Source organism: Rhipicephalus sanguineus, chromosome 8 (genome assembly GCF_013339695.2).
Source record: "Rhipicephalus sanguineus isolate Rsan-2018 chromosome 8, BIME_Rsan_1.4, whole genome shotgun sequence".
Classification (NCBI taxonomy): Eukaryota; Metazoa; Arthropoda; class Arachnida; order Ixodida; family Ixodidae; genus Rhipicephalus; species Rhipicephalus sanguineus.
The window spans coordinates 116,366,445-116,510,623 of record NC_051183.1 but is presented as its reverse complement, the minus strand read 5'-3'; the positions used below and the strand labels follow the sequence as shown (position 1 = coordinate 116,510,623).

The window sequence follows — 144,179 nt, the reverse complement described above, 5'->3', positions numbered from 1 at the left end:
CGTTGCGTGCGCAAGGCCGTTGCGCGCGCTAAACTAAAACTCTCTAATAACAGTAAACAGAGCGGGCCTAGAAGAAAACAAAAATGAGGCAGGGCGCGTGGCAAGGGTAGGCTTGCCACCTGCCTATTTCAGATTAGCCCGGCCGTTTTTTTTTGTTTTTTTTTTCAGGTAGTGGGCCGGTTGCCGGTGTGCCACGAAGACCCGCCATCACAGGCCGTTGTTTAAGTGCCCAGCACTTTAGGGAACCTGCTTGTCGTGCATCAATCTCATGTGGCGTGATCACGCTTACAGTAAAGCGCTCAATACAGATCATGAGAAGGCTAGCGATGCTCAAACCCGGGTTAAGATGAACGAACAATGTATAAATAATTAAATTAACAGAAATAACCATGAAGTAATTGCATTAAGTAACTTAAAATCGCTCAAACGTTTCGGAAACGTGGGGATGATTCCAGCGGGGCGCTAGAGATGGCGCCACCGCTCGCCGAGCGAGCGAATGCCCCTCCCCCTGCGCCGCCTCTGCGTCGGCGCTGCGAAACAACCTGACGGAACTTGCTGCAGACGATGCGTATCTCAACTGCCGTAACAAGTAGGAAGTCAAGATAGCGCACCCAAAGTAGCACACAAGTGGCACGACGACTTTGTGAATCTGCCTGTCAAGATTCTACTCGTGCCGGGGAAACCTTGCATGCTTACCCCAAACATTGGCATGACTGACGCTTTGGTAAACGGAGCAGTGGAAGCTCTACGAACAGGATTCGCTTGGTGACCGTCCGACGCACATCCTCTGGTTTCACAGTAGTGGAGTGGCGAAGCATTTTTGGCCGTCGCATCACGATTTATTTATTTATTTATTTATTTATTTATTTATTTGTTTGTTTATTTATTTATTTATTTATTTATTTATTTATTTATTGTTTATTTATTTTAACAGCGAAGCTGCTTAAGGCAGCCGTAATTTGTGTGGCCTACCCTGTGCGGCCTATCAGGCATGTGCCACAGGAATAGGGTAAATCCCACTACTAGCCACGGGACCACTAAAGATGAAGAAAGCAGCAGTTGGTCCAACAAACGCCTATTTGCCTCAGAAATTTGTGCGGCCTATCAGAAAACTATCATCATCTCTAAGGGGTACGTGCTACAGAAATTGGGTAAATCCCACTACTCACCACTGTTCCACTGAAAAGGAAGAAGGCAAGGGTTAGCACAACACGAGGGAACGGGAAATGCAACGACGGCTGCGAGAACACCCCGAAGCGATGGAAGGCCTTTGCCAACGACGACATGCCGGTAGACCTATGAGAGCTGCGAATGCTCGGTTTCAGCGCGAGTTTCTGTCTCTGGAGTTTGGACATCCGTGTCGTGTCTGCTGTCCGTGAATAAACTGTAGCCTCTCTGCGCTGAGAATCAACCTAGAAACTACCTAGCATCACCTAGGCAAAGCCTAGCAATGACCGTCAAGCGACCTATAAACACAAGCTGCATCACCTAGTTAAGGTCTAGACACAAACTAGAAGCAACCTTCAGAATCGTTAAGTAAAGAGGAGTGAAGACAACACAAAAAAAAAACGAGAAGGCGCACGGCTGCGCGAAAGGAAGGCAGACACAAAACCTTATCTGCGCATGCTCAGGCAAGAGGTGATGCTTATCAATCCGGCATGCTAGCTCACGTTTCTGCCATTCCACACTTATACAACGTGAACAAATGCAAACTATGCAAAACAGAAAATCACTCATACAGACGTATTCTATGGGAATATCCCGTTATATCAGCAAGTTCTCCTGAGGCAATCCGGGAGCGGTGGCGGAAAGCGCTCCTCAGCTCGAACGTCGAAGACCAAAAATGGGCGATCCATTGGGCCATGTAGGCTATTCGCCTCGTGGGACACCGATGGCGGCGATGCGCCAATATCGGTGGCACACGAGGCGGTGTCACTTGTTGTAAGTCGTGCAAGGGGTAAGAGAAACATTGATCAACTAATTATATGTATAAACCGCATGATTGACTGCGTTCACCGCAAGACCCGTCGGTAAAGATGTGATGCGAACCCGAGTATGTCTTGGCGATGTATTCTAGGACAATCTCCAAAATCTCAATTTGTGGCATATTCTCTTTCGCTTTGATACCAGAGATGTGCGAAGAAACTTGCATAGAGGACAGCGTCCAAGGTGGAAAATTCAAAGGCTTGAGCTGCCGCATCCCTGCAGGAATGGGTGCAGCTATTTCGTGCAATGCACACCAAAGCTTGAATTAGCGCAGCTTTTAGCGAATGCCCCCAAGGAAGTGTTTTCTATCTGGGGTGACGTGTCTAAGATGAACGCGCAAGACCTCTCGCTGACTAAGGATGTCAAGAGATAGGCATCTTGATTTAGCTACCATTCCGACGCACGTCATTTTTTGACAGGCCAAGGCCTATTCGTAGAGTGTTGTAACGTGCGCTGCACCAAGTTTCTTTTTGCTGGTCAACGATACTCGCTCTAGTACCGTCACGCTGTAGCGCAGAATACCATCGTCGTAAGCTTTGTGTAAAAGCATCATAGAGTGGCAATCACTACCCCATCGTGCTCCTGCTGTGTACAGGAGTACTTATGAGGAAGCAGAAATATATGCACAAAGTTTGTTCACCTGTGGCGACCAAGACAGGCTTCTATCAATGTTTAAGGCAAAGAACCTTTGGCGTTGCACATAAGGAAGAGCGCGTCCACTGAATATTACTGGGTATTTTTCCATGCTCTACCCAAAGAAAGCCATGACGAGGCTTTTTTATGGTGATAGGTGCAGCCCTCTCTCTGCCAAATACATAAAGGTGTTTACCAGCGCTTTCCCTAACCTCTGCTGATGACATGACGAGAAACTGATGCGCTTCATATGCAGATATTTTCTTCCTGCATAGTGATGTGAACATTACATGGTAACTGCTTCTTCATATGAATGAGCACAATATTGAATAGCAAAGGGCTAAGCACAGCGCCCTGGGGCGCACACTTCTTCATATCGTATAGTGTGAAGCATGGTCCTCTGCGGTGCTCATGAATACTTGTCGCCCTTGCAAATAGTCCTCAAATCATGTACGTTATACTCTTCCTCAAAGACCGATCGCAACCAGGGCTTCAAGTGTTTTAAAATGCAATACTTGAATACCTCGATATCCATAAAGCTAACAATTGTTATGTGCCCCTGGGTGAGATCTCCAATTTATGAAATGAAGACTATAACGTTCTCACTAGGTGACCGGTGTTGCCAATAAATGCCTTCATTTCTTGTGGGTCACGTTCCCTGCTTTCAAGTAACCATCATTGTTTTATCGCGATATCAATTATATGGAAATTATCGACAGGTTTTTGACGTCATGTCGTGTATAAAGTCCAAAGTGATAACATCCCCCGCGCATCGTATGTCCTACCGCGGGTAAAAGGGTGACGGACGCGGCTGAAGCAGAGATCAAACGAGCTAGCCCATCTCCGTCCCTCGGACGGCACATGCGATAACACCACTTCGCTTGGGAGTCCTGCCATCAAAGGAGAGAGGGAACGCCCCGCCCGTTTTGAATGATTGCGAAAAGACGAGAGCGGGGGAGTTGCTCAAGCAGCAACATTGAACTTTGATTCTAGGGGTGCGGTCACGATCGCGGGCGCACGCGCTATCTCGGCAGCCATCAGCGCTGCATGCTGCGCTGTCAACGCGAAGACACTGTGCGGAAAAAGCACCTTTCCGTGAAGCGGCCGTATTCTCCGACACCGACGTTTTGTAGAGTTACGCGAGATCGGATCCAAAAGAGTTTGCTGCCAGCCTCACTTCGTATAACATTACAACTTCTTGTTACCGTATTCATTGCGTCATCCCTTGCGGTGAAACTGTGACTTTTTTGTGTACCATTTTCTCCATGAGTTTTCCTACGAAACTTAAAAGGGCTATAGGTCTGAAAGAACATAGATTGTTGGTTTTTTGCCTGGTCTCATAACTGGGACAATTTTTGCCAGCTTCCATGCAGCAAGAACTTCAGCATTTATCCAAGAATTGTATTATCAGTCAAGCAGCCGAAGAAGAGAGTGCGGGGATACATGCGCGATTGTTAATAAGTAATTCCGTCATGCACATGAGAAGAGATTTTGTCATAATCATTGATAACAGCGCTCATTTTCTCCGGGGAAAACGTAGAGTGCAGAGCTGGTATAGCTCAACGTGGTGCATTAGATTTAAATGTGTTAGTCTTTAGTAACTGTCTTGTGCATCCATAAATACGCTTACAATTTTCCTTGGCAACATCCTTGAGCGGCATTTGCTCATGAAGTGAGAGTGCTGTGACGGTGAAGCTGCTGGGGCTCTCTGCGGATTCCTTTGATTACGTGCCAGATTTCGGCTATGGTTATCTAACATCCAGGGTTGCACAAAGGTTTCTCCATCTCCTTCTCTACAGCTTGATTAAGTAGCAAATGGATACGTCTGTGCGCACGCCAGGAAGCACGGAGATCTTCGATGTCTTAGTCCTTAGCGCTTTTCATTCCACTCGCATTCGTATTGCAACGAGTCTCTGAAATGCCTCATCATCTGCTGGGATATGAAGTCCTTCCTTCTGGTACGTGTAGTTTCTATCAGACAGTACAAAATCGTAGGAATTCCTACGAAATCGTAGAACAAAAACTGTATGCAAAATTTTTTTCATGCTTTCCTGTATCTATATATACTTGGTTTCTTCAATATAATTTTCAGCAGGTTTTATGATCCGATGTCACGGCTTGGCGCTGCTGGATCGTCGGAATAGTATGGGGGCATCTGCGCTGCTTTCTTCGCCTTCAACGTTCCTCGAGGTGAACCAGATGCGGCGACAACACTGCAATTGTGTCCTGAACTCTTCAAGGCTGTCAGTGCCCTCGTCAATCGCCTTGGACCCACTTGGCTCAGTTTGACGGTTTTATGGACTGGAGATGAACTATTTGCAGTCGAGGCTGTTCGGAGGAGGCAGTCCCTTGTGCACTGCTTTCTTCGGCATTCTCCGAGATGCACCGGCAATTAGCCGAGCGCCTGAGATTCCTCATCGAGCACCTTTCCCACCCTACGAGATGCCTTTGTGGCTTTGTGACCCCATCGGGAGCGGGCCGTCCGCTGCGCCGGCGACGCTATCGAGGCAAGGAAAAACTGCACCTGAGAACACACCTGGCAACACGACCAGTTTTCAGGCATGTGCGCCGCCGGGATCCCTTCACTATGTGTATTGTGCTCCATTGTGTCGTTTGTTCACCTCCCGGACACCGTCCGTTGAGCCAGGCGCGCCACTTGTCTCTTTCCTGGGGTGAGAAGGAGGCGGTGCTTGACTTTTATTGCGATAGGAATTATATGGACAGTCTCGGCTGGTTTTTGCCGCCGCCGTCATGCACCCTATATGTGTAAGTATATATTTACAGGCACGTAGGCAAGGGGGGGGCCCGGGGGGCCCGGGCCCCCCCCGAAATTCGTCCAGCCTTTTATATTCCCGGGCAACTTTTTTTTTCTTTTTGCCATGAAAAGACTTTCTTTCGAATAATTAGGCCTTGGGCCCCCCCCAAAGAAAAATCCTGGCTACGTGCCTGTATATTTATATATATATATATATATATATATATATATTATTTATATATATATATATATATATATATATATATATATATATATATATATATATATATATATATATATATAAAAGTCCCAAAGAAAAATCATTCATAGAAATGCTTCCGAAGCGCGGAATCGAACCAGCGACCTCTTTCTCCGCAGCGCGTGGCGCTAATCACTACGCCACAAAGCACCGATCCTTCAGGTAGGTAACGGCGACCGTTATTACACACCCTTTACCGCTGGCAGGACTCAGAGACGGCAGGCGCTTATAAGCGTTTCTTCATTACCAGCGAGATGGTGCGAGGAGCGCAACGGCCGCATTTAAAAGTCGTCGGCCAGCTCGCTCGCTTCTTCTAATATTTGCCCAGGGAGAACCTTGCCCTTCGGCTGTCTGCTCGTGCGGTAGGGAGAAATCGGCGGGGAACACAGGGGGATTGCGGATCACGTGCTCACGTCGTCACAGATTAGTGAGTGGGCGCAACTGCCCCCCCCCCCCCGCGACTTCTCGGAGGAGACGGGGACCTTTTTCCCGACAGGACAAGCGATCCCCCGGCGGTGGGGGATATGGCGGAATTTCGGGCTCTTGTTTGTCCACATTGTTGCACTTGCTCCTGCAGCAAGCGGCAGTGGGTGTCCAGTCTGCAGCTCGTCAAACGGGTCGTACAAGCCACCAGAGTAGTCTACAGTAGTCTAATAACACTGGTCTCCCACTCCGTTCGCCTCGCCTCGTCTGTGTGAGTGGGGGACATTGTGGAGACTTCTCCTCGCGATCTGACGTCACTGGGCTCCGCCTTTATCCCCCGAGAATTTGTCCCCCGTCCGAATACCCCTTTACTGCCGGGGGGGGGGGGGGCAGAGGTTTTTGCAGCGTAACTGCGTCCGTCACGGGCCGCTTTTCTTACTATCGCATTCATTGCTTCGCCCTTGCGGCGAAACTGTGACTTTTTTCCTTTAGGGGGCGGAGATGAAGATAACGTATTGATGGACTGTCCTGGACTTGACTGTTTTCTCCAACAGTGAATCCTGGGAAGGCCCAGGCTTTATAACGCAAGCGTCGAGACGCTAGGACGCTACCACACGCTACGAAATCGTCATGTAAATAAACGTTCTTCTAATCAGCTCCGGCTCCTCAGCTCGACTTTTTCCTGGGGCCTTGCTGCTCCCCGGTCCTATGGGCAGACCCCCAACTACAACATAGGTAGTTAGCGCCCGTCCTCGTGTCACCTTTCTTAGTCCTGTGTGCGCGCTCTTTTTTCCGCTTCAGCGTAGGAATAATTTGAGCTCTGCTGGTTGCGACTGTGATTCCTCTATTTACGGCTGCTGCGTACGCTTCCCAGTCACCGTATTTTGTCTGCATTTTTGTCAGTGACGCCTGGTTCATCAAGAGCTGATATCAGAATTGGATTGTGATCACTACCTCGCGCTTCCAAGTCAGCACATCAACTGAACATCCAGCTAGTGTTCCAGCTAGTGTTACACGTCAATGCAACTATTAGTTCTCGGATTCTTCAAGTAAACAACACTACCATCATTCAGTTGTTCACTGAAATGCCTTGTCAAAAGCTCCGCAAGCTTAGCTCCACGTGCGCATGAGTGTGGAGAACACCAAATTTCGTTTGAGCACTGAAGTGCTCTGTGAGCTGCGTAAAAAGCAGGCGTACTCTGGCTGGCGCTAACCGTAAGTAAAATGACGTCACAATTTGAGTTGTTAAAGGGAAATGTAAAGGTTTCTTTTGTAGGTTACCGTGTTCAGGTCAGCTTCAGCTATTTAGCTAAGTTTACAACTCAGCTCCATATAATTATTTGCTCTAGTAGACACCATGGATGATCAAGGATGTTCTGCCTTGCAGGGTGTTTTTGCTGACAAATGGAAGGAGGGATAACATGAAGCCCACAAGCCTATTACTCGCGTAAATTTGCATTTATCAGTATTTAGCATCATGTGTCGCGAGCACTGGGTTACATTATAATGAATCATTGTTCCGAATGGTACGTTATTTTTGGAAGTATAGTAACTATTATCCGAAAACAGACGTGACTCAAAGGATAATTCCTACCTTGGCGGTGAGAGGAGCGCTAGGATAAGGTTTCATTTTTAAAAGAATGTTAGTACAGTTCTTGAAGAAGTGGTTGATTCCGCGCCCAAGTTCCCTGGAGACAAACATTGCTGGAAAGAAAACAAAAATAAAAAGGTGTAAAAAATTGCAGCTTTCTATTGAAGAGTGGAACGCGGTAGCGTTCCGGGACTCGCTCGCGTCGCCTTTTCATTCGCTTGCTATCCATCTCTTTTCGGTGGACAGCTCAGCGGTGACGTAAGGCAAGGAACGTTTGTGCACTAGTGATGCAGGACTATCGGTAAGTTGACTGATCGATAGCATAGATAGTTTTTTTTAAGCTGTCAATAGTGTAGACAAACTATCGATAGTACTACTATAGACAAACTATCGATAGTGCAATCGGTAGTACCATCGTTAATATTACTAGTGATACTACCGCCACGCGTGTTTATTGCTTTGTTTTGGTGTACTCGGGTTTCACCCACAAAGACTGCTAGCAGCGTTTGACGCATACTGCGCCGTAATGTTTGAGAAGCTTCGCGATTGCTTGTGATCATTTTGTTAAAATTACGCGCCGCACGCGAATAGTCAAGCTTATTCGAGAGCTTACGCGAGCACTGCAGCGATTACGTTGGAAGGTTGGATGACATGTAAAAAAGACGGCGCGTTCCACCAATGATCAGATTACTCCACGGCCAACGACAGTTCTCGCCGCTGTCAGTGCGCAGCGTGTATCGCTTGTATAGCGAGTTTTAATTTTCTGGGCACAAGTTCGCCAAAATAAAGGGCTCCGTATTTCCTAGTCTTGCTCTGGCATTCTTCACTGTCAAAACCACGTGACAATACTATCGACAGTGGTGTGAATAATGATGCTGTTGCTGGTCGGCCATATTGCCAAAATATTTGCGATGGCCTACTATCAGCTTCGCTTATTTTATAAGAAGCTTTTGGCGACAGAAGTACATTATTCCCGCAGTGAAATTGGCGGAATATGTCCATCAATAAATTCGCATACAAAAGCAACCAGTTACATTTGTCAATTAACAAACTTAGTGCTTGGCATTTATTTTTTTGAAGGCATAATATGCAATATAAATTTGAAGCCGCGCAGATGTACCACATGTAACGGCTTCCTTATCGTACCACATGTAACGGCTTCCTTCCTGTAACGGCTCCAGTATCGACCCCGCGTGCGCGGAAGCAAGTTGATTCTGCAATGAGTTCGCGCTGTTGGTTTTATGCTATCGATAGTACCATCGCATTTACTATCGATAGCGATATCAATAGTATTTTTTATCATCGATAGTTAGAGAGTGATTCAGCTATCGATAGTATTGATAGTACCATCGAGAGCTCCGCATCTCTACTGTGCACATGACATTTGCCGTTGTACACTTTCCTGGGCGCCTACTGCAAGTATAGTTGCGCAGTACCCACTACGCCATAATTCACGATGTTCTGAAGTACGCACTACGCGCAAGGGTAAATTATATCAGTCGCGAAAATTGGAACGAAAAGTGGTCCAAAACCTATTGCCACAGACATCAGCGCACGCCATACGATTGAAGCGCGGCTAGCTGAGCAGGGGACGCATAACGAAAACCAAAAACTAAATGAAATGTTTTTTTTTTCGAATACTCTTAAATTTATATATGCCAAAGTAAGCTAGAAACTTAGTTTACGGTTTATCTGACGCTTGGCTAAATAGCTGTCCGCCTCATTTTTTGGTCGAGCGTCCTAAATGAGGGGCGTATGCAGGCAGTCAGTTATGTGTGCTGGTGTTTAGTTCGGCACATTGTCGGGTCGACGAGGCATCACTCACTCGTGGGGGGGGTGGTTTCGTGCGTTTCTTCCGTAGGTGATTCCTTTGCTAAAGTTTTGTTTACTGGCATGACACTTCAGAAAAGCTGAACTGGCTTACAGAATGTGTAGATAACCACTCCTGTGACTGCAGACTGCTTTCGCTGGTGTCAGGCTGGCATGCCCTTGCCTTTCATGACGGTCAATGCGACTCGCTAAGCGAAGAAACGATGTAATGTAAGGTTGCCAAAGTGATACTTTGAAGGCTGCTGTGTCGCTCCAGTAGTTTTCCTCGATTGGGCAAATGAGTCTTCGAACTATTGTGTTTCCGTGCTCGTGAGCCGTTGTTTCATAATTTCTTAACCTACAAAGTATTTTGGCGTATATTGCAAGTGCACTATTTGGCTAATAAAAGAAGCTTGCTTCCCCCAATCTTTCTCGTTGATCTTCCTTCTCTCTCATACATGCAATTACCGAGCCATCAAGAAGCAATAAAATCGCCTAGTTATCAATAGCATGTAAAAGGTCAGCAATTAAAAATTTTCAATTTAACGCCATGTAGTGCAAATGCGCGACGTCGCTACCGCTTCCGGTTGTGACGTCATATATTATTATTTGTATTTTTCGCTTGCTGTTAGTTGTCCCCGTTATACGTAGATGGCGACGGTGGCAACGAGCCGCCAACTACTTCACAGATAGGCTTCTATGGAAGTTTCGCTTATAGTTTACATATACCTTGCTACGCGTCTGTAATGACATACGCACACGTGCACACTTTGTTGATACCAACGTTACTAGATTAGCTTCAGTTTGTAAGCTCCGCCGGAGCCGCGCGCGAAAAATGTGTCCCCTTTCCGTCTCCTCTCGCGGAGTGGCGCTGCTGTCGCTGTCGGCCCGACAACCGCGCTCGCTTCTCTCTGAGGCACTTCCAGCGCATTTGCTTTGCAACATGTCACTTTGTATTTTTGGGGCAGTACAAATATTGGTCTGAGTGACGGCAAATAAATGCACATGAACCACATAACCGTGACAATTAAAGCGAAGGTTTAAATGAGGGTATGAGGAATGCGCGTTAGACACATAGTGAATCTGCTCAAGGCAAAAATAACCAATCCCGTTTATTATTAACGTGTGTTTTTATAAGTTTGTTTATTTGATTGTATGCCTTTTAAAATAAATAAGTCAGCGATGTCGTTTTCCGCGGTTGCCTATGCTACGAGATTCCGTATTCAATTCGCGAATTCATTTCATGCTCTTCAGTCCGGACGAATGAAACAGAAGAGAGCTTGCCTTTTCACTCACAGAGCGCTTGTTTCGCGTCTTGCGCTCAAGGCACCTGGTGTTTAAGCCAAGGTTCGTGCAGGCTTCAAGGGAGGGAACTCTATTATATTCAAGGCGCTGTCATAGTTTCTTCAATGGCTAAAAAACGCGACCCAAAGACGAATTTCTTTAACAATAACAACGTTTCAAAATTCATAATAATAGTTTGTCGCACAATATTAATGAGAACTAACAGACAATAATGCCAAGAAAAGTATAGAAGATGTTATTTGTAATATTTTGGATATAAATGTGAAGAAAGTAAAGCGGACGAAACGATAACCTGCCGCCGGCAGGGATTGAACCTGCGACCTTCGAATAACGCGTCCGATGCTTTACCACTGAGCTACGGCGCCGGTCATCCCCCCGTCCACTTTATAGGGTATATATGTGCACTTAAACCTAGGAGTGTTAGTAAACGCCGATCGCAGCCATGGCGGCGAGTGTGGAACACTCTTTTTCTGCCTTTTGGCGTCACGTAGCACGTGATCTTTTACGAGAGCTTACCAATAATACCTCGCATACTACCTGAAGGCACCACCTGAGCCCTTAAAAGAGTTTGTCGCACGCATGTTGACATTATACTGTAGAAATGCCTAGTCTTTGTCACATCTTATGCAATTCAAACACAAAACAAATGTTCAGAACATTGGCTGAGACTTTGCTAGTATTATCAGGGCATCAATTCATTAGATAGCAATAATTTTTTGCGCAACTCGCTTGGAGGGGAATAAAATAGCAGCATAAAAGCAGGACACAGAGTGAAGCAACGAACGATAGGTCATGGTGTAAAGAAAGCAGTGTAAAACTGGAAGAGAGTCGCCATACCCTGTAAGCTTGTCTATAGTAAGCGCGTGCTGACCGTCATCTTTAAAGATTATGCCTAACAAGGCCGGGCAAAGATACTTTGAAATTGTATCACGATACGGTACAAGATACTCGGTCAAGAAGCATTTGAGATTCATATACAAAATACTTCCGGAATTATTGTATCCGATACGATACCTACGAATTGTATATTAAGACACTTGATACATTTCAAAATTTGCTGTATTAGATTTATACAATGAAGCAGCAAACGCCTATGTACAGATTGTTTAAAAATTTCTTAACTGCGACCAACCTTCATTATTTTAATGAAATATCTGTCTGTATCCCAAAGGATCTATCTTCCTTGCTCAAAGTTTACTAGTTTCATTCACAAACGACTTATTGGGATCTGTTTGACTGCAAAAAATTACAGCTTCTTATACGCTTCGCTGTCAGTGGTTTTTGCTTGACACTTTTATAAGTTATGGGAGTCGCTGCTCTCTTTGCCGACCAGCCAGCGGGTTGTCATCCAATTACAAAAGGTTGAGTAACAAGCCTGCGCATGATGGCGCAAATACCGTAGTGCAATCTTAGCTTGCAGCGTATTACCCTTTTCGCGATACCGGATCACCCGACAGGTGTACAGCTGCAAAAACGCTGGTCACGAAAATTTTTGAGTGAGATCGTTTTCACATTCAAGACATGAAACAGCAATGATTTTTCTGATTCAACTCATCTACTCGCGTAGAGCACTCGTTAACAACATATTCAATAACGTGAAATCTTAACATTTCTTCTCCGAGAGAACTTGTGCTGCCCAGAAACGTCTGAGACGTATCGTAGCGACACAAAGCGTCGCAGGATAGCACTGCTGTTCACGCTTTTGGCAGTAACAGTTTCGACTACCTGGTCGTTTGTAATACTTAAAAAAACTTAAAAAAAAAGCTTTACGGTGACTTAAAAAGGGAGAACAAATATATCTAAGTCAAAAAAATTCGCCAGATCCCACTCGTTGTGGGAATCGGTTTCATGCGAAGCAGTCAGCGAATACTTCTACGCTGTATTTCGTGGTATTGAGCCTAAAGTTACGAGGTAGATCTACGTGTTTTTGTAAGTGTAGTAGCTGCGTGCACATGGCGGGCTTACCACGCACGTCGACAACACTGGCATTTAAAGGGGAACTTATGGTGCGACGTAACGTCAGCCCTCGCTTTAGTACATACGTCAGTATTATCTAAATTAGGTACATTTTATGGTGAAATCATGTGAATATCATACGTAACTTTCGTTAATATAGTCCCCTGAGGTCGAGCAATGCTTTAATATAGCTTGCTGAATGATAGGAACACATATATAATGTCTATTATACTGCTATGAAAGTGGAGCCAACATTGGAACCACAGATGTTAATCTGATATGACGCCTGCATCGTGGGAGTACATATATAGTGTTTATTGCTTTCTTGTAAAATTAGATCGCCAGCACCACAAACACACTTGTCGTTGCACTGAGATTACGCCGGCATAGGCTGTTTTTCCAAACCTGTTCCTAGACCTGGTGTGGCTCTGTGGAAGAATCACCTGATTACCACGCAGAATGCTTGGGTTCGATTTCTGCTGGGATCCTAATTTTTATCTTTTCCATTCGTAGAGTCAACGCTGCCGATGTCAGTTTTTCTTAACGCTCGCACTTATGTTACCAATGTCTCTTCCCGCCGCTCCTGGGTATATATAAACTGTCAATCACCTATGGCGTATACCCGTACACCGCGGCTCGTGGTAAACGGGTATGTGCCACACGTGCCTGGAGAAAAAGATTTGACGACGTACGCCACAGGATTTTCTTGTTATTCATGTCATGACCGACAGTCATATTCGTCAAATCGTCTTACCCTCCCATTTTGGTATACACCAAGTTAAGGAGGGGATCATGAGAGCACCCAGACGTAGGTGGCTGGATAGATAAATACATACGCAGATAGAAACGCTGAAAGTGCTAAAGGGTCGCTAAGAAATGCTTCGCATTTAAAATCACTACGCAACACGTACGTTGCCACAAAAAAGTGTATCGGTCAATCCCAAATGCCCTCTAGAACCTCGCGAAACGCACTTCGCCCTAAAGTGAATATTAACAATGTTGAGTAATCGATCATAGTTCATCAACAAATTAAGCTCAATATAATATACCTAACGAGCGCCACGTGACGGCAGACCATATCGTTGGTTTTATTCAATTGAAATTAGCCACTTCTTTGTAAGTATTCGGTTCTAGTTACGCGAAACACCCCGAATACACGCTGCAGACGGCACCCCTCAAAGCAATGAGAATTGAGCCTGATGTATTGTCAACTTAGGTGCTAATGTCCGACAGTAGAAAGGTCAGTGCCTCGGGAAAATTGCACAAAACGGCTCGTGGGGACGCTCGTGAGCAAAACGGGGTACTTGGTATATTTCTCAAATCTTCTGGCTAACATTTTAAGATGTTTCCTTATAATTTGCATTATTATAATGCGAACTGAATATTTTTATGCGACATGGTAAAATACGTAGTTTCACGCGACTTTTATTGGCAAACGCACACATATGAAGTCACAAACCTCATGTGCATACGTATCTAACGTCATGCCCTCTGAACACGCACATAACTGTTCAAATGTTTCGCAGAACATACAAAGTACATGTATGATTGCATTATTGCGTTATGTCTACAAAATTTGTACTATTGGGATGGTGCAAACAGCAGGATAGGCTGCTGTGATTTAACAAGCAATGCATCTTGCCACTTTGTGAGCAAGCGATGTGCGCAAGAGAGATGGCGTAAGGGAGCCCTTCAAAATAAAGCAGAATGAAAAACTGAACACATGACGCATGCATACACATATAACTTACTGTGGCACAAAATAAACTGCCCAGCATCAAAGCTTTCTTAAGCGATGAACTAATTTTTCTGTATTACGTGTATAGTAGGAACTTACACCAAGTTTTGTAATATGATTGTACAGTCAACAGCCTTACAGCTGTATTTGTATTACCTGATGAAGGTTATCAGTTTAATAATGTTATTCAGTACAGCTACAGGTTCTCACAGCACCGAACACTTGCTCGAAGGAAATTTCTAGAAAGAACTGCTGCTACAGGAGCAGCAGATTTTGCTTTTACAGTGTACTACACAATACTGTCAGCTCTAACATGAAAGCAAAGCATTCCTGTTGTTAAAATAGTGACTTCATCTGTGAGCCTTGGCGAACGTTGACTTAAGTAACTGCACGCATACTACCATTCATAATTATTTTATATCAAGCTAATTTTCTCATTTCAGTGCACGTGTCCAGGGAGTTCAATGTGGTGGTACTTCGAAGTGGCGTACTGGGTATACGTGGACACCACATTCGCACGCCATCTGTCAGAAATAATCCTGCTAGAAACTTTGATTTGACAGTTGCTCAGAGTGGTACTGCATCTGTCTCTCAACTGCATTCTTGCAGGGGAATGAAGTCCCCGGAAAGTAGTTGCAGCAGTCAGTCACTTCTTTCCTTTATGGTCCAGGCAGCATGATATCGTAAGAGCATATCAATGCACTCAACAATACAATTTGTAGGTTTTAATGGCTCTCATAGTAAAAAAAAAAGTCACAGTTCCGCCGTAAAGGCGAAGGAATGAATGCGATAGCAACGAAATAAAAAGTGATAAGAAGAACACCAAGCAGCTCGATACTTGCAGTGCCCACTAAGCGCAAAGGACTTCCGAAAAGAACAGGCACAGGATGACCACGAACTAACAACAGTAACAGCTGTACACTCGCACCGCGCTGCGCAGCTCAAACACAACGAAGCACGCTCGAGCTCTTTTCTTCTGGTTTATTTTTCTTTCTTGGTTTTATTTATATATACATATATATCCGGGACATGACGGCGACGGCAAAAACCAGCCAAGAGTGTTGATGTAATTGCTATCGCGATAAAAAATGCCGGCAGTTTGCACTATGTGACGCAGAGTTTAGCACAGTGAAGCACGGAGCGTCGCCGCTCGTACCCCCGTCGACCAACAAGTCTAGCTTCGATATAAGCGGCTTCCTCCTCGGCAGTACGCAGCCAGGCTATGCACTGTAGAAAGGAGGTTGCGCGCGATGTCTTCTTTGGTGGGCGTGGCTTAGATACTGCGCATGCGTGGCTTGGCCAGGCAGGTGGTGCGGTATCTGGTCGCTAGACGACGCGACGCTTGCCTCCACTTTCTTTCTGTCTTTTTTATCTCCCTACTTCTTTCTCCCTCTTTCGTTGATGTTGTCTCTGCCTCTTTTTCTTTTCGCATTTCTTTACGGCTTTCTCATTCTGTCTGTGTTATGCTTTACTCTGTTCCCTCTTCCTTTACCTCCTCCTCACCATCACGTCTCTCCTCTGCATACTAACTTTCCTTTCCCACCCCCTTCCTACGCTAGACTATACAAGGCTATGCTGTCCTATTCTCTGCTAGCGTGCCCAGATAGCCGAGTGGCTAGGACGGTCGCTTTCGCATCGAGGGCACCGGGATCAAATGTCGCCTCGTAAATTTTTTTTTTCGACAACAATGTTCTGTTTCTCTTTCTTTCCGTCTCTCTGTCTCTTTCTTTCTTTCTCTGTCTCTCTCTGTACTCGTTCTCATGTAGTCGCACAGTGGCACATACCCGTTAAAATGGGGATAGTTTTCTGCGATAGACTCGCAAGGAACGACTTGCTAAACAGCTGCGCTCTTAAAGGGGCCCTGCAACACTTTTCGAGCATGCTCAAAAAGCGCTGCCGATCGGTAGTCGAGGCTCTCGAGAACACGCGAGCCAAATATTACAGCGATGCGCACGGCCTGGAATTTACAATAAATTCTCAAAGTCAGCTGAAAATCGCTCCCTCTTCTCTCGACAAATGATGTATTAGTCGCAAAATATGACGCGATTGTCGGCAGTTCCACTATTGGCTGATGTTACAATCACGATAACACCCTCATTATTACTTTCGTTGTTAATTTTGAGTTCAATAAGTAGATAATATGTACGTTTATATTATGTTATCGCGTTAAAAACACCGAACAAACATTAATATTAGCACTTCCGGTCTCACCGACAGCTCGTCTGCTCGTAGTTGCGTGGTTCCGTTTTCTTCGCCATGCGCAGTGCCGAAAACGTGAATATTTCTGCGCTTTTGACCATCGCCGGTTGCCGTTGAGAGTGGCAGCCGTTCGAGTGTTGCCTCGTCAGCTGAGAACTGCATCGTCGGCACGTTCTCACGACCGACCGAGGCACGGGCGCAGCGTGTCTCCGATAACAATGCTGGCGTCCGGTAATGGCGGCGCTTCGGGGTCGTCTGCCAGTGCCGTCTTACGAGGCGGCGTATCGGAGTATGGGCCGAAACCGATCTCAGCTGTCATTCGTTCCAAACGAGCGCGCACGTTTGCTTCCATGGTTGGCAGAGTGATGAAAACACTACGGCGTTCGAGGTGCACACCCAACATTACCAAACCGACGCGCAGTTTTCAAGCACGCACGATACACAGCGCGATCGACTCCGCTCGACGAGAACGACGCAAGCCGACCGGAAGTGGCGGCACAGACCACGTGGTTGCGCCGAGACGCCAGAGAGAAAAAAATGAAAAAAATGCCGCCGGCGCTGACGTCGCCTCCTCGCACCTCCGCCCTCCCTCCCTCCCCTCACGCCGCGCGCAGCTTTCCGTGCGCTCGCTGCGTTGAGTTAAGAGAGAAATCTGCGGAACGTGATCTCTATAATTTGGTAACACCACTTAGACTTGACGGATTCGAAAAATTTTTGCGGCATATGACTCGTGAAGAGTCATACGTCAATAATGAGACTATTCCAATATAATTAAGAAAGGTGTTGCAGGGCCCCTTTAAAATATTTGTCTGCCTGGTTCCGTTTAGGCAAACCGTTAACTAATTGTGCCATTCATTACAAAAAGTGAAAAAAAAAGCAAGAGGTCTTCTTGTTATGATAGCCACATCATAGCATCTATGCAATGCAAAACTGCATTGCTTACATCACAGATATACAAGAACGTTTATGGGGCTGCACATGCTGCTACATGAATACAGGAGTTATTGTTCAATATGAAATATTTTGTCAAAAAAATCACAGCATATCCACAGAGTGAATGATGATGAGTGGGCGAAGCTGCGGAGGTTCATCGGTAAACCGTGAATCTTCCGTGAATTCTGCCCAGTATATCATCACCGACGTGAGATCGGGCGCGTTTATACTAAAGGTTCGATGAGTCATGACGACTGGCAGCTCACTTTAATTTTACATGTACGCTGTGAATTTTCATTGTTTAGAAAGCCATTGCTTTAGAAAACATCTGGCGTCTTTCGTTAAGCAGCTGGCGTCTTTTCGTTTTGCTTTAGAAACATCTGGCGTTCTTTCGTTTTGCTTTTACAAAACATCTGGCGTCTTTCGTTGGTTTATTTCATCAATCAACGGCGTTTTGAACAAAATTTTTGTTGTTTAATCACGCACAGGAGAAATCTCACCAGGCACTACCTTGGAGGTAAACAATGGCTGCTATTGGGAATGAGAGACAGAAGAAGTCGGCTTTTAGCTAACACTTACACTTCTACTTCTACTAACGTTTCCTACTGGAACATGCCAATGGCTGCTAATGGGCAATGAGAGACAGAAGAATTCGGCTTTTAGTTAACGCGCACGCTGCGAATTTTTTATTGTTCAACAACGCACAGGAAAAATCTCCCACCGGCACCACCTTGGAGGTCAAAGCGTAAGACTGGTTACGCACTACGACTACGACTACGAGGGACGAACGGGTGCCGCCTTAAGGAGCTTCGCCCCTAAAAGGGGCCGCATTCTGAGGCAATCACATTTTTAGATGCCGCTTTCAGTGCGCACTGTTCGAATGGTTGGGCAAAGGCACGCAAGTGGTTGCTTCAGTCATCGGACATACGATATTGCACATCACGCAAAACAACACTGTCGTCAAAAGTGATCGTCTCAGAAAGTGATCGTCTCAGCATTGACCTCTGAACTGAAACAAAAATTGATATTTTGTGTTTAATATTGTTCGTGTTTAGAATTGCTAAATTTACCGTTGTAATACGCAATTATAGTAAATCGACGTGAATAAACACCACGGATGATTCTGCAACCTCATTTGTTAATTACATACCATGTAGGGAGCTTATTTCTCAAAATTTGCAGCAACATATAAGCTCCAAGTTGCTCTTTCGATGCATTAATTTTGCAGCAGCCGACTCATTGTCTGATGTCCTGCATTCAACACCAAAGCTTCAGAAAAACTTGAGTGTAAACATTTCCAGATATATAGACCAGAACACAGCGAATTCCATGCGCATCGCCATATTTGCATCGCGCGTCTCGCCATCTATCGCACACACGACGAAACAACATGCGCGGGCTGCCACGCCAGCAGACGCTACACAGAGCAAACGTGAAACTCCCGAAACTCAGCCCGTCGGAGAGCGTGTTTCGCGTCTTTTCTAGCCTGGACATTTTCGCTGATTTTATTGGAACATCAAGAACAACTTGCAAGTCCACAATGTATACAGTAAGTGCTGAGTGGGCTGCGGAAGCAACCTCGTCAGATACGTACGCTGTTACATTTGTAAAAAAAAACATTCTCGCTGTAGTACGCGTGAATCGTAATTGCAGTGCAGCTCGCGAAATAGTGAAACGATGTTTTGTTGCCCCATATTACAAGTTGTGCACAAAGTTTTGTGAAAGCTCATTCAGCATGCATCGCGTAATAATTAGAGTACGCTTTACGGGTAGTTTCGCGGAACGTAATTTTTGTTTCACGAGCGCTCTTACAATAATGCGTCTTGCTCACAAAAGCGGGCTATCAGAGAGTATAACCTACAGTATCGTTCAGCGATCCCTTTTGGAAGCTACCTGCGCGATTTTATTCTTGTAAGGATGGTGCTTTACAAGCGAAACTGTGCTACTCTTAGTTAAGCCGGTTAGGTACGCCTGCGACGTAAAGGACACTGGCGCGAGTACTGCTTACTTACGTGCCAATATATGTATTATGTGCAGCTGAATGCCTCGTATCCAGATAAATTTGGGGACATCAAACACTGAAATGAAAGCACGAAATTCTGGCCAGCTGTTGAGGAGCACCGTGCCATTTATTACCTTTTGAAGACGAAATCTCGAAGGCGTGGATGCCATCCAAAGCACTAAAGCTTAATACTACGTTGAAAATGGCAAAACATGATAATTGCTTGTGCATGAAAGCGCTACCTTGCACTAGATTTTCGTCAAAGGAAGCGCTCAAAGGTATGAAGTGCACCCCCACACAAAGCTCGCGCCTGCCTTCAAACCAGCTGCGTGTCACGCAAATTAGGTTCGCAAAATGAAATAGGTGGGCATCACACTGGAGAATACACGCAGTTAGTGTACTTACTCGCCCATTTTCACTCGGCTCCTAGTTTTTTTTTTTTTTTTTTTTTTTGCTTGAATCGCAGTAATCCACTCGTGGCGAAGCTGAAAACACCGCACCGGCACTATTTCCGTGGCGCGTCATAATCGTCGCAGACAACGCTAATGTCCTCTTGTTGCGCTGCTTGTTTTGGCATCCAGAGACGACGCAGTAGTGCCCAGACGAGCTCTTACACGCTGAAGCGGCGTGAACGGGTACTTTTTCGCACTTTAAAGCCTCAGAACTACAGCTTGCCCTGTACTTGGTGCAGCCCACGCGCGCCTTGGCAGCCCCGTCAGCCCGGCGTCTGGGTGCGAGAGTATCCGATCGGCTCGCCAGCAGCCTGGGTGCGAGACAGGCGTGCTCTGGTGTACAGACAGGGATCTGCAAGGCTATGTGAATTGTTATTTTAAGACAAAGTAATTACGGATCGTGGCATAAACAATAAACAGCTGCTAACTGCTAAATGGCCGAAATGTGTATCTCCAACAAAGATCACCCATCCTTGAGTGAACACTAGGTACCCATCAGAAAAAATTAAAATAGAGTAGACTGTGAATGAATAAAATAGCTTAAACGGAATGTATGCTTTGTTGGAACTATCATTAATGGTTTCGCACTTGAATTCTGCATCTCTCTTCATCCCTCCGTAAATGGCAGTCCTGTTAAGGAACAAATTTTCCCAGACCCTTTATGTTTTGTTTCATGAGAGTCTACTGTAGTTTAACATAAATATTCACTACAGAATACGCGCACACAATACAGGCTAAATGCAAAAAACGCATGTTAGACAAACGTAAGAATTCCAAGTATGATATCTTTCATATTCAGCATTCAACACCATTAAAACCAAAAGCTTTTTTTATTCACTCAATGATAGCTTTGGCAGCGTGACTTCAGTTACGATTACACCCAATCACTATCGATCCCAGTCAAAAGCCCCTGTGTCACAGTGATTTTATGTAGCTCGCATCGTTTTGTGGTTTGCAGAGAGCGATTACCTCATATGGTGTTTTTCATGCAAGGTGTTCCTTTATCAAGCGGGAGACAGTTGCTTACGCAACGGGAACATTAACCTAGCACATCATTGTGGGCTGGTGGATGAGCTGAATTCCATTAACACGATGCGACTGCGCTAATAAGCCCACGTCACATATTCAGACACGCACTGGCTGAGCACAATTCTCTTCTTATAATGCACACGCCACTGCATATTTTCTAGAGCTGGTTTGCTTATTTTAGCTGTTTGTTGCGCTAAGGGGTTGTGTCGGTCGCTTTTTTTAACACGAAAGTGTTTTATGCCGGGATCGACCATGGCTCCACTGACGTATTTTTGTCGCGGATATGACGTTGTAAATTATAAAGAATAAGAGATGGCAAAAAGAAAAAAAACTAGCATAAAAATCACCGAGACTCCAACTTAGACCCCTCGCTCTGCCGTGCGCGGCGCGAAATGATTCGGCCATAGACGGCACGTTCTTCGCCATGCTAACGGCGCACTATTTCTATACACCATTTGCCGGTGGCGGTACTCAGATATCGGTGGAACATTAGCGTATTTTAGTTATCACTAGCGAGATGGCGCGAAGGGCTCGAAGAGCGCGCTTTAAAGATCGACGCCCCACCCGTCGCGCTGAGTGCGCGCGCTTATCTCTTGATGGCGGTGGTTCTTACGTCTTGTGCTCTCACCGCCAAGTTTGTGTTGAGAGCACGAAGGTTCCTTCGCTCACTGCAGTGGCCGCTTTTGCGAAAGGAGTGCGCTGTTCACACAAAAACAAGTTACAACTGTGACAGTTCGCGCTCATCCTGTGTATGTTCGTTCCGTGCGTCCTCTCTGCTTGAACAGCGCGTTGCAAGTTTCGAGCTGCTTACCGTTCTTCGCGTGACATTGCAATTTGTTGCTATAGCATTCATTCCTTCGCCGTTCGGGCGAAAGAATGCGCAACAAACGCTCAACTACGTCTGTGAAGACACGTTTCACTTTCGTGTTATACCGTTCCCTATGACAGAAGGATCAGCCATGTTTTTTTCTCATGCTTCCTCCGCACTTGCATCACTGGTATAAGTGCGCTGCACAGCGCATATCACGAACAATCACTGAGATTCAAACCTTGTAGCTCCAAGTAATACACAGACACATGTGACAATGCTATTGCGATCGTCAATCGTACACAGACGCGGGCATTCCGACTTCACATCCACGTCATTGCACACGAATGAGCACGACAACGATCAGCGAGCATGGTGAACCTCAAGCACTATGCTTGGTGTATCCGAGTGATTCAGGAAACACATGCCGGGTTACAAGTTTCCGCTGCCGAAATGACGGTACGCGATAAAACTTAAAACATTCCGAGCAGCTGCCGCTTCGGTGTACTTCAAACACGGCGCAATCTTCTTCCGCATCGAATGACGACTGGCGAGGATGACGCTGCATACGTGCGAATAACAGCACGAAAGACCTTCTTTGGGAAGAAACAAACACCACAGGAAAATGGAATTGGCAGCTCTCGGTCTCGATGCACTGGCGTCTCGTCTCTCATCGTGAACGTCGCCATGTTGCCTTTTTCATTAGTTCGGCTATACCGTTGCGTCACAGCAAGAGAGAGAGAGAGAAAACCTTTATTTATGCAGGCCTCAAGGATAGTCCTGCAAAGAGCGGCCGTATTTTGACACGCATTCTACAAATGGACAGCGGTACAGCTTTAAATGAGAAACATTTCGTAGCGAACGAAAGACACTTTGAGAGTTTCTATCTACGTATCTATCTATCTCTCCAGCCGCCTACGTCCGGGTGCCCTCGTAATCGCCTCCTTAACTTGGTGTGGACCGAAATTGATATAGCAGGGTAAGAGGCTGTCACGAATATGGATGTCTGATCATGACATGAATAAGGTGAAAATCCCGTCGCGTACGTCGTCAAACTCTTTCCTCCAGCCACGAGTGGCGCATTCCCGTATACCTCAGGCCGCGGTATGCGGGTACGCGCTACAAGGGCTTAAGAGTTTATATCTGCCCAGGAACGGGGAGAACATACGCTGGTAATTTAAATGCGAGAGCGTTAAGAAAAGCAGACATCGGCATCGTTGACTCGACGAGTGTAAAGAATAAAAATCATGATCCGAGCAGGAATCGAAGAAGCATTCTGGGTGGCAGCTACCACAGACCTACGCCAGGTCTTGAAACTGCTGTGCGAAAAGAACAGTTGTAGGCGTAATACCAATGCAACGTCAATGGTGGTTGCAGTGCTGGCGGTCTATTTCATAGCGAAGGAACGAAGCTTACACATGTATCCCTGCCATACAGGCGTAATGTCTGGTTAAAGCCAAATGTGGTTCCAGTATTGACTCTTCTTTTATAGCAGTCAAGTAAACGTTAGGTTTGTATTCCTATGATTCAGCAAGCTATGTTCAACGTTGTTCGACCCCACGCTAACGAAAGTTACGCATGATATTCACATCATCGCACCGGAAAGCGCATTTCATTTCGATAATACTGACGTCTGTGCTATGGGATGATTGCTCACCATAAGTCAGACCATAAGTTACCCTTTAAACGACACTGCACTCCACGTTCCTGCTAAGCACAATATGTGCGCACTACAACTACACTTGAAGAACACGTCAATCCACCTCCTAACTGTTGGGTCATAGCCAAAAAAATGCAGCTAGACAATCACTCGCTGGCTGCTTCGTATGAAACAGATTTCCACAAGGCGTGGGTTCTGCCGAATTTTCTTATTATTCTGATGCTGTCACCGACTATAGCGATTGCCGGGTTGTCCGTTCCAGATTTTTTTTTTTTCTGGTCGGCAGTGCAGCCTTGCTGCGCGCGCACCGAGAACAGTAGGACGGGGAGGGTGCAGGCGGCTATACCCTTGTGAGACGTACTGGCGTTTGCTCCCAACTCCAAGAAAAATAGGTGGCCTTTGACTATTCTTTTATACATGTGGAGTCACATGTGTACCACTCTCATTAGAGAGTCACATTGACTCTTTTTTGGACGGCTGTGCGTCTCGCGACTCTCCTAAAAAGAGTCAATGTGACTATATAAACGGAGTGCTACAGATGTGAAGTTCACGTGTATAAATGAAGTCACAGTTGTTTGAGTGTACCCGAGTAACCTCTTTGAGAGCGTTTGCGTAACATGGAACATCGCTCCACAGCGTAGCGTTCATGCGCGACCATGACGACGCACGCAGTATGCCCGTGCCACACACCAGTCAGGGACATTTGTGCCATGAGGTGCACGGTGTATTTTAGTGTCTATGGTGTCGCACTTGGGCCTTGACATTCGACATACTACCAAAAATTGGCCGCGTATCTGCGTGCTTCGCTGCAAATGTCGTCTAAAGACGATAGAAGAGGCGCTGCGTGAGATATGGACGCCATCTGGCAATACGTCGGGAAACATGAGTGCTGTGTTGCGGGCTGGTAGTCCCGGAGCAACAGCAGGCGGAGACCGGCGGTGACCAACGCGACCGGCGGGGACGCCAGCCAGCCCGAACACGCGGTTTGGCGCGAAGCGCTGAAGCAGAAGAAACGTCCGCACTCAACGAGTACTCTCCACACACTCTTTTATTTACACGTCGCCTGGATAAAGCAGGAATGCCAGAGCGGCGTCCCATGCCATTTGTACAGTGCAATACAGAACCGAAACCGAAACACAACAATGAGCTCGTGCAGAGGGCACGGAGGAAGGCAAGTTTCAGCGCAGTCGCATTTTTAGTGCAGCTTGAGAAACTAGGGTCTTTATAATTATGTATGTATGCATTTTCTATTAAAGGAACACACCACCTAATACTTACCTAGTGATGTTGCGACTCAGATGTGCGTAATGTTTGCTTTTTGATCGACAATATGCACAAGTATGGACCTAGTCAGCCGTTCAAGATGGCTGGCTCTTGGGCAAGTGGTTTAACTTTGGCCGAGTGGCTGAATCGAGTAACGTGCCGACAAACAGAAAGACAGACAGACAGACCAAAATTTCTCCGTTTAAGTATCGCAAGAAAGACTATCGTCTTTAAAAAAGCACACTGAGCTCGCGCATATCTAGGGAGCGAATACGTGCTTAAATAGCTTACCGTCCTTAGGGTCTGATTTGCAGCACTGCCCTGTGCAGATGAATATAAAAGAGAGCAACGGCGTAAACCACTTGAGTTGCTTTGCCATGACAGTGTTCCTACAGAGCACCTCTGCAATATCAGCTAACAGGCTACGCTAGTAATATGTTCCCAGCGTGCTGCGCACACCTTCACGGTGTAACTCCTACTTTACTTAAGCCACCTGAGATTCTGCATGAAGGCTTCTTTTTTATCATGTTGGCAGCGGAGGGCACTGATACGCTGTCGGAGGGATATTATTCATCCAGACAGTAATGGTCCCTCGTATGTCGCACTGCTCGAAAGAAAAAACACAGCTGCGCACAAAGTCGTCTAGAGTGCGTCGAAATGAATCACGTACAATCCAGGTTGATTTATTTTTTTCTACCACGGAAGGAATTACACGAAATAACGATCGCACCCTTGCACCGTCGCTATTGTGCTGCCATGTTGTCAATGGCGCCTATGCAGATCAGGCTCGCAGTGACTGCCCCCATACTCGCAGTGCGCTCGGCGGCAAAAATCACGAAGTGACGTAGGTTCACCCTCGCTAGCTGTAGTATAGGCTAAGTAAGTGAATGTTGTAATGCGCCAACAAATGTTTTGCTAATATTTAGTCACGTGATCTCTGTATACTTGTTTATGCAAATCCCCAACTGCATCAAGAAGGCGTTTCATGTGCGTCACAGTGGTCGCACCCATATCACAGGTTACCCGAACGTCCCTAAATTAAATTTTTCAGTCTGCGTATAATGTAGCAGTTGCAGCAATGCGTACAGAAGCCAGACTTAAAAATTTAATTTATTAGAATATTAGATTTGCCTTGCCGCTGATAACGGATATTTGTTGAAATTTTCTGGACGCTCGGGTACCTTTCGATCGCGTGCCCTGTATTATGGGTGGGACCACCTTTTTATGCGCTGCACACGTACAAGGGTGTTGAGATCTGTAATTTTGCTGTATTCTTTTACACAAACTGAGGAGAAGAACGCGTGATTAGCATATCTACGCAAACTCAGATATTTCGTGCTACTGCACGCATGTTGTGTTTGAAACTTGTTTCATGATTTCTCTGTCATGAAACTCTGTTCTCATTATTTTCATATGACTTTTTGAGGCCCCTACAATCCAGCAACGCAGATTGAACGAACTAAGTTTATAGAAGCCACTGCAAATGAGGCATGGTTATGAAATAACAAAGTTAGACATTTTCGCAGTTGCATTTTATTTTAAGGCTAACGCAAGTGCCTTTCACCACATTTGTTCGAAAGGCTCGTTTCTTTGTTAAAGGGATCATGAAGCACCCCTTGCGCTTATTGAAAAAAAAAACATCCTGCGGAAAGCTGCCATGGCTATGAAGTGCTCAGCCAAATATTGCAGCCAAATATTACAGTCGCTCAGTAAAATATTGCGCGTAAAGGCTGCAAGCGGAGCGCGAAATTGCTGTTTTCTCAGGCGTCCTCTTTTCAAACAGATGCCGGTTCTCAATCTCGTCGGTGGACGGAGGCCTGTCAGTTGACGTCACGTATCTCTTTCCCCACGTCGCAAGTCACATAGCATCCTTATTGGCCAATAGCCGACATAAATCAAGAGCGGTGTTTGGATCCGATGCGCTTGTTCCCGTTGACACTGTGTATAAAAGCTGTTGTAGTTAAATAGGCAGGCTGAAATATGGAAAAACCTTGCTGTGAGTTTTAAAAAAGATGACTCACTTCCGGCATAGGCCAACTGTCGTCCGCGGAATTACGCGCTCCCGCGCAGGCACGAGCGTAACCTAAATTTGACGACAATGCATTTTCGGTATCGCAGCCTCTTATGCCTCGCTTGTTTCGATTAGTTTTGAACGTCATAACTGGCCTCAAATCTTACAAAACATGTGTGTGGCGCTGAGTTCTAACAACACGGATCTCGTGCTGACTTGATCAGTGCGTGCACAAATCGAGTTGCAAGCAGGTTCTTAAATAACAGGCCGGGGAGCGGCCCCTCGTGAACCATTGGATTATAGCTGAGTGTTTTTACACTATAATTCTTTTGACAAAGAACGCACACGATCATCACACGATCGTTGACGAGACACTTCGCGTCAAAGATATCCCAAAGATGGATTCAGCGGTATAGGCAAAATAATACAGCCTGAATTCCACTGTCAACTCAGTGAGAGTACTTTTGCTTCCATTCGTCTTCAAGGAACAACCATTGACCTGTGTTTTAGCTTACGTAAGGCCACTACATAATTTGTGGGGCGTCATGCAGGCCGAAGTGAACACCTTCGGCTCCGAATTCTTCGGTTCATTGTGTCATGCCGTTATGAAACTGATAAACGTGTGCTCTCTTGAGTGCTTCTCCATATATTGACAATGCTTCGCTCGCCCGAATTTCGTGGATACCAGCGCGACAAAGATATCTTCAGTTGGCCGAACGTGTGTGGATTTCATGGACGCATGCTGTGGGGCAATTTTAGTCATTTCTGCCGCGAGCTGCACGCGTCCAATGCCAGCAGTGTGTTCTGAGCTGTTCTAAGACCACCTGTGTTTGCATTGTAGGGATCTGGGCCAGCCGCCGTGCAGAACCCCTGAGAGACGAGGACGAGACGCTGAGCACGGCCGCTCGATCTCCCCGTGCACTGAGCAGCAAGTCTTTATCATGCCAAGACTCGGCCGCGACTCACTGTCAACGGCCACTGAGCGCGAGCCGCAAGCATGCCCGTGTCCATCGTTTTCTACCGTCGGCGCGCTAAAAGTTAAGGCCCGAACACACGTACGCGTTGCAGCGCGTCAACGCGTGACCTTTTGACGCGGCGCCGCGCCCTCTTCCTATGGAGAGGGAGAGCGCACAGCTTCGCGTAGCCGCGCGCCCTCTCTCCCCATAGGGAGAGGGCGCGGCGCCGCGTCAAAAAGTCACGCATTGACGCCCTGCAGCGCGTACGTGTGTTAGGGCCTTTACACACGCAGACGCCACAGTTACAAGGATATTGTAACGCGCCTACATTAAGTGCATTTAAAGCGCGCCTACTGTCGCGAGCTGCACGCAGGAGAAGCAGCGCATTGTAAGCAGCTAAACCATAATCTATTTCCGCCATTAGCACTTATTTGCAATTCGCGCTTTAGCGTGGCATGCGGTGGTTCTCTGATATTTTGTATTTAGTTGTTTCATAGTCGGACACTACCTACTATCTTCCTAATTAACTGTTATTGTTAAGCATCACGCCATCTCGTTAAAGCGAATGCCAAAAGCTTGCCCCGATGTCAAGCTAATCTAGTAACGTTGGTCATGCACACCATCCACAAATTTACCAGTGACATGTCTCCCGCAAAATAAAGAAGTTAATGCACTTGTACTTCTCCCTTGTGAACGTCCATGTGTACTTGGCACTCCTCTTGCACAGATGACGCAGTACAAATTAAAAATATATATGTGTATTACAGTCCTCCTCAATGAAACAGCTGTTCTTCAGAAAATAATGGTTTGTTTGAATTGCTAGTATACTATATTCACAGCAGTAGAGAGGTTGGCTTGTTCGCAATTCAGATTTTTACATATAAATAACACAGAAACACGAGGACTATTGGAAATAGGCACAAAACTCGAAAAACTCGGTTGTATGTCCACTTCCTCGTCCACCAGCACATTATGTTGAATTTAATTTTTACAACAGGCACCTTCAATTATGCTATCATTTATGAAATATCACCCAATCGAGGTTAGAACAAAATGTTGATTGTTGCCTAACTGCCTCTCACTTATTTCTCTTCCACAATGTGTTCTAATGTGTAAATCATCTGTTCTACTTGTTTGGTAGTAAAACAGCAGCCGTTACATTGAGCGAGCAGTGTTTCAACAATTTGTATTGCATGCAGAAGCTCATTTCTTCCATTTTCATGCACGACAAATACTCATACAACAATTGATACAAAAAACAGGGTTTGCACTATTTTATTAGAATCAAAACAGTAACAATTTTCATGTTAGGATATGTATTACAGCGAAAGCTGTTATGAGATCACAACAAGGGTTGTTTTTGTGGCTGTAGTTATCCGCCACCGCCTCCGCCGTCGGCGTCCGTAACCACTATCGCGCGAAATAAGGAAAAAAAAAACTATAGATATAAGAAAAAATATTCGTGATGGAACGAGGTTCGAACCTGGGCCCTCTGCGTGGCAGCCCAGTATTCCACCTCAGAGTCATGCCTTTGCTGGAAACTGCTTGGCAAAAAGACCCTATGCCAGCTTCATGTCGGGAAGCAACCACATTAACATATGTAAGTGGTGTGGTAGAAGTAAAAAGGGGACCATGAGGCGATGCGAAGCCGGAGCACTTGCACGATCGCGTTCCGTTGGCGTTCGTTGGGCATACTACCGACCTCGCGTCGTGGAACGCGAAGAGGGACGCTACGCGCGTCGTATCTTCCATCTAGCCTGGCCGTTAATTCTCACAGGGCGAGCGGGGAACGCGGTCGACAGGCGGGTGAGAGGGGAGCAGCGTAGGAGAGGAGAGAGAAGGGGAGGAGGAGGAGGAGGAGGACAGGTTGAGGAAAGGAAAAGGCGCAACTTCTGCAACCCTAATTGGGAGCACGGCTCAGCGCCTAGAAGGGGAGGGGACGCGCATGCGCTCGAGCTCATCGCGGCGTTGCGCAGGAGAGGATTTCGGCATGTCTAGCCCGCGTTTCAGAGGAAGAGTGGAAAGGGGGAGGGGAGAGGGGGGAGATGGAAAGTGGAGAGGGGGAGGGGAGAGGGAAAGTGGAGAGGGAAAGTGGAGAGGGGGGTAGAGGGAAAGTGGAGAGGGGTGGGGGGAGGGGAGTGGGTGAGTGTAGAGGGAAAGGGGAGAGAGGAAGGGGAGAGGGAAAGGGGAGAGGGGTAGATGACATGGGGAATGGTGAGGGGGAGTGGAGAGGAGGTGTGTGGAGAGAGTATGCGCATGCGCAGTAAGGGTGGTCACGCCGCACACCACCACCACCACCACCACCACCGGATTGAGCTCGGCCTTAAGATACTTCGCATCTAAAAAACAACTAGGCGTCACACAATGCAAATTCTGTAACGAGGCGTCACACAATGCCAATTGCGCCACGAGTGGGTTGTTGAATGCTTCCAACCGATTACAAAGTGCTCTGCCATAATTCTTCATCGTCATCAGCCACAGCATAGTGCACTTTATGTCTTACAGGTGTTTAGCGGGTACCACGGTTCTCCGCAGAATGACGAAAAATTGCATAATGGCTGCATCTCTACTTCGCAAAAATTATGATGATTTATAGCATAGTGGATTCCTCGCAAGTGCACTTCCATTCGTTGCCAAGGAAGCCCATAAGGCTCCCATCATTCATTTTCTCGGGGTCTCAATAAAGAAAATTCCCTCTTTCTCTCTCTCTCTCTTTCTCACGTTAACATATGTTATAAAGCGAGGTTGGAGAGTTAAATAACGACCGGGCGTCAGAGAATTCAAATTACTTAACTAGGGGGTCGTTTAAAGCTTCCCTACTCATTACAAAGGACTCGGCCATAATTCTTCATCGTCATCAACCGTCGCTTCAACAAAGTGCACGTAATGCCTTACAGATGGTACCTCGCTTCTTAGCAGAATGACGAACAATGCCGTGGTGTGTGCTTCCCAACTTCACAAAAATGATGATTTCTGGCTTAGTGGGTACGTTGCTAGTGTACTTGTATTAGTAGCCACAGGAGAGTTTACAACGGGCCTTAGAAATACCGCTCTTCTAGCTTTCGCTATGACTGTGCTGCGCTTTCCGCGCAGGCCTGGCGTATCTGGCAACAAGCGTGAACTTTTCTTTATTTTAAATGCGAAGCATTTTTTAGCGAACACAGGACACTTTGATCGCTTCTATCTATCTATCTATCTATCTATCTATCTATCTATCTATCTATCTATCTATCTATCTATCTATCTATCTATCTATCTATCTATCTATCTATCTATCTAGCCGCCTACGTCTGGGTGCTCTCGTGGTCGCCTCCTTAACTTGGTGTAGACCGAATTGGTATGGGGAGGGTTTGACGAATATGACTGTCGGAAGCAGCGCTAAAAGACGGGTCGAAAAAAGGACACAAACCACGGCGCTAACTAAGAACCAAATGTGTTTTATTCTTCCAGTCCGCATGTATATACTCCGCCACAATTCCAAGAAAACAGAGAAGCAAAGAAACAAAGAAAAATATGATTAGCCTGCGCAGAGGCCAAAAAATCCTCAATCGGACAGTAATGTTAACTCCTTCGGAAGGAGGGAAATCGAGGGCGCGAGGTTTACAGATGCCTCTCCGCCGTTACAGATATGGTACGCTTCAGAAATCATATGCGCCCGTTCATCATAGTACTTTGGCAGGAATATCGAATTTTTAAGAGATGGTTGTTCGCATGTTTACGTCCTTAAACAAGCCAGAGATAGTCAAGTGTCGCTTCACTGTAATGAATGTGGTTGATCCCTCCGTCATAGGAATCGGAATAACACGAAAGTAAAGCGTGCCCTTACAGAAGTAACTGAATGTTTACTGTACATTGATATAAGAGAGTTTGCACAAAGTATATTGATGTCTGGAAGCTAATGGCACCATTTAACGTCTTTGAACCTACTTTGATGATTCGTGGTACATCTCCATCCCGACGACTAACGTCCATGTTAAATGATTAAAGAAACCCTTGTGGTAGCTGTAGTAGTTAACGGTGAAAGCGTAATCAGAGAACGAGGTGTGATAGCCAGAAGAACGTCGCGTATTGGACGCAGAACTTCGTTGCCATCCTGCGGCATGTTAAAATTCGATTGAACACCACGGTAGGGTGGCTAGAATGGAACACCACGGTAGGGTGGCCAATTCTAGCCACCCTAACCACGGCCGGACTAGAGGGAAACGCAAAGCGCGTCGTGCCGCCCCGGTAGCCTGGCCGCGATTTTTGTCGGGGCGAGGGCGTGAGTGGGGAACGCGGCGTTACAGCCAGGTGAGGCAGGCGCGCGTCGCAGAGCTATTTTAGATCCTAAGGGTGCTATGCAGGATGGCCCGAGTTTGGCGAAACTCGGGATCTTTCCGAGCTCTGGCGACACCCCCTTTTGAACGATCTAATAGTACGAGAAGGTGAAATCCATCCCTAAGCGCGTGTTCCGTTCCATTGGTTACGATGGAACGCGGCGTCACGTCAAGGGCGGTCGAGAATGTTGGGTGGTGTCGTCAAACTTCTTTCATTTGTTTGTCGTTCCACTGAGTGCAGAAGTGCACCCATGCAAGAAAAGTGGCAGAAAGCTCTACTAACTATATTTTTACAGCGAAAGCTGTTATGAGATCATTTCACCGGCCGTTTTTGGTGCCGTAGTTGTCCGCCGCAGCCGCCGCAGCCGGTGTCCGTAACCAGTATCGCTCGAAATAAGAAAAAAAAAACGAAATAACAAATAAAAAATTCGGCAGATCCCACGCACTGTGGGAATCGATGTAATGCGAAGCAGCCAGCAAAGAGCTGCATACATCGCATTGTTTGTCTTTGAGCCAAATGAAATCATTCATGCCATGGCATCTAGTCCACCATATATCGCATGTTTGCCATGTACGCATGCATGCGCAATCTAGTATACACCATGCCAATGAAGTGCATATTCTGGTATACACAATGCATGACCTGTCGCTTATGTTCATCACGCACTCGTGTCGTGCCATACCAATTTTGGTATATATCCAGTTAACAAAACGGCCGGAAGCACATCATGACAGTGACATGTAAATCATACCGTACATGACATGCATAACATGATTCGCATGTTAAGACCTCTCATTTATGGTCGTCATACAGTCACATCGCGCAATATCAATTTTGGTGTATTCAAACGAGCGAAATGGCCGCGAGTGCACCACGAGTATAGCATGTAAATCATGCCATACATGATATGCATGTCAAGATTTTCATGTTAACGCCTTTCATTTACGTTCGCCATACACTCGCTTCGCGCAATACCAATTTTGGTGTATATCAAGCTAGCGAAACAGCCGCAAATGCACCATGAGCGCGGCATGTAAATCATGACATACATAACATCATGTAACGTTTTTCATGTTATCACCTGTTATTCATGTTCGTCATACAGTCGCGTCGCGCAATACCAATTTTGGTATATACCAAGCTAGGAAAACGGCCGCGAATGTATCATGAGTGTGGCTAGCAAATCATGTCGTACATGACCTGCGTGTCATGTTTCCATGTTACCACCTCTCATTTACGTTCGTCATGCAGTCGCGTCGCGCAATACCAATTTTGATGTATATTATGCAAGCGAAACGGCCACGAATGCGCCATGACCATGACATGTAAATCATGTCTTACATGTCATGCATGTCATGATTGTCATGTTACCAGTCTCATTGACATTCGTCATATAGTCGCTGCTCGCAATACCAATTTTGGTGTACACCAAGCTGGCGAAGCGGCCGCGAATGCATCTTGAGCGCGGCATGTAAATCACGACATAAATGTCATAGATGTCATGGTTTTCATGCCAGCACCTGTTCTTCATGTTCTTCATACAGTCACATAGCAAAATACCGATTTTGGTGGATATCAAGCAAGCGAAACGGCCACGAGTACGCATGAGCATGACATGTAAATCATGTCGTACATGTCATGCATGTCATGATTTTCATGTTACCACGTCTCATTTACGTTCGTCATACAGTCGCTGCGCGCAATACCAAGTTTGGTGTACATCAATCTAGCGAAGCGGCCGCGAATGCATCATGAGCGTGGCATGTAAATCATGACATACATGGCATGCATGTCATGGTTTTCATCTTACCAACTGCTATTCATGTTCTTCATACAGTCACTTCGCGCAATACCAATTTTGGTATATATCGATCCACTGAAACGGCCGCGAGCGCACCATGAGCAAGGCATGTAAATCAGGTTGTACATCACTAGCATGTCATGATTTTCATGTTACCACCGCTCACTTAGGTTCGTCATGCGGTCGTGTCGCGCAATACCAATTTTGGCGTATATCCTGCAAGCGAAACTGCCGCAAATGCACCATGAGCGTGGCATGTAAATCATGACATACATGTCATGGATGTCATGGTTTTCATGCTACGACCTGTTATCCACGTTCTTCATACAGTCACATAGCACAATACCAATTTTGGTGTATATCAACCTAGCGAAACGACTGCGAGTGCGCGATGAGCGTGGCATGACATGACAAGCATATCATGATTTTCATGTTACCACGTGTCAGTTATGTTCGTCATACAGAAATGTCTCGTCATACCAGTTTTCGTATATATCCCTTCATTTAAACGGCCGCGAGCGCCCAGCGACCATGTCATGTAAAGCATGCTGCACATGACATGCGCGTCATGATTTGCATATTAGGACCAGTCGTTATGTTCGTCATGAATTCTTGTCACGCCGTACCAGTTTTGGTGTATATGAAATTAACGGAACGGCCGCAAGAGCCTAAGGTCGTGGAATGTAAATCATGCTGTTCATGACATGCGTGTCATGATTTTCATGTTATGGCCTGTCATTTATGTTCGTAATACGGTCATGTTTTTCCTTAGCAATTTTGGTATGCATCCGATTAACGAAACGGCCAGGAGAGCGCAAAGTCGTAGGCGGCTAGATAGATAGATAGATAGATAGATAGATAGATAGATAGATAGATAGATAGATAGATAGATAGATAGATAGATAGATAGATAGATAGATAGATAGATAGATAGATAGATAGATAGATAGACAGACAGATAGATAGATAGATAGATAGATAGATAGATAGATAGATAGATAGATAGATAGATAGATAGATAGATAGATAGATAGATAGATAGATAGATAGATAGATAGATAGATAAGCTCAAAGTCGCAGAAGTTCGCTAAGAAATGCTTCGCATTTAAAACGGAGGGGGCGTGCACACATGAAGGGTCCCTAAAGACAATGCGCTGCGACAGTACGTGATATGTATCGCCGTCTCCTCTCCTACGCTTCCCCCTCTTTCTCCTCTCCTGCGGAGAGGAGAAAAATCATGCGAAGGCCGAGCTAACTAAGCCACGTCTTACTAAGACCATGCTAATGAAGTCGTGTAAAGCTAGGAACAAGGTAATTAAGACCATGGTAACTAACACGACGCTAATTAGGAGCGTGTAATTAAAACCAAGATAATAAAGACATTACCCACCGAGATCGTGTTAATTAGGGTCGAGCTAATTAGGATTATGCTAATTACATCTGTTCTATTCAGGACCTTGCGAAATAATCCTGAGTAATTAATGCCGTGGTAATTAAGACACTATCAATTAATGTTAACACGGCGCTAATTAGGAACGTGTGAATTAGCATCGTGCTCATTAGAATTATGCTAATTACCTCTGTACTATTCAGGACCTTGCAAAATAAACCTGAGTCATTAATGCCGGCGCAATTAAAACATCAACAATTAGTACTAATTAACACGACGCTAATTAGGAGCGTGTACTTAAAACCAAGATAATGAAGACCTTACTCACTGAAGCCGTGTTAATTAGGCTCGTGCTAATTAGTATTGTGCTAATTACCTCCGTTCTATTCAGGGCCTTGCGAATTAAACCTGGGTGATTAATATCGTGGTAATTAAAACATTAACAATTAAGAAAGGACATTCAATATCATGTTAGTTGAGACCTTCCTAATCAGTAGCACCAATATTGAAACCGAACTGACACGGTCATTACTCCGAAGCAGACCAAGCATACTGAGTAGACGAGCCACGTAAAAAGCTGGAAGAAGCTAGGTGACCACAAGCTCCTCCGATGGCTCCAGCCTTCGCACAAGTAATGCAAGCTGACCAAATTATTTTAGGGGCGAAGCTCCTTATAGCGGCACCCGTTCGTCCCCTGTATGTAGTGCGTAACCGGTCTTAACGCTAGTACCAGATCTTGACCTCCAAGGTGGCGCCGGTGCGAGATTTCTCCTGTGCGTTGTTGAACAATAAAAAATTCGCAGCATGCGCGTTAACTAAAAGCCGACTTCTTCTGTCTCTCATTCCCCATTAGCAGCCATTGGCATGTTCCAGTAGGAAACTTTAGTAGAAGTAGAAGTGTAAGTGTTAGCTAAAAGCCGACTTCTTCTGTCTCTCATTCCCATTAGCAGCCATTGTTTACCTCCAAGGTAGTGCCTGGTGATATTTCTCCTGTGCGTGATTAAACAATGAAAATTCACAGCGTACATGTAAAATTAAAGTGAGCTGCAAGTCGCCATGACTCTCATCGACCCTTTAGTATAAACCGGCCCGATCTCACGTCGTTGATGATGTACTGGGCGTGAAGCTGCGCGACGCCGCCGCCAAGATGCTGCCGTACGAGAGCTTCGCCCCACTCATCATCATTACCCCGTGGATATGCTGCGGAATTTTATATGCAAAGAATCTGCTGAGTAGCGTCCACCGCATAAAACACTTGACAAGCACACCGGCACTATGACAGTTACGAGTTGAACTGGGGCCTTTTCAGAATCAAGGAGTTTGTGCTCGAGTTCGCGCGTCAATCAATTTGATTGACAGACGCCCGCGGCGAAAAGCGGGTCCGCCCACCGCGTTTCCTCTTGCCGAGGAACAGTGCTCACGACGCAACGCCAGCGAGCGACACGATTCATCCATGAGCCTAATCGCACAGACTATGCACACACGCACGAAGAACTAAAGGTTATATCATCACGTGGTTACTATTTCTCGCATTCACTTTCACCGCTCTCACGACGTACCACTGACAGCTATGAAGCAAGCGCCCCTGGTGGGATTTTCGGCGAGAACTATTTACTTGTTTACTATTTACTTGTTTGTGGAGGTATTGTTTCTACCGATTCGCTACTACAGCAAAATCTTCAGACGTGTAGTGTAAGTATAGCAGTAACATGTCCGTTTATTTATCTGTAATATTCCAGAGAAGCGAAACGAGCTGCACCAGAGTGCTGCGAGTGCGCCCTTGTTGCCTTCGAGAGTGGAAATTTCCATGCTGCAGGTGGAACGAAAGAATTTTCCGAAAGAGGACAAACGCCCATGAACACACCCGTGAGAGGCGCAATGATCAGTTGGCAAAGAGATAGCCCGACAATCACGCTGACGTCGCTGCAATGTTGAAATGTTGACTGAGTGGCGGCGCTGACGCGTTCGCACGCGGTGTTCCTTTGAAAACCGCCGCAAATGCCGCACATGCGCTTGTGCCGCCATTCTCGTTCTTGTAGCCGTTTTTATCAACGCTGCTATCGCGTGCTCCGCACTGTCTTCCTGTCATGACCACCGTAATGCAAGCTCAGAGCAAACTCGTGTGCCCGAGAAGCTCGGGCCATCCTGCATAGCACCCTAAGTATCTCTTGCTCGGGGGTATGTAACGCGGCGTGGTAATTCGCACGCGGCGTAGTTGTCCGCACTCACACTACGCATGCGTGACTCTCAACCTTCGCTCTCTCCAACAGCTGCGCGTTACTCTCTCCACTTCTCCACCAGCACCTGCTAGCGCTTCTCCTGCGTTCTCGCTTCTGCTCTCACGGCGCATGCCGTGAGCGCTCTCCTCTAGTCTCCTCTCCTTCAAGTGATAGAGCGCTGCGCGCGTTCAGTCCAGCGCTTGCCTCGGTTGGCTCCTCTGAAATGCGGGCTCGACATGCCGAAATTCTCTCCTACGCAGCACCGCGATTAGGCCCAACCATGCGCGTCTCCGCCCCCTCTCTCTCCTCTCCTACGCTGCCTCTCTCTCGCGCGCCTGTCGACGTTCCCCGCACGCCCTGTGAGAATTAACGGCCAGGATAGAGGGAAGACACGACGCGCGTAGTGTTCTTCGCGTTCCACGACGCCAGGTCGGTAGCGTGCCCAGCGAACGCCAAGGGAACGCGATCGTGCAAGTGCTCCGGCTTCGCACCACCTCATGGTCCCCTTTAGCAGGAGATGGTGTAACTTTCTTGGTTTGGATTAGCGTGATTCTATGAGCGAGGCCGACGCTTTTACGACGCTTGGGCGAAGGGCGCCGCTTCGCGGTGTGTTAAGGCATTGCCAAAATTGAACTTCTATTGAAAACGCGCCGAACGGGCGAACGTGTAACGAGTTGCAGGTGCTAATCGCGGAGGCCACAGTAATGACGAATTACTTTACCTTACCACTCCTAGAGGGCAACATCACCCCGCCGACCGGGAGAGTGTTAGATATAAAAGGCGCGTTTGTAAAGCGCCTAGAGTTTGTGACTGTGGCGCCGTGGATAGCGTGGCGGGCATCTGTTGTTGCGGACCGAGCGGTCTTGGGTTCGATGCCCGTTGACGGAACCTTTTTTTCTTTGCCATCCGATCGTGTAATTTTTTTCGACGTCATTTCCGTGACGGAAATACGTCACTGAAGTCATGGTGGACCCCGGCATAAAACACTTTCGTGTTAAAAAAAATATTTTCTTGCATCTTCCGAATAAAGCGCATTTAAATAGTTTTTTACGTGTTTCAAGACACGTAGAAAAACCGGCAAAGAAAAAATCCATAATTTTGTATCGTTTTCGGCAAAAAAACTCGGTAGGGAAAGGGTTAACGTGTTCACCGACAGGGCAGAAACTAGTTCTATGCGATTCGACCTGGCCATTAGGAAGAATCGCCTCCTTCTGCTCTTTGCCGATCGGCATGTCTGCTCCTGCTCTACCTTTCTCTCATGCCGAAGAAAAAGCCACAGAGCTGTGTGTTGATTCGTCAGTGGACACTTGACTCACCATGCTACTGAGTAAGCTGACTATACAGTCAGAATACGGTCTGTATTCTGCAAAGCGTGCGTGACAAAGGACAATTGCACGGCTACGCTCAACCGTTGGTGTCTGTGTACCACCTTAAACAATAACATTTTTTTAGCTTTTCCTGTCGTAAATAGAAGTCGCGAATGTCTTCCTTTGAAATTATTTGCATTTATGTAAGGATTTATCGTGCCTATATTTACGATATTGGAGCCCTAAAATATTGTTTTGCCTAAAAAACGCGCTTTTTTAATGCCTAAAAATCCGGCCTCTAGTTATCACCTATAAATGTTCTCAGGAGCGATAGCTCCTTTTCTGGGTACAACCCAGAAAACGACTTTATGCGTGCGTTTTGCCTTGAGGATCAGCCAACGTCAATTTCCTCTTCTTCCTCGCACGTGCGTCGTCATAGCAACGGACACGTGCAGTGTCCGTTTGTTTTCTCCCGTGCACTCTTCTCCGTCGATCGGCGAGAGCCGCGAGTCGGAGGGCGCGCGGGCCTTTACACCTCAACTCCTGTCACGTGCAAGTCCCGTGTGCCGTTGCCAGCCACGCGGGGGCGCCGACGCGCGTAACAGCGCCGCGGCATGCTTCCCGCGGTAGTTGCTGCTATCACTCGACAGGCTTGGTTTAACTGCGTTAACCGCGGCATCTTTTGACATTACCTCTATGTCACCACTTGGTCACGTGGATTTTGTTACCATCCACTGCATGTTAATTAAACGCGGGAAGTGGCATACTTCGTGGGGCATATAGCACTTCCGCATTAATAAGGAAAAGAAGAAGACGCTCAGGGAGGCCACGAGTTCTTTATTTCTCGTATTGGCGATCAGCCACACGTCCAACACAAGCGCAACTCTCCTGCACTTCGAACAAAAGAAAAAACCGCTAGCAGCACTGTCACTTGCTCACGACACTTGGAAGTTCGTCCAACGATCGTAAGTCATCCATCCCCCATGTGCACCATCAGGCATGCACGAAAGGCGACCAATGCATATTACAGATATGGCAGACCACAGAAGGAAACCACACGGGAAATGTAGAGCCGGCTAGAATATAATATGGACCACGCGAGCACGCGGCGAAATTGAAGTCTGCGCCGTCTAGTGGCGAGCCGTCTGCTGTCGAGAGCCTAGCTGAGGCCGCGCAAACACCAGAACAATGCTCTCGACAGCAACCAGGTGGCCATATCAGATCGCGCTTACGTGGTCCGTAGTATTTCGTGGCCTTCTGTATGCGTGACGCAGCTGCCAAGTGCCGCGGTCCGATGACAGCGTTCTGTACACCACATACTTGTATCATCGGCTACACTCGGCAGTGCGTAGACAGCCGAATGTGCCCACCCACGACATGTCAAATGATAGTTCAGAAATCAATTTGCGGTTGATATGCTTGTTCCTTTTGCAATTCCCACACAAACACCAACACTATACGATCCCAGTCCATAAAGGGGGAGGGGGGGCTGCAGAACCCCGCGCTTCACATTCGGTACAGCGTGCACAATACAGACGCCGATGGCAGTTAGCGCTACACGGTCAGGGGACACAGCACAAGGCACTAGACAAACATTGCGTGTATGTGCAACGGAGGAAGAAAAACTTAACAGGGGGTTCTAAATAATGCACACGTTCCGAGGAAAAAGTGCCCCGCCATGGCGAAGACGACCACCTACTGGCAGTAGCTTTGATTGCACACAAAGGGTAGCACGCGCGGTACACTGCCTGCGTAGGGGACGCTCCGATCGGAAGCGTACATTGCACAGGTGTCGCCCGACCACACGTCTAACAAGCGAACGCTGGCGTCACAGTTGATGGAGGGCACTGCTCCAATAAGTGCAACCAGCCAAAAAAAACTGCAAAGCACAACAGAAATTGCCTACAGTTACGCATTCACACTTTTTGTTAGTCGTGCTTCTTCACTTCAAAATGTCCAGTCATTCGCGCTATACACACAAGGAGCAGGACATGACACTAAAGGATTTACATAGGAAATGTGTCATAGATGTCGTCCTGTGCATCCGTGGCCTGAACATCTACGTTCAGATGAGTAACATGTACAACCAATTGGTGGTTCACACCACACTTAAAATTTGTAGACTGGTGTTACATGTTCTAGTTCATTGCGCCCAAATTGTCAGCACATCGCACGTGTGTTGATAGCATACTGAAGCTCCGCAACATGTTTTTCACACGAAAAAATTAAACGATCCTTTTGAATCCAGGCGCCAATTTTGCTTGCCCTGTATGTGCAGAATGCAAACAAGCTGTAGCAACTCAGATGGATATGTACAATAAAGTTTGTAGTTTCACTACCTGCCACTCTAAATGACAAAAAGTAGGCTTGAACTCTCTGCAAATAAAAGCAGAGTGCAAAAAAGGACAGGACGAGAGAGGCAACACGACAGGAAGAATACTCTCCTGTCCTGTCTTGTTTTGCACTGTGTTTTATTTTAAGATCATGAACCAACTCGCCCAGCAAAGCATTCAACTGCCTGATGCTGCCATACTCATGTGACGACGCTGCGATGCATCACTGCACTCATATGACACACTACTGGTTTGATTCTGTTCTACTGCAAAACATTACAGAGACGAGAATAGTTTTATAAGCGAGCACATCGAAAACTCTCGAGACAAGGAGCCGATCTGCACGTTTCTACTTCCAACGGCAGCAAAACCAAAACAAAAAGTCATACTTGCAAAGATAGCAAAACGAAACAAAAAGTCATACTTGGAAAGACAGCAAAACAAAACGTTTATTTTCCTCGAAAATTCGTATAAAATCCTATAAAATTCTGAAGGCTTAAGCAAAGCGGGTCAGGTTATGAAGAGGTATGCCCTTCGGCAAGTATGAATGACAAGGTGCACACTTAAGTCTTAATGAACTGTTGCAGACTTTCATTAACAGTGTAGGCTGCGATTCCTTTTGTACCATACAACACATGTGCATGAAAAGGTGAAGAGGTAATAGGTGAGGGCAAACAAATAAATTGCACCTTTCTGGCTATGAGTCGCAAGTATGTTTGCTTTCCACATTACGACACCCTGATTTGAAAATTACACTGGAGGACACATACACCCACGGTTGTGCAATGTAGCTGTAGAAAGCTCACAGAGCCTAGTAAATGTGCTTAAATCTATGGATGGGTGGTTATAGCACGAAACAGAGGCAAGCAAAACGCTTAAAACATGACTGGTGTGGCAGCACATACAAGTTATTTGCAACAGATCCTACCGAAATCAAAGCTAGCCATTACTGACCAACACTTCGTTAGCTAAGATATTTTACACAGCCGTTAGGATCACTGTATATCAAAATTGGCAAGAGCAATGGAAATGTCATGTAGATAAAGAATTAAAAAAATGAATTCAGCACCAGGTTTAATAATACTTTCGTCGCTTTGCACCTCTTTCTCAAATCGTCAGGAAAGGTATGCGGCTGAAGCTTTTTGATGCTGGTTCATTATTTCACAGGACTATGGCAGCTGGTAAGCTCAATTTAGACATTTTTTCAACACACGAAACCCCCATATTTGATGTTTCGCTATATCAGCAAAGCGCTGAAGCTGACCTCGTTGTCGTGGCTGGTCCATTCATTCCAAAGTGGTTCCTCATTTTTACAGCTTAGCGGCGGGCTGGCACTGAAAATCGGATAAAAACTGGCCACGGCAGACTTCGTGGGCCGAGAACATTCACAACGTGCACGCGTGCAATGAACGCGACGACAACGCGCACGTCCTTTCATTCCCAAAAACAACAACAACAAAGACGAGAACAAAAGGAAAAAACCGCACTGCTCCCGCGGTGGGTGCAGGGTGTAACTATATATAGGAAGACAGAGTTGCAGCTAGGTCTAGGATGCTCCTAAACTTGCTCGACTAGTTTCTTTTTTTTTTTCTTCAATAAATACCGCTCAGGGATAGATCTCTACGTGCATAGCACAACGGAGGCCTGCTGTCTTGATGAGGCCGATGCCATCAAAGAAAACAAGTGCGATACATGTTATAGACAAAAAAAAAGTTTGTTTGGTGAAGAGGAGGAAGAACCATTTGTACATTGTCGGGGGAAGCGTGACACTTCAACGCTATCCCCCATCAGGTAAGCCAAGAGCCACTGTGGCTATGGCAAGATGTCTTTGGAGCAGCGGTAAAAGAGGCCTTAGTGCGCGGTGGTCGCGCCGAAAAATAAAACCACTCGTTCACCCAACGAGGCACAGTTTGCCAAACAGGAGAATGGGCTCAAGCAAAAAAAAAGGGAGTGGGATGTGGGAGACAAGCCACACATTAATATTGACATCTATAAAAAGTCGGTCTCGACTTATGGTGTCCCACGTGCAATACATGCCAGTCATTCCCAAAACACTGCCCCTCCTGTACCACTATCATGGACACTGGAAGGGTAGGCGCAAGCAAGAATGATAGGCATATGGATTGCCAAGGTCAGGAAGAAAGGTGATGCATGCCTTGAAAGACTTCAGCAGAGAATAGATAGCTGGCCTGGACCCAGAGATAACAGGCACCCTCAGCACTGGGACTGTCACTAGTGCGAACTTGTTTTGCGGTACGCTATATCTGATAACTTACTCGACATTTGTTGCTTGTCGACCACACTGGTATGAGTGGCTCAGATGGTTATCGAAGATGTGATGCTAAAGAAGATGAAGCGCAGAAAAAGAAGCTCATGCCGCCTCCTGTGTCAGCGTGAAACCTTTTACAGGCACACCTCGGAAGAAGCAAGGCATTTCGGAGAGGCGATGTCATGAAAAGGGACACCTTGCGTCACGATGCAGCCTAGCCAACCAGTGTTGCAGCAGTTCTTACACAAACTTGCAGGGTCATGAGCTACTATCAGTTTTTCTGGGCGATCATCTTATCGAAGCAATCAAGGATACAACGCACTATCGAGAAGAAGCACTCATCCCTCGTAAAAGTTGTTCTAATATTGCAAGGCTCAGTCCCACGTATTCAAGTATGAGGTTTGCAAGCCTAACGCCATGCGATGTACATGACAAGACCGATCTTTGGTGCACAGGGTGCTCTCCTCAAGTCGTGTCACATTACATTATCCTTCAAGCTGGGAGCATCAGTTTGAAATACTCTGGTGCGCTTCAGGCGGGTAAGGTTTCCACAAGCCAGCAATTCTCAATAAGCCACAGCAGAAAGATATGTGGTAAAGACATCAGGGAAGCATACATTCCAAGTTATGCCGCTGCCGTAGCAGGGCACGAAGTATGAGGTGAAGGAACTGTCCCTCAGCATCTTCTGGCATGGCCAGATAAATATCATTAGCACTCTGGGCAAATAGGGCTGCCGTGACCGAACAACGTCCGAGTGGCTGAACAGATAAATGTCTTGTTGCAGTAGTTGCCACGAGACCTCGCAGCAAGCACACTATCACTGTGTTTTGACTATCGCCTCGTACCACGAGGCGTTTTACCTTTGTTACAATGCAATGATGCACATGGCCGATGAGTCACACAGCGCCAATCAGTCACTTTCTTTTGCACATATAAGCTACAAAGTTTATGCCCCAGCAAGCTACAAATATGCACTTGACTCAAAGCTGTACGAGAGCGTGCCGCTGAGCTCGATGAGGATACGCGGATGCACAAAGGCTGATTTCCTGGTCACCTGAAGCCATCCACTCTACTTTTCATTTTCTGTGGCCACAGTCCAGCGAGCTCCCATTTTTTCTTCCACGGGTGCCGCTGATCAAACGAGAGCCGCCAGTCCCGTCAGGGCCCAGGCCAAAGCGGCGGCGGCAGCCGCCAGCAGCAGTCCGGATGCGTCGCCAACGAGGGCCCGAGCCGGCAGTGCCGCAGCCATGGTTAGGCTTAGCGGCCGCGCTGCGGGCCGCCGTCACGAGACCGGGATGAGGCTGGCCGAGCGGCGCGAGTACGGCGTCTGGCGCCGGGCGGCGGCTTCTCGCAGGGAGGACACGGACAAGGCGGCCACCGAGCTGCCTCCTTCGCCGAGCACGGCCTCGAGACTGCCGCAGCTGTAGCGGTTGCGCGGTCGTGAGAGCGCCGCCGCGTGCGACGACGAGGAGCAGAGAGGAAACTCGTCGAGGCTCGAGGCCCTGCGCAGCCAGCCACCCAGCATGACGGGGCAAGATTGGGCACGCGGCAGTGCGCGAGACGAAGAGAAGCCGGAGACGCCGCAGTCGCTGCCGTAGATGCCGGCGTCTGCCGCCAGGGACGAGGAGGAAGAGGAAGTGGACGAGGATGTGGAAGAAGAGGAGGAACATGATGGCGCCCGCAACGGAGCGCCCCAGAAGGAACCGGATGATGCGCTGGTGACGCCAGAGTCGTGGGATCCTTCCAGCTCGACTGACCGGCCCCACAGATTTTCTGAAGAATGAAAGTAGAAGTGTTAGATAATTACAGGCAGTGATGCTTATGTTCACAAGATTAATTCGCAATACACCAGCAGGTGCGCAGTAGCCTTGTGAATACATGTTAAAAGGCATGCCGCTCAAGACTGCATCTCGTGCTTTTAGCAACATCAAGAGAGTGTCCAAGATTAGCGGAGCTTTTGAAAAATTTAAGATTAACAAATTTTGTACTTGCAATCATCGATATATTCATATTCAGCTCTTTATTTCAGGCAAAAAAATGCCTTGGATACAAGGGCAAAAGGTAGATGTGCTCTGCCTGTCGGGACCTTAGCACCCGAATGCACACTCAGAGCATAGACGACAAAAATAGCATTATACATTGTTAATACATACAAACGAGTTTCATACAAGATGAACAAATTGCAGTTTTACAAAATAAAGAAAAGTCATGAAACAACAAATAACGAAACCTAGGGAACCTATGACTACTGCATACACAGCTTGTTAATCTTGAGGACAGGAGAGGAGGTAACTTCTGGCATTTTTTTAAAGAGTACGGACACAGTGATTTCTCTATAATTTCGAGGGCCTGTGTATGTCTGTTGAGAAGATGTGGAATTAAGTATGTTAGCATTTCGGTTCCATAGGTGGTTTGCACAAGTGGAATTCTCTAATGGTCGCACCTTAATTTATAAGGCACATTGCTACTGGATAGCAGCTCAATATATTTAGAAGGATTGAGCTTGATTTCCTTATAAAGATCGGAGAGCGAATTCAACTCCTATATCTGATTCACTTTTAGAACAGCGTGTTCTACAAAGTACAAGCCTGTGTGGTTGTTGTATGAAAGGTTTTCGACATATCATATCGCCTTTTTCTGCAATGTTATCAACCTCACAAGATTAGTTTTGGTTGTCGACCTCCAAATAAAAATACAGTAGTGAAGATATGAATGAATTAGGGTCTAATATAACTGCCATTTTAAATGTTTCGGAACAAGGTTTCTAAGTTTGTGGAATACACCGAGGGACCTTGATATGTTGGCTTCAATTTTATTAATATGTTGGGACCAATCCAAGTGTTCTTCAAGAAAGACACCTAAAAACTTGTAGAAAGAGGCACGTTCATTGCATTGTTTTTAAATGTAAGCTGAAGTTCCGAATCATCAGGTTTGTTGCGTACCTTGAATAAAATAATCTTTGTTTTACTAACATTCAATTACGGTACCTGTCTAGCTACCTACACTTATCTATACCTAACCACAGTAAGACAATTTGACAATTTTCAAGCTGCATCAACATGCTGAAATAAGAAAAGGAAATTGACAACCACCTGATTGGAGCATGAAGCTACAAGGCGACAATTTCCCTTTCTTAACCATTTTGCCACCTTGTGGGATTCCACAGAACCGATTCGCAATAACACTGAAATACTCTCTGCTTCCCACAGCAATATCTTACTCGAACAGCTCACTTAACAGTATTTGTTGCACAGTCAAACCCGCATATATCGAACTCGCAATAAAACAAATTAGTTCAATATGTTGTATAAATCGATACAAAGTTTTCAAACAGTGTACGGTATATTCTGTGCAAATTTTAGTGCACAAGTTGTCTACACGGCAATGCTTCACGATAACGCAAGGAAGGCGGCTTCATGGCGAACGTTAGTATTTTTGGCTCTTGCCATGGCTATTCAGCCTGCAGTATGTGGACACTTCTAAAAAGTCAACCTTGCGATTCCCTTCCACTTAACTATATTCTGGCTCCACTGTACGAGCAATATGCTCCGTTATTTCGAATATATTTGCGATCTGACTGCTCGCAAGGTCTGAAATCCACTGACCTGCAGGGCAGCAGCTATCTGCAGGTGGAGAAGAGGCAAAGTCCTGCAGTAAGTGGCTCTCAGAGGGACTCAGGGGACTCATTGGGAGATGAGGAGGAGGGGGCGCTAGGGGACACGCAGCCCCAGTCTCCACACCGGCTGCTGCCTCCAGCTCAGCCATGTCTTCCAAGGTGAGAGACCTACGCCAGTGTTGTGAGAAATCGAACGGCACACTCAAACTCAGCAAATGAGGCAATCGACAATTAGGATTAATAGGACAAAGACGAACAGGCACTAAATAGCTTTTATTTGCAGTAGAATGCAGTAGATATTCTTGACAGACAAGGAGTTTGCTTATCTGCTTGGCTCATGCAATATCAAGTGAATTTTGTCTTAAGAATGCGCATGTAATTGTTTGCTTTACTGTCTTAGTTATGCGCATGTCTGCTATGCCCTGCATTGTTTTTCCCTTTTTTTTTCGAAATAAAGCTTTCAGTTGCAACACAGCACTTGTCCTGTGCACTCTGTGTTGCTTTCGTCTGTCTTTAGCGCTGCATCAATCATGCAAGCTTTTATTTGACAGCTACAGTCAAGCACACACACAAGAAATGTAGATATAACGAAATTTTGGCTATTTCAAAGTACATGAATAGTCTTGCCATTCATATATTTATAAAGAACTTTCGGATATAAAAAATGATTGAGTGCAGATTGGTCTTTCCGTGTGCCTCTCCTTTTGCACTGTCCTGTTTCCCAATTTCTGCTATTAGTAATCGGCCGTTAGAATAAAAGGACTGGCTCTCAAGATAATCTACACCACATCATTGCCAATGAAATGAACAACGACAACTTTGGATATCTATTATGCCCACTCTCAAGCTCGTGAATGCCACATGTGTGAAGAAAAATTGCAGCTCTACTTCATCAGTTTCCTACCATAGAGTGCCGCACCTGTAAGCACTGTCATGGCTCCGAGTGTCCCTGCGAGGCTCGTAGTCACCCGCCTTGTGTCGCCTACGCAGGATGACCTCTTCCTCGTCTGCCGGTACCGTCTGATGGTGACCCGGATATCGGCAGTCTGTGGCCGACAATGATGATGCGGGTGCAACATCCTCCTCTGGGTGCGGTCCGAGCAGCGGCCAGTTCTGAATGTTGCAGCTCCGACTGCGCTGCACATCTCGTCGGTTGCCGGCGGTGCTCGAGCCTCGCAAGTCCAGGCTCAGCCGGCACAGTGACCACCTGCAAACAGAGTCAGCATCAACGAATGAAACCATGTAAATCGTCAGGGCCACTCAAAAGAAAATCACCTATAGAAGCTGCGCAGGTGGTACTCCTAGGCAATTGTTCCTAGATGAACGCATGCATTGACAATCACTGCCATGAGCGATTAAACAAACAACCAGGACGAATGCTTTCCATCAAACCTAACCAAATGGTGACCCAGGGAGCTTCCATTCTGCACGTCACAAGCAACACTGACTTTCGCCACCCAGCTGAAACACTGGTTCTGGCTGAACAGTTCTCTTCAAAGCCCTCTTTCAGTCAGCTCATGCCGCTCTGCTGCCCTTGTTCTTTTGCAAACAAGTACCACCAGTGTAACCCCTTCCTCAAAAGTGATCATATGAATGCTCAAAGCTATAACCACCATTGTACTTCCACCAACATTGCGTATCTTCACGCAGGTGCCCCGATAACTTGCACCACCGATTCATATAGCAAGTGAATGTAGAAAAAATATGCATATGTACACCTTCGAAAATGACCACACTAAACGAGAGAGACGCGAGATAGCAGAGTGTGCAGTCATCTATATATATATATATATAACAGTATGGAAAACAAACCATTCAGTTGTCCCGAAGAAAAACGCACTTGGTATTAGTTTCGTTATCTTGGTATCAAGAGAACACTAAGGATTGACCTCTGTTATGACCTTAATGTTTGAATAATGATGATGAAGGCCTCTACAGATTTGTGGCTTGTGCACAGGTGGTATTATCAGAAGACCATGAGAGGCGAATATTAGGGACAGGCGAACAGTAAATTTGAGGTTCAAAGCGAATTCGGAGTAGTGATTTGGCTGAACAATTTCAAATGAAATAGTTTCAATAGATATATTATAAACAAAAATTGGAATTTTGTGTCCTGATCCAGCATCTTTGCTCAATATTTTTAAGCATTTGAACTTAGCTTGTGCGAATGTCACTTTTTTCGTTCGAAGCAAAGTGGAAAGTACTTTGAATAGTAGCAAGATTTGAATAATAGTAGGGTGCTACTTACAAGCAATAAAATACGTTAGATTTGATAATATACTCTACTTAGAACAAATAAGCCCTTATAACTAGCTTTTAAAGAATTTTTTAAGTTAATCGAGGTGCAGGTAAAATGCAATTTAACCATGGAAGTGTCGCTTCACGGCAGTGCAGATTTCCTCTGCATAAGTGGATTCACGGCAGAGCAACCCCGCACGGCAGCGAAACCACCTTCTCAGTGGGGCTACATGAGGTAAAGTTTGTCTATTCGTTCGTTTCGAATACTTCGAAAGATCGAAAATCTTAAATTTTCTTCGAAGCAAATTGGAACACAGCAATATTCAATCGAATATCCTTAATAATAAATGCAGGGGTTTTACGTCCCAAAGCCGAGATATTATTATGAGGGACGCCGTAGTGGTGTGCCCCAGAAATTTCGACCAACAGGGTTTCTTTACCGTTCACCTAAACCTAAGCATTCTCCCTCCATCAAAATGCGACCTCTATATCAGCAGTAGAGTACCATAACCACAGACAAACGTGACGGGTGCTTAGCGAATATGAAAGAGCACGTAACAGTAACTGACCGTGGGTCTGCAGCGGGTCGTACGAGAGGAGGTGGTCGCTCCCCCTCGCGAGGCTGCTGCTGGGGTTCCTCACAGCGCCCAGTGGGCCTCTCCTCCGGCAGCGGGGCGCTAGCGGCACCCCCTGTCCGGTGAACAGCTTCACCACGTAGCTCGCGTTCGTATTCCAACAGCTGGCCGAGGAAGTTGAAGTTTGGTGATATGCTGGGACGCTTGCTCTTGACGTACCTGCAGAGACAGTGTTTTTGCTGTTTGTACATCCTCTTTAGGAATAGAGCGCCAAATTAAAAGGACGCAAAAGTGAAAAAAATGAATTAGCTTAGGCTGACAAAGTATAATCTGAGAACCATTGTCGCTCATTTTACCATCATAGGCTGGTGTCGTTAATTTAACTATCGTGGCTAACCAAAGTTCTCAATTATTTAGCTGTAAGCGATAACTAGCTATATCAGTATTTGCTATCACGAGGTTCGACTGTACCTAAAATTTACAGTGGCTACAAAAAGTGATGTTACATGGAATAGACAGAGACTCACTGATTGAAGCTTCATTATAAAGTCCATTCATAGATGCAATGTGCCGGGGGGAAAAAAATGTCAGGAAGCAGATGTGTGGACTTTTGCGGTGCTAAATATGTAGGTTTTCTTTTTGACAGCCATGCACAAAACTTTCACACGACTGGGCATTCTACAGCAACACGAGAACTGAACCAGAGAATCGTATTTCTATATTGAAGAACTTTTGAAAGGAATCCAAGTTTCTTTTATGCGTGAAACATTTTGTGAAGTTAAATATTTTGCCCGAGCGACACCGATTGCAAAAATGTGCCTGGAGTGTCCATATAATCGCTATCGCAATTACTACATATAATTGCTCTCGCAATTACAGCACCTAGGTGCTATAGGCAGGATTGCTATATTCATTTTCAGTTTCCAAGTATATAAACAAATAGTCTACAAAGACAAAATACTCCATCCCCTGCAATCCCATGATCTTGCTATGGCGATATAACTTCAACTTTAAAGTCATCGTCATTTTTAATGTAGCTTAATTTACACATTCTTGCACACATACTGCGACATTCACCAAGCTAATACCTACACACACCTTTCTTAATACGTGCTGAAGAAGGTGCACGACGTGGTATATCAGTCTCGTGCATCGTTACAAAGTAAAGCACGCTGGACTAAGCTGTGCTACCACAACCAAATGATGCCCGCGCATGCTGCTCACCGGTAGGCATCGTCTGATGACAGGCCCAGGTGTCGCATGACGTATGCGATGGCCACAGTCGGAGACCGGGACACCCCGGCCAGACAATGCACCAGCACGCATCCACTTGATTCCCGTACTTTGTCTGAAATAGGCGAGTCGAAGAAAACCCTTTCAGGCACCGCATACAGTACACCCATTCGTAACAATATTCAAGTGTCTTGAAAATTGCATCGTTATAACCTATAACTGCTACAACCGGGTCGCACAGAAGACGGGAAGGGGTAAGGCTGGCAGAGCTGCCGTCACCATGATAACAATGCAGCCGGAGCCTCTCCCCTCATCCTTTTCTGACTGCGAAACGTGTTTGCTTGTTGAACTCGAGAAGTGAATCTCGCTTAATTCATGAGTAACATGTGAAGCGCAACTTTAGTTACTACATTTCACTGGCTGTAGCGGCCAACCCCCGCGCTCCTATCGCTTTTAGCAAGCGGCGACGGTGTTTTCAAAAGCTGGAATCTGTAGCTATCTTGGCTCGTCACGGCTTTGCGCCCACTGCAGATTTCCTGAGAGATAGTGCGCACCCGCGTTATCTCCCCTCCTACAGCGGGCTCGCCGGCACTTCCTGCGTCCGGTAAGCAGAGATGCAAGAAAAATCATGCGATAGGGAGATAAGCTAGATTTGATGAGATTGAAGTATGCAAGCGCACGGGTGTCGGCAGTGGAAGGGGGGGGGGAGGAAGTAGGGAGGTGAGGGCGCCGTAGCGCAAAGGGAAGGGAAGGGGGGGGCGGCTCTGGTGCGGGAGACGCTAGGTTCAATTCCCAGTGCCGCTGGCCACCCACTGGTTTTCTTTTGCGATAGCAATTATATGGACAGTCCAGGCGCATTTTTGCAATCGGTGTCACCGTGGCGTTCCGTATAAAGTGCAAATTGCGGCAACACTGCCTCGCGCGTGATATGGTGTATGTGCGAGTGAAAGCGTGCGAGGGCAGCGACGATCGCGGCTCAAGCGGAGAGGAAACGCGCCGGGCGCCGGCGAGTGGAGGGGAGCCGAGTGGTGGGGAGCGGCGTGGCTCCGGCAGGAACTGCGTACTCTGACCAGTCGGGCGCGGTTGCTCGCGCACTATCTTGACAGGACACAGGAGATTGCTGACACTTTTTAGAAGCGATAGACTACACGAAGGCTGCTTCGCTCCCTGCAAAGGCCGCGTTTCCTGTCTCCCACTACCCCCCCCCCCCCTCCCACACGCACACCTCATCCACGAACAAATTACAGAAAATATTGCTTCCGAGCTCTTCTCAATGTTGGTTCACACAATCACTGAAGCTGTAACTTCTAGTACGCTGAAGCTTCATTTGAAATTTCCAAAAGCGACGTTCCACAGGCAGATGCAATGTAAAATGTAATGCAAAGATGGCTCTTCCCGTATCAGATCACGTATTCTAAGTCATGTTGAGGTGACTCAACTTTCTAGTGTTCTTCGGCATATTTATTTATATGATTCCCAGTATAACTTATCTTGTTGTGAATCTGCTGTAGCTATCGTTGTTCTTACCGGGTTTTTCTTTTTTTTTCTCACGCTTTGTGTAAAGGGAGCGAACTGTTCAAACTGATTGTAAACCCCTCCACCTGGTAATGCCTTTGGCGCTGTGGGTACCAATAATATTAACACAGGGCATCAGAGACTTTTTGGTCAGCAATACTTGAAATACCAACCTTAGCTACTATTACAGCCCGCATTCAGAGCACCCTAAAAAATTTTCGCCATTATATATTCACGCCTGCACACTCACCCAGAAAGCGGCAGGCCCGAGCGAAGTGTGGCCGCAGCTTGTCCGCGTGGCTGTCGTTGACGGGAATGCGCAAAAAGTGCGCATCGGGTATGAAGTCCGGCTTGGGACACGACGTGCTGACGTTCAGCTCATAGCAGATGTTGTGCGACGCCAGCAGGTCGGGGTCCTGCGCATCCCGCTGAGAGCCCAGGAACAGGAAGGGCAGGATCCTCGTCGGCCCCGCAGCACTCAGGCACGGCTGCGACAGGGACGTCAGAGGACCCCGCGAGCCGCCTTCCTCGCACAGTGTCCGGTGACGGCTCGAGAACTCCAGCAGTCCACCTGCGTCACGTCAACGCCGTGCTTAAAACTCCGAAATGGACATTAAACAAATGCTATACATTAAGAAATAAAGGAGTCCTTTGACTTTTTTGTGAGTCATGACTTGCCACGTATATAGTTTTGGTGAGGGCCATATATGCCTCCCTAAAGACACACACGAACTCTCTTTGGAGATTATTAAACTTCTTTCGGAGAGCCGAGGGACGAAACTACCCAATAGTCTTCACGTGTCTTTTTAAAGGGCCCCTAAGCCATCTGCAATAATTTTTTTAACATTCCAAGTAAACGCGCATCGAGTTCAGAATGTCGCCACGATGAAAAATGCCAAACGCGGCAGCGCTATAAGCCGCGGGCGTCCCACGAATTCGAAGAAACAATCGATTCTCCTCTCCGGACCTTTCGGCAACCCTCAGCGTTCGCTGTGACGTAAACATTGGCGTCTGCTCATGTCATCATCAGAAAGAACCTGTTCGTTTTCTCGCAGATACACGCGCTCGCCGCTCTTCCTCCTCGCGTGGTGAGAAGGAACACTCGGCCAGGAGGAGAGACGAGCCGACGAACGGAGCACAGCAAAGGAAAGAGTGAAGCGGGTGAGGGCCTCTTTTGGATCGTCAAGCCTGTAACTCCGCTATTATGGCACCGTTTCGAAAAATTTTCACGGCTACATTGCTCGTTGTAGACTCGCCGTGCACAACTGCAACACCAAAACTAAATTTCGACCTCTGGGTGGTTTAGGGGCCCCTTAAAGAGAGTTAAAAATCAGAAAGTCATAGGACTCCTTTTTTTCTCAGTAGCTAAATTTGTGAACGCGCCAAAACAAAAATATGATAAGGGCAAGGTGCTTTGGGGGACTCCAGATCAATCTTGAGTACACGGAGTTATTTAACGCGCACCTAAATGTAAATTAAGTACACGGCCATCATTGAATTTCGACCTTATGTAAATGTGGCCGCCGTGGCAAGAAACTGAGCCCTCGGGTCCAGCAGCGCGAAAAGTTAGCCAATGAGCTACCACGTCCGGCAGCTCCGAAATTCCAACACTGGTAACCACACTGTAGCTGGAAGGTTTATAAAGTCGCCACTTCGGTGGCGGCGCGCAGCAATGTTAGGGGCTCGGATCCGAGTCACAGATATGCTCACCAGCAAGTAGAGCCACACGTCCTGGGAAAGCCCTGGCCAGTTTTGCCAGGAGTACGGCGATGAAAGAGTCATCGCCGCTAGGAACGGACCACGACCCTTGGTCGTACACCACAACTTGCTCGATCCGCTGCTGGCGACCGTCCGAAGGCAGCAGCTCACACACGCTCACCTGCGCGATTACAACAAAAATCATATAGGTCAAAACGAATTACTTATAACAGGCACAACAGGGAGCAAGGAAGGCCCGCGCAAGACGGCGGTCGAGTTGGTGTACAACACTGCTGTTCAAGAGAGCAAAACGCGTCGACAGCTTTGTCTTGTTTCAACGCGATTTTAAACACCTACCGTATTTCCTCGAATTTATACAGCTATATTTTTCTAGGGGAATGCTGAGATGACTCAACATGATTAACATTTCTAGAATACTTAACGCATTCCAGTATCAGTCTCTTCCAGTATCGCACTTTCCAGTATCCGCCTGCCCAGGTCTAAGCGTTTTCCTTTGCTCCATGGTTCACGGTTTTCCAGTCTTCACTTTGGCGTAAAATAAGTAAAATAAGGATATTAGATAAACAATAAAGCGTAGGATTAAATTCCTTTGGAATGCGAAACTTTTTTCAGAACTCTTTGGCCGTTTATTACGCGACCATAGGTTCGTCACGGGAAGAGAAAATGATCAGACACTACTTTTCAGATTCGCGCCTAAAGCTTAGAGTCTGAATGCCGGTACGAGGTCAGGGATTTCGAGGTTTTTTTTTTCTTTATGTTTAATACTTCGGCCTCATTGGCTCAACGAAATTTCAAGAAGCTTGCCATGTTAAATGTGTGCCCCCCTTACAGCACATTTTCATTCGCTTTTACCAGTAAAGCATAGGCCGTAAATTTACTTATTTTATTAGCGTATAGGCCGTAGAGTCTTGAAGGTTTAAGCCATTTCACGAGGTTTCTATGTTTTTTCTTCATCATGCATACGGTTCCCGTTTCGATACTGTTTACACCAATCTGATTAGTGCTGATGAGCTCATCAAACCTCTTACAGTGAACCTGCATACGGTGAGGGTTCCGTGTATTTTTCCTGTGCGTCAACAAAAAAACATAAGTGCCACACAACTTTCGCAAACACCACACCACTCACCACCGGTCCACGAAAACTGAAGAAGACAACACACGGGCGGCGAACGACAATTATGATCGTGCAGTACGAGCCAGTTTTCCTGGGCTTCAAGAACAGCAAGATCGTACACGAAACGCCAAGCGCATGCGGCAAGCCAGACAAGACGACGCATGTCGCGAAGTGGAGAATGCGGCAAGAAGACGCAAGTACCACTCCGCTCAAAGGGACTTTCTGGACACATTTCTCATTTAATTGCAGGGTGGGTAATCGGCTATTGTTCGAAGTTCCGTGTCATCTCTGTGCCGTGGGCTAAAGAGCTTAGCTGGTCACCAACCTTCACAAAGTGGAATGGCTGACAGTCTCTTTTACTGGTCTGCTGAACTGAACTGTAGAAGTGTCGAGACACGGACCTAGTTGGTATACACCAATAATAACAGCGCAAAAAATGACGGGACAAAGGAACAGAAGCTTGCAGCACTCGTCGTTTTCTGCGCTGTTATTATGAACTGCTGAATTGTTCGGCTTTGTTTGATTAGCTTTTTCATAGCAAGAGTTCCGCTCAACATCTTTTAAAGCACAAACTTGAAAGGTTTTTACTCGTCTTATGAGAAGGCTATTGCAGTAACCAAGCTAGCACCAAAACGAAGAACATTACGAGCGTTTGTTTTTCCGCTGACGTCCGTGTTCTATCAAGGACCACGAAGTACGTAAAACATCTATTTTCGAGAAACATTTCGCACGCGAGTAAAGATTTAGAGACACGGCCGCGGCCACCTCTCGTTTCCGAATCCAAGGTGCAGCGGCAAGGTTTTTCAGTCTATTCTTGAGCTGGCTCAACCCCAGCTGTCTATTTCTGCTAGGAAGCCAGGGGCGCGGATTGAAGAAAAAAAATGCTGTGCAAGATGTTTTGCGTGTTGCCAGTTCAGCGCGTGAGTCCTGCCTGTTTGTAACCAATTTGTTTTTCGAGATTTTCCGGTAGAGGATCATTTAGTGAAGAACAGTGTGCAAAAATTTTGCGGCGTTTTTCGAGTTGTAGCGAGTAACCATGTAAAAAGACACTCGCCCGGCAGAGTCATGAACCACACCGAGGCTCCGGGATGTAAAGCGCACGGAATCATTAAGGCGAGAACCGCAAATGCCTCATGAAACGCTGGCCTTGAAAAACGAGGCGTCCGATATAGAAAAGCACGTGACCCTATATACATTATTCATTCTTGTATAGATTTTGTTTTAACTACGGCATATATCTTAATTCCTGACCTAAAATATATGTACCATTTCCTAGCATTAGTTTTCCGAATTTGTCGGCAAAAATTAGTTGTTTTCTTTAAGCGAGCCATAAAACTGGCGAGACTAACGAATGATTGGCATTAGATAATCATAACGTCGCCACACCAACCATCATCACCACTATCATCATCGACTGAAGCACGAAAGTCGACACGAACCTTGCAAGAGAATACGGGGGAACAACTGCTTCCATCCAAACACGTGGCGACGACAGCATACGCTACTTCGACCATCGTAACATATTACAAGCGATAAGAAACTGAGGGCATTGATCATTTTCAATAATAATGTGCGCACTCATGATAAAGACTCCTTTGTCAAACCGAAGTTCCCTAACATTGCTAATGTTGCCGTAGCCCTTGGTGAAGTCAGAGTCACTTTTTTTGAGAAACTCGGAGCCCTCCGAAATTTTACGTCTTGTATGTGTTTACATAAACGCACGCAGGTGAACGCATATAAACGCACGCATACAAACTAGCGTACAAGAACACACGGGGACATACATAAAGGGGAGTCAGCCTCCAGCACCGCCCCCACCCCTGAAATAAATTTCTTGTTACGCCTCTGGTACACGTTTACTTTCGTCAGTCTTTCAGTATCCAGCCATGAACTACATTTAACGCCATGTTTTTGGTCTTTTCACAAGGTTCGTTTCTTTCCTACGCACTACGCGTCACATTTTCGTTGTGGGCCTGTTCGATTAACCGTCCCTGAGGGTACTGGACTTTCCTAGACCGTCTTGTTCCTGGACTGTCCTAGGATTGTCCTGTCAGAGGAACGGATAAGAGGACACGCTCAATGTCACGTTGCAGTGACGGTGCAGGAAGAGAGGGCCAAAACTGAGTCACAAACTCTTCATTCAGCAAACTCGTGTTCAGAAAAAGAACAAGAAAAGAACGGTAGATATGTCACTCAAAACACAATAGCGGCGGAGAGCGTAGTCGTCGGGCGTCAAAATCCGACCTATTGGTGAAACGTGTCAGCCACTGATTGATACATGACTCATCGCACAGGCCGGGCGTCATAGCCGGTGCTGACGTACGTTCGAGCAGGTAACTATTGGCGTCAGGCGCGCAGTCTGGTCAGACAATGCGCTCGCGATACAATAGGCGACTATACAATTAAGGGCATTACGGATACGCACAGGCGCGCCTCGCGTCAAGCGGTGACTTCGTGGCGGTAGTCAAACTAGTCAACAACAGTAATCGAAAGAAAGCTTAGCGATGTACAGTGGCCCTCAATTTCAGTTGCAACAGGGTGAACACTGTTGAAGGGGCCCCAACCCTATGCTGTAAGACCGGCAAACGTGAAACTGTCTTTGCAAATATCAGTACTCGAAACAGTGTTTACGTCACTGACTGTTTTCTGCGTCGGCGCTACCGCGCAGCGTTGGCGCCGCTTTATATGGACATGTCGAGGGTTGCAGTCGGAACGCTCCCGTCACCTCCTGCAAGCCGGCCTTCGCTGCAGTGACGACCAGTTATGACCGCTGGATACATGACAGCAGATAGCACAAGACACTGCTTCACTTTATACACAACACCGGCCTAACGACGCACATCTAATACACATATACACACAAAATAGTATGCCTTCACGGCAAGCCTATGTCGCCATGAAAAGAAAAAAAAAAGACCACTGGCAGCATGTTGTATCTTATTGGATGCGACTGTACATACATGTGCCAGAACCTTTAGTTTTGTGTATCCACTAGACTAACCAGCATCAGTGTATTTCCCTCTGATTACAAGTTTCATGCTCAGCAGCGCGGTACCAGGGATTATATAGTCGGCGTCGAAAGACCACTAGGTCTGAAAATACTTGCAATTTCCCAGCAATTTGCTACTGTATTCGACAGAACGGCACAGTACACGTTGCTAAGCAGTTTTAGAACCGGCCGGGAAATCGAAGTCGAAGGCTTCCTGCCCATGCAGCGGGAGGGGAAGGTGGCGGTGTCCGAGCTATATGTATGTTCGTGTGTATATAATAATAATAATAATAATAATAATAATTATTATTATTATTATTATTATTATTATTATTATTATTATTATTATTAATAATAATTTAAGTTGATGGAGTGCAAGCCAATGAAAGCAACTATGCGCTTGACAAGATTCTCACCCCATATAGTATGCATATCAGGCAGAAGTGGGCGGTGACAACAAAAGACATTACACAATAACTGATTACAATAAGAGGCTCAAATTTCAATTACATACATATGCATATTACATACTGCATAGTGGTTACATGCATGGATAACGCATGTTATACACACACACATTCAAAACAGCATAAGGCGAAAATAGTCATAAATCAATCTTTTTTTCAACGAAGGTTTCAATGAAAATGTGAAAAGAAAATACAAATACGTACATTCGAACTTATTACATTTTTATGGGGGCAGGGGGGTTAACACCACGGTCCCACTCGCCCTCCCCCCGGACTACGCCAATGACGCTCATGAACACCGACGCGAAAATATGTTCACCTGGAATACGTATTTCTAAGTGTGCATACTATGAGCAACATCAGCGTCAATATTCAAAAATTAAGCACACGTCCATAACAGCCAGCTATATAAACAATTGCAAATGAAGCAGTCAACAGAAGACCGCCGCGGCGTATATGAAATCAGATAGTTCGAAGCACGTGCAATCAATAATGTCGCAATCAGCAAGAGCCAGCGCATGCAACCGCACGACGTCCACTTGCCTTGTCATGCTGAAGACGACGCTTGATGATCTTGGAACAGCAGACGTTGACGGCATCCCGGATGTGGCACGTGTTGAACTCCAGAAAGGGCCGGCTGTCAATCACCAACACCTGCAGGAAATAAGGCTCCCTGTTAGACCGAAATAAACGCCTAATATGTATATTAGGGGTATGTGTGTGAACATTTCAAACCACCTAACATTCGATTCGAATTGTTCGCTATACGATTCGATTCGCAAGGCATATTAACAATACGAAATATTCGGACGCCACAAAACATGACAACCAAAAGTATTGAAATCAGCACAAAGAATTAAATACGTTTGGTAAGTTTCGCGAATTTTCATGCAAAAATAGACAAATTGGTTTCATTTGCGCACCCAAAATGTTTTTGCCTGCCTCCAGGATCGGAGGCACTGGAAGCTTTCCCCACTTCACTTGGTTTCGCATTGCGTAAGGGATCGGCCTACCTTCGACCAGCCGACGATGTCATGTGATGACGCCATCATGTGACTTCACGTTACGTGACGTCACATGGTTTCACACATTTCGGCGACCTGTGACGTCATTACTGTTTAATATGGTGGCGTCACTACATGCTGATGATTTTTTTTTTTGCATCACTCGTGTTGACGCTGGCGCCACCGGTGGTCACTTTTCGCCTCTGATGAGGCATCTAAGACTTTCGCCTAACTAACGATAAAGGCTTACGGCGCAGAAAAAGCACGGACAAAGGAAGAATGAAGCAAAAAGACAGGGACGGAGCCGTTCTCAGATAGCGCGCGAAACAATTGAGGCCAATGAAATTGCCAGACTGGGTACACAGTTGATTGGCACACTTACATGTGTGCAAGCGTGCCAGCTGTTGTACTTACTGAAAAAGAACTTGACTTTTTGGTATCTTGGGCACAACCAACACTCATAACCGTTTGTGCAGTGTTACAGAAGAAACAATCTTTCTGTCTCACATGATGTAGGCTAATTAGTAGATATTTTTGTCAATTTTTTTCACACTTTTTCTTCCTTTTTTTATGATGTCACGTCTCTTATATTCCGTTGCACATCTTCAATAAATTTCAATTGAAAGTCATCGCTTTGTCTGTTGTCTGCATTCTTCCTTTGATCATGTTTTTTCTGCGCCGTAAGCCTTTATCATGAACCACTAACTTGCCCAAAGAATTACCCTCTTTAAGAATAATGGGGCACACCGATAACGCGCGTGCCGTTTGCGACCTGATAGCAGCGGGCGTCCAGCATTAGAGAAAGGAAACGAACATAAGAAAGATAAAGGTTATCGTTTTGGGCCAAGATAAGCCCCAAAGGGGGTGAAAAATGTTTTTAGTGTGCGTTGTAGCCTCATCAAAAGTAATTACCGGAGGCTGGATTTTCAGGCATTTAAAAAGCGCGTTTTAGGCGCCAAAAATAGGCAGGCAAAACATCGTTTTAGGCCTCCAATATCGTAAGTATAGGCAAAATAAGTTTTTACATAAATCAAATAACTTCAAAGCAACACATGCGCTACTTCTATTTACGACAGGGAAACAAAAAAAAATGTTATTGTTTGAGGTGGTACACTGACACCAACGGTTGAACGTAGCCGTGCAGTTGTCCTTTGTCACGCACGCTTTGCAGAATACGTTCTCTCCGCTTATTCTGTGCATCGCGAGTAAAGTGTGCACTGTCGAATCAACACAGCTCTGTGCATTTCTTTTCAGCATGACTGAGAAGGGTAGAGTAGGAGCAGACATCCAGATCGCTGAAATACCAGAAGGAGGGTATCCTTCATATTGGCCGGGTCGAATCGCGTAGAACCAATTCCTCCCCTGCCGGTGAACAGCATTAAAAATTTAATTGCAAACTAAACAACACCCGCGCGCACATCAAATCTTTCTTTCTTCATTGGCTCTTCACTCTTGCCTGAAGGCTCTCCGGAATTTCGCATTCGCCAACTGCTCGCGTCATGTGATCGCGATGGCGTATGATCGCCGGCGCGTCCCATTTCACTGCTGCTAGCATTTGTTTCCGGAATTTGGCTGAACTAGAAGACTAGGTTGAACCCCATAGAGTTCCAAACAGTCAAATTTGCGCGGTAACATGTATAACAGGCTCACTCTGCACCAGGAAGCGAAACTTTAGGTTAAATAGTGGTCATATAGGCGCTGGCTTTGAAAATAGGCACTTATAGGCATATAGGCACGGATACCAAAAAATAGGCATTTATTGGCGCTATAAAAATACTAAAGCCCTCCTTAGCCTGTAATTCATGCTCGTATATCAAAGTGACGCGATAGGAGCGTGAGGAACAAAATAGGCATTTTCTCAAAATCCGCTCTCTAGTAATTACCACTCTTAATGAACTACTAATTGGAGTACTTATGCTGTCTCTAGGAGGAACATGAATAGTGAGCGGTTCTTCGTTTTTCTTTTTCTTGCTATAACATATTTGAAGAAACGGAAATGATAAGTTGCGTGAATAAGAAATGATGTCTCACATTGGCAAATACGATAGTACCTGGCATTCGATACGAATTAGTATCTTACGAATGACAAGGATTCCTGGTGCTGTGGTTACCTTCAATGCAATTCAGTACGAGTGAAACAGCTAGCAAACATCACCAACCTCGTCGACTTCAACGACAATATACATCACACACAGGCCAGCGCATGTGATACATTGGGTTAATAAAGAACAGGAATGCTGGTTGGGGCGTTAAAGGAGTACTGACAACCATTTTGGAAGCTGACTTCACACTCCATACAAATCTCATACAGAGACGGCTCAGAGCAAGTGTGAAGCTCAGTAAATACTAATAGGATATTTTATTTTGACACTGAAGTCGACTTATACTTTCGCACGGCGCACATACTGGCGTCGACATTATCGTGAAGTCCGACCACAGTGCTCATCAGATTTCCTGGAGACTTGAACTTGAACGTCATGAAAAATGCTTCTACACCCGAAGCAAACAAATATGTTCCCCGAACAAGGTCGCCATACGGTAATCGACGCCTTTGTTTCACTTTGCCGAACACACTAAATCGTCACGGTATAAACAATCCAAATATTTTTACAGCCTCTTCGAAGAACTTTAAGTCATATCTTATTAACGCACCTCAGTCTTCGTTTTTTTTTTTTTGTTCTTTTTGTCCAGCTGAAGCTTCACATTAGTTTTCGGCTAGCAATCCTTGCATGACGTTACACGGCCGTTCACTGTTTTCTGTTTTCATTTTCTCGCCGTTCACGGCCGTTCACTGTTTTGTGGTTTTCATTGTTTTCACCAGCACAAATTTTCGATGTTTTCGATTTCGCCACTTTGCAGTACACGTATGTGTTGTCTGTGAATGTGCACATGTTTCTGCTGCTCTGTCTTTTTGTCTTTTTTGCTGTATTAAGCCTCGCGCACTTAAGCTACCATTATAGCTTTTCCCTCGAGGCCCATTTCCTGTATTTTGCTGGAATACACATTCATTCATTCATTCATTCATTCATTCATTCATTCATTCATTCATTCAGTGTCCAGTCTGGTGACTTCACGCACCAGTATGGCTTGTTGCAATGACGTCAGGTACCAAAACGTTCAAGATGGCTCCTTGTGCGTCCCCAACGGAACCACGGAACGGGGCGGCCGTGGAAACGTCACGTTATGTTGCGCGATCACGTGACGAGAAGCTCATAGCGAGTGATGCCGTAAGGGTACAGTAGAAACCGAAACTAGCTATTAAAACACGCTGCAATTACTTTTTCAGGGTGCATTCACGCGTACCAGCACATTTTATATGCTCTTGAGGGCTTGTAGACCTTCAGTATTAAAGGGGCACGAAAGAGAAAATCTAATTTTCTCGTATTACTAAATTACAATTTCACAATACTAAAAACGCCACTCTTACCGCGAGAAAACGCTTGGAAAGCTAGATAATAATAATATCTGGGGTTTAACGTCCCAAAACCACGATATGATTATAAGAGACGCCGTAGTGGAGGGCTCCGTAAATTTCGACCACCTGGGGTTCTTTAACGTGCAGCTAAATCTAAGTACACGGGCCTCAAACATTTTCGCCTCCATCGAAAATGCAGCCGCCGCGGCGGGGATTCGATCCCGCGACCTTTGGGTCAGCAGTCGAGCGCCATAACCACTAGACCACCGCGGCGGGGCGCTTGGAAAGCTAGAAAACGCGCTAAAACAAAATACGGGGGGCGACGCCACCTTGATGTTCCCACACCAGCTCGACGTGACGTTATAGACTCTGATGGCGTCTGCTAGGCCCTTGGTAATCGTAGATCGGCAAAGGTTGTTTACATTGTGTTCCGAGGGACCCAAACTCCTAGCATAGCGAGTTTCAGAAAACTTTGTTGAACGAATGTGGCTAAAATACGCTAGAAGGCTTTGAAATTCTTGACGCCGTACTGACGTTCACGTGCTGAAGTTAGGCGCAAAATTCGAAAATGAAGCTTACTTTCATTTCCTCTTCTAATAACTGTTCTATGATGCCGAAATTAATCACAATAGTGTTCTAAGATAATTTATTTGTCTACTGTGAATTAGTGTTTTATTTTAGTGTTCCTTTAGGAACCTGGTGTTGCAAACCAACATGCGGACAGAACGCAAACAGCTGGAATACTCTTACACGAAAGAGCACGTGAGAAATGATTGGAAGCCTCACCTGTGCAGGGTCCGTGCGCAGCCGGCCGGCCAGCTGGGCAGCCCCGACCAGGGAAATACGCTGGTCGGCCATGACGTCGCCTCCCGCTGCTCAGGCAGCCACCGCCAGGTGCCGCCGCCTGCCGCCACACCATCGCGTACCAAGACTGCACATACGAGGAAAGAGAACAGAGGGCACGTCAAACACCTTATTCGTAATACAGTGAAAAAATTTCAGGATTGGTTAGGCATGCTCGACTGTAGCACAAAATAGATTTCGTGAGAAGGGGGATAGAAAAAAGAAGAAAGTGTCTTTTTCTCTTTATTATCCCCCTTTTCACGAAATGTACTTTACAACACAGTCAAGCATACCTAAGCAATATAAGCACCAAGTCCCCAAAAAGAAGTCCTTTGTGAAAAAATTTAGGAGCCCTTGCCCTATCGGGAAAATGGGGGCACGTAAAGCTTCGCGTGTGCGTAGCTGACCTATTTCTCTTTCTTCCTTCCTTCCTTCCTTCCTTCATTCATTCATTCATTCCTCCTTCCCTCCCTTTCTATCGCGTTGCGCAATGCTCCCTCTTAACCGTTTCCTTCCTTCATGCTGGGAATTGGGCATTCATCCACGTGCTTAGCAGCGCGACACTTCAGTTGCTACAGGCAACAAAGACGGTAATGCGTTCATATCCAGGCAACAATGAAATGTGGCAACGTGAACTGACAGGTCACCTCGGTAAAAGATCTGTTTGCCACATCAGACACGGCTTACCGCTGACAAGCCAACGATGTAGAGGGCATCAATTACTGAAGAACGGCGCATACGAATATGCGCGCGACCGGAGCACCTTGGACGGACTCATTGCATGCACCCGTACTCCTGAGCACTCGCGGGCGTTGGCTTTTGTTTATTTTTTTGCTTGCGGTCACCCTTATAACGCCAATTTGTGAGTCGTGAAAGCTTCGCCTGAAGTTATAATGTGAGGTTTCAGGCGCCAAAATTACAACACGATCATGATGCACGACGAAGTGACAGTGGTGAAAGACTCTGGATTAATTCTGAATTACCTGGGTTCCTTTAGCGCGCATCTAAGTAGACTGGTGTTCTCGCCTTTCGCTTCCATCGAAATCTGACAGCCTTTGCCGAAAATCGAACCTAAGTCCTCGACCTCAGCATGTGCAACACAACCGCTAAGCTACGTGGGCGGGCTGAAACCGAAGACGCCTGCTTTAGATCCAGCTATCAGGACTGGTTCTTCTTAGTGGGCACAAGCTAACTTTGTATAGGGTGTCACACTGGAGCTTTAGAATTGGGCTCGCGGGATTTCCTTTGCTTAGGTACCCACGCTGTTCCCGAAATATAACCTGAGCAACCGTGAGGTTAGTGTATGACGCATGCGCAGTGGCGGCAAACGCTAACGAAAATCTTGGGTTACCCTATTCTAAAACTGCCTATTGTCGAATTCGTCATCTTGCTGGCTCTATTTGGCTCAGAGGACTGTTACGTCATCTCTGATCTGGCTGCAGTTGCCACCATTACAAAACATTAGAACACGTGCGTAAGCGAAGAACTTCCAGAATGGTAATTCCGAATAGAGCGAAAAGAAAAAAAATCCTGAATCAGGATATAAAATCGGGGGAGATGGATTACGTTAAAGAAAATCAAGACGAGAATAATAATCCCGGAAACGTGCAACAGGCGTGCAATCGCATGCGTCTGAATAGCAGGCGGCACACACAAAGAGTTCCTTTATATTTCGCATTCTTTATTTGCCTTCATTCGACAGCAACTGCTCCGTACTGCCTATCGGCGCCATGCATAGCGCTGCAGCCACGCAAAAGCCATCTGCGTCATCTCTCACACACGGCGTCGGACGCGTTCGGCAGATTTGAGAACAATGCTCTTTCCGTCGCGACGCTCACGTGTGCGGCGCGTGCGTTTCTCTTTCGCAGCTAAACAATTAGTATGCTACCATGACTCATCACGGCCTCCATACCGTGCACAATGGCAGTTTTAGTTTTCTCTGTGAACACATTATATACCGGCCAGTCGCACAGGATGTGGTGTAGCGTCTCCTCGCAGTCGCTGGCGTCCGTTCTAGCGCACCTTGACAGTAGACAAATGTCTGTTGAAACAATTCTTGCACGTCGTCAACAGAAGACATCGGGGCTGAAGGCGACGAAGGCACTGCTGAGGTTTTTAAGAGAAACTGACTTGGACAAGCGGCGGTGACAGTAATCTCGCGTACCACGCAAGAGTGACCGACCGTGACGGAGTCTGTGTGCTGTGTCATGTGCCATCTTTCTCTTTCTTTCCTCTCCATCTTTCAATCTCCCACACCCTGTTCCCATATGGATGGGCAGCAAACCAGTTTTCCTAAACTGGTTAACCTACCTACTTTTGCTTCTCTACTATTTCTTCTCTTGGTTTTCTCTACGACCCCGACCGCGCCGGTTCCGGGCAACGGCTGGTGACAACGAGGTTGCGGAGAACAGGGACGCGCCTGCCACGTGCAACGAAGTAACGAAATATTTTTACCTCGCGCGAAGAGTACCCACTCCCTCCCCCCAAACTTAATAGGCCTCAGGCCCTTACGCTCAGACTACTACGGAGACGTACCCTAATCCGAGCTCCCTACACGCCACTTATCCCGCGGTGTTCCCCCAGTGACGCTTGCCCCGCATGTGGGGACGTAGCCGCGCTATAGGGCATGTGCTCTGGGAGTGCAAGGCAACGTACACTAAAGGCCCGAACACACGCACGCGTTGCAGCGCGTCAACGCGTGATTCTGGACGCGGCGCCGCGCCATCTCCCTATGGAGAGGGAGGGCGCGCAGCTTCGCGTAGCCGCGCGCCCTCTCTCCCCATAGGGAGAGGGCGCGGCGCCGCGTCAAAAAGTCACGCGTTGACGCGCTGCAACGCGTACGTGTGTTCGGGCCTTAACCCCGATACTGCTTCGGCCAGGTGGGAGGCGGCCCTTCGCAGCTCCCTCCTGGCTGACCAGCTCCGAGCCGTCCAGCAGGCCCGTCCAGCAGGCCGGCAGGCTTGGCCTGACGGTCCCGACGCGGCAGTCGCCCGCTCAATAAAGTTTGCAACCAACCACCCGTCTCCTGCAGCCAGTGTGTGGCCGTAAACAGTATTTTTCAAGCGAAGCTCGTGTGTTAGAGATTTCGGTGGCGGCGTTGTCGTAGGCGAAAAGGCCGGCGCCGACGAGTGCGAATAAATGCGCCCCACGAAGGTGCGTCGGTCACGTGCGTATATTTGCACGTGCTGTTTTCCAATAATTGATGCTCTCTCGATCGTGGGCTGTCAGCGATAAGCCGTTTCTGACACGGCAGTCTGTTTTTTTTCATCGTGGTCACGTGTCATTCCATCGTCGTCACATCATTATCGAAGCCTGGTTATGAACGCATGGCTATGCGTTTTGAAACTGTATTAGCAGAAAAACTGGGGAAATGTTGCGCTGCTAAGCATAATGGACAAATGGTCCAACTCCCAGCATGTGAGGCGAATACACATGTTCGGAGGAGCATTGCACAATGCGACAGAAAGAAGAGAGATAGAAAAGGAAAGAAGAAAGAAAGAAAGAAAGAAAGAGAGAAAGAAAGAAAGAAGAAAGAAAGAAAGAAAGAAAGAACGAAGAAGAAAGAAAGAAGAAAGAAGAAAGAAAGAAAGAAAGAAAGAAGAAAGAAAAAAGAAAGAAAGAACGAAAGAAAGAAAGAAAGAAAGAAATAGTTGGTCAGGAGCACACATGCTTCGCTTGACCGCATTTTCCGATAAAGCAAGGGCACATTATTTTTTTATTTTTTTTGTTATTGCGTAGTAAATTGAAGAGTCTGCTAGAAAATTCTGTCCGTCAGTGTCGAGAAAGGAAAATGTGTGCCGGCCTCGGTAAAAACCTTGGCTTGGCCCGCTATTACCCTCTCCCATTCAGGGATGACATGCGCCGTCGATATAATCCCATCGTGTGCGCACTTGACGGCGGCCGGCTGGTGTGGCCCGATAACGGCGCATGATTATGTGTGACACTTTAGCACCTGTAGACCCCGCTTATTCAATCAATACGGGGACCAAACGAGTACAAATGAAAACACGGGGAAGAAAAGGCATACGCAAGAGGGAAAGCAGAACGTACGTGAATGACAAAAATGTGAAATACAAGACTAGTCATGCCCACGTGCATAACGTTGTCTCTAATAGCATACGCCTACCATAGCATCACTAGCTCCACACCTCGTGTACAAAAAAAAAGAAAGGGCGCCGTACAAAGCACCTATGGCAAGCTGAATGAACATATCCTAAGTGAAAATCTGCCTCATCCATATATATATATATAATATATATATATATATAATATATATATATATTATATATATATATATTATTTATATATTATATATCATGGTATGTGTTTCCATGCAATGGTGAGCCCGCCACAGTGGTCTGTGATCATGGTGCTCGACTGTTGACCCAAAGGTCGCGGATAGGAATCCCGGCCACGGCGGCCGCATTTTTGATGGAAGCGAAAATGCTTGAGGCCCGTGTACCAGGATTTGGGTGCCCGTTAAAAAACCCCAGGTGGTCAAATTTCCGGAGTCCTCCACTGCAGCGTTCCTCATAATCATATCGTGATTCGTGACGTTAAACCACCAACAATCATATCGGTGAATATTGTAGTGGACATGGGTGGGGCATGGTGGGTGATACTATGTCATCCTCCGAGCAACACCTTTGCGTCTGCGTCCAGTTGGCTGCACTGAACACGGACTGAAACTTCCCGTATCGCCGTGCTTTCGTTTCCAGTGTTCGGCGCCGACTGTGAATTCAAAAGTCCGTTTGGTTTCTTCACTGTGCACTGGTGATGCCAGCTTGTTGCAGGGTGCCATTATGCAGCCAGCGCGCTGTCAGGGGCGCGTTCGGTACGGACTACGTTGTATACGGGCGTGGGCTTGCTCCGTGCGTTCAACACACCAGCAGCGCATACCACACTTTGATCGTTTTTCTTGGCAGCGGAGCGCGATCTGACGATTTAAACGTGCTCTAAGTTGCATGACAGTTACGGCCACGGGAAGCCTGGCATAAATACGTTACGACAACCGGCCGGTGGCATGGTTTCCTGTTTGTTTTCTCCGCCCTGCACGCAGTGAAAAGCACTAATGCAGCGCGAGGTTTCTTGCAGTCCTTGCACGTCGTCTTGTGTTGGGAGTGACGCTTGTCGGCATAAGGTTGGTGTCACGGCAGCAGTGAAGAAAAGTAACGCCTAAAAAGTATTGTTAGGGGAGGCAGCGCGCATGACGAAGACGAGCATACAAGCGCTAAAACAGGCTCGGGCACGGCAGGAAGGTCGGCCTGCGTCGAGGGAAGCCACCTGTAACCCCTCGACCGCTGCACATTCTCGCCACTGCTGCTTCAACGCTACTCAGTTCATCGCGGATGGGCGCGGAATCAAGCGATGGCCGACCAACGACGGTGAATGATGATGATGATTTCGCACTGCGTTGCCAGACCGACTTTCTAAAGAGTCTATTAATGAAAAAAGAGCAGACGGTTTTCTGTGAGCAGCTCGGATGGTTTGCGGCAGCTCGCGGAGCAGATCTCAAGCTCGCGCTTCTTTCTGCTGGCTCTGAGATTCGCTTCGCTCAGAACACAACCCAAGGGCACACGAACGCCGACCAACCACCCGTCTCCTGCAGCCAGGGTGTGGCCGTAAACCAGTATTTTTCAAGCGAAAGTGTGTTAGAGATTTCGGGGCGGCGTTGTCGTAGGCGAAAAGGCCGGCGCCGACGAGTGCGAATAAATGCGCCCCGAAGGTGCGTCGGTCACGTGCGTATATTTGCACTGCTGTTTTCCATAATTGATGCTCTCTCGATCGTGGGGCTGTCAGCGATAAGACGTTCTGACAACGGCAGTCTGTTTTTTTTCATCGTGGTCACGTGTCATTCCACGTCGTCACATCTTATCGAAGCCTGGTTATGAACGCTATGGCTATCGTTTTTTGACTGTATATAGCAACTGAAATGTTGCGCTGCTAAGCATAATGACAAAGGTCCAACTCCAGCATGGAGGGAAGAAAACATTCGGAGGGAGCATTGCACAATGCGACAGAAAGAAAGAGAGAGAAAAGAAAGAAGGAAAGAAAGAAAAGAAAAAAAGAAAAAGAGAAGAAAAGACGAAAGAAAGAAAGAAAGAAGAAAAGAAAGAAAGAAGAAAGAAAGAAAGAAAAGAGAAAGAAAGAAAGAAGAAAGAAAGGAAAGAAAGAAAAAGAAAGAATAGTTGGTCAGGAGCACACATGCTTCGCTTGACCGCATTTTCCGGATAAAGCAAGGGCACATTATTTTTTTATTTTTTTTGTTATGCGTAGTAAATGAAGAGTCTGCTAGAAAATTCTGTCCGTCAGTGTCGAGGAAGGAAAATGTGTGCCGGCCTCGGTTAAAAACCTTGGCTTGGCCCGCTATTACCCTCTCCCATTCAGGGATGACATGCGCCGTCGATATAATCCCATCGTGTGCGCACTTGACGGCGGCCGGCTGGTGTGGCCCGATAACGGCGCATGATTATGTGTGACACTTTAGCACCTGTAGACCCCGCTTATTCAATCAATACGGGGACCAAACGAGTACAAATGAAAACACGGGGAAGAAAAGGCATACGCAAGAGGGAAAGCAGAACGTACGTGAATGACAAAAATGTGAAATACAAGACTAGTCATGCCCACGTGCATAACGTTGTCTCTAATAGCATACGCCTACCATAGCATCACTAGCTCCACACCTCGTGTACAAAAAAAAAAGAAAGGGCGCCGTACCAAAGCACCTATAGGCAAGCTGAATGAACATAATCCTAAGTGAAAATCTGTCCATCATCCATATATATATATATATATATATATATATATATATATATATATATATATATATATATAATATATATATAATCATGGGATGTGTTCCATTGCAATGGTGAGCCCGCCACAGTGGTCTAGTGATCATGGTGCTCGACTGTTGACCCAAAGGTCGCGGATAGGAATCCCGGCCACGGCGGCCGCATTTTTGATGGAAGCGAAAATGCTTGAGGCCCGTGTACCAGGATTTGGGTGCCCGTTAAAAAACCCCAGGTGGTCAAAATTTCCGGAGTCCTCCACTGCAGCGTTCCTCATAATCATATCGTGATTTCGTGACGTTAAACACCAACAATCAATCATATCGGTGAATATTGTAGTGGACATGGTGGAGGCATGGTGGGTGATACTATGTCATCCTCCGAGCAACACCTTTGCGTCTGCGTCCAGTTGGCTGCACTGAACACGGACTGAAACTTCCCGTATCGCCGTGCTTTCGTTTCCAGTGTTCGGCGCCGACTGTGAATTCAAAAGTCCGTTTGGTTTCTTCACTGTGCACTGGTGATGCCAGCTTGTTGCAGGGTGCCATTATGCAGCCAGCGCGCTGTCAGGGGCGCGTTCGGTACGGACTACGTGTGTATACGGGCGTGGGCTTGCTCCGTGCGTTCAACACACCCAGCAGCGCATACCACACTTTGATCGTTTTTCTTGGCAGCGGAGCGCGAATCTGACGATTGTAAACGTGCTCTAAAGTTGCATGACAGTTGTACGTCCACGGGAAGCACTGGCATAAATACGTTGACGACAACCGGCCGGTGGCATTGGTTTCCTGTTGTGTTTTCTCCGACCCTGCACGCAGTGAAAGCACTAATGCAGCGCGAGGTTCTTGCAGTCCTTGCACGTCGTCTTGTGTTGGGAGTGACGCTTCGGCATAAGGTTGGTGTCACGGCAGCAGTGAAGAAAAGTACGCCTAAAAAGTATTGTTAGGGGAGGCAGCGCGACATGACGAAGACGAGCATACAAGCGCTAAACAGGCTCGTGGCACGGCAGTGAAGGTCGGCCTGCGTCCGAGGGAAGCCACCTGGAACCCCTCGACCGCTGCACATTCTCAGCCACTGCTGCTTCAAACGCTACTCAGTTCATCGCGGATGGGCGCGGAGATCAAGCGATGGCCGACCAACGACGGTGAATGATGATGATGATTCGCACTGCGTTGCCAGACCGACTTTTCTAAAGAGTCTATTAATGAAAAAAGAGCAGACGGTTTTCTTGTGAGCAGCTCGGATGGTTGCGGCAGCTCGCGGAGCAGATCTCAAGCTCGCGCTTCTTTCTGCGTGGCCTCTGAGATTCGCTTCGCTCAGAACACAACCCAAGGGCACACGAACGCCGCGACCAGACACCTAACTCAAGGATTAGGGTAGCCTCCAATTTCGTGCGGGTGTGTCAAAGGGGAGGTAAGGTGGAAATAAGCGAAAGTGGACGAAAAATGCGAAGACCGCGGGTTCAATCCCAAACGGGGGCGAGTTGCTTTTTTTTTTCGACAACTCGAACAGACCAACAAACAGTCACTTTCTCTCGGTGCGCACGCAAACAATCACGCGAATGCAACTCAAGCGGGAAACGCAAGACGTGTAACCGACATGCATCACGTGCGGCGTGGTGAAACAAGTACAGGTCCCAAGCTTTCTGCAGGTCACGGCCTTTCGTATCTGCATGCGCCAGCTGATGCCTCGACCAGCACGTTTCCGAGTATAAGGGTAGCGATGTGTCAGCTGTGCACACAGACTAACTGTGGCCCACGCCGTGTTTAACAAGAGTGCAGCTAGAGCAAACGAAGAGCCCCCCCCCCCCTCCTTTGTTTTGCAACAAGGCGCCGGAAGTGCTCCGATAAGTGGATCCCCCAACGGACAGCTGAGGCTGTCGGCGATAAGCGATGGTCGTCTGGCCGGCGCCGTGTCTCAGCGGACAGCAGCTGATAAGAGGCCCCGATATCGCAGCCTGGGCAGGACTCATTCGGCTGGCGAGGAGATAACACTGACGAGGAATAGCCCGCCGGCTGTGCTTGCTTGCAACGAAGGCTTTCAACATTTTAACGCGGAGTCGACAGCGAAAGTCAAACGGGTCGCTCTATGAGAGAAGAAAGCTCAGTATTTGCACAGCCTCCGAACAAAACCTGATGTTCAGGTTGAATTATTAAGACGAAAGCCTTAGAAGCCTCGTCAAACCCTAAAGGTGACCATCGGCGTGAACACGAAATATTACCAAAATCGTCATCGTGTGATGGCGTCATGACTTCGTAGATCAGGGTTTACGACGTCATGCTTACATCACAGGACGTCGTCGCTTTGTCAAAGCTTGGTGGGCCGATTCAGCAGGCAGCGCAAGACCAGTGCTGGAAGCTTTCCAAGGCGGATCAAGAGAATATGCTGAAGAAAGCGAAGAAGAAGATGATGGCTATCGCCTTACAGTCGTTGTAGATGAATGCACAGGGGACCATGTGACGATTTTTTTACATTACCTCTCGAAAGTTCGTACACGAAATAACCACTCTCTGAACCCACAACCAGATAGATGCTAGTGGATGCCAAGTTGCCAAGCTGCACTGAAGCCCCCCCCCCCCCCCCCCCCCATCCACTTCGTCCATTGGTCGAGTCCGAAATCCGAAAGAAATCGAAGTAACGACGTGCTTTATCACAGCGGCCTGCCTTTGGCCCAAGGCTTTCCGGAGACAAAGGCGAGAAGTAAGCAGTTCACGGAAGGCAGCGCCAGGGGTCCTCGACAACCATTATTGTCAATAACGATCATTGCCATATATATAACCCTGCATGCGCGTAGCTTAGATAATGACGGGACATGTCCGGCTTAGTAAAGGTATGGGGGCAGCTTTGGCCCACTTTGAAGCATTAAACGGGGGGGGGGGTGCCCTGCAACCCCCCCCCCGTCCGCACGCACATCGTTCGAATAAGTAACCACTGATGCTAGCGAGGACTTCTGATTTGGAGCAATTTTTGGAGCAGCAAAATTTCTGTTTTGGAGCACTCTGGAGCAGCAAAATTTTCATCTTGGAGCACTTTGGAGCAGATAATTTTGCATCTGGGAGCACTTGGGAGCAGCGAATTTTACATCCTGGAGTGCAATACAGAAGCATATTGCATTAACATTCAAGCACCTGAGTATTATTATGGGGCTCTTATGAAGGCTAGAAATATTTCGATTCTTGCAAATCTCATGGAAAAAATCATCCCAGGAGCATAGGCGTGCACACGGTGGGGGGGGGGGGGGGGGCAAAATCAGCCCCGTACATTGACCCTTGCGATAGCAATTATATGGACACTCTCGGCGGATTTTTGCCGTCGCCGTATTTTCCGTATAAAGTCCAAATTAATAACATCACCACGCGCATTCTAGCCGCGGGTAAAAGCTCGCGAGCGCTGGCGACGAACGCGGCTGAAGCGGAGATTAAACTAGCCGGCCGTCTGTCTCCGCCGCACGGACAGCGCATGAGATAACATCTTCCCGCGTGCGGGCCTGCCGTCGATTGCTCATCAAACAGAGGAAACGCCCCGCCAGTCTTTCGTAAGGAGCATGAAGGGACGCCAGGGGAACGGAAGGGGTGGGGGGACCGCATCGTTCGAAGGGCGCAGTCGCTTGCGCGCGCGCTATCGCGAGGCATCAGGAGACGGCTCGTAAACTTGCTGTGCTCTCAACGCTTACTTCGCGTTTAGAGAACTCAGAGCAAGAAAACGCTCCGGTTCCTGCAGGGACCATATTCCCTTAAACCAGCGTTTTGTTGAGTTACGCGAGATCGGATCCAAAAGAGTTAGCTGATAGTCTTACTTCGTTTAACAATACAATTTTTTGGTATCGCGTTCATTGCTTCGCTCTTAAGCGAAACTGAGTTTTTTTAACCGTTAGCTATTGACCCCCGAAAGCGAGGGGCGGACGTGTAACATGGCGTAGCCGCTTCACTGTGGGCCGTCAGCGACGGGCCCGCTACTGAGAGCTGCGCATTTGCCGCTGCTCCGACCAGGAGATACGATTTTACTAATGAGATGACATTTTAAAAAAAAAGCAAGCAAAACATTCCCACCGCCTCATCCGAAATTAAGCAAGAAACAGTCTGTCGAATGGCGGCAGTTACAAACCCGATCCTACCCGAGTCCAGCTATCATGCATGTAATACACCCAGACTTATACACGACAGACAAGTGTAGACATTGTGACTCTAGAGCCACTTTAGAGCACATACTATGGGGATGTCCAGACATAATAAACAATAGCTGTGATGCAGCCTTAAACAGCGATAGCCTCCGCGCGCGCTGGGAGTCTGCGTTGCTCAGCTCGGACCTGGAGCAACAACTCTGGGCCGTCCAGCGAGCCGAGGAAGCCGCCAAGGGCCAGCAACCCTTGGCCGAAGCCTAGGCGGGATCCAGGCCCATCCCACCAATTCGCAGGGCAATCAATAAAGTTAATTCATCATCATCAAAACATTCGAATTGGAACCCTAGCACGTGAGCTCGAAACGGCAGGGCCTTTTAGGGGGTATTTACCGCAGAGTGATTACAAACTCGGACGTGCTGGCGGAAGGAATTACGAAAAAGCTGTTCTGGATGAAGATACATGGATAAAGTATGAGGAAAAGTGTCAACGCGTTTCCACCGTTCGCGTGCTCCCATAAACGCGAAGCAAAGGAAAATTCGATATTGTCCCATATATCTACTGCGAGCGATCCCAGATTTCATTCCGCGATGTCCGGAAACAGAAGTGACAGACATTTTAGCGGCACTCATGTAGTTATTACTGAACATTGCTTTCCTTACGTGCCGTGCGACGCTTGAATCGAGCTATCAGCAGCGTTTCTGGAACAGACGACGTCCGCCGATGAATCGCCGTCGCACTTTCTCGCTACCGATAGGCCTAGACATCACGAGCCTCTGCGGAGAGCGCGTTTTGCTGTCGAGCCGACTTGCAGAACAGAAGCTACGTCGGCACCGTGCATGGCATCGTGGCTTACTCGGAACGCACGCGCGAGCGCTATTTATTCAGCTGAATAATTCTTGGTCCATGATTGCGACTTTATTGGCAGCCCCAAGATCGAGCTGCACATGTTCTGACGCGCCGGCGGTGCGATTGCCGGTGATAGACGCCCCCAAACCCGAGACTTTGGCGCAGTTTGGCGCAAATTTCGTCGATATTATCAGGATGGCGCAGTAAATACAATTTGGCGCACTTTGGCGCAGTTGGCGCAGGAGTGGAATCACTGAGTAACTGTCAATCAGAGAGAAGACAGCTCAATCGAGATATTCAACAGCAACGTGGATATATAACGGTGGCGTGACATTCGAAACAACGCACAGATCTTGAGCGCGGGAAACTATAGTGTCACGATCAAGTAATCTCTCCTGCCCTGTCAGTAAACGCTAACAAAAATGAAGATGCACGAGCGAGAAAAACGTACGTGTGTCACACACTGTAACTAAGAAATCGAAAATAGCTGAGAAAATTAAGCGTCACGTGAAATAGCAACTTAATCACGTAGAGGCAAGCGCTGGCGCATTAAAGGATAACTTACCGCACAACGGCGGGCATCGAACCTACATTCACCACATTACGCGATCGTTATACTTCGTCGATTACGCTGAAATGCAGGACGGCTTTGCTTAACGCTACGGCTGCAATATGTTCAGAGGCGTTTTCTCGGATACATACCGCGTTCCATGAAGTTCCCAGGCTCAATGTACAGGATCGGCCACATTTAGCGGGAATCGTCGAATCAGTATTCACAAGTTCATTGCAGCTGGTGTTCAGCATAAAATTAGACAAAGCTGTTCCATTTACTGACGTCAATACATACGTCATAGGAGACATTCCCACGCGAAGTAGGAAGCAACGCCGGAAGTTATACAAGCCTGAATACTAACCAGACACTTCCGGTAAATCTGGGCGACCCCGTAGACGAGATATAACGCTCACCAGCCTGCTCTCACGATGCATCCAATAATATGCGCTGGCGAAATTGCTGCGGGACGCAGAATGCAGCATTTCGCGAAGCGTTTTAGCAACGATAAATAGAAGAAGAAAAAATTGAGAACCCTTCCACTACTGTGAAGATGGCAGCCAACGAAGCTATGACTATGGCTGCTCTGGTATAGTGAATATTACCATAGTGAATTCATATGTTATCATTATTGACTTTATGGAGAATAAACATATGTATACTCAAACATGTCCCCGTGTTTTTCTTGTGCATGACTCAAATTATCTAAACAACAGCGGCTAGCGGCGGTCTCAAAATGAAACCCTGTAGTAATAGCGAAAGTTGGGCTAGTTGGTGGTTCCTGCTTGGGATGTAAAAACAGCGCAAAATATAGACAAGGACAGGTGTCGTCTGTTCCTCTGTCCTTGTCTATATTTTGCGCTGTTTTTACATCCCAAGCATAAACCCTGTAGGACATAAGAAATCAGGTTGTTTCTAAACTACACAAAATGGTACGACGCTCGCTTCTCATGCAAGTCGTCTTGTTTTTGAGGCACAATCTTTCACGTCATTCTGCCATGTCTGCGAAATCATACACCTTTGTGTTTTACTTTTACTCCATGTTTCTTTTGTCGACGCAATAACGCTGGATCAATCGCGTTAATCGGTTCGCCGAAAATTGTTCTACGCGTATCTTGCCCACTGACGCGATCGCTGAAGAAAAAGAAAAAAAAAAAGAACACCTTAACTCTATAGCAGTGTATGCACCGTCGGATGCAGCCTCGGCCAACGTTTTCATAAGGCAGGCTTTGTATTACATAAAGAATTGATACAGTCTATCACGTACAATGACGGAGGCGGAAATGACTGACAGGCTTGCCAGCACGCCGTCTGTAGTGTTATCAACAAAAGGACTCCTCTTCCGTTAAGAACATCAGACTAAGGCGACATTCTTTCTTGTCTATGATTCGACGCGCACTCATTGTGTAGCCATATCACACGTGTTGGTTCCGTGTTCATCTTTCCCCAACCACCTTTTCCTTCAAGAGATCCCTAACAGTGTCTCGGCTCCCTCATATTTGTCTAGTATATATATATATATATATATACAGTCGCCCACAGATCCTACTCCACAAATCCCACTTGTACTTTTCTGTATCGCGACACTGTGCGTCCCCGCGTCGGCGTTGGTGAGAAAAGTCAGCAAACTGATAAACATTGCGCAATGAAGGCAGATCACGCCAATCAACACAACTGTAGTATGCCTTTGTGTATTACAGTTATTGCGCTCTTAGCTTCAAGCAATGAGTATTCAACAAGCCCGAGCCCCGATTCGTCTCAACAAAACTTAAATAAATAAATAAATAAATAAATAAATAAATAAATAAATAAATAAATAAATAAATAAATAAATAAATAAATAAATAAATAAAATTAATCCACGAGCTCACTGTAACTCGTTAATCACACATGTCATTATCGGGATGGACATGTTCATTGGGCAGCGGCCCATTATCCGGGCATTTGTGGTGCAACTATACCAAACCGTCAGGCTGCAGTGCTTGAGCTTCCCACGTGACGCGGGTTCGATTCCCTCGCTTTCTTTCTCTCTCTCCCTACAAATGTAGTTACCCTGACAGTCGCAGCAGCCGTACACAATTTTGAGAGAGTGTGAGCGCTCGCGTCGACGCAGTTACAAAAAACCGTGATGTACGTGCAGAACGCAACGGCACGAGGGTGTATGACAGTACACGCAAGGAACTAGATAGGGCCACGAAATAGAATATAGCACGAGAGATAGGAAACAGCTGGCCGCATAAAAGGACAAACGGTTGCGGAGCCTAAGCTGGAACACAGCCAGATCAGCCTTTTGTGTTCGCAAAACGCGTATAGACTGTGCGAGGGGCACGCAGATATACTTATCGCGGAAGAAGACACTGGAGTGGTTTTGCGTTTCGTTGCACAGTTGATTGCATCCACGGTGGCTTATAACGGCCGAAGCGCTTTCTAGCAAGTTACAAAACGGCTGCACATTCTTATCCCTACGTTTGAAGGCACGCACAGAAGCAGACAAAGAAAAAAAAAGCAAAGAAACACGCTTCGCAGCTGTCACTGCATTACCGGGCCATAACATGAGTATCGTCAAATCATCCTTCACATAATGTTCCTCCTCAATACCACAATGTTGAGCCCGGCGCCGCCGTCAAACGCACGACGCTAGTCAGATATTGGCAAGGAGCGTCAATGCATGGCCTCCCTGATCACGTGCACACAATAAAGTTTACTATTGATACCCTAGAGGGAACTCTGGCGCTAGTGTCTATGGGAGCTGCAACGCATTGCGCTTCAGCCAGTATGGAAATGATGGGTAGTACACAGATTTGCCGAAACTTCGTTCTTCCGGCTCCGTTTTGGCACCGCGTCGCCGGCATCCGCTTTGTCGCAAGACGAAGTTCAGCAAAAGTGAGCAGTTCCACTTCACGACTTCAACCTTTTCAGGCTCACCAATTCAAAATCTGGTCACGAAGTTCACAACGGTGCATTCTTTCATCCGAAACGAACGCCAAAACACAGCAATAAACAAAGCCACAGGTGCGTTCGAAGCCGTAAGTACGAAGATTAGGCAAACCCGTGCACTATCCATCATTCCCATTGTGGCTCAACAGTCACAGCGCCAGAGTTCCCTCTAGGTAAATGTAGGAAACCATATATGCTGCGCACCACCGTTGGCGCTCGCGAAATCACGGAGGCCGCCATTCCGAGCTGTGCGCTGTTTGAGATAAGCGGTATATGCGTGTATAATACGCAGTTTTAGTAAAGCGTACGCAAGGTTAGCGTTTTTTTTTTTTTTTTTGGGGGGGGGGGGGGTACAATAGCCTATTACCGTCCTCAACGTGCGTAACCAAGAGCATGGCGCACGACGCATCCGCAGTGGCGACAAACGCTAACGCAAAGCTTTCCGTGCCCCATTCTAAAACTGCCGAATAATTGCGGTTTTACGCGCGGAAGCCACGATATGAGGCACGCCGTAGTGCAGCACTCAGGATTAATTTCGACCACCTGGGGTTCTTTGGTGTTCGCATAATCTAAGTATAGACGCGTGCCCTCGCATACTGCCCACATCGAAATGCGGGCGTCGTGGTCAGGAGTCGAACCCGCGCAGTCCAGCTTAACAGCGCGCCACCTTGCCAGCTCTGTTGCCTACCACGGCGGGTCAGATAAGTTATCTGACGCGGTGGTATAGTATAGTGGTTACGGTGTTCGGCTGCTGACGAAAAAGTCGCGGCTTCGATTGCGGCCGCATATCGATGGAGGCAAAATGCAAGGGGCCCGTGTGCTTAGATTTAGGTGCACGTTAAAGAACCACAGGCGGTCGAAATTTCCGGACACCTCCACTACTGCGTTTCTGATAATCGTATCGTGGTTTTGGGACGTAGAACCACTCTTTTGGGTGCAATAGAGACCACCACCACACGAACAATTAGTATTATTAGGGTTTGTCTTGGGGGCGGGGCTAAGACCTTTCGTTCATTCAGCGGCGAGACGTTCCAGTTCCACATCATATACGCTTATGCTTCTTATCCTTATTGGCATTTGAAGGCAGATGAACGTTGATGCTGAGAAAATAAAATCAATTTTCCGGGGTTTAACGTGCCAAAGCCACGACACGATTACGAGGCATGCCTCAGTGGAGGGCTCTGGCATTTTGGACCACCCGGTGTTCCTTAACGTGCACTGATATCACAAAGTACACGGGCCCCTAGCGTTTCGCCTCCATCGAAATGCGACCGCCGCGGGCGCGATCGAACCAGCGGCTTTCGGGTCCAGCAGCGGAGCGCCGTGACCGCTGTACCACCGCCGCGGACCGTCTTTGGTTCGTCAAATACGCCTACTGTCACACACGCGCCAATATATTACGAACGAATAGTGAATTACAACACAGGACGCATTGCGACCCGTCTAACAACAATTATATTCCCAGAGAACGCATCAGTCGGCATAAGGCTCACCTTAATGATCCAGACATCTTGAAAACACGCTCCTCTAGTGAATTCTGCCGACTGCCTCGCTCAGTCTGAGCGGCCTCAGAGGACTGGCCGCTTTGCCACGTGATTACGCCTCAACAGTCTATCACTTTCAATCAGATCACGCCGCTTAAACATCTTTGTTCCTCACCCTCCCTCTCTTCTTATTTCTTTCACCAAGTAACGGACGAACGGAATCCGCTGTACCAACTGGTGCGGCTGTACGAAGCTCTATGACTGACACGATGAAACCCGAACTACACATCGCGTGACACCATGGATACGCCCAGACAGCGTTGTCGCCTCGGAGTGACAGAACACGAATCGGCGCATGCGCAGTTTATCTCATCGCAAATACGGTGACGAACACCAGTGAAATGTGCAGCTTTATCGGACACGGTGACTCATGCATCTCGATGGCGGAGAAGTGTTTCCAGCGCGGCAGCTTCTATACATCTGTTACATTGTGACCGCCGTTCAATATACAGTTAGCCATAAACGCGGAAGATATGTACTACACATGCTCGGAGGGTGAGACTTCAAACACGTCCGACTACTTTTACTAGTGCTAGTAACCTCGAGGGTTTATTCTGTATTATGAAACGATCCTCCTGCAGTCGAAATTGCACAGAGCTAGCCCCCCCCCCCCCCCCCCCCCCCCCCCCCCCCCCGCCGCCTCTTAGTTAACAAAAGAAGACACTCCGCTTCTGAAGTATTGGTGTGAAGTATCAAAGAAGCGCCGCGACTGCCGTTACCTAAGGGTGGCGCTTTCGTCCACTTTCTGCGTAGATAGAGAATACAGGCTTCATGCAGAATGCACAAGGTCAGAAACAGACCGCCGAAAATTGTAAGCAACATTTATTTAAATGCAATGAAATCTATTATCGAGCTACTAGGTTATTGTTTGTCGCCGTCCTGTTTCAAAGGCGAATGCAAATGAAATGCCACCGCCATTATTGAATCATGGTGCGGGAGTGAGTGGGTGAACGCACGAGGGTGTTTAACGCGTCACGTTTGTAGTTCTGCAAAACGTCGCTAGATGAAACTTACGGCGCCGTGATCGTTCGGTCACCACGGAAACGACGGGTTACTACATACATACAGTGCACAGATTTGTGTTCTAATCTTGCTGCGCCTGACGTTTCGCAGCATGGAGGGAGGAAATAAGCAATGAACAGGGAGCGCTGCGTCACGTGGTCAGCCTTCGCATGCAACACAACCCGTCCGGATGGCCGAAACACGACCGCCGATTGTATCTATACACGGTTACAGCCTGAGAAAAAAATCGCAGCTCCGCCCACACAGCCGCGGTGCCGATCTACATCCGTTATATATCTTGTAAATTTATGAATACGACGAATTTGCCCCCATCTATTCGTTGCTTGCTTTGTACGCCAACTGTCACACACTGACTGACTATCTCGACACGTGACCATTTGGTGCTTTCATGTTTTGCATGTCAAAATATACTGTTCGTATTGTGTGATTAATAGTAAGGATAAGAAAAATTTGCTTCCATTATCCGTAGTATACTGTTCTCTGCATCTGTGTGCTGTCCTCGTTTAATTGTTTTTTGCGTGCGCCGGTATTGAGGCTTTAGGGCTGTTTCTGGTCGCGTTGACTAACTGATTGATTGATTGATTGATTGATTGATTGATTGATTGATTGATTGATTGATTTGAACAACAATTCTTCAAGAAGATGGACTATCACTATTCCCGCTGGTCAGAAAACTTCCTGCCGTGTAGCAACGAATACACAGTGGCAATGCACTTCGCGACAGCTACTCGTGGCGTCAACTGGACACGTGATCTAGAGGAGTACAAGGCGGCACTAATAGGTGACCTAGTCCACCCTGAAAACTTTCCGTTTCGGTTCGTCTATTTGCAGCGACAGACGCCAACTGAGTCAGCCGATAAGGACCGATACAATCCCACTGTCCCTCTGTTGCTGTGCAGTCTCACAGACAGAAACACGATATGATACAGTGGCAAACACCCCGAGGGTATAGGTGCAAGTACTTGGCCCTGTAAGCACGACATCAACGAATGTACAACGCGTGAACACATGAGCAGCGGAAAATAAAGAAGCACAGCTGACAACAAACAGCACTGAAGGGAGAAAAAACGCCTAGTGGAAAAAGAGAATCAATGCACGCGCAGGCGTTCAGCCGTGAAAGTCGGACAACAATGAATGGACGTTTTCTTGAATGAAGAGGCGCAAGCGACAATAGTCTTGTTTTTGAAACTGCGATTTTTGACGCCTGGCCGGTGTTCCCTCGTGACCTTCACGATCGAGCGAGCATGTCGTTTTGTGGTGGTCAGATTTAATGCAAGACGTTTACATGGCACCTTCTACGGCCTGAAGCTCACGTACAAATTGATCGTCGCGATCAACCAGGCATCTCATCATTGAAAACTTTATTTCACAAACTGTCTTTGGAATTAATTAATTGCAGTCTTGCAAAACCCACACGCTACTATCACATCATTAACAAATTGGTGAACTTCACAACTATCCATCGCTTCATCCGTCCATCTCCTCAATCATTGATACATCCGCCTATACCAATGTATATTTATCGGCCGCTGCGGTGGTCTAGTGGTCATTCGACTGCTGATACGAAGGTCATGGGTTCGAACCCAGCCGCGGCGGTCGCATTATGCCCGAGGCGCGTGTACTTAGATTCAGGTGCACGTTGAAGAACCCCAGGTGGATGAAAATCTTTCGAGCCCTCCACTACGGTGTGCCTCATAATCATATGGTGGTTTTAAGGCGAAAGCCTTTAATGTCTCATACTCGCCGTGCCCGTCGTCCGTCCGTGCCCTGGCACGGTGCCAGCTGTGGCCTTTCCCCCTCACATTCTCTCAGCAATCACGTGATGGCTCAGCGGCGCATAGCAACCATTGCGCGTTACTACTTCCAACGCGCGTTGCGCAACTGTTGCCCAACGCGGCGGCGGCGTCCATCGGCGGCGTCCGTCCGTGCCCCCTCACTCTCTCTCAGCAATCACGTGATGGCACAGCGGCGCGCGCAGCAACGCTTCTTCGTCGCACGTCTCGTCGTGGCAGTCGAGTTAGTGGGATGGCTCCCAACCGGCTCGGTGATGATTCCACGGCAAGCGGTTCGGCGAAGCGCCTTAACAATGTAGATTCCCCCGAGACCATGGCATAGCCAGTCGAATGGCCACAGGCTTTCGCCGAACACACTTTGGAATGTACAAAGTGTCCTTCAATTTCTGACACTTAAGAATCCGGATACTATAATTAACTATTTTTAAATTTAACAAAGGCACGAGACAGCATGGAAATGTGCAGCAAATAATCAAGAGTTGCAGAGATGCATTCGCGCGAGGTTGCAGCAGACGTCGCACGCAGTGAGGTTGCACATCGCAACCGAACTTCACAAGACGTAAATCACGCAGTGTATCGCTCGCAGAGGGCGGCCATCTTTGGCTGAGGGCCAGCGCTCGCCAACATCCGTGACGTAAGCGGTGACCCACAGCGCCAGCTGTACTGGCCGCTCCGGGAGGTTATTATACCCGGTATAAAGGATATGTATGCTTGCTCAAACGAGGGTGCGAAAGCAAAATAATCGGGGCACGTGAGAACATCTATATATTGCTCTATAACTGTTCGATCGTAAAATAAAAGAAAAAGAAATAACAAAATTAGGAGTCGTTCCCCTATCGGGAAAATGGGGGGCAAGCGAATCTTGGCGCCTGCATGCCTTGCCTCCTATTTTTCCTTCTTTCTTTCTACAGCATTGCGCAATGCTCTCTCCAAACTCTTTCTCTCCTCCGTGCCAGGAAATGAACCTTCACCCGCGTGCTTGGCAGCGCAACACATGGGGCAGCAACGACGGACATGTGCGAAGCGATGAAACGCACCGATGAAAGGCAACAATGAAATTTGGCAACGTGACATGACTCGTGACCTCGACGAAAGAGAAGCGGCTGACAGTCGAACCCACGATCGAGAAAGCATCGATAATTAGAAAACACCGGCGACGGTGGTCTAGTGGTTAAGGTGGTCGACTGCTGACCCGCAGGTCGCGGGATCGAATCGCGGCCGCGGCGGCCGCATTTGTGATGGAGGCGAAAATGCTTGAAGCCCGTGTACTCAGATTTGGGTGCACGTTAAAGAACCCCAAGTGGTCAAAATTTCCGGAGCCCTCCGCTGCGGCGTTCCTCATAATCATGTCGTGGTTTTGGGACGCTAAACCCCAATAATTATTACTATTATTAATTAGAAAATGGCCATATAAATACGCGTGCGACCGGTGCCCCATCGAGGGCCGCATTTCTGTACACTTGCCCGGCGCCGGGATTTTCGCGAACTATGCCGCCGCCGCCACTTAAAATCTGCACAACTCATAGAAGCTTCGCTTAGAAAAAAAGAGGCGGTTCTCATACTGGACACATCAACAAACTCAGTCCGCCAATAGTAAACAGCATTTACCAACGTAAAGTTGTGTGAAATCGCCCCCCCCCCCCCCTAGTCAAAAGCCTACTGATATTACGCTTACAAGTATGTCGCGCGCGTGCCAGCAGCGCATGCGCATTACGAACCGCTGACGGCATCGAGTACACAACGCTGAGACAACGCGTACTAGATACCGGAGTTTCTAAACTTTGTCTGTACTAACATGTTTATTATTATTGATATCATTGTGTTCCTCGAGCCTCGTGCAAACGTAATGAATGAACGGTCAAAGCCAAAGGAAAACTGCCGTCTTTTAGACACAGGAATAACCGCAGCCAAACCATATGTCAGGCATAGGGTGCTTCTGCGAAGAAACTATAGCAAATACGACAAAAAGAAAGACGCCCTGCTCGTCGGAGGTCACGCTTCTTCGTGCGCGTCTTTTCTTTGCCTCCTCGCTTGTCTGAGTCAGCCAAAAAGCCATCTTTTCGCGACGAAATATGGTCAGTGACGGCAGCTGTCAGCCGCGCTCGGCTTGCCTCGTTCAAGGACGCCGCGCTTCCTGGGAGACTCCTCTCTTCTCTGGCACCAAAGCAAGACGGGCCCCGAAAGAAGACGGCTCAAAACAGCGGACCACCGGTTTTTCCGCCGCGGTACGGTTGTCAGGATTTCAGCAGCGACCAGGACCCGGAAGCCAACCGCCAGTTTCGTTTCGGATATTCCACCGCGCAAATCATTGTACCGTACGTACGACCTCAAAAATAAACGAAAGACAAATTACAAAACCTATGCGAACCTAAAGTTACCGATAACCAATATTTATGGCACCTGTTTTTTTTTTTTTTTTTTTTCAGCGCAACGGAAAGCTCACCGGTCAGAATGCCTTATGAGGGAATAGTAACGCGGAAAAACGCCGCGAAATATTTATAATCAGAATTTTTCGATCTGCGGCAACTGCGAAGTCGGACACACGCATCACGTGCTGCAAACAGGGGGACGTGAACGCGAGAACTGTTCGTGTTCATGCGCCGCGGTTTGCTGCGCATGCGTGCATTGCACCACGGCTCGACATGTTCCACTACAGTTGCTGCGAAGGCAGCGCCGCTTCTCAGCATCAACTCATTTTTACCTCGTAAGAAGCTGACAATAGAGTGCGGATGGATAACATACATACTCTCTTCTTGAGCACTACTGGTGCGCATGAAAGCATCCAGACGATGTACAGTCGCGCTCAATACGACTTGAAACACGGGAGCGCGTGACCTCACGAGTTCAAAGAAAGCGCATGGCTTCAACTAGCCCTTATTTCCATAACTAAACGCTGTTATCTCACTTGATGATGAACCCAAATAATAAAAAAATCATTAAGTTGTTGAAATGAATACAAGTTGAAGCCATGCGCAATCTTTGAACTCATGAGGCCACACGCTCCCATGTTGCAAATTATATTGAGCGCGACTGTACAGCAAACGGAATAGTGCAGCATAAAGGCTCTTCCGCTAGGCTGCGTGACATACCGTTTCTTTTTTTCGTTACTCGTAGAAGCAATTTAAAATTATAAACGTAATCAAATTGCGAAAAGCATGCTTGCATCAGCAACTATAACTCACGGTGTTTTCATTTCCACCAGGACACTTTCACACGTTCCAACAAGTACGTCCACGGCGCATTGCAGGAGCCGGAAAATAACGAGAATGCATCAGAAGAGCGGAAAGCCGTGTCGTGGAAGTTCGGCGGAACACGGGAAAGGCATGATGTCGCGCGCATGAAAAGGCCATGTCCGTCACTGGAGGCAACCCGAAGTGGCCCAACGAGCTATAGTCACGTGACCCCAGCGGTACTCCTTTGTCGCGCGCTCGACAATGCCCACAGACTGACGCTGGTTTACTCCCGTGGGGTGCAATGACGGCGCCTTCGTCGGAAGTTGTATTGAATTACACTCACGCGAACACACACACACACACACACACCTATACATCTTGAAAGAGGTAACACTAAATACGCAGCCAGAGATCTTTTTTTTTTCTTTTTTTAAAGAGGGGGAGTGGGGGCATGCGTATGCCTGTATGCGTGTCTGTGTAATTCGAAGGTTGTGTGGTCGGATCCCACCGAAGGAAAGAGTGCTTTTTCGTGCGCTTCAATTCCTTTTAATTTATGTCATAATTATTACACTAATTATCAGCCGGTCAAGCCGATGATATTACACTGCATTCAGAAGAAGAAACTTTAGCAAGGGTAAAATGCGAAAACGAATGCGGGACATTATGGGTGGGGCCCCGGGTCCAGGGCCCCACTGGCGACGGCTGCTCGCCGGACATGTTTTTCCAGCATACGACGCTACGAACATTGAAGCACAGTGACAGTAAAATACCACTAGGGCAATGCAGCGGTGCCACTTGTTCAGTGAAAGCTGCAGCGCACGTGCCGACTGCTCCTCCGGGTCTGAGCTGACGAGCTGTGCCTCCCCCTGCTGCATACCAACTTCAATTTTCTTGCCTAGGAATATCTCTGGGTCTTTGGACTTCTTATCCCAACCCCCACGAGGTACGACGTAAAGGTCAAACCAATGTCTATCCACGTTTGTATAAGTTAAACAAAACTCATCCGCCGCCGTTTCTGGACGGCGGTAATTGGTGCGGCGACAGGCCAACTTCGTATCGCACCACAGTTAAAAAAACGCCAGGCCTGCTCGGAAAGCGCAGCACAGTCACAGCGAAAGCTGGAACAGCGGTATTTCTAGAGCCCGTTATAAACTCTCTTGTGGCTACTAATAGAAGTACAGCAGCAACGTTCCCACTACGCCATAAATCACAATATTTGTGAAGTTGGGAAGCACCTACAACGCCATTATTCGTCATTGTGCGCAGAAGCGAGGTTCCAGCTACACGTCTGTAAGGCATTATGTGCACTTTGTTGACGCGACGACTCATGACGATGAAGAATTGTGGCTCAGCCCTTTGTAATGGGTCGGAAGCTTTAAACGGCCCACCAGTTGTGTAATTTGCATTGGGTGACGCCCGGTCGCTATTTCCCTCTCCCGTCATGCTGTATAACATACGCTAGCGTGAGAAAGAGATAGAGAAAGGGAATTAACTTTATTGAGACCCTGAGGAAATGGATCATGGGAGCCTTATGGGCTTCCTTGGCAACCAATGCAAGTGCACTTGCGAGGAATCCACTACGCTATAAATCATCATAATTTCTGTGAAGTAGGAAAGCAGCCACTGTGCCATTTTTCGTCATTCAACGGAGAGCCGTGGTACCCGCTAAAAACATGTAAGGCATTATGCGCACTTTGTTGATGCTGTGCCTGATGACGATGAAGAATTATGGCAGAGCCCTTTGCAATGGGTTGGAAGCATTCAACAACCCACTCGTTGCGCAATTCGCATTGTGTGACGCCTGGTTACAGAATTCGCGTTGTGTGATGCGTGGTCGTTATTTCACTCTTCTACCACACTAAATTACATATGCTAATGTGGTTCGTTCCGGACATGAAGCCTGTATAGCGTCTTTTCGCAAGGCAGTTTCAAGCACCGGCATGGCTCTGAGGCACTTAATACAATAATAGACACAAATGAAGCAATGTCATTCCTGTGCCGTGTTATGAAACCGGTAATGAAGAAACAAAAAACGGCACGGCTCTGAGGTAGAAAACTGGGCTCCCACGCAGAGGGCCCAGGTTAGAACCCCGTTCCATCCTGGAATTTTTTTCTTATTTCGTTTTGTTTTCTTATTTCGCGCGATAGTGGTTACGGACACCGGCGGCGGCGGCGGACAACTACGACGCCAAAAACAGCCGTTGAAATGATCTCATAACAGCTTTCGCTGTAAAAAATAATAATAACATGTCCCCGCTTTCCTTGGCTTAACTGCCTGCTGTGCTCATTTGGTTGTCTAATCAAAGAAACTAGCGCCTCGGAAAAAAAAATTCCCCTTTGGTTCTCGCGCTGACTTTTTTTTTTTTTTATCAGAAATGGCCAAACGAAGTGTATACAGACATAACATCCATTATTGGTGCATTAACGTAAACTACATATTGTTGAATTATTACTATCTTGAGTTTCTGTTTAAGAGATTCTTTCATTTTTTTTTATTTTTGTGTATCTTCATAGTGTGCCATTGTATTTGAGTTACAGAACATTGTGTAATCTTTTTTTTTATGTAGCAGTATATCCCTTCTTGTATCTTACCGTATTCTGCTAATTCCTTGCCTCCGCAGAGGACAATGAACAACATTTTTGCCGATAAGGAACTACGTAGGCACTAGCGAAGCAGTCAATATCAATGACGTCATCGCGATTGATGCGGGAACATCAAGGTGGCGCCGCCACCAGCATTTTCTTTTTGCGCGTTTTCTCGCTTAGCAAGCGCCTTGTCGCGACAAACGTGGTGATCATGGTATTGTGCAAGAGTAGTTTACTAATGCGAGTTAAATTGCTGTTATCTTTACGTGCCCCTTTAAGTAACGCGTCGGGTTTCAACACGTCATTTAAGTTAACACGTCAAGTATCATTGAGCATCGTTCGTATTACGCCACTCGTAAGCGACACAATAGCACGATAAGTCCCCCAACTTCACGGATTAATTGTTACAAGTACTCCACTTTTTTCTCAGAACTGTTATTGGCTGGAATAACCTCAGAGACGATGACGTATCACGTGGCACACTGCTGTGCTAGTACAATGATGGAACTATGATGGCGAAACAATGACGTGTCGTTGTTTGAAAACTGCCTCACTTAACCTTGCCAAGTCATTTTGCGTAATACGTTATATTGTAATTACTGCATATAGTACTGCTATTCAGATTTTACTTTTCTACAGTGCTTTGTAATTATTGTTTCATTGTATCGCTGAATGATTGTTTCGTGCTTGTACCTTTTGTAGTCTCCTGTTCTCATTCTGAAATGATCTCTAATATGAAATATCGCAGTATCTATTAAATAAATAAAGAATGCAATCTTTAAACTAATGAGCTGAGCGGAAGCATCGCGACACGCGAATGACGCAGAAACGATTCACTGACGGCGATGCCGCCTCGGGTTTTTTTTTTTTTTTTGTTTTTTTCTTTCTGCGCTAGCTTTCCGTGACGTCACACATTTTGACAGAGCTTGCTCGACGCCGTCAGAAACCCTGACGTCACGGAGAGCAATACAATTGATGCTTTTCATTTATTTTTCTTTTGGCCGGTAAAGAAAGTCCAAGGTCAATCTAAATAGGTCGCGAAAGTTGGAACGAAAAGTGGTCGGAAACCTATTGCGACAAACATCAACACCCGCGTGACGATTAAAGCGCTACTAGGTGAGGGGGGGACAAATAATGAAAACAAAAAATTAATTAAACGTTTATTTTTATTAGTTTTATTTTATTTGCCACGAATTAAATTAGTAGATTACTTTAATCAAACTTTAGTCTTGGGTATGTGGTTGAGTGGCCAATTTTTTTCATTTATTTTCAGAAACAGCGGGCACATGTAGGCAGTCTGGTAACATGGGCGAACGGTTTTGCGCATTTTCAGATGCAAATGGCGTCGCTCGTTTTTTGCGCAGTAGGTTTGTGCCTGTCGTCCGTAGGTGATTTCCTCGCATAAGCGTTGTTTTCTAGTCGTGGTACTTGGCAGAAGGCATCGCAGCCATCGGGAACCGTTTCAGTGACTGTGTTTTGCCAGCGCACGGCCGGCGTGCTGTCGCCCTTCGGGACGATGAGTCCGCCACGCTACGCGAAGAAACGCTGCGCTGTCTACGGATGCAAGAGCAACACGTGTGCAAGGTTTGTGTGCACGTTGAATTGATTTGCTACTTCTGATTTCTGTGTTATATATTTTGGGGTAATATCCTGTTCAACTGCAATAGTTCGCCAATAAAATACACCTTATTTATCAAATCTGTCTTTTTCGTCTTCCCGTTATCTTGCATGCTTCCATTATGGAGCCGTCATAGTGATAAGAAAAAGAACGTGCAGCTATAAAAAAAAAAGTAAGAAGCGGCGCCCTGTCAAAAAATTTCATAATTTCGCGCCCATCGCGTTAAAACGTGACGTCATTTCCGCTTCCGGTTTTGACGTCATCTTTTTCTTTTTTTTTAAATTCTGTTTGTCCCCTCCTCACATAGATGGCGACTGTTGCAACAACTAGCCACCGGCTTGACACGTGGGCTTCTACGGAAGTTACGCTACCAGTTTACATATACCTTGGAAAGTCCGCGTTGTTCACTACAGGATAGGAAGTGTGGTCTCAGCAAGTTCCAATAACTTCTGCTCAGCCAAGACAGAAACGCGACGAAATTAATGTGCATCGTTTTTTAAGAAAAATCTGTAGACCACCTGTGTCCTTTCTTCCTCTTTATTTTTCTATCTTAGTGCAGGTGCATGCGTGTTTTCTGTCCCATCTACCGTGCTAAGAAACGACTCGAGTAGCCGGGGCTGGGGGATTCGAACCATCCCCCTTTTCCCCCCTCCCCCAGAAAAGAAAAAAAAAATTGAATCTGAATTTCGTATCTGCAATACACGCGCACTCATACAAAAACACGATCACGAACGTTCAGAAAGGTTAGAGCGACAGATAGTAGAGCTAGGTGGTACAGATTCATGATTAAAATCAAAGGCGTCCAGACATGAACGCAAGAGAATTGATCAGAACAACACAAACGCGTTTGTATTGAAGAGAGCCAACTGGAGGAGTTAATCACGCAGTGCAAGAACTTCAGGGACTCGGTGCGTCGGCGGTCTGAGATACCTGAGAACAAAATTGTAAGGGCTCGTTTCGTTGTTCAGGCAACCTTCACGAAAACCAACTGACAATGACGCCAGGGAAGGTAGAGGGGACGCTAACTGTACTGTTTGAAGTGTATTGTAGTAATCAAGATATAAATGTGAAGACGTTGTCCTTTCGTCCACATTACTTTCTTCGCATTTATACCGTAATTACTACGATACACATAAAACAGTATACCTTCCTTGCCTTCATTATGTGGCTGGTTTTCATGAAGGCCATGTCGAACTTGCGGCATACGAAGAAAATGTGAAATAGTCTCCTCATGCATAAAGCATGCTTGAACCCCTCCTCCCTCCCCCACCCCGAAAAAAATTTCTAGCTGCGCCCCCGATAGCAATTATACCAATACGAAACTATCTTGAAACTCGGATCGTCGCACTGCGAGTCCCGTAACTTCGTCGACGTAATTGGCGCTGTTCCGCCCACCCCCCGACTGCATTCTTGCAGACGCCGTCTTCTCGCACGTACCTTCAAAGGCGCGAAAGTCCTCCAACAGGGCCCCGCGCGCATTCTTTGAAAGAGTCGCTAGGCTTAATTAAGTTAGGCGCGAGTGGCGTGACGAACGTAAAACAAAACGGCGCACGTCGGTCGCTCCGCCGTTACGGCGTTTCGCTCGGGCGTTGCAATCAGCCGCACCGCCGAGAAGCGGTCGGAAAGGAGGGGGGTGGACACCCCGGGGTTGTTACGTGAGAACGTGAGAAGGGGAGGGGCGAGGGGGGGGGGGAGGTGAATTGTTCGAGGGTGTGCGTGCCTCTGCGTGAGTAGGAGAGCCCGCCGACACATACCGCTGAATCGCGCGTCCTCTTCGCCTACAGCGGTACGGCTCTCGCTGCGGCCTTGGGTGCCCAAGTATGAGGAAGGGAGAGAGAAAGAGAGGGAAAGAGGGAAGGACGTTTCTCCGACGAATGACGTCAGCCGTGGAAGCAGGCAGGCAGGAAGGGGTTTCTCCGTGAAAGCTGTGAAAACCGCTTTACAGGCAGGGCGGGCAAAAATATGAAAGCGACAGCCGGCGCGGCATGACGTGGGTAGGCGCATAAAAAAACGCTGTGTTTCTGTTACGGTTTGTCTCCTGGCCATTATAGACGATTTGACGTAAGACGCGTGGGCGCCGCCACCTTGCACTGTTAAGCGAATGTTTCAGAAGGGTTGATACGCGGGCTAGTTGGTATGGATATGAATCTATATGAAAACCTGGCAGCGCAAAACAAACGAGACACAGAAGCAGCAGGACGTTTCTTCTGCGAATAAATCCAAGTTTCAGTCTGCGCTCCTTCACTTTCAGTTTGTGTCCTGCTCCTTGTGTGTCCCGTTTGTTCGCGCCGCCAATTTTTCGTGTAGAAACGAATGTTTTCTTCTCTTTGTATATCGTGACGTGAATTTCAGGCCATGAAACGTCGAATGCACCAACCCAACCGTTTTCATGCGTCTACCGTCACACTGTTCGTTTAGTTGTTCAAGATGAAAAAAGGCAAACGCTACAGCCCAATACGGCGGCACCGAAACCCATCTGTAAAATACTCCTATTTTCCTCACCCCCCCCCCCTTCTTTCATTCTTTCCCTAGAACGTTTGCGTAGCTGTAGTTGACGTCAAAATCAAAATTTCGGCGCGCAGATGGTTAACAAAACCGACAGTATTGCATGTTCTTGAGTGCTGGTGTTGGTATTCACCGCAAGTAAGATCACAGCTTGAATTCGTCATTAAGGACATTTTCTTTTTTTTTCCCGAAACTCAATAACGTCATTATTATAACATATGCTTTACAATTTTACAATCTTATAAAAACAGTCACAACTGATGCCATTGTGTATTTATGCCTATTCCCTGGCTACTTTGTAATAGTTTATTGTGTTGTATTTCTGTGCTGTAATTTGCACTTATGCATATGCTAAGTAGATCACAAGGTCTGTCTGGCATTTCCGTAACTATGGGACCACAGGATAACATAAGCCTCGCCAATCATGTTATCATACACGCAAGAAGGTCATTTAAACCTGTATGTGCACTACAGCGCAAGAGGTCTTATTAGCTTTACTAGTTATCACTAGTTACGTTTTACGGTTATTTACGAGGTATCATGATTTTTTGCACCACTCATGTTGACGACGACTACGCTCACTTTTCGCGTTTGATGAGGCATCCAAGTCGCATTTAGCCTTAAAGGAACATTAAAGGCAAATATTAAGTCGACGTTGATTGTTGAAATAGCGGTCCAGACAACCTCGTAGTGCTACTTTTGTGCCAAGCAAGTGCTTATTTTGAAATAAAATCACGTTTTAGTGGTCCCCAGGGCGTTCGCGCACACTACAAATCACCCGCCTCAAAAGAGGTCTTTCTCACGTCACTGTTGCCGTGCCCAACGTCGCCCGCTTTGACTGCGTGGCGGCGTGCGCGGTTCGGGCATCCGGCAATATCACATGCATGCGGCATTTTGTCGAACTTTCTGTCAGAGCGACCTTCACGAGCGCGCAAAACACACGCGGAAGTACGCGATACCGAAACTACCACTGAGACGCGACCGCGTGAGCGAAGCAGGGCGCCGGGCGAAGCGCAGTTCGGCGAAAACGGAACCTTTGAACCACGCGCGCCGTTCCCCATGGCAACGCCAAATCCACGAATCAAACAGAAACGAACAAGCAGCATTTTATTACGTCTCTTGATGCACAGAAGGTTATTTTTTATTGCAGATAGTGTGATTAGAGTGATTAATTGTAGTCGGACTCTCACGTCATCAGGATCATTTCCAAAATGTCCCGCTCGTGGCACTCATCGTGTTATACATTTAGCTTAATTTCTCGGTAAGTTGGGCACTGCTGTTGATAATATTACCGTTTTAGACGTTGTCATACATTGCGCTTTCACGCTGACATAAATTGTTATTTGCCTTGTTACGACCATCCCCAGCATTGGGGTTCTTCCAACGCCTGCGAACCCGTCAAGGAGGTCGTCGAAGCATTCCAGGGGTAGCATTGCACTTGAGACGGCCTCGCAGCCAAGCGAGAGCAAAGGTCAACGGACCGGTCTTGCGCGAAGAGGACCGAGTAGTCGTCGACCCCTCCCCATCTCCCCATTCAGGCTCTTTCGCCTCGCCAGAATTCTGGAATCCGCCGTGTTCAAGGCCTTGGTGCTGTGATTCGTGACCATATTTGGGCATCGTGTTAGTTTGTGCCCTCTCCATCTGTGCTGTCTTTCCCCTCCCTCGTGGGCGAGGCGCCGACCACCGTATTGGCTGAAGAAGCGGACAATGCGCCCAGGGTTGACGACGCGGCGCTATAAAAGGCCGAAGACGTTCTGTACTCGTCTCTTGCAACTGGTCACTTGTCACTTGTCACTTGATCACTTGATCCTTTCTAACGTGTAAATAAAACTCTCTCGTTCGTACGAGCGCCTCTTCTCTAAGGGTTCGATGACGGGGGCCAGCTACCAATGATGAGACCCGCAGGACCCGGAGTCCCAACAGCCTTTAGTGTCCCTTCAATAATAGCTAATTTCTCGCCCTGCTGTTGCCTTCGCGTAAGGTGAAGCGCGTCGAGACGTACTGTCGGCCGCAAAAGTTTGCGGGATGTGCAGCGCGTGGCCGAGCGACGGAAAACTGCATTGCTGCGTCACCTACCCTGATGCGGCGGGTTTTGAGGCTATCGGCCTCGGCGATTCGCGACGGCGCCTTTAGACAACGTGCCGTTGCCGGATCTAATCGCGGAGGCTGCGGCCGATAGCCTCAACACCCGCCGCATCACGGTAGGTGACGCAGCAATGCAGTTTTCCGTCGCTCGGCCACGCGCTGCACATCCCGCAAACTTTTGCGGTCGACAGTACGTATGGCGCCGCGTTTTCACAACGCTCACAGAATGTCGTCGAGTCGCATTGTGCTATTTGCATTAACGATGATATCTGACGCGGGCCAATTTCTGTTGTAATTTCTGAAGTTTGACAACGTAGAAGAAACAGATAGAAAAATCGCAAAGAGAAGGACAAACCCAAAGCCCCAATGCCACAGCGAAAGGGAGGCTGGTCGCATCACACTGGAAGCGCTGTCAATACCGATCCGTCAATGCCACGATAATCAGTGGCTTGTTAAGATTAGTCATCGTGTAACTTGCCCGCCTCATCACAATCAGCAGAAGCGGGGCTGCACGCCACAATTCAGTGCAGATGTTCAATTTTCAATAAGAGAATGGGACAAAACTACCCGTGAACAGGCGGACGTTTTCCTTCGATCAAACATAAAGAAAGCATGCGTCAGAGACGCATAATTAAGCACGCACGAAGCACCATATCACTGCATTGATAGATTGTTACACGCAGCGTGTCCCCACTGAGAGTATTCACGTGTGATGTCACCTTTTTCCTGTGGTGTTGCTTATGTAATGTTTTTAATTATCTTTTTTATTCTATTTTTACACCTGTACAGGAGTGTGCACATCCGTGCACCGATCTGCACAACTTCAGTTCTGAGACAGCGCCCATGTCCTAAACGTCACACGGTCTTTTATGCATTTGACTGAACCGGCTCGATCGCGAACTCAGAGCTGATTGTGCTGATCATCTCCCCCTCCCTCCATCTGAAAGCTCTCTGCACCCAACGTGGTTTTGCAGTGCCTCCGGGATCGGAGGCACCGGAAGGTTCTCTTTGTGCCTCACGTTGTTCCGAAGCGCCTTCGGGATCCGCCTGCCTTTGACCAAGCGATGATTTCATATGTGATGACGTCATAATAACGGCACACGTTTTGACATGTGACGTCATGATGATATCATATGGCGACGTCATCAGGCGATCGTGATTTTTTGTAGTACTGATGTAGGCACCGTCGCCTGTCACATTTATAGGGTTTCATGAGGTACCTAAGCCTTTTGTCTTTAATAACTTGTAGGGTTTGCCACGCCAAAACTACGATATTATTATAAATTCAACGTTACTGAGCGCAAAAACACAAGGTAGACGAAAACAAAGGCGCAGCCTTCGGTTTCTTTTTCTTTTTAGAAATGATGAGTAGGAGAGGTTGGTGTCATTATGGTGGCAACAGCTACTCCTCCTCGCTTAGGCGACAAAATATCTTGTAAAAAATAATAATGGTACAAAATGTTATACAGTCTAACATAAAATGTGCAGATGTAGTACACTCGAACACCACATGAAAGTTCAAATAGAGAAAATAAGTTCGTATCGTTCTTCTGTCCTTTCTCTTGTAACGCTCAGTAACACTACGAATGATCTGTTCCACTTGCCCAACTCACAACTATCATCATACACGCCGTAATGAATGCAGGGAGGGAGGAACCAGTTTTGACCATCTGGTGTTTTTTTTTTTTTTATCGAGCACCTAAATCTATGTACACGTCATTACAAGGCAATAACGCGGTTTCATTGTCAGCGCGTCTACCAGCACCATTTCATTAATTTGTTAGCTTCACTAAAGCCACTTTGTAAGACTTGTGCGCCCTGAATATATTGCAGGAAAAGTAAACAGTACGTCAATGTATTCGCAGCGACAACTTAGTGGACGTATTTCTCGGGCTAAATTTTACGCAGACACACAATGCCGTAGACGCACCAACTTCGTTTGAGTTTTGTTCGAATTTACTTTTCTAACATCTAAGATATATACAAGCATAAATAAATGTCCTGGAGAGTCGTACATCGCACTGGCCTACGCAATGATCCATTTAAACGCTACAAAAGCGGTCTTTACATAGTCACTTACTGTTGCTTTCCATTGAATTTTCAGTTGAAGAGAAAGGCCTTTATTATGACACCCGATTGTTCGCAAAGCGGAATCCAGTAACAAGAGACCCTTATTTGAATTTATTATTCGAAATCCAAGAATACACGTCCTTGCAACACGTGCAGACACTTGCAAAGGTTTTGCGTCAGTCGGCGCTCGAGTGCTTCTAGCGCATACGCGTTCATGCGCAGCGACACAGCACTGCGCTACGACGCGAAAAGGACGAACGTGACGTCATTCCGTGACGTAACGCGTACGTGATCCAACCCGATAGTGTTTACCGATGACGCACGACCAACCCTAAGACTCTTTAAACAGAGAAGATATACCATCAATCAAAGGCGCCTTCGACAATGAATCTGAAGTAGCAAGAGTCGAGATAGCCTAAATATCTTCCGATAACATTATGCGGCAAAAATGACGGTGAATTCCCCTCGTGGATAAATAGGCCTTGTCGTTCAGCAGGTATCAATCGTGCTACAGGGCACAACCGTCTACGTTCTTATTCTGTATGTTGATGGGCTTTTCTTTTTAAAACGAAGTTCTGCCCTTATCACGGCTGCAACTTTGCGCATATATCAGTCAAAAATACTGTAAGGTCTTTTGTTTGTTTTTTGATAATGTTAATATCAATCGTCAATAAAGCACTGGACAGTTACTGGTTTCCCCTCTTTATTCATATTCGTTCAAGTATATATATATATATATATATATATATATATATATATATATATATATATATATATATATATATATATATATATATATATATATATATATATATATGAGAGGTGGCACTTCAAGAAAACTTCATTTATTACGTCGGCGTTTCGGTCAGAGCCTGAGAAAGGTCAGGCTCTGACCGAAACGCCGACGTAATAAATGAAGTTTTCTTGAAGTGCCACCTCTCATACTTATACTTATACGGCAACCAAAGGCAACCACTCCTTCAACTATATATATATATATATATATATATATATATATATATATATATATATATATATATATGTATCATCATCAGCCTGTCTACGCCCACTGCAGGGCAAAGGCCTCTCCCATGTTCCGCCAATCAACCCGGTCCTGTGCTCTCTGCTGCCACGTTATACCTGCAAACTTCTTAATCTCATCTACCCACCTAATTCTCTGTCTCCCCCTCACGCGTTTGCCATCTCTTGGAATCCAGTTAGTTACCCTTAATGACCACCGGTTATCCTGCCGACGTGCTACGTGCCCGGCCCATATCCATTTCTTCTTCTTGATTTCAACTATGATGTCCTTAACCCCCGTTTGTTCCCTGACCAACTCTGCTCTCTTCCTGTCTCTTAAGGTTACACCTATCATTTTCCTTTCCATCGCTCGCTGCGTCGTCCTCAATTTAAGTTGGACCCCCTTTGTAAGTCTCCAGGTTTCTGCTCCGTAGGTAAGTACCGGTAAGATGCAGCTGTTATATACCTTCCTCTTGAGAGATAGTAGTAGACTACCATTCATGATTTGATAATGCTTGCCGAATGAGCCCCATCCCATCCGTATTCTTCTAGTTATTTCACTCTCATGGTTCGGCTCCGTGGTTACTACCTGTCCTAAGTAGACGTACTCCTTTACAATTTCCAGTGTCTCGCCACCTATCGCAAAGCGCTGTTCTCTGCCAAGATTGTTCTACATTAGTTTAATATTATGCATATTAATTTTCAGACCTACTCTTTTACTTTCCGTATCCAGTTCAGTAATCATGAGCTGTAATTCGTCTCCCTCGTTACTCATCAATGCAATGGCATCAGCGAATCGCAGGTTACTGAGATACTCTCCATTAACTCTTATCCCTAATTCTTCCCAATCTAGGGCCCTGAAAACCTCCTGTAAACACGCGGTGAATAGCATTGGAGAGAGCGTGTCTCCCTGCCGTACGCCCTTCTGTGTATATATATATATATATATATATATATATATATATATATATATATATATATATATATATATATATATATATATATATAGTTGCAGCAAGGAAGGCACGTTGGCCCCGGTAGAATAAGAAACAAGAAAGAGTACGACGCACGTTGGTTTTTGCGGTATGTTTACTGACGTTTCGGCTGGTGGACCAGCCGAAACGTACGGAAGCAAAATTTACGGAAATATACGGAAGCAAAATTTTCAATTTTGCTTCGGTATATATACACGCACACATACAAACTAACGCACGAACATACATAAAGTATGGTCGAAAAAAATTTCTGGCTACGCCCCTGAACACAGATGATTACTGTTGGATGACAGCGGTACACGCCTCCCAAAGAGTGTACTAGTATGCACCCCAAAGGGAGTCACGAACTCCACGCGCTCTCAGTGATACATTGCGTCCTTGACAGGAAAGTAGCGCGCACCGAGTTTTTCAAGAGAGAGAACGCAAGTAAACCTAGGCGACGGTTATTGTTGTGGGACAAGAACACTCGTTAAAAGGTGCGGAGTGCTTTTATGTGTAACGACCGCAGAATTACTCAGTCTCAGCTAATAGGACATCTTTTTACCGCGCATCTCGTCCAACGGCACGAAATGAGCGAAGGTACACCCAACAGCAAAAGTTCACGGGACGCTGACTCCACAACGAATGTGAATTTCTGCTCTGTTAGTGCGTAACGCTTCACATCCAGCTGGTGGCTGTATAGGTAGCAATAACAACTACAGGCTGGAACATATTTACTTAGAGCTTACATTCCCAGACAAAGCGACACTATACATTTCTTGAGCATTTCGCGTCCCGCACACTTTTGCTGTCGGGTGTACATCGTCACTAGAAAACTGCACGCACTGCTTAGCCGAGCGTGTAACATCCTCGCGGCCACATAACTACTACACCTCTCGCAAAGTGGATACAAGGCGCGGCACCTCCGGCCAAGCGGCAATCTCCTGAAATCACTCGGCTACGTGCGCGATGTCTCGCTTGCGCTGCAAGCGCAACGGAAGAAGCCTTTTGACGCGTGCGCATGCGCCAACGGAGCTTTGCAGAAAGCCAACGCTAGCGATGACTAACAGGCCACGTGGCCGTTCGAGGGTGCGGCGTTCACAAGGTTCCCGCGGCCGCCGCCGTACGTTAGCCACATACATGCAGACGTCCACATTCCTCGCACCAGTGCAAAAAAAAAAAAAAAAAAAAAACATGCGATTTGCTGACTGCAATGTCTGCTGTTCTTTTTGTCTTTTTTTTTTCTTTGTAAGCCTTGTCTCTGTATGCATTGTCTGAGTCAACTTTGTGCATGTTTGTGCGTGCGTCCGAGTTCGCACTTACGCTAGCGCGTGCTCTTGTACACACGTGCGGTGCTCGGCAAGTGCGGCTGTATCGCAACCTTCAATAAAGTTGTTTCCAGCCATATGGCAACCTTGAGTGGTGCGTATCTCGCCCCAAAACATGCAAGTTGATATTTAAACCAGAGTGTCGGAACGGAACGAAAACTGAAAACGAGAAACGAAAAAAAAAAAAACGATATTTTTGACCGGAACGAAAACGTAACCGAAACTTTATCGATTATTTTCGTTCCGGAGCGAAACCGACATTTTTTCAATCGTTTTTCGGTTCACGAGAAAACTTCGCAATCCGGAACAACTAACCACATGCAATGTGAGCATATCTCCGAATACAGTATTAGTGCGTACCTCAGGCAGGAATTCCAAAGGCAAATATACGTTCAAATCGTGCGAAAAACGATAACAGTGGCAACCAGATATATTTATATTAACGCAAGAGGGCTTTTGCGCGCCTGTCACGCAGGCCAAAGTGAAGAGGGCGTTGTCGGTGCTGAAGTTTGTTACAGTTAAAGCTGTTATGAGACCACAACAGCTGATTTTGGCGCCATAGTTGTCCGCCGCAGCCAGTGTCCGTGACCACTATCGCGTGATATAAGAAAAAATTTAATTAGAAACAAATTTCTAGGATCGGATGGGAGTTTAACCCGCGCCCTCTGCGTGGCAGTCGAGTCTTCCACCACAGTGCCACGCTGTTGCTTGTAACTCCTTCGCAAAAATACTCTATACAGACGTCATGTCGGGCAAGGAATCGCGTTAACATATGTAATATAACGTGGCAGAAGAGCAAAATAACAACCAATCATCACACAATGCTCGAAATTAACAATAAAGCAGCATTGCTAAAATGACTTCGCTGATTACAAGCACGGTACATTTATAAAGCAACGCGCCTGCTACAAACCGATGCATAAGTTAGTGCACAAACAAATGCATTATCCCAGCAGATACCGAAGGGAGAAACAAATTACCCCTGCGCGTTGGTTCCCATTGATATCCGCACACGAAAGTGGCGAATAATCTATGCACAGCCTGATCTTTACCTCACGAGCAGTTTAGTACCTTACACACGTAAATAACCTTTGCTACAAGGAAGGCATTGCATACATGCGCACAGGCGAGCACAGAAACTTCTCCTCACCCTTTTTTTCATTCCGAGGAATTGAAAGGAATGGAATTGTGGCAAGTTCTAATTCCCCGGAATGGAATTGGAATGGAATGGAGGCGCCCATTCCGCAACACTGCTTCCCACCCACTGCAAAGTACTCAGCCATAATTCTTCATCATCATCAGCCACAGCACAAAGTGCACATAATGCCTTACAGATGTGTAGCGGGTACCACGATTCTCCGAAGAATGACGAAAAATGGCGTAGTGGGAACTTCGTTACTTCAGAAAAATTGCGATGATTTATGGCGTAGTGGGTACATTGCATGTGTACTTGTATTAGTTGCCCCAACAAGACTCTACAACGAGCTCTACAAAGTTCGCTCTTCCAGCTTTCGCTGCGACTGTGATGCGTGTTCCGCGCAGGCCTGGCGATCTTTTTATCAGAACAGCGGTCTCGCACATCAGAGAGTACTCTCAAGGACGTGCTGCTTCTGAGATCGTGCTCACTCCCTTGACACAAAGCATTGAGCCCACTAAACAAATTCGTGTTTGTCTTATGAGAAAATAAATAATACGACTTTGAAATTAATACTGGTTTGTGCTGGTTGGTAGGAATTCGTGGTATACAGTTACTTCCGCTCCTCTGAACAACGTGTTTCGCCCTTGTCCCGCTTTCTAAAAAGGAGGGCAAGTAACTGCATCACAAATCCAATGTTTTTTTTTATGATTACCATCACTTCAAATTTTTGCATACAAAAAAAAAAAAAACGTTACGAACCGTTATGGAACATTTTTTTTTTCGTTCCGGAACAGAAACGGAACGGAACTTTTTGCAGTGGAACGAAACTAAAACCGAAACGAAATACATTTCGTTCCGACACCCTGATTTAAACTGAGACAAGTAGCGCGCAGCGCCAGTGTAAACCGCGGTAAGGCGCTACGAAGGCTAACCTCATGCATGCGACATCGAGAGGCATAGTTCTATATCGACAATGTTTAAGCCGTGAGGTAAACAAATGAAGATGCACGCTGCTGACGTGTATGCTCACTTCCACTAATAATGAAAGAACGCGAATCACCTTGTCTAGAACAAAGTGGAACACGCCACGCGTAAAACCCGATTGCAGCTGTATTAGCGCGTTATAGAGTAAGAAAAAATATATACGCTTTCGGTCGCATTTCTATATCTTTAAGTGCTAACGCGCACGCATATAGTTCATTCACATTTTTTTTTCTATTTCTACGTTCATTTCTCTTCATATCGCAGTTATTTTTTGATCGCGCGCATACCCACTCCTGCCATAGCTCAAAGTGCTGCAGCGTGTAAAAATAAAATAAAATGCATAAAAATGCGATAGGCCACTTTCGAACCCTCGTAAACACAACTAACAATTTTTTAACGCGTGTAAGCAATGTTCGGTTAGGTCTCCAGGGTAACGAGTGCGTGTGTTTGTCACACGAGGCAGCGTATCACTGAGTGAAAGCGTGAAAAAAAAACACAAGCACACAGAGGAATGTTTATCGGGTACGTGTAACAGCGATCCGGATGTGCATTCCTGCACCGAGAAACAAGCGCATCGTGCAAAACAATATACGCACAGGAAGACACCGTTTTTATGTGTCCTATCGCATGTCACAGATCACTCGACGAAAGCAAACAAACACACCAAACTTACATGCACACCTACACCAGTTGGCAACGTTGCTACATGTGTACTCATACACACACGTGAGGCCGCCGCAGATTAGCTGATACGCGACTTCAATAGAAGTCACGATTTTTTTTTCCATGTTCCAGGGAAAAGTGCCTATTAAAAAGCAGGACTATGAAGTTCGATATTCCTTCCGCACGACTAAATCTCGTGTGTGCCACCTTGCGATATTTAAAGAATTATGTACCATGCTATGGGGAGATGTTTTGACGCGGCGTGTGTAGGGGCTGAAGCCCCTACCTCTGCCAATACGCTGTGCTTATAAAAAACGTAAGATATTTGAGTGACTTGCACTGCGTGTTTAGAAGGTAAGCGTATAACATCAGTTTTGAGTCAGCGCCCGTATCATAAATGTCACGGGGTCCCTTATGCATTTGACTAAGACAACTCGAAGGTGAAAGCCATCTTCTTCTCCTCCTCAGTCGACCGTATTAAACCCCCCACACCACCCCTACTGAATTCTGAACCCAACGTGGCTTTGCACTGCCTCCGAGATCGGAGGCATTGAAACTTTGTGCGCCTACCGCAGTTTTGTAGTGCCTCCGGGACATCGGCCCACCTTCGACCAAGCGACGATGTTATTTGACGACGTAGTCACCTGACGTCATGGCGACGTCATTTCACGATGATGATCTTTTTGCATCACGCGTGTTGACCCCTGCGGTCACGAAATTTCGCGTTTCATAAGGCATCTAAGGCTTTCGCCTTATGATATTGAACGACTTTAATGTACGCTGTACTCAAATACGCGAGAGCTGTACGCAGCTGTGCCTAAGAAGAAGATACTGAAGATCCGAGTAAAAGTGTGTTTTTCTTCGATATTTTGTGTGATTAGAAAAATTCTTCGACGGTTTGCACTAATATATACTCCGTTTCATACACAAGATGCAACGCTGCAGAAGCTATGCAGGTAGTTGCGCGCGTGTAGCACTTCGCTTTCGTCTTCGTAAACACTCGTACGAGGCGAGCCCGTGCCCGCGCGTGATGCGTCGCGACGGCTACAAATGAAGCAACAAAAAGCGATAATAATAATATCTGGGGTTTAACCTCCCAAAACCACGATCTGATTTATGAGAGACGCCGTACTAGAGGGCTCCGGAAATTTCGACCACCTGGGGTTCTTTAACGTGCACCTAAATCTAAGTACACGGGCCTCAAACATTCTCGCCTCCATCGAAAATGCAGCCGCCGCGGCCGGGATTCGATCCCGCGACCTGCGGGTCAGCAGCAGTCGAGCGCCATAACCACTAGACCACCGTGGCGGGGCACAACGAAAAGCGAAAACGACGAGACTCCAAGCGATCGAGAACAACTTATTGACAACCGTACAACGGGGTTTGTTTACATCCAAAGCAGAAAGCATCTTCACCAAGTCTAAACACGAAATGTTACGGGTGGTAAAGTCATTGGTCTGTTTCATGGAGCGAACGAATATATTGCAAGTAGTGCCCCTGGGCACAAACTAGGTCCCCAAATGTGAAGCAGAAAGTATGTGGGCGCATGTGTCGAGCTGGTGCGATAGGGCAAGCTGGTGTCGAGAACGAACCCCCCCCCCCCCTCCCTGGCGCCCTAGACTCCACAGCGTTGCAACGATGTATGGAATTGCAAACAGCCAGCAACTGCTTGAGAATGCGCACCGCTCCACGCGCAGCGGTGCGCTTATTCTTTCAAACAGAACCGCCACTGTTTCACGGAGTTCACGCTCAACGTATTTCTTAAAAACATCCTTCACTAAGATGCATCAACACAATTTACCGCCACTGCCCACTTGCACATCACTTGGATAGTCTGACCTTTTACCGAACAATTGAGTCTTGCAGGCGCATGCAAAATTCCACACGTAATAGCAGCGTCATGACCGCGGTCACAAACATGCATGAAGCAACCGCAGCTGCGTGTACTGAACGCCTCAATGTAATATGCAACATATCCCGGACTGGGGTTCGTTTTAGATGCGAAGTATCTCTTCCTCGGGGGTATGTCCCGCGGCGTTGGCCTGGGCGTCCGCACTCACACTACGCATGCGCAACTCTCCTCCTTCCCTCTCTCCAACAGCTGCGCGTTACTCTCTCCACTTCTCTCCCAGCACCTGCTTGCGCTTCTCCTACGTTCTCGCTTCTGCTCTCGCGGCGCATGCGCTACTCTCCTCCTCTAGTCTCCTCGAAGCAAGCGCGTTCAGTCCGGCGCTTGCTTCGGTTGACTCCTTTGAAATGCGGGCTAGACATGCCGAAATTCTCTCCTGCGCAACGCTGCGATGAGCACCAGCGCATGCGCGTCCCCTCCCCCTCTCTCTCCTCTCCTATGTTGCCCCCCTCTCGCGCGCCTGTCGACCGCGTTCCCCGCTCGCCCTGTGAGAATTAACGGCCAGGCTAGAGGGAAGACACGACGCGCGTAGTGTTCCTCTTCGCGTTCCACGACGCGAAGGCGGTAGCATGCCCAGCGAACGCCAACGGAACGCGATCGTGCAAGTGCTCCGGCTTCGCATCGCCTCATGGTCCCCTTTAGTGGGAGACGGTGTAATTTCCTTTTAAAGGGGCCAACACGTTTCCAAGTAACCATCGAATGACGTCACTAAAGAAGTTTATTGCCTCACAAATCGATCACCGCAAAAATTTTTAGAATCCGTCATGTACGAGCGGAGTTCAAATTACGTCACATGCGCGTCATGACCTCGATCTTTTTTCTTTTCTTTGACCGCGCGGCTTACTTTCAATGTGATCGGGCGCGCGGGCACGTGGCCGCCTCCCGCGGCGGCCGCAGAAAGGCTGTTTCACATGCCGCGATTGCAGCGAAGAAAATCGCTCGGTTCGCTCTATTCGCTCTGTTCGCAACCGCCGCTAATGGCGGTTTCATTTCACATGTACAGCGAATGCTCTGCGATTTTCGCTCTGCTACTGGCGCGGCGCGCAAAGCTGCTTGCTGCCGTTGTTTGTGGCAGACACTGCATAATTTTCGAATGTAATGTAACAATCTGTACATTGTGATATTCTTAACTGTTCATTACCTGTAGCGAAGAACGCGCGTGTCTTGTCATTTAAAAACACTTTCCAATCTAAATTCACGTGAGAATACACAACAAAGGCCATAACCAAAACAAACTCCTTGGCGCAATTTCGACGGCTCGGCCGGCTCGGCGCAATTTCGACGGGTCTGGACTGAAAAATCGCTCCGCCACTGCGAACGGAGCGAAAAATTTCCAACATATTGGTCGCTCGCCGCTGACCGCTGCGGTGAAAGCGATCGGCCGCTTTTTTCGCTGCGAGCGAATTCCCAGCCAGAAAATCGCTCTGTTTTGTGTCATGTGAAACGGCCTTAACTATACAGCCCACGATGCTAAAGTTAGGCAATGGCCGTGAATTTGCGTGTATGGCGCGGTCATTTAAGTATATGGCATCATTCGTAGAAAGAAGAGGGAACGATTTCTAACTTACTTTGAGAATTAATTGTAAATTCCAGGCCGCGTGCTGCGCTATAATGTTTGGCTCGCGTGTTCTCAGGAGCCTCGACTACCGATCGGCAGCGTTTTCTGACCATGCTAATGAAGTCTTGCAGGGCCCCTTTAATAAAATTCTTCTCTCTCTCTCTCTCTCTCTGTATGCACGCACGACCATTCAGGTTGTAGCCTACGTATACGTGATACTGAGAGCATATCGATACCATCATGAATTGTACCAAGCACACAATTTCAATATTTCAATGCGTAAGCTCGCTTTGGCTATGCATCTCCAGGTAAAGTGTGTGTGTGTGTGTGTGTGTGTGTGTGTGTGTGTGTGTGTGTGTGTGTGTGTGTGTGTGTGTGTGTGTGTGTGTGTGTGTGTGTGTGTGTGTGTGTGCGTGCGTGCGTGCGTGCGTGCGTGCGTGCGTGCGTGCGTGCGTCTTTACTGTGAGAGGAAGTGAGCAATCAAGCGATCGTTGAATTGCACAGGCCGAGCAATCAGTGGACGCCCTCTATCTGTTGCGAGCGATGCAAGTTCAACGAATACCTTGCCTCCTGCAGCGCATAGCATGCATGCATGGGACTAGCGACACATATCAAAGCGCCGCAGCGTTGCGCACGCTGAAAATGTATTCGAATTCCTCACCGATGACTGTACACACGATGTGTTGCCGCGTAATGCGAGTGCCTCCCTGCGCGTCGACACAGGAAACGCCTACCGTGTACCACCTTACAAAACAAGCCTACGGTGGCGAACATACAGATACGATGCGAGCGCATTCGTAATCACCACCAAGCTCCCGCAGGTGACGTGTTCTTCGAGCGGCTTCTGGCGTCGACGCGGTGCGCACCGAAAATATGAACACCTTTATGGGTTCAGTATCACCACACTTTGGCGCTATATGTGTCTTTTTTTTTTCGTCTTTCGTTTACCCCTTGCCACTTACACCTTGAAAGGGACACTACATGAAACAACGAGTCGATTTAGATTGATAAATCGCATTCTAAGAACTCTAATGTCGTTAATTTTACCATCCCAGATTTATTCATAGAGAAAAAACATAGCTCAAATTTTCTTTTCTAAATTTCGCGCCGAAATCTAAGCGCGCTTCGTCACGAATTTCAAAGCATATATTTTTGTATTTTGACGGCATCGGCTCACCAAAATTTTCTGAAACTTGGTATGTTAAGTCCATGCATGTGCTTCATTTCTGCCGATTAAGAACTACGTAGGACCTAGTACACGCCGTGAAAATCTATGACGTCACGGCGTTTAGCGCGGGAATATGAAGTGGCGTCGACACCAGCATTTTCTTTTTTCGCGTTTTCTCGCTTACCCAGAGTCTTCTCGAGCTAAGCGCGGTGACTTTGGTATTGTGAAAGAGTAATTTACTCATACGAAAAAAAAACTAATTTTAAAGAATTCGGCAGATCCCGCGCCTTGTGGGAATCGGTTTCATGCGAAGCAATGAGCGAGTAGTTGTCTACGCTGCATTTTTTGGCTTTGAGCCAAGCGTTACGAGGTGGATCGACGTATTTTTCTAAGCGTAGTAGTTGTGTGCACATCGTCGCTTTCCCAGGCACGTCGACTACACTGGCGTTTAAAGGGTAACTTATGGTCTGACGTAACGTCAGTATTCACTTTAGAGCACAGACGTCCGTATTATCGAAACGAAGTGCAACTTTATTGTGCGATGATGCGAATATCATACGTAACTTTCGTTAGCGTATGCCTCCTGGGTCGAGCAGCGCTTGAATATAGCTTGCTGAATCAAATGAATACAAATTTAATGCTTATTAGGCTTCTATTAAAGCGGAGCGAACACTAAAGCTACAATTGACAACAGTATGAAGTTGGGCATGTTGGTAATGCCTAACTAATCACGTAGCGCAAAAGTTTCGACACAGGACAAGAGAAGGGACGAAGACGAGCGGCGCTTCGTGCCTTCTCTTGTCCTGTGTCGAAACTTTTGCGCTACGTGATCAGCTGCAATTGATATTAACCCGGTAGTAATACATATGTAATCTTTATTGCTTAGTTATAAAATTTGACATCCAGCACTGCAACCACAATTGACGTTGCACCGACATTACGCCTGCAAAGGGTCTTTTTCGGAAGCAGTTTCAAGACGTGACATGGCTCTGTGGTAGAGTACCTGACTGCCACGCAGAATGCTTGGGTTCGACTCCTGCTGGGATCGTGATCTTTATTATTTGCATTCATCGGGTCAAGACTGTCAATGTCGGCTTTTCATAACGCTCTCACATGTGAATTAGCAATGTCTGTTCTCGTCGTTCCTGGGGAGATATTAAATGCCAATCACCTGTGGCGCATACCCTTAGACCGCGGCCCGTGATATACGTACGGATGTGTGCCGCACGTGTCTGGAGGAGAGGGTGTGACGAGGCACGCTACAAGATTTTCACGCTATTCATGTCACGACAAGTCAGCCATATTCGTGAAATCCTCTTACCCTCCCATGCCAATTTTGGTCTACACCAAGCTGAGGAGGCGATCATGAGAACACCCAGAAGCAGGCGGATAGATAGATAGATAGATAGATAGATAGAAACAGCCAAAGTGGTTGAGGTTCGCTAAGAAATGCTTCGCATTTAATAATAATTCTTGGGTTTTAACGTCCCAAAACCACGATATCATTATGAGGGACGCCGTAGTGGAGGGCTCCGGTGATTTCGACCCCCCTGGTGTTCTTTAACGTGCTCGTAAATCGAAGCAACGGTCCTCTAGCACTTTGCCTCCATCGAAATGTGGCCGGGACTCGATGCCGCGACCTTCGCGTCAGCAAACGATTTTTCTTGTATTATATTCGAGGACAACTTTCCTTACAGGGCTGTGGAGCCGAAACGCAGACTACAGAATCGTTACGCATGCTTGCTAGCGTGCTAGGAAATAGCATCCAAATTTATTGTGAATTTTCTCATTTTCCTAGCGCAAATAAATCCTGCTTTATTTTTTATTAGGATAAAGCAGTTATGGACATTCGCAGGTAAAACAATAATATTGTTCACTTCCAAGGAGTTTCTTTTCGTTTCTCTGAACTCAAGACCACCGGCGCCTTGAGATCAGGATCCGTGAAGTTATCCGACAGTTCTAACACCTAAACAAAAAAAAAGCCTATTCTGTCCAGCGTTCACTGATGGTTGCAACAAATTGAATTGAATTGAAAACAGCTTTATTAGGTTCTGCGGAACGCGACTGGGTCGCGCACCCGGCTCAGTCCCACGTATAGGGACCGGCAAGTCGATCCTGCCGGCCACCTCCTGATTAAGAAAGAACGCCTATATACCAAGCTGACTCACCGCTCCCCACCTCTTCCGCGCAGCTGTGTACTTCCGGTACGTGGAACGACCGGAAGCACCCACTCCGGAAGGAAAAAGCCAACCGAGTGCCCGCGAGAGCGACGTGGCGACCGGATACGCCGAAAGACGCGAGCGGATACAGCGACGCTACAAACCGTGAATGGGGAGAGCCGTGCTTCGAAAACCCCTCGTGGACGCCCGTGCGTACAGGTTTCATTATATAAATTCAAGTCACAAATAAGATTCTTTTTTTCTATTGATCGAATAAAGAACATGTTTTAACATAATGCGGATTTTGTGACTACATAACGTCGTTGCATTTTTGATATATGTGAAACGATGTTCCCAATTTGTATAGCATTCTGACACATTTCTTTTTACCTTACTCTGTATATTAATTCCATTATTTGAAAATATCAAGTAATGTAAGTCCTACTGTTGTTTCTTTGTGAATGTATTCATTGCTGATGAGTGTACGGTACCCAATTACTCTTAAGCCCTTTTCGACACATTTCTGCTTGGCTGGAACCTCAAACTTTAACGTTTGAAATAAAGTTTGAAGTTCAATGTAGCGCCATTTAGTCTTTACTCTTCCAGCCACCGTGGTTGTCGAGCAGCTACTAATAATTTCTGAGGTCTTATACTCTTCAATACCACGATATGATTATGAGGAACGCCATAGCGGGAGTTCCGTATTAACTTTCATCACGTGAGTATCTTTAGCGTGCGCGTAAATCCATGTACGCGCGTATGTTCTCGCATTTTCGCACCCCGTTGATATGCGACCGCCGAGGTCGGGAGTCGAACCCGGGCCCCCACCATATGACAGCGCGACAACTTACGCACTCAGCTTCCACGGCGCATCGGCTACGTCCTTGCGCTGCAGAGCAATGTTGCTACTAAATATGAAGGCGCTGGTTTGATTCCGAGCTCCCGCAGCCGCAGTTCGATTAGGGTCGAAATGTGTGAAAGCCAGTACTTGTGTACTCACGCTGATGTTCTCGAGAAAGAACCCCGTAGGGTCGAAATTCATATGGAAACCAGCACCATTACGCGCGTCGTGGTCATATTGTGTTCCTGGCAAGTTTAATTCCGAAGTTTAATTTTAAAGGTACGCTAAAGTGAAACATTGAATCGATTTATACTGACAAGTGATTATTCGAAAATTATACTGTCGTTAATTTCACCATTATGCGTCGATTAATAGAACAGAAAATGATGGTGAAAGTTTCATTTTGAAACTTCGCGCCGAAACCATCTGCGTCAGAAAAGCTCTGCATCAGAACAAGAATATGCCTTCGTGTTGCTGTGTTTAGCCACTGCACCTCGGTTACGTCCCCTCTAATCAAATGCGGATGTGGGTTTAAAAACAGTTCTTTGGCAACTACGGCTTCGACTCTAGGAATAACAGAGTAGAAATGGCGATAGAGTATAGCGGAAGTGAATCACCTCGGTATAACGAGCATCTTTCGGAAGCACAATAACAGGAAGTGGACCAGGAAAAGCTCTAATTGGGAACCTAAAAAAAAAAACAGATTTCGTAGTACGTTCCGCTCTCATTACACAACAGAGAGAGATAGAGGCTTACTTGTAGAAAGCCAGACACGCCAACCCGGACTTAGAGGGTCCCTAGAACACTCCGAGTTCAAAGAGCTGACAGTGGTTTCTTTCTCGCCTTCACTGCCTTTCCTGCAGGCGCCATCTCCTCCTCGCCGCTTTATTTCTCCATAAAACACGTGTCAGCACTATGCAAGCGATGAGCTTATCAGGATTTCGCGCTTTTCGGCTATTCGCTGTTATCTCCGCTGGAGCAGTCGAAAACGCAAAAAAAAAAATGATAAGTTGATCGTCATCGCGCACAACAGTAATGCGAGACAAGACAGAACGGGCGTGTGACTGGTGCACGGCAAAGCAGAGTAGGGGAGCTATTTTGCAGGCGTTCTCTGACAGAACGGTACGAACTTCACGAGAGGACGAGAGGGAGCCGCACGGGATTGGTCGAGGCTCGTCTGACGGTCAGACGTGACAATAGCAACCGGAAAAGGCATTGCTGTCACTCATTTTGGAAAAGAACAGGCACAGAACGGACGAGGACTCCGTTCTGTCCGAGAGAACGGATACAGAACGGTCTCCGGATGACTTGAATTCGATCGAAACGTAAGCGCTGGGGCCGGAGAATCAGACTGGTTTTTGTCTGCCTTACTCCAATCCCCCGCCTATAGTACGATAAAATCTCAACACAGCCCCACCACCGAACGGCTCGTCAAATCACGACCCCAGCTAACGCCCGCTCAAGTCATCGGGCTCTTCAATTTCAGGCCTTGAAAATTAATGCCTGCCAATATTGATGTTCAGCTACAATAATTCTACATTTCTTCATGCGCTTGAAACATTTCTGAATTCTCTCAGCTCGTCTATTGGCTGTCTGCTTCATCTCGTGACGTTTCGTTCCGTTCTGTCACAGAACGCGTATACAAAATAGCTCCCTAGGAGACAATTCACGACTAGCATCCCTCGTATATTGGCCAATCGAGGGTTTATTTCATCACGAAGTCACGTGAGGATACAGCGTCACGAAGTGTGCCTAAACGACGGGAAACTAAAGGAAACGACAGGAGAGAATACCGAGCTTGTTCTTTGTATTTTAAGAGGATTTTGTGACCTTCTTAACGTAAAAGGTGGCGATAATAGATCAATTAGGTGATCAGTACGCTTTGGTAAAAGGGCAAGAACAGCATACAGGAAACAGGCATAGATGAATCCATGCTGCCGCTCGCAAACAAGGTGGCTTTAGAACGGCGAGAAGATGAAGACAATATCCACGTATGAACATTAGCAATAAGTGTCGGAGTTTAACGTCCCAAAACCACGATATGATTATAAGAGACGCCGTAGTGGAGGGCTCCGGAAATTTCGACCACCTGGGGTTCTTTAACGTGCATCTAAATCTAAGTACGCGCACAGGTCACAAGCATTTTCGTCTCCATCGAAAATGCGGTCGCCGCGGCCGGTATTCGCTCCCGCGACCTTCGGGTCAGCTGTCGAGTACCGTAACCACTAGACCACCGTGGCGGAGCCGACGTATGAATACGAAACCGTAAATACAGTCACTTAATCATCAGCATTTTTAGCGCGCGAAATAATGCAGGACGGAGAACGATACGGGCGCTGCGCTAAGCAGCATGGCCAAGAGGATTTGCTAGTTCCACGTTCAACCAGATCTTAACCAGGAAAACAAACCAACAAACTAGCAGTGTGGTTAAAAGGTCTTTGTAAGCCACATCATCAGATAAAAAAAACACCACGTAGGACCACGAGAGTTCACTCAACATTCGATTTTTCATTTCATAAATCCGAAAATTTGCATATACTACATACCAAGTCTATAACATGAACGGATGATACAAACTGTGAAAATACGTTAAGGTCAACTAGAACGCATCGATTGCGACGACTGGTTACGTTAAATTATTCACTTTTAACGTGTTTGCGTAATGTTTTATGAACCGGGTAAAAGTAAGGCAAAACTACATCTTTACTGATTACCGTTGAGCTATTGTTAAACGCCGTAGTAATCAAAACCAAAAAAATATATGTCAGCGACGTCGAGCGTTGAATGGATTTGCACTAAATGTTATCACTTCGTATTCGCACACTACTTGAAAAAAGCTTACGTAAGTTCATGTTTACTTCCCCCGTTGCGCGAAAAGTACGTCGGACAAAAGACGTAATGTGATACAAAAAAGCAGCTTTAGGAAAAGCCTAAGTGTTCTATACAACGAGATGCCTACGCACGCTGGCTCGACCGGCCCGTTTGCAACGACGACGTATTTATTATTACGATACTGCTACAGTCTATGCGTCAAGGGTGTGTATACAGACGCAAGCCGCGGACGTCCATTCGCGAAGGGACAAAAAAAATAAACAACAAAGACTGGAACGGGGCAAGATTTATGTTCACGACGCACGAGGTTTGCGCAGTGACTCAAACACTGGGCGGCGTCGTGACGTAACCACAAGCGACTGGCAGCCTCCGATGACGCGGACGAAGAAACAAGCTGCACGCAAGCTGTGCTAGAGCTCGATCGCTTTGCGTATTATATGCCTGCACAAGAAGAGCGGCACAATGTGCGTTAGTCCACGTATGTATGTTGCGTACGAGCGTCTTTTGATTGCACAAGTCGGCATGCGTTGTTTGCCTGAGCGGTACGGGAATCATATTTTGACGTCGCCGCTGCAGCAGATGGTCAGAGGTTGTTTTTCTTCGTCAGCAATCGTACACGTGTGCTGACGTCAGGAAATTTTGAGGTTCAATACCTGTAGTTACGTCAAGGCCTGACGTAGTTGTACACGTCGACACGCGTTGTTTACATGAGCGGTAAGCCATCGTATTTTGCCGTTACTACAGCAGATGCTCAGAGATTTGTTTCTTCTTGTCATCCATCGTACACCTGCAGTGACGTCACGGAATCTTGTGGTTCAATACCTGTAGCTACGTCCAGCTTGTCGCAGTTAAGCAAGTCGACACGAGTTGTTTACTTGACCTGTACGGGAATGATATTATACCGTCGTTGTAGCAGACGGTCAGTAGTTTTTGTTTTTGTTTTTTCGTCGGCAATTGTACACGTGTGGTGACGTCACAAAATGTTGAGGTTCAATGCTTGTAGTTACGTCACGGCCTGACGTAGTTATTAAAGACGTCACGTAGAACAGGTGAGGAGCAACAAAGAAAAATAATAATGAGCAGGCAGACTGAATTAAACAAGGATTCGCGAATGCGATTTATGCGCTTGTATACCTCGTGAATTATATTCGAACCTATGAGCAGTACTCGAAGCAACTCTTGATGGCCTTAATGCTTCGTTATTCTGTCTGCACCGGTGGTACAGAGGTTACGGTGCTCGGCCGCTGACCGGAAGTTCGCGGGTTCAATCACGCCCGCGGCGGTCGCATTTTGATGGAGGCAAAATGCTATAAGGCCGTGCACTGTGCGATATCATTGCACATTTAAGAACACCAGATGGTCCAAATATCTGGAGCCGTAAACTACGGCGCGCCTCATAATCATATCGCGGTTTTGGCTCGTAAAACCCGAGATATTGTTATTTTTTCCTCTCATACAGTTGCGCCCGATATTTTTAATGTAGGAGCAAAAGAGTAGCCGGCGCCTCTCAGTGACGCTAACATATATTTGCACAAATTTAATAATAACAAGCTCTTGCAACTTATCCATTTGCGTAAAAGAATTCTCCACTTGTAGGGCGTTCGACAAAGAGGAACACAGAAGCAACCCGAAAACATACAAAGAAACAAAAAGAGTACGAAAACCAAAGAAAAAGAAGGCAACAAGAAATTCCGGGGTTTGGAGCCGCAAACCCTAATTACGAGGCATGCTGTAGTAGACAATTTCGCACCGAAGTATTATTCGACATGCACCCACTTCACGGTTACGCGAGCACGTCCACCCTTCGTCGCAATGCGGCCGCCGCGAACGAACCCGCGACCTTGACTCAGCTCGGCAGCGCGCGACGACACAGCCACCGCGGCTGACGCGCACCTACGCAGCTCCTTCACTTCTCGTGCTTGTTGTCCCTTCATCTCTGTACTCTCACGTGTGTAAGGAGCCCACACACTGTCACGAAAATCAGCTGCTAGTTCTCTTTCTACGTGCGATTTCTTTGGTAGTGGCAAGCACGGCACACGTCGGTTGGTTGACGTTCATTCATTTCTTTTTTTTTTTTTTTCGTGAACTATACGTGTAATCTATATACGTCTAATCTATTGTATATGTTTGTGCCCCAACTTTTAAAGTGCTTAGTAATCTGTATAACGTCGATGTTTTTGTTGTTGTTGTTGTTGTCGTTCTTTTTACCTTTAATATTGTTACGGTGAGGAATTGTACAATTGGTCCGTCTAAAATAAGTGTACTGATTGATTTTGACGCGTGTTTTCCTGTTTTGTAAATTTCGTCCTTTGCTGCTGTATGGGTGGCACGGCCCATTACGGCAATCTCTGCCTTTACCCGTATCCCCTAGGACAATTTCAACATTGTCCTAAATAAACCAATAAAGAAAGGAAGAAGATATCCTAAATCAAATTTAATTTCAAAGCCTCAATCCATCACCTGCTGTTCCCGTGCTACGCCTTTAAGGTGCGCGTCTAATAATTCGTGGGGTTTTACGTGCGAGAACCATGATATGAGTACGAAGGACACCGTAGTGTAGAGGAGGGCTCCGGAAATTTAGACCATCTGGTGTACTTTAACGTGCACTGACACCACACAGTCCAGCATTTCATCCTCCATCGAAATGTGACCGCGGCAGCCGGGATCCAAGGGGCGGGTCTCGCGGCGAGCTAAGTCAACAAGCCCTACGTCAGCAGAAGCTCTACGTCAACCAGCAGCGACCGAGCGCTGAGAACAACATCGACGAAAGAACGTATACGTCTCGCCGCTATTGTAGAGAAGATTCCGCGGACAGTCAGCTGAGCTGAAGCCGTGACGTCGGCATCGACGGAAGCGCATGTCGTCAAAAAATGAAAAATAAATAAAGCAGTGCAACCTTTCACGCGCGTAAAAGCCACGCTGAATAGATAGACACGAACATTTAAGGGGCCCCTAATTAACCTCTGAATATACAAAGAACGAGCGCGTTCTTCTCTCCTAGCGTTTCCCGTCTTTCCAGCGCAATTCGTGACGCCAGCAGTCTGTTCACGTGACGTCATGAGTAAATAAGCTCTCGTTTGATCCATATACGAGAAATAGCACTTGTGAACTGCCTCCCATGCTGCTCAGCCATGCAGTCGCACGCCCCGTTCTGCCGTGTCTCGCATGAATATCGCGCGCTAACCACTGATTTCACTTCGTTTTGTGCGTTTGCGACTGCGCAAGCGGCGATAACGGCGTGTAACCGAAAATCGCGAAATCCTGATGGGCGCAACGCTTAGTGCTGACATTGTCCGCGTGTTTTATGGAGAAATAAAGCGGCGAGGAGGAGATGGCGCCCGTAGGAAGGGTACAGTGAAGGCGAGAGTGAAACCACTCTCTCGACTACGAACTCGGAGTGGACACTAAACAGAAAAACGATGTTTATCCTGTTAGTGAATTACTCTTTCACGATATCAGAAACGGCACGCTTCCTGAGAGAGGGCGCTTGGTAAGCGAGAAAACGTGCAGCAAGAACAACAACAAAAATGCGAGTGGCGACACCACCTTAACGTTCCCGCACCAGTCGCCGTGACGTCACAGATTTTGACGGCGTCTGCTAGAGCCTACGTAATTCCTAATCGGTAAAAATGAAGTACGTTGTCTTACGAGGGAGCCAGGGGCTTAACATACCAAGAATGGGGTATTTGTTTCGAGCCAATGGGGCGAAAATACGAAAACACCTTAAGTCCGCGACGTCACCGTCGGTCATTTCGGCGGGAAATTTAAAAGTGATACTTTTGACAGCGATTTTCTCATCTATTATTGAACCTATCGTGGCGTAACTAACGACACTGACGTTTTCAGAATATAATTTATGGTTTTAAAATACTTTATTGGTTTTGTTTCACTTTAGTGTCCCTTTAAGAAACGATGATCCGTGTTATAATAACAGAGAGCTGAGCTAGTTGGTAAGAATTCATTCTAAAAGACAGGGCGTGCAAACACGGACAGAACAAAGAAGTTTGTGGTGTCTTGACTTCTTTCCTGTGTCCGCGTTTGCACGCCTTACCCCGCCACGGTGGTCTAGTGGTTATGGCGCTCGGCTGTTGACCCGAAGGTAGCGGGATCGAATCCCGGCCGCGGCGGCTGCATTTTCGATGGATGCGAAAACGTTTGAGGCCCGTGTACTTAGATTTAGGTGCACGTTAAAGAACCCCAGGTGGTCGAAATTTCCGGAGCCCTCCACTACGGCGTCTCTCATAATCATATCGTGGCTTTGGGACGTTAAACCCCAGATATTATTATATTAGTTTGCACGCCTTGTCTTTTAGAATGATCTGTGTTACGCACCTGCCGTGGTTTGCTTGGCACGTAAGGTGTCTCACTGCTAAGCTCGACGGCGAGGGTTCGAATCCCGGCCACGACGGCCGCATTTCTATGGGGGCGAAATGCAAAGAGCACTCGCGTACATAATTTAGGCGTACGTTAAAGAACCCCAGGTGGTCGAAGTTTCCGGAGCCCCCCACTACGGCGCCTCTCATAACCATATCGTGATTTTGGAACGTAAAACCCCAACGATTATTATTATCCGTGTAGCACGCCCCCTTTCTCAGCCAGGCTGCACATTGCGAAGAACAAGGTCAGTCACAGCTCCGGCGCCAATAAGATGTACACGAGAACAAAAGCCTCTATAATAAATCTTGAAATATGCTATACAAAGGCGGAGCGCGCCTTTTTTCTTTTTTTCCACGAAAACAAGTCGCGCGCATATGTACGGCATTGTCAACGTGGCTTTTTTTTGGCTAGTTGGTTAAATGCATCAAAAGGTGTCATAGCGCTAGCAGACACGGACGAGTAACACCACACAACGGGACGAGCGCTTACGCTGGAAGTTAGCGCTCGTCCAGTTGTGTCTTCCTCGTCCGTGTCTGTACTACTGCTGGCTGTCATCTGCTAGCAATAGCTGCGCGCGCGCGCACAGCGTGCGTTCGACGCCGTCTGGCAACTGACGTCACAGAGCGAGCAAGCAGCAGCAACGGCGTGTGGCGCTTCGGAGAGCAAGCAGCTTCGGAGTTCGCGTAGCTGTTGTTGTAACACAGTCACGAGTGTGGAACGCGCCGTCGCCACCCGCGTATGTTTACGCCCATCAGCCGAGTCGCGCCCGCTCGTGCGTGTCGCTGCAGCGAGGATGGATTGATCGGTTATACGTCGTTATACCGGGCCTCAAACAAGGTTCCTCAAACGGCCTACACCTCTACACACACACACACACACACACACACACACACACACACACACACACACACACACACACACACACACACACACACACACACACACACACCTAACATATTTGCACTCCTCCTAGTGCAACTTATGTGCCCACCGTTGCGTACACAGGCGAAACGCAAGGAGTAGCCTGTGCGATTTCTTATCTTTGCATGCAAGCTCTCGCAGGAAGGAGGCTTTGGCAAGGCAAAAGGGTATGCATTGTACGTCGTTGCCAAAGTCAACAGGTAGCTTTAGTTGGGCGTCCGCTACGGTTCTGGGACCCAGGCTGCCATTGGAAACGGCTGGCAATAATGCCTCGCGATAGACAACCGGACCCTTGAAGCAGTGGATGAGTATGTCTATCGACGCCAAATATTAGCAGGGAAGCCTACTCATTCCAAGGAAACGGTCTGGTCCTGACAGGGCAGGCACTCTCAACACCTGACCGGTAAAACTAAAGCGGAAACTGCACAACCGTAGTATTTTTCCAGTTCTAACATATGCGGCAGAAACCCGGAGAACAACACAGAAACTCGAAGAGAAACTAAGGACTACTCAGCGCGCAACAAACCTAAAAATATGATAGCGGCTAACCCTAACAGACAGGAAGACAGCAGCGTAGATCAGAGGGCAAACATGGCAAGCCGATATCTCTAGTATAGATATTAAACGGGGGAAATATGGACTTGACCAAGTCACATCACGAGAAGATTGGCATTTAGAACTTCAGAATGGATAGCAAGAGATGGGAAGCGCGACGCGGACGGCAGAGGGTTAGGTAGAGCGACGATATTAAGGAACTTGCGGGCATAAAATGTAATCAGCTCGGGCAGGGCAACGTGGGCCGGAGATCATTAGGAAAGGCCTTCGTCCTGCAGTGAACATAAATGATAGCGATGATTGGTGACGATGATGACTAATTAGCGCTAGTGACAGTCGCGCTGAATCGAAGCTGCTCTGGGGTGGTATGTGAATGTGTGCAAAGTGTAAGAGTTGATTTTTAGGTGGCATTGATTGAATCGTTTGCGATCGGTGCCGGTCGGCCAGCCCTCGAGCTCCCACCAAAATCAGCAAGCACTGAAATGTAGAGACCACCACTTAGTAGACTTTATAGCTTTCCAGCTCTGTTTAAGCCTCGGACGTGTGTAAAATCGAAAAGTCGGTTTCCTGGTCGTACGAAGGAATAAGACCAGCCACACAATAAACTCTAACACGAAAGCACAGTCGCTGTGAATATCGCATGGTTTGGTAAGCTCCCACGCCTTACTTTTTTCTTCGGTCAGGAAAATAGTTAGAGGGGCTTGTGGATCACGCCAAAGAAGATATGTCCGCCACAGCCATCACGCCATCGAACGAGACGACAATAGTTAACAACAATAGTTTACGGGAGTACAACGGCGCGTTCATCTCACGTCAATCCCTGCAGCTCTTGTTCTCTTTTTCTTCTTTTTTTTTCTTTTTTTTCTGTCTCTCTCTCTTTGCGCAAACTGCAGATGTGCGACAGTCCGCAAGTCTTGTTGAAATGCGAGTTTCAATGGTTCGTCGACGATGTCCTCCCGTCGCAAATGACACGAGGTCATTGCGTGGAAAAGCTTGCGCTGCGATTCTGCAGGGAATGGACTAGAACGTAGGGAGTACCCCTGATTACTCTCTGACTTATGCCCGCCGTCATCTCGTCTCTTATTAAGACGAAGCCGTTAGATGCTTCATAACACTCGAAAATTGACCAACCGCGGCATCAACACAAGTGATGAAAAAAAAAACATGACGTCACCACATGACGGCACAAGTCGCAAAAAATGTAAGCCGCCATCATGACGTGACATAATGACGTCTTCACATGACATAGTCGGTTGGTTAAAGTTGGTCCGGTACCGGAGGCAGTGCGAAACCTTGCTAGACGGGTGGGGGATAGCGGGTTTATTGAGGTATTGAACCCCCTCACCCCCCCTTCCCCCAAGAAAAATACATTTTGGACGTGTATACATACAGTTGGCATCAAAAGTATCAGGATACTAGTAGACCTGAGAACACTTTGAATTTCGCAGCGATTTGTGACTGTATTCGGTCGAACTGCACAGTATACATGTTGTTAGCGCGTTTCAGGAAAGGCCGGAAATCTAAATTCAGGGCTCCCTGCCGAAACACCTGTTATATTTAGTTTTTCATGTGACTCGTGGTCTCTATAACACTCACTGTACGCGCACGCACACAAACAGACGCACAAACGTACAAAATGGGGTCGAATACACTCCCCCCCCCCCCCACACACACACCCCCGGTGCATTTCTTGCTAATGCGGCCTCCTCACAGAGAAGCTATGCCTCGCAGTTCCTGCGCGATTTAACTGGAATGCGCACAATCTGAGCTCACGTGACGGAAGCCTGACCGTATACACGGCCACCTGGATCGGGCCGCGCGCCCCGATCCAGGTGGCCGTGCCGTATATATTCGTGTTCCGCTCGCAGTCACCAGGGGGCGCGGCGGTCACGTGTTCCAGAGCGTTGACACCCGCCGCCGGAAGCCAAGAGGCATTGATGCGGGCACGACACCGGCGGAAACTGTCCCATGCCACCTGGGATCGCAGGCGGAGGCCGATACCCTCCCACCCGCACATCTGGTATTCTGCTACTGCATTACGCTCACTCAAGCATCTGTTGCGCAGTAGTTCACTGATGCATTTCCAGCGCTTAAGTGAAATCGGAAAAACACATGCGGACGCGCAAAGAAACAGGGACTCAGTGGTCTATTTTGTATTATCTTGCCGCTGCGAATGACATGTTTATGCCCTCCCTTTTCCAACCTTACCTAACGCGGATTGCAATTTAGCTCTCGTGGACGGGGGGGGGGGGGGGGTCCCATAGATATGCCATCTCCGCCACAGAACGCTGTCCGTGAATATGCACGGATGAACTGACAGTTTCACTTTTGAGCTCTGGGGGGCTTCAATCGCCCGCATGCTTGAATGAATGAATATCACTAGAAAATTTTGATCCATCCTAGTTTTGCAGTTCTGTAAAAACAGTGTTCAGATTTTGTATCTCTCAAGGCGGACGCATGACGGCAAAAAATAGGAAAGGCAAACGAAACTTGTCTTCCGGTGTCAGAGCTCCGATCCATTCGAACAATGAAGAACTCAAGCGACAAAGAAAGCCAGCAAGAGAAAACGTAAGTCGTATGTTACGTCGGCGAAGGACGTTCCACGCAGCTTCCAACAACTGGGGTGCTATTCCGGACACTGTAAAATTCCGCCGTATTGCAAAATTCCGCCATTGGTCAACTTTGATTGGCCCAGAGAGCTGCTACGGCCTCTCTAATTGGCTTAAAATGTCGCCATTACAAATTTTGAAAATATGGCGGAATTCTACAGAGTCCAAAACAGCACCCCCGCACAACGACGGCAATACTTCCCTCGAGGGCACCCACTTATCCGGAAAACACACCCTGATCGCTCCTCTGGGCGGTAAGTTCCAGAAAGGCTTGTTAATGCGTTGCAGTGCAATCCTTATCTGCTGCTATCGATGTCCTCGCACACAACGAACTTTGGACGCCGAGCTTATCTTTAGGAGAGCGTCACTTTCACAACGACGCGTCACGGGTGCAGAGAGAGAGTTCGAAACACTGCCAACGAAAACAAGAGTTGAGCCATTTTGGCTCACCCCCGCACTGCTCTACCGCAATTCTTTTTTTCTTTTTTGCTTCGAAACGATATAAGGACATGTTGGCATATGAATAAAGGCGCCGGCTGCTCCATAGCTCTTAAGTGGGTCAAAACACACAGTCTATGTAATTTAAAAAACCATGTCAAACGACAGTCTTACAGTAACACCGGGCATCGCGCCGACTTAGACACTGGAAAATGGAATCGCAAGAAAGGCTGAATGCACGCATATAGAAGTAGCGCAGCGGCTGCTGACTGGAAAGTCGCTGGTTCGATCCCAGTCGCGGCGATGGAGCGAAATGTTAGGCCCGTGTACTGTGCGTTGTGGGCGCACATTAAATAACACCACACGGTCGAAATTTCCGAGGCCCTCCACTGCGGCGTGTCTCATGATATCGTGGTTTTGGCACTTAAAACCCCGGATGTTATTCTTAGGGAAGTAGCACAAACGACTTCCGTCTCGCTTTTCCCTATGTTGTAATCTCTAGCAGCATAAAAATGTAGCACAACGAAATCGTTAAAGGCATAAAACTTTTTTTTTTTGTTTTGCTACAGCGGCAGAAATGATACAGGAAGCGTTACTTCTGTTGCACAAGTTATGTGTAGATAGCGTTTTGCTTTTTTGTGCGTCGCGTGCAGTAGCGTAGCAAGAAATATTTTTCAAGGGGAGGAGAGGGGGGGGGGGGCGGATCAACCACCGCTCATGTTGTTGGATTTTGTGTTTCTATGTGTGCGTGTATACATACGCATGCAAAATTGAACATGTTCAGCCCCCACCCCTCCGCCGCGCTCTATGTAACCGCAGCATAATAATAATACCGTGCTGTGTAGTACTTGGACTGCGGTTATGACTTCGTTTTTTTTATTGTTGTTGTTATAGTATTTTGTCGCGTGCTGTCGTCAGAAACTCTTCTTCTTCTCTTTCATTCTTTTACATCCCCTTTCCCCTTCCCACATGCAGGGTAGCAAACCGGAGACTGCTTCTGGTTAACCTCCCTGTCTTTCCTTTCTCCCTCTTCTCTCTCTCTCTCTTTTGCCACATGCCCGCGGGAGGGCATGTCTTTCACTTGCCCGGTGTGATTTCGCGCAGCGGCTTGATGAACCAGAACAGAAAGTCCGCAGGTTTGCCTGCGCTGGCGACACCGCGGACGCTCTCTCTAACCGCTCGCATAAAGTCCGACAGCTGCAATAGAGTCCTCTTATCACCGGTGCGCCTCTTATCGCGACGAGAAGCGAAGGGGTTGACCGGTTGTTGATGGGCGTATGCGCATAACATCACGTGTCTGCGTCTTTCGACCCCTTATTTTTCGTTCTCAATTCTGCTGCCTAGCCGTGAGCACTTCCCGGCTCATCAGGCGATCAAACTATGCAAACGACGCGGTTAGTTAAGCGTGTCTGTGCGGGAGCACATGTGCGGTGGGGAAAGATCGTGCGCAATAACCGCCTGGCGAACTGAGGATGACGGTTATTTATCGTCATGCTGGCCCCTACTCAAGCTCTGATAAAACTCTTTCCTATTTCACTAGACAAACGTCTGTCGCCCCTACACACACACACACACACACACACACACACACACACACACACACACACACACACACACACACACACACACACACACACACACACACACACACACACACACACACACACACACACACACACACACACACACACACACACACACACACACAAACGCGCGCGCGCGAGGAGCCACACAGTGCGATGTGACGAGTTGGGCAACAGAGACGACTGCGACCCGCCTTCCAACACACCCAACCTTGGTTGGACAGTTGGACAACACCCAACCTTGGTTGGCACAGTGGTCATGGTGCTTGACTACTGACCCACCCGAAGATCGCGGGATCGAATCCCGATCGCATTTCGATGGAGGCTAAATGCTAGTGTGCTTAGATTTAGGTGCACGTTAAAGAACCACCAGCTGTTAGAAATTTCCAGAGGCCTCCACTACGGCGTCTCTCGTAATTGTATCGTGGCTTCGGGGAACTTTAAAAATGAAACTTTTACATTGATTTTCTCGTACGTTACCGGCGGCGAAATCAACGACAGTAGAATTTTCAAAGTATAAATGATCAGTCTAAACTGATACATTGTTTCACTATAGCGTCCCAGCTCTAGTATAGCGAAATTAATAAGGTTGATGCAGCTCTCGTTTGTAGCGACTGTTCTTACTTATACGACGCGTCTTTCGGCGACGTTTGATGAAAGACACAGAGAACCTTTCAGCCGCTGAATGGAAGCCGGAGACGAGAACACATATTTCCGCTCTGTCTGCGCACATCCAGGCATTATTCAGCCACTTAAAGTAAAACACGTTTCAATAAATGTTCGAAATTTAATTGAGCCCCACGTCCAATATTACTCACGCCAAAAACCTTTCTGGGTCAGGCCGCTTGGGTACATTCCCTCAAAAACATTCTGTACAATTTCCCAACTTTATCTGCTCTAGATACTTCCAATAGAACCAATCACAGCTGACGACGTGGAGATGTGTCAGACAATGTGTCATTGTCTGAGTGGAGACTACCGTACGCCACCTGAAATACGGCGATGTTGACTGAGTGCTTCAGCATTTAAAGGAATTAACTAAGGTGAAACAATAAGTAAGTTTAGACTGAACTATACTATGAAAACTCCACTGTCGCTATTTCACCACCGTATGTTCATTAATAGGTGATAAAATTAATGTCAAAAGTGTCACATTTAAATTGCCCCCCCCCCCATGTCTACGACGGTGACGTCACAGATTTCAAAGCGTATTTTTCGTATTATGGCCACATTCGTTCAACGAAATTTCCTGAAACCGGTATGTTAAGTCCCTGGCTCCCGCAGGAGAAAATGTCCTTCATTTTTACCTATTGGAAACTACATAGGCCCTAGCTAGACACCGTCAAAATCTATGACGTCACGGCGACAGGTGCGGGAAGTTCAAGGTGGCGTCGCCCCCGGCATTTTATTTTTTGCTCGTTTTATCGCTTACCAAGCGTCTCCTCGCAGAAAGCGTAGTGTTTCTGGTATCGTGAAAGAGTAAATTACGAATACGAGAAAAATCGGTGTTTTTTTTTTTTTCCTCTTTTTAAAGAAGTCGCCGGTCGCAGTATTCATTTCTGACATTCTCAGTAAGATTCTTGATTGTTTGTTTTGTTTTTCATTGTAGCTGACATAGGTCTATAAATGCCACTCTCAGCATCCGAGCCGTGATTTTTTGAAACCTGACATTACAACGCCGAGCAAATCATTAAAGCGAGTAAGCAGCCAGCTGTTACAGTTCAGCGAAGGGTCAGTCTGTTTCATCACCGTGTATTCTCTCTCGACGACTGAGCACACATTCTAGCTGAGCCCACGTCACCGCAGCGTGACACGCGCAACTACACGAAGAGAGACAATCCTTCCAAGTGCGACGCTTTGCGAGGCCTCCCCATTCATTGCGGCTTCGAAAAATCACCGAAGCGTTCAACGTGCGTCCTTTCCGTATACGAGTTCGAGAGGTACGAGGCAAACAAGACGTCGAAGCCCAACAGCCAAGGCTACGTCTACAGTCATCACCATCATCATCGGCCTGACTGCGGCCACTGCAGGGCAAAGGCCTCTTCCATGTTACGTCATCAACCCAGTCCTGTGCTTTTTGCTTCCACGTTATACCCGCAAAATTCTTAATCTTATCTGCCCACCTAACTTTCTGTCTCCCCCTCACGCGTTTGCCATCTCTTGGAATCCAGTCAGTTACCCTTAATGACCAGCGGTTATCTTGCCTACGGGCCACATGCCCTGCCCATGTCCTTTTCTTCTTCTTGATTTCAACTCAGATGTCCTCAACACCCGTTTGTTCACTGACCCACTCTGCTCTCTTCCTGTCTCTTAAGGTTACACCTATCATTTTCCTTTCCATTGCTCGCTGCGCCGTCCTCAGTTTAAGTTGCATTCTCTTTGTAAGCATCCAGGTTTCCGTTCCGTAGGTAAGCGCGGCTAAGATGCATCTGTTATATACCTTTCTCTCGAGGGATAGTGGTGAACTACCATTCATGACTTCAGAATCGGCTGCGCGGTCACTACCTGTCCTAAGTAGACCTATACCTTTACCACTTCCAGTGCCTCGCTACCTATCGCGAAGTGCTGTTCTCTTCCGAGACCGTTGTACATTACTTCAGTTTCATGCGTAGTAATTTTCAGACCTGCCGCTCTGATTTCCTTGTCTAATTCAGTAATAATGATCTGCAATTTGTCCGCCGAATTACTCTCACCAGGGCAATGTCTTCAGCGAATCGCAGGTTACTAAGGTACTCGCGGCTTGCCTCTTTTCATTCCCTCGAAGGCTTTCTTTATTTCCCCTGTCGTTACTGGTGGTATGTCTGATTCCTCTGGGCTACTGCCACTTCTTACATTATCGTCCTGATTGTTTCGGCTACAGTACTAGAGAGTACTAGCGAGCTAAAAAATTGGAGGCGACCTTGGTAATTAGTGTCTGGTAAGGTGGCGCTCGCACGTCGTTGTTCGTGTGCCTAGTGTATTCCGTAGGTTAACCTTGTGTGTCGTCGCATTGCCGAAGCGGATCTCAGAGGCAACGTAGAAAGACGCGCGTGGTTGAGATCTGATCCGCCAGGCGCCGCAACGATCCGAGCAGCTCACAATCTTTTTAGTGAACTCAATCAATTAATGTTGGTGAATTATTTCTTACAGCTAACTGGACTTTACCTTAAAGGGACACTGAACGGAAACAATGAATCGGTTTAGATCAATAAATTGTGCTCAGATCGACAAATTGTGCTCTGAGAACTCTAATGTCGTTAATTTCGCCATCATAGGTGTATTAATAAAGAAGAAAATCAAGTTGAAAGTCTCATTTTTAAGTTTCGCGCAGAACTCTCCCCGCGTGACGTCACGGATTTCAAGGTGTATTTATCGTATTTTGGCGCCATTGGCTCAACAACATTACCCCAAACCTGGTACGTTAAGTGTATGGCACCGTCAAAGAACAATGTACTTCATTTTTACCGATTAGGAACAACGTGGTCTCTAGTAGGCGCCGTCAAAACATGTGACGTCACGGCGAACGGTGCGGAAACTTCCAAGGTGGCGTCGCCACCCACATATTGTTTTTGCGCGATTTCTCGCTTACTAAGCGTCTTCTCGCAGGAAGTGTGGTGTTTTTGGTATCGTGAAAGAGCACTTTACTAATATGAGAGAAATCGTCTTGCTCTTTAGTGTCCCTTTAAGTAAAGTGATGCTCCGATATCATATTACACGATACAACTCTTAACTTCAACCAGCACCATTGAGTGCTACTGTTTAAAAGACTATGTATCAATATTTTGAAAACCGGAAGCAAACGCTCCACCGGAAGTGCCTGGGAGAGAAACAAGAGAGCCACTCCATACACGTGCTTGTGTACCAAGTATGGAAACTACTTAGAGTACTGCATACTCTACCATGGAGAGTGCGGTAAGCCGTTCCTCAAACGGTCGCCATTACAATCTCGCTGTGACAACTGTTTACAATAATTGGTGAACAATATATAGACCTCTTAAATACATACTCGATTATGGGAGAGCATGTAAGCCGCCCCGCGGCTACCACGCCTTACTGGTAGACGTCAACATTGCCAACGGATTACGCTTGGCGACTCCAATAACATGAAATGCTCTTGCATGTATACTGCACAGGTAAATCCCAGTGTCGCTAGTCGTGCGGATGAAACGTGAACGGTCCCTGCCCTACCGGAGATCTTCAAAAACGTATTTAGCCAAATGATACAGTTTCGCTGAAGACAGAGAAGTTTTATATTACATTAAGCGTAGTGCTTATATTACCAGAGATAAAACAAAATAACACCTAAGCTATAGATCACAGCTGACATCCAACTGTCACGGCTTTTCTTGCGTTCGGCTAGGCTTTGGTGGCTAGACACCACAGCTAGGCTTTGGAGGTGGAGATTAAAGACTTAGTTAGGCGTGTATGCAGTTTATTTGAAGAAAATGGAGAGTTTTTTAGAGTATGGTACACAAAGCTTTGCGTTAGCGTTTCTCGCCACTGCGCATGCGTCATACGCTATCCGCTTTGGGTACCCACGTTAAGTGACGAAAGTAGCGTACGTACCCAACGAACGCTACCTTTGTGTACCCTCTTCTAAAACTGCCTAATGAACACAGTTCGCACTGCGGATTGATTCGAAACGTTATATTGACTCAAGGCATTGATTCAAGGCGATTGATTCGAGGCAGAGATTCAAGAGTGCGGACTTATCCAAGACACGACAGGCTGATCTCCACGAGTGACCTCTAATAAATACCATTCGACAGAATGGTCTGCCGTTCGACACTGTTTATGCTGGCGTCTTCTGCCTCCTAGCACTCGAATTCAAACCACTCGTGAAAAAACAAACAAAAAAATGCAAACCGGCGCGACACAGCGTGTGACCTACAAAAGAAGACGTGGGGTGCTGTCGAATGTAACCCGGAATATAACCGACACCGTCCCAATTCAAGACTGCAACGTTTGTAAAAGTCCCCCCACCCCTCACTCCTCGGTAGCTCGAAACCACCAAGGGACCTGCACTCCCAGCGGGCCTCCATACACTGCGAACGTCGTCACACCAAACGTGGCACCGTGCCAAAATACAACCCGCGCAAAAAGAAATCCTTGCTGCCTTTCGCACACTCCCGTCACGGTTAGAGAGCGCCCGTTGAAAATGCTTGGCTTATTTCAAACGCCGCACGATCGCTACGTAGTAATCGGTGTAACAAGAATAATGCTGTAAGTAACATTAGTAGTCGGGCGATGGAAATTTGTGTTAACCATACAAATATTGTGTTTTCACATGTGTCATGTAGCTCTACTCTTTTTTTTTTTCTTTTTCCAGAGTGATGGTTGTTTCAGTATCTCAGGTACCAGCCGTTTTGAATAGTCAAAGCCTGATTTAATGTAATGGCAAATTTTTATGAGATATCTTCTCCATTGCTTGTTTTTGTCCATGTTGGTCTGGATGCTGTGAAAGCTGCTTTTTAATTGACATTGATTCCCATATTATTGTACAAATATGAGTGCTGCACGAACTGTGTACAAGGGTGTTGGGTTCTCTGTAAACGTCATCTTGTTTCTTGTGCGAGGAAACAACAAAACAAATTTTGAAATTGAACAAAAAAAAAATTAACCATCCCGATTGCTTCTTCACTTTTACGAACAACAAACGCATCGCGGGTCCAGCCGTAAGGCAGTACGAAAAAACTAGTAGTCGGCAACACCGAGCAGGTGTTGGGTAGATGGGCAATCCGATGGGGCAACGGACATCGGTATTGCCCACTCCTTACGCAAAAACCGATAGATAGATCTTGCATAGCTTGCATGCACGAAGAGCGCAGGTGTCGCGCGAAGCGAAGGCGTTCACGCATGTCGGTTTTCTTTTAGGTAATTTTTTTTCTCGAAGTTGCGAACTTCGCATGCAATCCGTGCGAGCGTAAGAACGCGGGTGCTTCTGTTTTTGGGAAGAGCCTCGCCGAGGATGGGGGCTCCCAAGGGCATTGTAGAAAGCCACACACACCAAAAAGAGGGGGGAAGGACGAAATGAACAGAAAACAAAGTCTTGGCACAGACAGCGGAAAGGAGGGGAGGCCGATGTCGAGCCAGTTCAACGGACGCCTCTCGGGTATGAGTCAGATCCGCCGGCAGTTCGTTCTTATCCGGCAGTCAGAACTGACTCATCGCGTTCCGCTGGGATCGCTCAGTTTGCGCGCACACGCACGGGCCTCAGCACCTAGCAAAACCCGCGAACGAGGCGCGCTAACTCGAGGTTTGTAAAACAATCGCGCGAACAACTGACGAAACAACGAAGGGTGTGCAAATAACAACTCACCCCGTGTTCGCACCAGTGGCCATACAACAGCAGCCGTCACCGGCAATCGCACCAACGACGACACAAACACCGGACAGGTTGAGCATCCGAACACGAAAGCAGTGTACGGCGGGGTTATGTTTTCTGCTTCACACACACATCTGCACTGGCCCTCTTCGCAGTTTCACACGACGATGCACCGACGCCACGATGCGCTGCGAGCGTACTGGGACGAAACCGATGTCATCGTAAGGGCCCCAAGAGGAAGCGAGCGCTCAGCGAGCTCTCCAGCAGGAAGCGATGCCTCTCACAACACCGGCCCGAGCCGTTTCTACGGCCGCCATGGCAAACTCCCCCCACGGTGCAGCTTTTGCTTACGCCACCACGGGGGATGACTCATACCCTGCTGCGCCGAAAACCTGGCACGAAACGAGCGCGCCCCTCTCTCTTCATCTGCTTCCTCGCACCCCGCTCGACTTCCACTTGCTCTCATCCTCTCTCTCTTTCTCTCTCTCCACACTCTATTCTCTCCACTACCGTTCGGCTGTGCGGGCGAAGCTGCTGTTAGCGGTTTGCGCGTCGTGCTAGGGGCTGGCGCACAGCTTTTTTCTTCGCCGCTAGCCGTCTTCCATTATTCTTTTGTTTTACGTTGGCCCTTACCTCGTCCGCCGATTTCGTCGCACCGTTATATCGCCCTGCTAACAATATTCGTCTTGAGCCCATATTATCGTATACCACTCGCCGTTTTAGCGACACTCCTCCCACTTCATATTCACGGCGGCCGCATTTTCGATGCAGGCGAAATGCTGTAAGATTTAGGTGCACGTTAAAGAAGCCCGGGTGGTCGAAATTTCCGGAGCCCTCCACTACGGCGTCCCTCATAGTGATATCGTGGTTTTTGGACATTAAACCCCAAGCATTTATTATTAAATACATCATATTCAGGAACACCAATTTCAGCCTGTGCTCTGATTACCGTCATGAGAAACATTTCAAAATATCGCTGCGCGTATTAGTACAGTTTTTAGAGGAATCATAAATTTATTAATTCTGATAAGAAATCGTCGTTCCTATTGTTGATTACTAATAGATACTTGTGGTCACATGTTTCCGTGTTTTAGTGTGTTTCTGGCGTTTTCGTACCTCTCAGAATTTGTTTCATGACAGCTGTGTTTTGAGTGGGGGCAAGTGCCCAGTGACTGAGGTGTGATCACCTTGATGAACTCTTCTGTAAAGCGCGTTCCCACAACTGTTCCCACAACTGTGGGAACAGTTGTGGCGTCTGAACATTGTTGTTGCTTGAACTGTTAATTATAATGTAGTAGCGACATTAGGAATGTGAATTTGCATTCATGTGTAAATTTTGTAGTGTTCTCTAGTTATTCACGACTTCACGATGCAAACTATTATGGAGTAGCCGGAGCCACACCTAGGCACCAACCTCTCCTTAAACACATTTAATTAAAAAATAAAGAAGCGCTACGATTTCTTCCCTGGACATGTTCAGGTTGCCTGAAATTCAGATGAAACTAAACAACGCAAATTTTGGGGTGTTGCGTTACGAAACTGCGGCATGATTGTGATGCACGCCGCAGTGGGGAGACTCCGCACTAAATTTGATTACCTAGCTAGAGCTTGTTTTTTTTTTGTTTTTTTAACGTTAATACGAATGTATCCTATCTTCTTGCATTCCTCCCTCATCGAAACGTGGCCGCCTAGGTCGGGAGTCGAACCCGAGTGCCTGAGCTCATCTACGCAACATCTCCGTTGCTTAACTATACATATACTGCACTATGGCGCGCGAAATTAATAATTGGATCGCAATGTACAAGTTAGGTGCTGAAAATTGATTGCAATATAGGTACTCGCTTTCCAGAGGGAAAAAAAGGAATATTTTCTTGCATTTTGCAGGAAAGCAGGAAATGTGTGTGCACGTTTGAAGTAATAGAGACTGCTTTTTCCGTGTGTGTCGTTGCTACAAAAGCACAGAAGGGGTAGCTATGTCGAAGCGGAAAAATGTTGTCCTAGCCATGATGTGTGTACACAAAGCGTGATATTTCGCGTGTGACTAAAGTGATCACAGTGACATCTAATTGGATGTAGAATCCTGCAGTTGCTTTAAACACACGATCACTAGAACGAGAAAGTCCGACACCTCCATTTTCTTTTCAAAATGGTCGCACAGTTTTATAGGCTCTGCAGTCAGGCTTTCCACCTGGGTAATTCCACGCCAAATGCCCCAGCCATTGTGGCGACCATCTCAAATGTATTCGAGAAAAATCTTGCTGATTTATTGCATTAAAAGCACTGACTTGCTAGAATATCTTGGAGTAGAAAACATTTTTGGTAAGAAGAAAATGTAATCATAGTACAAATTGTCACATAACAACTATTGATTTGCTTTCGATTGAGGTATAAATCTGACTTTTGATTGCCGCACCACGTGGTGTAAATTGCGTCTCAATGTGGACCAAAATTTAAGATTTTTTCACATTTGTGACTTTTTTCTCGTAAGATTAACGTGTTTCAGTAGTCAGAAAGTATTCTTAACGAAAAATATGCCTTCCGTAGAGTAACTATTGATTACTCAGATAATTATACATAGCGCGATATTATAGGGGGAAATTTTAAACATATAACATTTAGACGAAATTTCAGGGGGCGTATACTATACGCAACCCCCCCCCCAAATGTTTCAGTAATTAGTGCCATTTTGCAATTACAACAATATTACTGCAATTTTTCCGTCAGTGACAAAAATTGCAGTAATATTATTGAACTTATAACAGCTTACACAAGCGCCTTTGCTTAATGTGTAAACGAAATTTGACATTAAAACAAGAAACGATACTCAGAGCACAAATGGTCTGAGAAACGTCACTCAGATGGCATTCTCCGAAATATTCTAGCAATTCATTGCTATCAATGCAATAAATTAACACGATTCTTCTAAAAAAATACACTTGAGGTGGTCGCCGACATGGCTGAGGCATTTCGTGTGCATAGACCCACCTGAGATGGCTGCAGTCACCCTAAAAAGCATGCCTCAGCTTCTACAGACTTCAATGTTGTTTAATTTGTCGTCATATTGTTTTTTTTTTCAGTTGGTGTGAATCGTCTGCAGCGTACGCATACGGTTCGTGCAAGTCTCATCATTTCTTTTTTTTTTAAGCGGAATGTGAACATCAGGATTCCCCAAACACACGAGCGAACGAACTCTGATGCAGCGACAGTCGTGACGTTTAATTCTGACATCAGCGCAGCCTCGACATTTGCCGATAACTGTCGCGTCTTTAACTATCGTCACATGGCCGTAGCAAGCACAGGAGCGGTTTGATTGGCGAAACATCGGAGAGGTCCTTGCCCTGCAGTGGGCGTGGTCAGGCTGACGATGATAATGTCGAGTGTTCGCTCTTTGCAAGCATGCTTGCGTGCATGTTCTGCATGGCGTAAAATGCGAGAAATCGAGCTCCACATGTATTTACCATTTACGCCTAAGTAAATCGGAGGTCACTGCACGGAATATCGTGTCGGGTCGTGTTTCTTATGTGGGATTTGGACTGATACGCTGACATGTGGTCCTTGAAGTCTCGCTGGCCGCGACGGAGCTCCCATAGACGGATGGGCAGCAATTAAATGTATGTATCTATGTACGTACGTACGTACGTATGTATGTATGTATGTATGTATGTATGTATGTATGTATGTATGTATGTATGTATGTATGTATGTATGTATGTGTATTTATGTATGTGCCATTTTGCAATTACTACAATATTACTGCAATTTTTCCGTCAGTGACAAAAATTGCAGTAATATTATTGAACTTATAACAGCTTACACAAGCGCCTTTGCTTAATGTGTAAACGAAATTTGACATTGAAACAAGAAACGATACTCAGAGCACAAATGGTCTGAGAAACGTCACTCAGATGGCATTCTCCGAAATATTCTAGCAATTCATTGCTATTAATGCAATAAATTAACACGATTCTTCTAAAAAAATACACTTGCGGTGGTCGCCGAAATGGCTGAGGCATTTCGTGTTCATAGACCCACCTGAGATGGCTGCAGTCACCCTAAAAAGCATGTATGTATGTATGTATGTATGTATGTATGTATGTATGTATGTATGTATGTATGTATGTATGTATGTATGTATGTATGTATGTATGTATGTATGTATGTATGTATGTATGTATGTATGTATGTATAACCTGATGAAACCAACAGACAATGATCTAAGGAAGATATAGGGGACATTATTTTGAAGTTTCAACAGTATGTTGTAGTAACTATGACATAAATGAAAAAGAATTATATCGGACGAAAATCAACTAGCCGCATGTATGTAATGTAATAATAATAATATCTGGGGTTTAACGTCCCAAAACCAAGATGTGATTATGAGAGACGCCGTAGTGAAGGGCTCCGGAAATTTCGACCACCTGGGGTTCTTTAACGTGCACTTAAATCTAAGTACACGGGCCTCAAACATTTTCGCCTTCATCGAAAATGCAGCCGCCGCAGCCGGGATTCGATCCCGCGACCTGCATGTATGTAATGTGGAGCGTGCGTTGTAGGATGCATCCTGGACGCTAATTTAAGACGTCATGACGCAGAACGACAGATTCCGAAGACAGCACTATATTTGCAACGTGGCTTGAGCTTGGAGCTGATAGCACACGGTTTTCCGACAATAATAATAATAATAATAATAATAATAATAATAATAATAATAATATAATAATAATAATAATAATAATAATAATAATAATAATAATAATAATAATCAATCAATCATTTATCAATCATTTATTTAACGTGCCCAGGAACAACCGTGAGGTCTTTGTGCAGGCGCACGCAAAAATAAAATCAATAAAAATAAACAATACAATACAGACAGTCTTCAGAAATAAAAAGAGCAAAAACACGTAGACAAAGAGAAATGAACACTAAAGGGGAGGAGTAAAATAAGACAATATGAGAAATATTGAAGGGGAATAAAAAATTAGATTGCACATATACAACTATGCGGAAAGACGGAGAAGGGAAGACTTTGTACACTGTGCCATACTATGTCAAAACAGTGCAAAGCTCGGATAAAAACAGTGATTGTGGACTATGAAAAACGTCAAGATCAAGAAAATTAATATTATAAAGACTTGTATTCTGTGAACGGTAGAGTGTTGGAAGAAGCAGGCGGGTACATGAAACGGTCTGTTCTCTCTGGTTAACTTACGCGGAATTCGAAAATTAACACAATGGAGAAGTACAGGGCAGGATATGAAACCGTGGACTAGCTTGTAGAGAAATAAGAGATCAGAACGATTTCGTCGGCAGTGAAGTGATGGCAGTGATAATGACTCAGCAGTATTTGAACGAGATCCAGAGTCATTTTTAGCAAAACGATGGTTATATATGCTGAGGAATTTTTTCTGGACTCGTTCAATGGTGTTACCGCTGGATTGAGCAATGCCATTCCATATCACGGACGCATACTCAAGTTGCGGAAGACATATTGCCGTGTACAATTTGTGTAGGGCCATGGGAGACCTGAATTCTCGAGATATTGCTACAAACACATCCGAGAGAACGAAGGCCCCGCATAGCAGCACGCTTAACGTGAGAAGAAAAGTTTAACGCGCTGTCAACAACAACACCAAGATCACTGATTTCATAAACCTTGCATAACGGCACAGAATTGACAAACAATTGAAATGACACGCTAGATGTTTTGCGAGTGATAGACATGAATTTTGTCTTTGAGGTATTTAGAGAAAGGTTATTGCCGTTGCACCATTCGGAAAAAGAACACAAATCTGACTGCAACAAGCGACAGTCGTTAACTGAATGAATTTCCTTAAATATCTTAATGTCATCGGCATACAAGAGGAAAGAAGAATTACGAATGGCAGAAGAAACATCATTAACGTAAATTAAAAATAGGAGTGGGCCTAATACCGACCCTTGAGGGACCCCACTAGTCACTTTATACAAAGAAGAGGTTTGGCCATTTACGGCAACATAACAAGATCTATTGAGCAGATAGCTGTGCAAGAGATTCACAATCGACAAGTCAACGTCAAAGTTCGCAAGTTTAACCATAATCAGTGTGTGGCTGACTACGTCAAAAGCCTTGCTCAGGTCACAGTAGATTACGTCAACCTGTCCTCTCTGAGAAATAGGTGTGGAGATCTGCGTCATGAAACTAGCAAGATTTGTGGTAGTTGAGCGGCCAGCAAGAAAACCATGTTGATTTGGAATCAGTGAGTTTTTCACACTAAAAGACAATATTTTGTGAAGAGCCAGTTCGAAGATCTTTGATGTGGCACATAGTAGAGAAATCGGGCGATAATTAGAAACATCTGTCTTAGAGCCTGACTTAAATACTGGGAAAACACGAGCAGTTTTCCACATGCTAGGAAATGTGGAAGTGTCCAGGCAGTTATTAAATATCGTAGTCAGTACTGGGACAAATATAGTACCATATGCTTTTAGTACGGCGGAGGGGATGCCATCTGGGCCACATGATAAGGATGGTTTTAAGCGCTTAATGCATTCGCTGATAAGATTTTCATCCAGCGACAAAGCACTGGATGAGCTAACTGCCTAATAATAATATTAATAATAATAATACCATACTTCCAAAAGTAAACACTAACTATGGTAATATGACAGCCATGCTTTCTGCAATTTCATCCTAGAATTCCCTACCATCATTTACTAAATCAAGCCCTTCATTACATTATTTATGGCATCATCTGAAACAGTTCTTACAAAACACATGTGTTGCCTGAGTAAATATGTATGCAAGTAAACATAAAGGTGTATTTATATAATTATGTGTGTGTATATATCAGTCATGAGTACAAATTGCGTTATAACGTTATATGTGTGAGTTATGATGTCATTTAATTTAGTTGTATTCCTCTTCTATTAATAGTATAATTTTACTTACACGTGTAATTTCAATCTACCAAAAGCTAGAATATTTACCTTCGCTACGTTCACTTTTTTTTATTCGTATGCTCTTTTTTTTCCTTAGTTGCCAATCTTTTGTTCTACATTTTTATACATGCACTAGCAGAAGGTCCCCTCAAAATTTTTACTTTGGGACCTCCTTCTGTATTATATTTACTTTGTATTTGTATTTCAGTATTGTACTGTACTAATAAATAGAAATTTCACTTTAAACAGTTACAGCTGTATCTGAACAAAAGAAGCGCTTCCATAAAGGCGAATACTTTCTCAGGCTGTCGGCAACGTATTCGCTGTGTCTGTAAGAAGAGCATCAACAGAGCGGAGGGCAAGCCACGGGGCCTAAAGTCCCTAGATATTTTTCTCTTCCCCGCTAAAAATGTCGTAAGCGGTACTAAAGGCACTCATATGCACACACACAAAAACGACAGTAGCACCGTTACTAACGCGCTCATTCACCAGCTTAGAAATTTAGTAGCCACTACTGAACACAATTGCGTTTTAATTACAAGCAATCTAGAGGCAGCTGAATGGTTTATAAGCGGCCTCATTTTTATACTCTAAGTCGAAGCCGGTACAAGACAACGAGAAATAATTAAGAAGTGGCGTTCATTTTGCCGCATCATTCGCCATTTTGTGATATAATGATCCCTAGTAGCACGCTTTGTTGCCGTAACGTTGCGGCAATGTTACCTTCCAACATTGCCTAAACCTGGTTAATGTCCCCTTTTGGTCGCATTCCCGCAACATTCAAAGTCAACACTGCCACAACGTTGATGAAACATTTTTGCAATGCTGCTTGAAAGTTTGTACAACGTTTAGACAGCTTTTAAGTAACCTGATTGCAACGTGCATCAATGTCGATGCAACGTTTTCGTAATGCTGCTTGGAAGTTCCTGCAACATTTAAGCAACCTTCGAGTAACTGACGTGCAGCATATAGCTACATTGATGCAACATTCTTGCAATGCTGCTTCAATGTTTCAACAACATTACGGCAACCTTTGAGTAACTTCACTGCTACATGCAGCAACACTTTCGCCATGCTGCTTTAATGTTACAGCAACAATTAGGCAACCTTTGAGTAACTTAGCTGCAACATACTGCAATATTATGATAATGTTGTTGCGATGCTACTTCTGTGTTCCTAAAACATACACGAAACCTTCCATTAGCTTGCAATCTTAAGCTACATTCACATCAGGGCATTGCTGTGGTTTTCACGGCTCCTTTTTCAGGCATGCTGGTCCCCCTGCCATAGGCATCTCGATTCCGTCGTGTCTATAGAAACAGCAAATCACAGAGTGGAGCCGCCAATGGCAGAGAGCACAATACATTAAATTATAAATTTACATGACATTATTACAGTGAGAGATGTTATGGTAATGATTCTTCCCATCAGTGGTCATGAGGCCAGCTTCACTTGAACAGATGTGTTACATGCAGATCTACTTGTTGCCAATGAATGGCTACTATAGTAGTATTTGCCAAAAGGTGTAAACAGAGCTCTTTATATTAGCCCAACATACATCACTGTGCAAAGGGAAGAATTATTTATCCATGTTTCTTATGCAATAAATGTATCTCGGTGCTTGCAATATGTTGTCGGCATTACAGCTTTCAAGAACAGCATCAGGTTAATATACGATAGCTGCGACGACAGCCAGCTTCCTGGTGGCATGGAAGTTCCTAGGCATGAGTTCATCACTCAGAGTGAAATACATAAAAAGTAATGCAAATATTTATTGCAAATTAGAAAAAAGACACATAGTTTTCATATAAGCACAGTTCCAGAATCAAATCAACGGTACCATTTTTTCTACGAAAACCATGCTTACATATTGTTCATGATAAATGTACAGTACGGTCCACTCTTAGAGGGAACACGCGAGCGCGTGGCCGGCTGTCCGCAGAGCGCTAACTGCTGGCGAGATTTGTAAATGCAGCGCATCCGTACAGATTCATTACGGTGGTGCGTGCCCCGCGTCGTCTGCTACTTCTATGCGCCAGCGCTCGGCGTGCGCTGATGTTTACCGCTTTTGTTTTCGAAGTTAGAAGCAAGTGATAGCAACTCTGCCTTCCGCTTGTTGAATAGGCAGTTATTTTATTGTCGGAAGGGCAAGCTTAGTATATATGTTCGCGGCATCATGCTTCAGTTGCCTTGTCTGTTATCAATAGTGGGCAGTTGCTGTAGAAGTGTGTGAAAAATGTATAACTGGCTTGCGCATGCTCTTGGTGCTGTTTTTCTTGCACAAGTTGAATTGTATTTTCATGTAAAAGAGTACGGACGTGCACCAACACACCAGCTTTGCATCCTTCAAAAGTCTTGTGGCTAGTTCTTGCCCCATATATCCTCTGTCGCAAAAGTATAATCAACGAGATGTCTCCTTCAGGTTTACCTTCAGGTATCGTTCTGTGCACGCCTTATTTCATTGCGCGTGTGTGTTGTTGTAACAGAATAATCTTGTTGTAAAAATATAGTCGATCTTAGGAGCTTCTGCACATGATGCTTCAGCGAGCCTAGAAACCAGTCCAGTTAAACCTTGCGAAAGAGTGCAGCAATAAACAAATGCGCATATTTGTTTTCCTGCCTGTCGAATCCTGTGTGGCGGCTAGATTAATCGCACCACGAACAAATGGAACCGCTTTCCAGCGCTTTCCGGGAATTGCCTGGCGCATGGGCGCAGAAGTAGCAGACGACGCCGGGCGTGCGCCGCCCTTACGAGTGTATGCGCATGCACCGCATTTACAAATCTCGCCGCTAGTGAGCGCCGCGCGGGCTGTCAGTCACGCGCTCGCGTGTTCCCTCTAAGAGTGGACCGTACTGTACATGTCCCGAACAACAATATAGCAGAAACATTTCCATTCACCAACAGCGATCACAATCTTTGATGAGGGACATATCGCGGCTAGCTGTGCGAGAAATGCAATGAAAAGAATCACCAGTGCTGATGATCTAACGACCCTGAATTCTTGCAATGAACAAAATCACATTGCACAGCTGAAAAGGTGAACAAAAGAATAAAAAACCAAAATAATGGCTCCAATGCTTGCTGGTCTTACAGTAAAGCTTGCAATGTCAAGAAAAAGGAAATACTGTATGCATTAACATTACACAATAGTTGTGAACAAACTTGGCATTTTGAAGGCATCCTAGCTGCTTTAACTAGACAAAACGTGACGCAGAAATAAGTGAGCAATAATCTTGCAAGGCTACAACCGATAACTATGTGACGATTCATCAAGCGTTCTTAACATTAACAAAACTGCAAAAGCAGGCTAGACTAGACACTAATCTTACAAAAGAGTGTGAAAAAACGTTAATGCAGCCTTTTGAAATATCCTAGACAAAATATGGCACAGGATAAAATAAGCAAGAATCCTGCAGGACTGGTGCCCATAATTTGTGGCCACTCGTCAATTATGTGTCTTAGCATAAACAATTCTGTAAAGGTACGCTTGATTAGATAATGTAGTATTACAACATGGCATGAATAAACATAAGTGCAACTTGCCTTTTCAAGCTATCCTAACTATACAAAAACAAACAATAGAAAGAAAACATTTCATTAAGAATGAAGGTGTGGGATGAAGGCTGAATTCAGGCCACCACTGCCTCTCTAGAAAAAAAAGAAAAGGGTGCGCACTAAATAGGCATAACAAAGCAAATGCTTGATTAAGACAATTGAAGTACTTAGGAATATTCAAAGAACTCTTGCTAATTCGTCTATAAATCTATGACACCAATTTGACTCAACCTGCAATTGTGTTAAAAGCCTGACGAAAACAAAAACAAAATGAATACATCCTGCAACTCATGTTCCCCTCTTTCCTTTTGGTGGTTCTCAATAAAGCACCAGCAAAATTTGTCAACATGTTCAATATACAAAGCAAAGAGTCAAACTGGCGACCACTGCATTATGTACCTGCTGTGGCTACAAAATTACTAAAGCATTATGCTGCTGCAAAGTGCGATGAAACAAATGTATTTAGATCTCGCTTTTTTTGTCGGCAACCACGAAACCTACACACAGCCATCTGTTTCAGTTTATCTTACAGAGTAAACGGAATTTAGGACATTTATTCCCATCAATCATAACCATAACAATAACCCACTGTTGTGATTTCTGACAGGCAGCCACATTTTCAAGGTATCAAATGCAAAAACAGTGACTCTGCGGACTTGTCCTATCACCTGCGGAGCTGCTAGAAAACAGGTGTTTGGCGTTAGGCAAGGTGGAAGCGCCTGATCCAGAGCCCGACGAAGAAAAGCCACGTACACCTTCGCTTGAGGCCGATGAGGAAGATAAAGCGACCGCGCCATGTGACTGAGGGAACCGAGCACATGAGTCGCACAGTGGAACTTCATCCCATCGCCCTGCCTACTCGTTCGCCGAGTTATAGTGCCTAGAATAAGTATCATCTATGTACTATAGCCGAGTGATCGTCACACGATAGTCGTCACCTGAATCAAAACAGCTAGCGAGCTCATAACGGACAGCTTCAGCTATTCTTCGACGCTTTTGTCTGCCGCCTGCTTCACTCAGTGCGCACATAACACGCTGCTTTTTTCACCGTGGCATCGGGCAAAGCAAACCACGGAATATTTTGCGAGTGACCACTAACAGGACAACTAAATGATGTTATTTGCATACATCCACAAAAAACTTACCGTTATTTTTCTATGCCAGTACGCGGAGTCATCAGCTGAGCACCACGAAGATAAAAAAATTGGACCATTTCCCCGAAGGGAACCCTGATGGGATGCGAAGCAGCAGCGTTGCGCACCGGTGGCGTCACGGGTTGAACGGCGCTAACGCGGGTGCTGCGGTGAGCGCTGGAAGATTCGTTTGAAGCGAAACTCGGTGTAGCGTTTACTGGTGTAAACGTTTGTTTGAAACGCAGACACGGGAGGCGAGCGGGCGTTGGAGCCGGCAGCTGCGGGCGCTCCGGCGGGTGAGGGAGAGAGTGACGTACGCGCGCACCTTCGAGGGAATCATGCGAGGGGAGCGTGACGTCAACGTCCAGCTGCGGCGTGACCTACTTGGCACCGCTCCAACACCTGCGCCGAGGGAAGCGCGTTGCCTCGCGTTTGTGCGGACGGAGGGACAGCGTTACACAGGCTAGTCAAATAGCTGCTTCGCATCTAAAACAGCGTGCACAACTGTCTGCGGAAAACAAAAATATCTGCACGCGGCCATCGATGATGTCAGTTGCCGTAGGACTGCCGCTGATCAGCAAAGGCTGCACTTTTCCTTTCGGTCTCGCTTTTATACGCCGCTCGCCCCTGAGGCACGACAGCACGAGAATCAACGTGTAGTAGGATAATCTATGCAGGTACATATTTAAAACCAAGTATTAGAGAAATTCATTTGGAAGATGCGCTGTGCACGTGTACGCGCGCGCTCAGTACGGCACGGCGAGCAGTGCAGCCATGGCATAGTAATTATGGCCAAGCAGCTGTGAAATATTTTGAATTGGTGCACACCACGAAAATAAGAATGGCAGGAAATATCCGCAGTTCCAGCGGCTCAATTTCAGCCGATATGGGCCAACATCTGTCAACGTTTGACAACGTTGCTTTAGCATGAAAATGCAACATTACCTCAACATCGCTCGCTCAACATTGCTGAACATTGTTGAATGGTGAGCAACATCTGACAACGTTGTCACAATCATTCTAAAAAGACAGGGCGTGCAAACACGGACACAAGAAAGAAGTCAGGACACCACAAACGCCGACTAACAACTGAAGAGACGCACAACGGCTGAAAAGAAAGAAGGCATGAAAACTTATCTGCGCATGCCCATGCAACAGGCGAACCTATCAATCCGGCACGCGTGGTGGTCTACGTGGAAGATAACTGTTAAGGCATTTGATTTCATCTTTATGCAAGTTAATCGACGGTTGGCTCACGCATGCGCTACCACTATTCTCGATATGCCATGCTTCAATCATCAGGAGCGTTTCTTCATTTCTATGACGGTACAACACTGCGCATTCATCGAATTTTGGCGTGCACTTACAATCTCGACAATGTAAAGATAAATTAGAAGGTGAGCCTCCTGTTAGCGATCTCTTATGTTCC

At 46.5% G+C, this 144,179-nt stretch overlaps 1 protein-coding gene across 3 annotated transcripts; it reads right to left on the bottom strand.

The window, feature by feature from the left end:
• Nucleotides 1-39,619: 39,619 nt before the first annotated feature.
• On the bottom strand, nt 39,620-131,503 carry LOC119402328 (dual specificity protein phosphatase 8). Of its 3 annotated transcripts, none has more exons than XM_037669469.2 (10): nt 131,132-131,503; nt 64,076-64,220; nt 59,414-59,524; nt 54,292-54,460; nt 52,832-53,152; nt 51,058-51,181; nt 49,828-50,052; nt 47,925-48,227; nt 47,010-47,188; nt 39,620-45,177 (listed from the first exon to the last, which is right to left on the bottom strand). In XM_037669469.2, exons 2-10 carry the CDS (start codon nt 64,145-64,147, stop codon nt 44,687-44,689), a joined length of 1,995 nt encoding a protein of 664 aa, XP_037525397.1. In that variant the 5' UTR covers nt 64,148-64,220; nt 131,132-131,503; the 3' UTR covers nt 39,620-44,686. The 3 variants fall into 3 exon arrangements, with proteins under 3 accessions (XP_037525397.1, XP_037525399.1, XP_037525398.1); XM_037669471.2 differs by having other exon boundaries at nt 47,940-48,227; nt 131,132-131,502; XM_037669470.2 differs by lacking the exon at nt 131,132-131,503 and adding an exon at nt 80,873-80,934.
• Between the last annotated feature and the right edge of the window lie 12,676 nt (nt 131,504-144,179).

Bases quoted from the DNA above. Each gene is read 5' to 3' on its own strand.
- LOC119402328 (XM_037669469.2), bottom strand. From the start codon at position 64,147: ATGGCCGACCAGCGTATTTCCCTGGTCGGGGCTGCCCAGCTGGCCGGC. The intron at 54,461-59,413 runs GCAAGTGGACGT...GTAATCGCGCAG, and splicing joins GTCGTCTTCAGCATGACAAG to GTGAGCGTGTGTGAGCTGCT. The intron at 45,178-47,009 runs GTCAGTGGATTT...TTCATTCTTCAG, and splicing joins AGATAGCTGCTGCCCTGCAG to AAAATCTGTGGGGCCGGTCA.